Genomic DNA, 144,179 nt, shown 5'->3' on the forward strand with positions numbered 1-144,179 from the left:
AGTTTGGGAGCGTCTGTGCGAACAGAGGTTGGCGGGAAGTCGCAAGGACTGACGGGACCGGAAACGGGCTGTTGAGGACCCGGAAGTTGTGCTGACGAGAGGGGGCGAGCAGGTCAGATTTACTGGGGATTTAAATAGAAAAATAACCCCTCCCACAAATTCAGGCATTTTGCCTTCCACATATATATATATATATATATCTATACACACACACACTTTTTATTTACCAAACAAAAAACTATAAAAGCAGTATAAAATACTCAAAGGAATCCCACTTTACACGTTTCGCCTCTCCAAGGCTTCATTTTCAACGTATGTCAGCGGGTTGGAAAAGGCAGAGACGTTGTGTACACCCCCTTGCAACCCTTACCCGGCGCTCTGGGATTCACTGGGGGGCCAAGATTTTGCGAGAAAGCAGACGGACGTGCACTGACCTCAGTCTGCGTTCTCACAATCTCTGAGACATTGCGGGATCTCTTGGACGTCATGGGATTCGGGGGACTTGGTTCCTTCTCCCTGCAGAGAATCGACAGAAAAAAAGGTACAGAATAAATAGGGGCAGAATACAGACTGAGTACAGAGGTGCAGACTGGCAGAATACAGAGGGGCAGATAGGGCAACTTAGCCCTGAGGAGCAGTCCCAAATACAAGCTGTTCTGTAGCACCCTACTTGGTCTTCGCATGGTTGGCCCTCCCACTTTAGACCACCATGCACTTGAGACCACCGGTCAGCCTCCCCTCCACCAACCCGCCTATAGGGTACCCTAGGCTATCAGAGGGCATATTCGTCAAGAGCTCGAGGAGATGCGATTCTTCAGCGTTTTAGAACCTTTGTACAGCCCCTGGGCCTCTCCTGTAGTGTTTGTGCCCAAAAAGGATGGAACCACCCGGTTCTGTGTCGATTAAAGGTGGCTCAATGAGAAAACCACTACCCCATGCCCGAGTGGGTGAACTCCTTAACCGCCTATCTATCGCTGCTTGGGTCTCTACCCTCGACCTGAGCAGGGGGCACTGGCAAATTCCCCTAACTGCTGAAGCCATTCCCAAATCGGCCTTCATCACCCCGTTCGGCTTGTTCCAATTTAAGGTCATGCTGTTCGGGATGAAGAATGCCCCTGCTACCTTTCAGAGGTTTGTAGACCAACTACTCAAAGGACTGCAGGATTTTGCATGTGCCTACCTTGACGATATAGCCATCTTCAGCACAGTCCTGTGGTCCCCCGAGTGCCAGCTCGCTTTCTTCACCCTTAAAGCTGCTCTGATAAAAGCCCATGTGCTAGCCGCTCCAAACGCTTCTATGTACAGACTGAGAAATATTGAGCCAGGTGAATGAGGATGGCGAAGAGCACCTCATAGCCGAAAATTGCTAGACCGAGAAGTAGGGTATGCAGCTATTGAAAATTAATGCCTGGCTTTGGTGTGGGCTCTTAAAAGGTTCCAACCCTACTTCTACGGAAGGGAATTCACCGTCCTCACCAACCACAACTCCCTAGTTTGGTTGAATTGAGTCGCAGGGGATAACGGACGCCTACTACGCTGGAGTTTAGCCCTTCAACCTTTTAATTTTACCATTCAATACAGACAGAAACAGATGCTCAAGGTCTCAAACTACAAAAGTAAATGAGACCCTATGCATACCTGGATATATGTATAGAGTATGTGGAAGGGTACTATATATAGATACTGGAGGATCTACAAACTCAAGACACTCTCACCCCTTGGTCTCAATGAGGGCTTTTCATACACTTCATTTATCGCGGACTAACACTCTTAGCTCCCATGTCTGTAAATACATGTTAACAATGTAATTATGTAAATATTTAAGTTTCGCCTCATACACGCTTTACACTTTAGTATAGTTTTTTGTGGATTTGTTGATTATTTATTTATATCGATTTTTATCTGTTTGGATGCTGTTGTTCCCCCCTAAAATAGCCCATATCCTCACGTTACCTCTAAAACCTTAAGAGACTTTATATTATAGGGCTGAATAAATTCGACCCTTTTCTACCTTCCTACCTCTACTTAAGTCTCTGTCCCCTTTAATACAGTGGAACTACAATCACACCTAAAAGAATGCACTCTATAATCGGTCAAATTGCTTCCCAGAGAATACCGTTCCTCCAATGTATTAAACGCCTATTCGGAGGTTTATCTACTTTATGAAGTCTTTTGATTGATAGATGAGATACTCCATACCCCATAATCTTGAATTGGTTATCCAGCCAGGGCTACGGATATGTTTTTATACAATTATAGCTGATCAGGGATTATGGCACCCTGTGGTTAAAAACATTAATTACTACTGACAGAGCGTCAGAATAAGGTTTACACTCTAGACATATGAATATAACTATTTAGAGTCAGCTTAGACCCAACATACAGTGGCTGGCTGTGATTTGTAGGGGTTGGTTAAACCAGTGCACTATGGTCACATCGGACATAACATAGCAGATAGGCAGGTAGGCTATACGCTGGTCTACTGATTTTTAATTTATATATGGCATTTGGGTGGATGATTGACTGTGAGTCTTAGGAATGGTAGTCCTCTTACTATCTATCCACTAAGTGGATACGATCGTCAGACCATTCAAACACTTGGAAGGGGGTGTGGTATACTTCCACACACTATCTGCCGATCAAAGGAGTCACATGAGGCGTTGAACCAATCACAGGAGCCCCTAATTCCACCAATCCGCTCCGTGGTGTGGGAGGTCACATGGCACCCCAGCCGGCATCGAATACCGGAAATGAGCGGCTAGATTGAGGTAACGTTACAAACACCTGAGGGATATCCTCCCTGACCGGCCAATTGGCCAATATCTGGGCATATGGCATATTTAAGGGAGGTTAGTGACCACACATTTTTGGTCCCTGACGAAGGTGCATGACATAGGCACCGAAACGCGCGTTGGGCGTTTCTAGCATTTATTATTTTTTTGTGTTTCTCACATGGGCACAGATTGAACACTTTGGGTGGGGAGCATTTTTTACCATGCTCTGTATCACCGTTTTTTGATTGATTTTCTTTCATACTTTCTCTACTATGTCTATCTAGCTAGCTGAAAAGGGAGAGAGGCTTTATAACTATATTTGTCAAGTACATTTAGTACTGACCTCTTATCCTATCCTATGCTTCTTTCACTATATTGCTCTATCCCTTGCTTGCAGCATCTCTGTGATACAGTCTGATTGTTAGTGCTGCCTTGTTTAATTAACTTTTATGTTGATTATCTGTATCTACTTAGGATGACAAATTAGTTCTAAGCACTAACTTTGGAGTGGATAATAGCTATATATATGTGGCTGGGCAAGCACCAGGGGCAGGGATATGGATATGGATTATTAATTGGAATTTTTTCCTCTATCCCATAATAGTCCTCTCTCATTTGACTATATCCCAGACCCATTAGCTGCTTTGTTCAATTAACTTTTATGTTGATTAACTGTATCCACTTAGGATGACAAATTAGTTCTAAGCACTAACTTTGGAGCGGATAATAGCTATATATATGTGGCTGGGAAAGCACCAGGGGCAGGGATATGGATATTGATTATTAATTGGAATTTTTTCCTCTATCCCATAATAGTCCTCTCTCATTTGACTATATCCCAGACCCATTAGACAGTAGAGATCGTACAGTTGTATATACTTCATTTATTTTGATTTAATTTAAACTATTGTTGTTTAATCTTCATCCATTCATCTACTCATTAACTCTGTATGGCTGGGTAAGCAGCAGAGACAGGGATATGGATATATTTATTGACTACTATCATTAAAGGATTTTTTATTTTTTGTCCCTCTATCCCATAATAGTCCTCGACTTTTCCCAGATCCATTAGATAATGGAGAGTGAATTAGTTGTATATACTTCATTTATTTAATTTTTGAGTTCTTTTATGTATTTTGATTGTTCCAATTATCTATTCATTTTGTGGCACTGTCCTCCCTGGCTAGGGGGATTCAGCCTCCAGTATCTATATATAGTACCCTTCCACATACTCTATACATATATCCAGGTATGCATAGGGTCTCATTTACTTTTGTAGTTTGAGACCTTGAGCATCTGTTTCTGTCTGTTTGGCATTGATATAGTTTAGGGGTCAAGCCCCTGGAGACCCCTGGAGTCTCCCTGCGGTACAATAGGCTAAGCGGGGCCAGACTGGGACTGTCCCATTTGGTACAGTACTGGTGACTGTTCCATTTGGGTTAAGGACCTAGTCGGTTACCCACTACCTATTTTTTCGCTCTGTTTTCTTGTTACCATTCAATACAGGCTTGGCAAAGACAACCGCAATGCCAATGGATTGTCCCAGCAAGGAGATGTATAACCCCACTGCTACTGTCGTCCACGGGTTTACCCATTAGAGCAACCCCTGGCCACTCTCTCCAAAAAGGGGGGAGATATGTCACAGGAGATGTGACTCCTCGTACATTTTCCCTTATTATACTTTGTATCATGTAATGTTTCCCTGCATTTGAATGGAATTGTTCCCTTCTGTTCGGTTACGGAACAGATTCTGTGGGGTCCCCTTGTTCTCAAATCATGTTTGGGTTTGATTGGAAGATTGTGCTTGTCCCATTCTAGATATGATAAAAATGAGGCTTGAGTATTAATCTGTGGATAGGCATTAAAGCGGCACTATCATGCCGAACTTACCTTTCCCCAATCGATTCCTCTGCTCTCCCTCTCTCCGGATCTGTTCTTCATTTCTTCCTGTCTGCTCTAGTTTTCTTTAAAACTTAAGAAAAAGTAGGGACTATTTCTCTTATGGAGTTTTCCTACGCCGTGACCAGCAGAGGAGGAAAGTGTGCTTAGTTTCCGGTGGTCACAGCAATTTTCCCACAATCCTTACCTTTCCTCCCTGTTCCCGCGATGCTTCCTGTCACTTGGACAGGACGCCGGCAAAACTGCCAAATTGCATTCTAACAGTTTCTCCATTTGTGTTAGAATGCAATTCGGGACTTTGTTTGTATCAGAATTTCATTTGAATGGATGAAACTCTGATCCTATTCATTGCCGCGGCTGCACCTTGCAGCCACTTAGTAGATAACTCTTTAATTCCCACGGTATCAGGGAGTTATCTACTAAAAGGCTGAAAGTCCTAAATTGGTCTTTCAGCCACATTTACTAATACTAAGTAAAGAATACTTAGTAAATTCAGCCCCTATTCGCTATACCGCGAGTAGGGGCATGTCTAGTAAACAGTGAGCAGCCATTTTAATCTTCCTTATGCTATTATGGGGGTCATATTGACCCCATAGAGTGAGGGAGGACATGGGGGGGCTTCGGAAGCGGTGGGGAGCACTGCTCCCTGCTGCTTCTATGTTTACATATTACAAGGAAGGAGCTGTGTGCCGATAGCTCCCTCCTTGTAATAAAATGAACGAACAAACTAACACTGATTCAGTGTTTGTTTGTTCGTCTGAAAACACTATTCATTCATTCATTCGTCTTTTGGACGAATGAATGAATGGATGAAATTCCAGTTTACATGCCCAAGTGTTTCACTGGGCATGTCCGGGAATTTCAGTGTTATCTAGTGTGGGCAGATGATGTGCCCCACAGGGACTTCATCTACCCACACAAAGATGGCGGCGCCCTGAATATAGATCGGGGCAGAAAATAAAGATTAAAATAAATAATATGGGGGGCATTTAGGGGTGACTAAGGGGTCAGTTAGATGTAGTGGAGTCGGAAGGGGGGGGGGGAAGAGGGGGGATTAAAAAAAAACAAAAACGTGATTCGGCCATGACAGTGCCGCTTTAATGACTCTTTTGGATATAATATTGGAACACAAGGCTTGTTCATATCAAACGACTCCTTATCCAGGAGGGAATCACGACATATGGCAAGTAAGAGAGAGTTAGTTTGTACTAAAACCAGACTTCCAGGCCACTTACATGTGACTTCTCACACTTTACAGAGTAGCTCTGCTGGGGTCCCAGCTTCAAAGAGGAATTTAGGTTGTAAGCTCTGACCTTCCCTACAATCAAATTAACTCCTTTTGAAATTGACAATACCACCTCTACCAGGCAGCCAGTTCATATATGCACAAACATAAAACTTTCATTTTACCAAACCGATCGGAGCAATTTTTTAGATATGTTGTGCACTCAGATCAAGGCTATTCGGTGGGGTTCCGATGCAGTGGTCATGTATTTTTGTGATATGTAAAAAATGGCATGCAAGTTTTCCTATTTGAGAGATAATTTACCATAACCACTCAATATTATTTGTAACCCAGTATGCATTCACACAACTGCATACACTCACTATATTCACATTTTCAAACAATACATTACAAGTAGAAATATGTACATATATATGCATTTGTCAAATTTGCATACATGGAATTCTGTATACGGGCAACTGACAAGTAAATCCGGCTATGGCTATAATAAGTTTAATTGCATAAAGGGACCCTGCACTAGCCATATACATCAATAAAAATCACTGTTGATAAATATGCCTGATATGAAAATATGCATACATTTAGTTATGCATGTTTCATTGGGGATATAGCTAAAAACAGTATGCACAATCTGCAGTTCTCTTGTCCGCTGCCTTTGCAAACCCTCCCCCTCTACCCCCACCCAAACTTTCTGTGTCTGTTTAATCACAGACTTCCCAATGCAGCTCAATGAGAAGTCTTTGCAAAGCATATTATATATATATATATATATATATATATATATATATATATAGCAGCAGGTGAGTGCAACCATTCCCCCATGTTTCCTATATATATTTGGGAGTCTAGCCAACTCCTTGGTTTTGCACCCCTCCCTGTTACAGGTGCCTCATCTCAGGTCCCTATTTAGCCTTGTACTGCAGAGAGCCTCAGATGGAATTTTTTTCCCAAGTAAGTGGTTAATCTCATAAGAGCAGACATTAGACTGCGAGAGTAGGACCTGCCAAAGATGGGGTACATTGACGTTGTGGCAGGCTTATGCAATGTATGATCATATAATGTAACTAAATCCCCATTTTTTTTGCCTAGACTAGGTGTTTTTAAAAAAAAAAAAAAAAACTTTTACAAACTAATAAAATCTGTCAACATTGAAGTTGCTGTTTAGTGGATAGGAGAGTGCGCTGGATCTTGTGTATTGTTTATTATATATATATATATATAAATAAATAAAAAAGTGTCAATATCTTTTGAAATCTGCACTTTTTGCAACATGAAAAAGGGAAAAAAATAGGACACTCACACAAAGGATTTCAACAAGCTAAGGTGCTTTAGGAGTCTGGAATGGCTCTTTAAGTATCCTAACCATCTCATCTCTGTCACAAGCATCCACTTGTATTACTGACTATGAATGTAAGTCAACTTCCTCAGATAGATCCACCTGCCTTTGTTAATTTGTTTATACAAAGACTTTAAACATATTGAAGAGAAAAACCTAAATAGTTTACTATGTTTTGTGTTTCTTTTAGAAGCAGAACCACATTCAAAAACAGCAAACATGGTATCAAAACAGTATATGGGCTACCCACTAACATGTCTGCTTTTACTGTATGAAATATGAGCCTTCTTATAACTATTCCTTTTTAGTTTATTTTTGTGGGTCTACTGCAAACTGTATTGTCTAATTTAACTGCTCAACAAATAAAACATAAGTAAATTACATTTGTGTTTCTATTTGTATCCCCCACATCGACTACTTTAACATCTTTCTGTATCATCCACATATAAAAAAAAATTCTAAGGAACAAACATAATTTGAAATAATGTAGAGTTAAGTTTGATGCAACAAGCTTTTATTGAATTTGTGTGACAAAACATGCCCAAGTGTCAGAACCAAGTTAAAACAGATTCAAATAAATGGCTGACTGCATTTGTATGACAGAATCTTGAATTAAAATGTACTTTTAATACAGTGTTTCAGAGAAATGTAATTCGTTCTTGGCAATCTTTTTTTTTTCCTCTCTCATGGACACACAATGTTGTCGATGGGGATCTTCATTGCATCTGTCTAGTGATTGACAATATCGGCATCCCATGTGTGGCTGATCCACATGATCCCCACCAAATGAACGCTAAGGATCATGGAAAATGTAGCTTAACACAACCAGGGGTGACAAGGTTAGCCATCACTATCATGGTAGTGTTTGCTAAAATCAACAGAACCCTTCAAATCAGAAGAAAGGGATTGAATACTATATCTATTTTTAAATCCCAAAAGGTTTAGCAGAGAAAGGAATACAAATAAACAAAAAACAAACAGTCAACAGTGAACAAGTGCTTCATAAAACATATGAACTACAAGTTCTAAAGAAGAAATTCTTATTTTAACGAATAAAGGATTTAATCTTATTTCGTATGCATTTAAAGCAGTAATCCAAAAACATACCTGCAAAAGGCAGTGCAAAAAAAGAAATTTATAAAATGCCAGCTTTATATATTTTTTTATAATACTACTATAATGCAATAATCTCTATAATGCTTATGTATTTAAAATACATATTAATTATGGCAAGAAAATTGGGAGGCCACTAAAACCTTAAAACACTAGTCACCAGAACAACTACAGCTTAACATAGTTGTTCTGTTGAGAATAGTCAGTCCCTGCAGGCTCTTTGCTGTAAACTGGCAGTGTTTAGAATGCTGCCTATGGACACTTCCAGTGGTAGTCACTCAGATGGCCACTAGAGGCGCTTCCTGGGTTGTGCAGCACTTATGTTTAGTGTCTCCACGCTCTGCATGGAGACACCGATCTTTCCCCATAGATATGCATGGATTCAATGAATCACTATGAGAATATGCTAATTGGCTAGCGCAGCATGTGGCTCCGCCCTATCCACGACACGTCCTTGGCCGAAAATCATAAATTCTGATGTCAGCCAAGGAGGCAGAACAGGGGCAGAAAGTCAGCACAGCACTGGAATAAAGGCGAGTTTTTAAAATTTTTTAAAGGGGGACAAGGGGGGCTCAGGGGCCTAAACTGCATTTTTTAACACTATGGGTCAGGAATACACATTTGTATTTCTGACATTATAGTATTACTTTAAAATCCTATTGTTACTAAATTAATGGATTTATTCTTATATTATATTCATATACAGTAGTGAGACAAAAACACATCAGCAGGAGGCGCTCTATATACAAGTTAATATAAAATACAAATTTCCAGTTTTACACTTTATTTAAAACCATAATCTATAAGGGACATGCCTCACATTTTTAATGCTACTTTTGGATTCATACACAAAAGCTCTATCTAGACTGGCATTAGCTCATGCACTTAATCATTTTAAACACGTAGGTTCAAGAGACAGAGTATACAAATACCAAAGTCGGGATCTTACCACTGTGTGTATATTTGTGTGGTTTGCAAGAGTTTAATTCCCTGGGCATTACACTTGGTCGAAGCATGCTGTATTTTGACCTTTTCCATCAAATATGATTTTGTAACGATTTGAGCAAATGTATTCTCCCACTGCGCATTAACATGTTTTTGTAATATTGCTTCCAGATACTTTCTATAGGACACTGAAGATTATTGCATTAAATAAAGAAGCTTTATAAAAAGTGTAAAACTAGCATTTAATTTATTATTTTTGCCTGCAGATGTATTTTCGGTTTATTACATTGGCTCAGTAATGTGCAGATTGACTCCCCACTGCCCTTATGTTATTTTAGTATTTGCCTTATTTAGTAGTTTATACAGCAGTGAGACCCAAACTAAACAAAATAAAAATAAAAAAAATAGGGGTTGTCTGCTTTCATTATAGTTTGTCAGGATGTAGACCATACTGTTTGCTATGAGGAGAAAGAACATCTATTAGTTTGCAAAAAGGTTTACTAGCAAAAAGGCCCACTTTACTACTATTAAAAGTGAATAAAGTAGCAGTGTTATTGTTCTGCAAGTTTACAATAAGCCAATAATATGCCCAACTTTCAAACTCATAATGGAAAACAACCACCAAAAAAAAACCCTTCATGTTCAGATAAAAACCTAAACCATGCAAAGGCCTCGTTTAGTGCCAAAAGTTTAAGGATTAAGCATTCTGCCGGCAAACAATATATTTTTGGTGTAAAACAGAACATACTTTTGAAACCCAACTGTTCAGTCACACATGTGCAGTTGTGAAAGAAGTCACACTTTATTACTTTTGAACTCCATAGCTTTCAATTTAGTAGTGGTCTGCCTTACTCTGCTATGTTTCCATGTAGTATTTACTACAGTGACTGATATGGTATGCGATCAAGACATTACACAGTAATAGAATATATTTATGAAGCAGTATCAGTTGCAAACCACAATACTTAACAGGGCATGACTGCAGCTAGCAAGTCAATTTATTTTACTTGCAGACTTTTGAAATAGTTCAAGTATAGTCTGCTGCTTGTTGTGTGGCCATAGAATTTTCACTTTTTCAGGAGCCTGTTTTTCCTTAACCTTTGGGGATATCAATATTTTCCCCTGATGTTTTTTGTTTTCATCTGGGCTACTCACACCTTTTCCCTTACCAGATTTTGGCTGGGTTATAGTCTTTGGTTCAGGTTTAAGAGGTGTTGATTCCTGATATTCCTGCTTTTCATTCCTTTGCTTGGGACGTAGATGGTACTCATCAGGAGAACCTTTGTGCCTGATCACCTGTTTCATTTCCTTGTCCAGGTCCTTTTGCAACTGTAGGGCTAGCAACCTGTCCTGTTCCTCCTGCTGCCTCAAATCAAACAGCTTCTCATCTCGTTCCAGTACATGGCAACCAGTATCTGTGTAGCTCCCAATGTTGGGCATTCTCTTACGCTTGCCTTTCCCGCAGTCCTCCAAGTGTTCAGATGGATCAATAGAACATTCATCACACTTTCTTTTTTTAAGCTGCTGTTTTGGTGTGCTGGTGGTAGAGTTCCATCCAGAAAAGCTGTGTGCTATGTTGCTCTTATCAGATTTTGAAACAGAAGTTGGACAGAAATCTACAGTTTCAGAGTTGGAACTTCCTAACCTTTGTCTGATATTATCCACATTTACTCTTGCACAGGGAGTATAGCATTCATCAAGGCACAGATTTTTGATAACTTCACTAGTTTGTTGGCTTTCATTGTGACGTTCCAATATAGAGGATACCTCTAAATGAAGCACTTGCTCTTCAGTAGGAGCCCGATACAAGTGCTTCTGGGCAGACAAGGTAACTTGAGGTGAGAGTGTAGGCATTTCATTTGCATCCTCTTCAAATACAGTTATGCTCCTTTCAATGTAAGGGCTGATGATCTGTTGGGAAAAAAAAAAAAAAAAAAAAAAAGCAAAGTTACTCAAAAAAAAAAAAAGTTCTCAATATTGAAATGGTTTAAGAAACATTGATACTAAATACACTACTATTAAAGGGACACTAGTCACCAAAACAACTTTAGCTTAATGAGGCAGTTTTGGTGTATAGATGATGCCACTGCAGTCTCACAGCTCAATTTTCTGCCATTTTGAAATTAAATCACTTTGTTTATACAGCCCTGGACACACCTCCATGCATGTGACTTACACACCCTTCTTAAGCACTTACTGTAAGGAGTGCTCTAATGTTTACACTTCCTTTATTGCAAATTCTGTTTAATTGAGAATTTCTTATGGCCTGCTCTGTTAATAGTTTGCTAGACCCTGCAGGAGTCTCCTGTATGCAATTAAAATTCAATTTACAGAGCAGGAGATAAACTTTTTGTAAAGGTTACATCTGATTGAACATGAAACCATTTTGTTTTCATGCAGGCTTTGTGAGTAACAGCCAATGGAGGTGTGGTTAGAGTTGCATAAACAGAAAACGTGATTTAACTCCTAAATGGCAGTTAATTGAGCAGTGAAACTTCAGAGGGATGATATATACATCAAAACGGCTTCATTAAGCTAAAGTTGTTTTGTTGACTATAGTGTCCCTTTAATATATGTACTGTAAAAAAACAGATGATCAATTTTATATGCCTACAAGCTCCCCTGCAAATCTTCCAGCAGGCACTGTAGGAGACCTGTGTTCACAACCATTCATTTAATTTGGCTACTGTAATGGATCGACGGGCACCCCGACTGGGTACCTCCGTTGAAGGATGCTCCTAGTGCTTCCTGAGGACTCCAAGCACTGCAGCAGACACCACAACCACCAAACCGGAGAAGCATACGAATGCTGTAAACAGCTGAACAGGAAAAGCATACAATCAGCTTACACTCCTGGCAATCAGCATACCATCCAATTCCCCCAATAACGAGACGAAACTTCGTTTGAGGGTCAAGCAGAACTCTGGTTTAATGGCACACACTCTGATTTATGCAATTCTCCCATGCAAGGGAGACGCCCACATACAATTATACATTACCCAATCACACAATGGTTAGTTACATCCCACACATCTCCTCCCCTTAGCCTGAGAAGTAACCCAATTATCCGTACAGTGTAAAACATACTTTTTACCCAACTTTCATAACTCTAAAACCATACATCCAATATTAATAAAAGTTACATATTATTAATCAGCACATTCCAAATACAAACATACCCTAAAATCATTCAAATCCGTTCAGGAGATAGGTATAAGTCACTTTTGACCGACCGCAAGCACATTTTCATGCCCAAAATAGTTCCATGGATTTGGGCTGTGCGGTCGGTCTATTTTACACAGAGAAAATGACTAAGTCCCATTCGAATCTTCGAACGGGACTTAGTCTCCAGCCGCGGTGTCGAAGTAATGTAGAAGGTACGGGCCAGCGGTGTTCGTGCAATTGGGTAGCCGAAAACAGTTCCATAGATTTGGCTGCACACAACGCTGACCGCGTTCGAATAAGTTAAAATGGCCGCCGCCATGTGTTCATTTGTCGAATGGCGGCCACTTCGATGGCATCCGAAGTGCCAGTTTTAAAAAGTACAAACCCTTTATTTGTACAACACAGTTAAAGGGCCAGAAACAGTAGAATAAAAATCCATTATGCCCAAATACAGTTCTTATAGGGCAATACATCCCAGGGCCATAGTCGCAGGGCAGGAGGCTAGCAATCAGTCCTCTCCAATGCCCAATGGCAAATGGCAGTTTGTCACAGCTACATTTGAAATAAGGCAACTAATATGATTTTAAAAAGGAAATCATTTAAACCAATACATCATTAACAGTCAGCATTGATGTATTTACTGAAAATATCAATACAAACCTTGTTCCAATATGATTTATTTGTTCTACATGGCTTACATGGCTTATATTGTACCTCATTCATTTGTATTTCACTGGAAAATTCAAATAAACCAAAAAAGAATATTTCATATTACCGGAGGATCAGCACTCTTAACTTCATCTCTCATATGCTTTGGTGACAGAAACCTACAATGGGTAAAATAAATGTGATTCACTTAAAGCACTTATACTTAGGAGTAGAATAATGTAGTTTTAATTCTATAAAATTAGTTTTGCATGCGGTGTGCCAGGTTTCTAAGAGCTATTCATTGTTTTATCTGACTCTCCAACGACAGGGATCACAGACCCCTGCTCAATGTGGATATTATCCCCTCTCCCTTTTTAGTGCTGGAAGCCCACCAGAATGTTCAGCTCCGAATGTCGTGCCTCACCTCTCCTTAACTCACAAATAATGGGAGGTGAGACGTAGAGGGATAGGGTTTAATAATAAAAAAAAATTAAAAAAAAATCTTACTCATGAGTACTAAAGCAGCACTAGTAAGCATAAACTCAGAAAGGAAAGACAGAGGGTGGTATACAGATATGGATAGATATGCCTACTGCATGTGTGCCCTCTGTCATACTGACTTCTGGTTTTCCTGCAGCGGAGTTCAGTGTTTTTAGTGGCAGAGCTGCATAGGTACAGGTGCAAGGCAGGATGCATGTTACAAGAGGAGGCCTTCTTGTAGTGCAGAAAGCTACAAAATACATTTTATTTTTGAAAAAACTATCCATATTTAAGTATGCAAAAATATTTATCAAATCACATTAAATTGGTTTTAGTGTCCAGGGTGTACCTTTAAACATAGCTTAACTATAGGCAAACACCATTCTTTGCATTTTAAAGTTTCATTGACAGAAAGTATTTCAACCACCAAAACCCCCTTTCAGCAATTTTCATTCCGCATCTCAGAACAATATGGGAACTACATTGACAAGCATTAGGTAATCCTAGTGCATGAGCATTGTTTAACCCAGCCATTCAATAACCTGTTTCGCACAAGACTGTGTGCGAGTCACTAAGCATTAGAAGGCAGTCTTCAGCCAGTTCCAATGGCCTGTTAAATTTTGATCTATGCCTAAGTAAGGTTACCAGTATTTACACACCTTTCAATGTCTGCTGACTGACTCTGCTTCACTTTTGAATTTCTGCAGGATTTGGAAGGTTTTGCCTTCTTGTGAACTACAGGTGACCTCTCTAGACACACAACAGATGAGGTACTGGATGCATTCTAGAGGAGAAAAATAATGTTCTGTTCATGAGGTGCACATACAATTATATACACAGAGTATTAAAACTCCTGCAACATACATAAAAAAAAAAAAAAAGTTACAGCATCTCAGTTTATTATAACGAAAAGGAAAAGGGACTTTAAATCGTACTGCCAGCACTTCCAACCCCTCATTGCACTCTAGGGATGGATAGATTCCTATACACCAATAAAGTGGAATTTCAGCATTATGCTTGTGATTAGGGGTCAATTTAGTGCTGTCTTCAGTTACCATATGACAGCACGTTTGTTTAATTTTTTTGTTGTTGTTATTAGCCATTTGGCTTTCTAGCATGCTCTAGCCACTTAGCTTTGCAAGGTATCATGTGTAAATAGCATAGAACGTAAATGGCTCTAGGTGCCCTCAAAGGCACAGGGGGAAGAAGTTAGGAAGGCTACTTTAGTGCAAGGTATTTCGATCATAGAATTTTTCAACGTTATGGCGAAACAAGCTTATCAATGCAACTTTGTATATAGCAGATCAATAATTTAACGCTCATTCTGGTACGAAGGTATTTGACTGAGAGCCGGTACACTACCTTGCAAAGCGATTTAACATCCACAGCTCCGTTACCCTCCCTCTGCACTCAGTACTATTACAGCCATAGGTGCCCTCGAAGGCCTGTTTGACTATTATTGTCTAACTATCCTTCAACATATATCATTGGAAGGCTTACTTTATTACCACACTCATTACTATCTTCTATTTAGACATTTTTGGTTCCTCATCGTAATAGGCAGCTAGTCTCATCCTTATGCCAACGCCTCCCATTGATGGGAGTTTGGTTCTATGTCAGTATCTAGCCGTACATTACCTTATTATACACCACGCTCCAGTATCTATTTTAACTTTTTAGACACTTAACAGTTATAGGCAGGGAGCTTTACCTTCATACTTAGGTTTGCTATTGATGGGAGTTATACTTACTGTTAATATTTAGCTGGATATTACTCTGCTACATCCATTTTGTGCCGATCTTGGTACTAAGGACTATTCCCTTTCGTATCAGCCCACTGAGATATTTTTGTAAATAATCTTGGCACAGACGTGTGCATAGATTTATACCCTCTACGTTGGTGATACGCTTTACCTTGATCCCGCAATAGTTAGTACGATGGGATTTATTAATACCATATATAGCGCAATCATACTAGGTGGTGACTATTTATTTTGACCTGTCGTATGCCTATTCTTTATCTATCATTTCAATTTTTTCCCTTTTGTTTTGTTCATAGTACACAAGCACCATTGTATTTGCCTTTGGGCAATTTTAATAGTTCTTTTTTCCCCAATAATAAAGTTCTTATTTTCTATATGTGATATTTTTCCTTGTCTGGATCTATTAAGTTTTCTTCTGTATTTGATACTTATCCCAGTCCCTTCCTTGGTACACTACTTTTCCTCAACATATTTATATAGTTTCCATTTAGGGTTAGCCCCCTTTATATGTGTACCAATCCTATATCTGGCTTGCCCTATCCACTCTGTTCTCTATTTAGAAAACTGGTCAGACTAGATGGGCCAAACTGTTCTTATCTGCCGTCACATTCTATGTTTCTATTAAGTATGTTTAATTTTTTTTAACCTATTTGTCCGCTGACTACTATCCATTGAACGATAATTAATGCGTGTGCATTTTACCACATTAACTTGACCAGGTTTTTTAGAGCGGTTCTTTGTAAATATTCTGGATCTTGTACTTTGTATAAGGGTTTGCATGCAAAAAGCAGGTATTTTAAAGGGAAACCCCAGTGCCAGGAAAACAATCCTTTTTCCTGGCACTACAGGTCCCCTCTCCCTCCCACCACCCATCCCCCGGTAGCTGAAGGGGTGAAAACCCCTTCAGGTCACTTACCTGAAACCCTGCCGATGTCCCTCAGGTAAGAGCTCCCCATAGGAAAGCATTGAAAATGATTTTCAATGCTTTCCTATGAGGAATTGAGCGACGCTGGAGGTCCTCACACAGTGTGAGGACGTCCAGCGACGCTCTAGCATAGGTTTTCTGTGCTATAGAGCAGGAAGTGCCGTCTAGTAGACAGCCACTAGAGGTGGAGTTAACCCTGCAAGGTAATTATTGCAGTTTATAAAAAAACTGCAATAAATACACTTGCAGGATTATGGGTAGTGGGAGTTGGCACCCAGACCACTCCAATGGACAGAAGTGGTCTGGGTGCCTGGAGTGTCCCTTTAAACCAGAGACTGAATGCATCCAGGCGATTGGTGCAGATTCGGCCAGGCTAACCAGATTCCAACAGATATATAGAATACGAGAATTGCCTTTCCGATGGGAATTAGACTATTTTCACCAAATTTTGTGCTTCAGGACAAGATTTGGAGTTTAGTGAATAACACTTTAAATCTGAAACGTGTAACTAGATTTCTTGCTCACTGTGGTACCAGCTGCAATTCATTAGCAAGGCAAAAAAGATCATGTGGGTTTGTTGTATTAGGTATAGCAGGTCTGAATGTCATTTTGGTTCTTAACTGCCCCATTTGGTTGGAGCCCTCTGACATGCTAATGGTATAGGTTATTTCTGTAATTGCACAATTGACCATTTGTGAACTCTTAAAGGACCACTCTAGTGCCAGGAAAACACTTGTTTTCCTGGCACTAGAGTGCCCTGAGGGTGCCCCCACCCTCAGGGTCCCCCTCCCGCCCGGCTCTGGAAAGGGGAAAAGGGGTAAAACTTACCTTTTTCCAGCGCTGGGCGGGGAGCTCTCCTCCTCCTCTCCGCCCCGTCGGCTGAATGCGCATTTACAATGCTTTCCTATGGACGCTTGCGTGCTCTCACTGTGATTTTCACAGTGAGAATCACGCAAGCGCCTCTAGCGGCTGTCAATGAGACAGCCACTAGAGGATTTGGGGGAAGGCTTAACCCATTAATAAACATAGCAGTTTCTCTGAAACTGCTATGTTTATTAAAAAATGGGTTAATGGGGGGGGCGGGGCCTGACCGCCGTGCTGACCGGTCGCATGCGGGAGAGGCTCCTGCCAAATCTGGCTGTTTGGGCTGAAAACTATGGCACACATGGCTCTGATTTCAGCCTGGAAGTACTGCAAAGTGAGCAGGGAGCTGTGGGCACTACCGCAGACCCCAAGATCGGGAGTTTTGGGGACCCTGAGGGCTACACGAAACTTTGGAGCCTGCGGCCTAAACGGGAGAGAAGCAGGGTGGACGGCCGCCGCCCTGTTCGTTAATCTAGCAGCTACACAGCAACCCTGTGACACTCCTCACAGGCCCCGCTCCCCCCCCCCATGGGCCGGGGGGGTTATCCCGGCCCACAATGGAGATCTGACCCCATCTGGAACAGATCCCACTGACCTTAGCCTGCTCTCAAACACCCGCACTTTCCAGACAAAATGGCTGCCTCACGGTCTGTACTGGAAAAGCTGACTACCAGCAGACAGGAACCACAACACTGCTATGAGCTGGCTGGTGCACCCACCCCTGGACTGTCTTGCCACACCAGCAGAGGAAGTTGCAGCCCGAGCAATTGTACCAGGCGATTGGGTCCGGTCCCCTACAGCTACCTTCCTGGGCATTGAGACCTGCGAGGATGTGCCTCACACTGCAGCCCAACGCCTGGATGGATCACCCCGACCAGGATCTCCGGGCACAGGATCAGGGCTCAAACTGACGGAGCGGCACTCACTGGACTCTCCTACTTGCCGGAGCCCTGCCATCGCTTCCTGCACACAAGTCAGCGGCGGGAGTGTGCCGACGAGTGCAAACCGGAGGGGCATGTGTTCTGCTCTTGCTTGTAATGCCTATGTCGATTTTTATTTTTTATCTGTTTGTTTCTCATCACCTTTTTGCATTATTTTAGCACTGAACTAAGCCTCCCATGTCATACACCAGTATATTTGCGCTGTGTATCATATAGACAAACCGAATTCTAAAATGTCTTGAATCTTCATGCTTTACCTACTCTGTTTTTAAGCTACTCAGGCCTGTCGTTATTACATAGAATGTCCTCATGTATAGCTCAGGCAGTCAAGAGAACAGGCATACCACATAAGTCAGCTACTATTATTATGTTTAACTCCAGCCTGCATTCTGTTTAGCAGTATAACACATCAACGTCTCATCCACAGGCAGTGACAGCATCACAATGTTTTACCTACACAAAGTTATGCATGTTTCTCTTGTAATCTTTCTCATTATATTTTCTTTCTGCTAACATATCTAGTTAACTTAATCACTGGGCTCCTAAAGCCTATATGTCACAATACAGCTAAGACACACACGCATCACCTAAAGAGCAATTAGTTCTGTTATATGCATGTTTAGCCTAGCAAGTTATACTACAACCATGATGTCTAATCGTATGATATTTTCATGTAGTAAAAATAAAAAAAAAGTGCCGTCTAACCTGCCACGCTTTGTAATGCTATGGAAAGGCTTGTAAACGCTGTTGTGGCTCTACACGCTCGTTGTTAAACTATGCACAAGAAAAATAAAGAATTAAAAAAAAAAAAAAAAATGGGTTAACCCTAGCTGGACCTGGCACCCAGACCACTTCATTAAACTGGAGTGGTCTGGGTACCTAGAGTGGTCCTTTAAGTGCGTAATCACAAAGCAAGCAAGCTTATATCTAACTCCAGAAATAAACAAACAGTTTGGTTTATGTTTTGATTAACACAATTAGGGATTATACAGCAGGGTATGTGATAGAAAATGTGCTTGTAATACAAAATTTTGTATGCCTGATTCCAGAGCATGGGCGCGTGTAATGTAAAATATAGAAAAGGAATTCTAAACTTACTAGATCGTTACTAAGTGATCGAGCTAGCTCCTCATCTTGTCTTAACTGCTCCTCCATTTCCCTGCGAATTACTTCTGTTTGACGTGTCTGCTGCTCTTGTTCCTCTTCTAGCAGCTTCTGAATGTACTCTTCACTTGCTTTCTTCTCTGCCTCTTCCTTGGCCAGGCGCTCAGCTTCGATCTGATGAAGTCACATGGTTACAGATAGAATTTAAAGAAGCCAATTTAAAGTAAACCATCATCGAACAACTTCACTGCTCTATATTTTAATTTTTTTTTTTTTTTTTTAAATAAATCTAGGGTGTATTCACTTTAGTCGTGTCCTAAACTAAACCTTCACTGTGATACAGTGAGATAAATGCATTTCCCTGATGCAAAGCACATACAAAACGTACAGATGAACAATGTCAACATTCACACAATTTTGGGAAAATCATTCATCTACAGTAATTTCAAATTAGCTTTTTCTAAAAGAATGAGATATATATATATATATATATATAAATAAAAGTTTTTAAAAAGTCATGGAAGCTACTAAAAGCGGACTGAAAAACCAATACAGTGGTGCAGCAAAAGCTTGTCCTCGGGTGACACAGGGTATTCGAGAACTACCTGTAGCATTGTGCACTGCCTTTCAGCTGCATATCTTCAGGAAACATACCCCTTGTAGCAAACTACTTCTTGTGATGCCGTATATTAAAGGGGGCAGGGATATATCTTATATCATAGACCTGGACTTCCACACACAGAGACTGGGCTGTGAGGGAGATTATGCACAGTCTGCATCCTGGCTGGCCACTCGCAAATGGTACGAGGCAAGGAGGGAAAAAAAGGGGACAGAGAGAGGAGAAAGAAATGTGGATTATTATTTTTTTTTCCACAAGGTACTTGCCTCTGGTGGCCTTACTATGCCTATGAACCCATACACTCTTAAATTGGAGGCATGTTAATGCATGTTTCAAGCAAAGTAAGATCCCACCTTGCTGATCTCTGCTTCATACTCTTGCCTGATTTCCCCTGGTTTGCATAGGAGTCGAGAAGGGAAGGTCACAGACTCTAAGAAATCAAAAGTAACAAAGGATTAACTATACACAGTTCTTTCATTACATATCTTGATAAAGTGATCAGGAATATGAAAAATAAACATAGCACACCAGACAACTGTAAATCATTATGCATCAAAAAAATTAATTTAAAAAAATGGCCTACTTTAGTGAAGGAGCCAGTTATAACAGTAATGAAACAGGGGTCTAAACAAGCTTACCATCTTCCATGTCCTCAGTCTCCTGACCAGAAGCACGCCGTTTGCACTCCTCTGGATACTGACTCTGAATTCTCAACCACAGATTTTTATTGACCAATGTTCCAGAACGAGCATGGTAACGAGCCCAAGTTGAAACACGTTTTCGGCAAAAAGGGCAAGACAGGCTTGCTTTTTCCACTGTTAACTGGAAACAAGGGTTGCACAGGGTGTGATTGCATGGCAGAGTTACTGGCTCCAGGAGGATTTCCTGGCAGATTGTGCACACACATTCTGACCATGTCAAAGGAGGGTTCTCTTTTCGTGGCATCCTAACGAAGAAACTTAAACAGTTCTTCTCATCCACTGTAATCCAGAGGTGCAACAGACCAATGAAGGAGTCACATCTTCAGCTAAAAATATCATAGAAAAACAAATGTTACTGTTATTCAGTATATCTTGTATATGCCAATTAGAATTCCAATAACTGCATTTAGCATTTTACCGGTTTAACATTCAAATGTTACTTAAAGAGTCATTCCCCCTCCTCTGCAAAATGAGTTTCATAAAGATAAAACTTTTATAAAATACCCGCAGGGCCGGCCTTACGGGTGTGCGAGCTGTGCGGCCGCACAAGGTGCAATGGAGCAGGGGGCGCCATGTGCTGACACAGCTCGCACATGGCCAGCCAGAATTTAAAAATAAAAAATAAAATTTGTGGCAGGGGGCGAAGCTTCCCATGCTGCGGGGCGGAGCTGAAGGTGCCGAGTGTGACTGTCTGCGCGCGTGCGTATATCTGGCTGGCTGCGCTGCCGGCCCTGCCTGCCCCTGCCGCACCCGGCCGGGCCAGACCCGGCCGGCACCGCAAACGCCCGGCCAGCCCCGTCTGCCTGCCTGGTTGTGCTAGGGATCGACCAATATTGATTTTTTTTAGAGCCGATACAGATAATCTGTGAACTTTCAGGCCGATAGATAACTTGCCGATATTCTGTGCATTTACCATTTTGAAAAAAAAAAATTTCTAAAAGGTAAATACACAAATATACATGCCACATGCAGTGTGTTTAGACAGGGGAGGTGTGTGTATTTGTGCATATAATGAATGCAGTGACTGTTTGTGTAGTGTGCGTATAGTGAATGCAGTGTGCGTATAGTGTATATATAATGAAGTGTGTACATTATATATACACATACTACGCATTACGCTAATATATATATATATATATATATATATATATATACACACACACACACACACACCGCATTATATAAACAGAGTGTGTATATATAATGCAGAGTGTGTGTTCCTGAAGGGATGTGATTTGTGTAAAATGGGTGGGGGAGAAAGGCATTTTTTATTTTAATTTTTAATGTTTATATGTTTTTATTTTAATTTTTTGCCCCCCCTCCCTGCTTGTTACCTGGCCAGGATGGTGGTCAGGTGGCATGGATGTGCAGTGGGGGCCGGCAGCAAGCGTTTACTTACCTTTCCAGCAGCTCCTGTGTAAATCTGGCGGCATGTGTGCCGCGCGGAGCGTTGCCATGGGAACCCGTGGCAATGCTCTGACAGCTGCAGGTCTCGCGAGATTTAGACAGGGAGCTGCTGGAAAGGTAAGTAACAGCTCCTGACAGTAGAAGAGAACAGGCCAGAAAGAAGATGGCAACACCAGTGAATGACAGGTTCAGGTAAGTAATTCTCACCTTTCCAGGCAAAATTCATAATCTCAAAATATTTGCAGTGTTCAATGTCACAATTTCTTTTCATCTCCTAGCACAACATATGCCTGTTGGATCATCCAAAGATCTCACACTTGTGCAATGAGATGTCATATGCACCTACCACACATTACAATAAAAGATGCATCACAACGATAAGTAGTAGTCTTTAGTTTTTCCCATATCTTATGAGTGCAGAGGAATTTAAATTAAAAAGGGCACTAGAGGCATCGAGACCACTCCATCTCATTTAAGTGGTTTCGGTGCATTGTCCCTATCCCCCTTAGCCATGCTATGTAAAACATTGCAGTTTCAGAGAAATTGCAATGTTTTACATTGCAGTGCTAAAACTGCCACTAGTGGCTTTCTCAGAAGCCCTTCCTGCTTTTTCACGAAGTTTGACTCCATGAAATGACTCACGCTTAGCAGGAGTACGTTCAGCGTCTTTAAAATCCACATCAGATTTTTTTTTTCTTTCAATTCCAATACAGTCAGATATTTAGGAAACATTCAAAAGCAATTCAAAGGAATGCAGAATTGTTTTTAAACTATGCAATGGGCATAGATGCTTATATTTTGGATACCTCATAAATGGGGAGGAAAGAGAGGGCAAATAACATCCACAGAACTAAAAGGTGAACATTAAACAATCTGCTGAGAGCAGTTCCTTCAGGATTATCATGTAACCGCTTATGATAGATTACAGCCATCAGCCATTGTAGTGACCTTACCAGGAACATGTTCGATGTGGGGAGCCTGAGATTAAGTTACTGTGATTCCTGGTATTTAGGAGCAGTGTATAAGGCAGACCTAGGAGCTCACTGCCAGCCGGGTGTCCTCACAGGGTGTCCATAGCGTTAGCCCACATGGGAGATAAAGCAGGCTCTCTGTCTGAACATGTCCTGACAGCTGCCACACCTACCCACCCACTCACGACACGTGACTAGCTGACCGACCTAGAGGCTCGGAGCCCGCGGATGTAATCCGACTACAATGCCCAGCGCTTTCGTCCGTCAGATCCGTGGTCACCTGGAAGGCGCCAAAACTTCACCCGCGAACACTGAACACTGTCTCCACAGACAGCCAATCACAGCGCATGGCGCGTGGCGTCATCAGTAATGGCCCGCCACGGGCAGAGCGCGACCGTGTGAACGACTATCGCCAGGGCAACCAAACATCCCGCCAAGATTGCTGCACGGCCTGCCACAGCCCGACAGCCACTTAATTCCTGTGCATAGCCACGCGCTAACTGCACAGGGCTATTCACTAAAGTGTGAATTCGGTTACCAGAATGTAGGCTAAAAATAACTATAGGAACTTGTATTGGAATATGATTCAATTATGAGCTTACTGAATCAACCCCAGAAGTCACATTAAAATAGGGACAGCCATACTCTATACAGGGTTTTTACTAAACTTCAAAAATGTTAATGAATTAAATCTGAAGGGCAAACCTAGGGCAAAACAAATGGTTTGAAAAAAAAACTCACCAACTGTTATTACCACATGGCTACTGTAGCATAATGTTAGTGAATAATGGAGTTAAATGAAGAACTACATAAATTGCACTTTAAATGTCACTATTTTTGTATAGAGTTTTAAACAACTGCACATACAAAACCGGTCATACCTCATCAATGGAATAGATCTGGAGATAAAGAAATAACTTTAAAGGGACACAATAGTCACCAGAACAACTACAGCTTACTGTACTTGTTCCGGTGAGTATAACCATTACCTTCAGAATTTTTGCAGTAAACAATAGAAAATTTACTTCATACTCACTGATATTTATTTTCCTGGATGTATGCCATGACAGCACTACAGATGGGTATAGCTTAGCCCCCTTCCAAACTGGACAGGAGCACCGAATTAAAACAATAAAAGAGAGACGCCTCCTCCTACCCTTTCTAGGAACACTGCTTAGTCCGAATGGAAGAGCCTGGAATTGGTAATACTGCTGATTTACTGTAAATGAGGAATTTCTGGTGAGCAATGGTGATCGGTATATGAAAGTAGGCATCCCGAAGGTCATCCAATCCCCTGGAGAGACCACTTTGATGATGGAACGGATGGATTCCATGTTGAATGTTTTGACAAACAATTCTTCGTTGAGATCGTGAAGGTCTAAAATTGGCCTCCATTCCCCAGATGCTTTCAGGGTTAGAAAAAGCTTTGAGTAATACCCCAATCTTTTTTTTTCCTGAAGGAACTTGACAAATTACTCCATCTGCTAGGAGAGAGGTCACAAATGAATGGAGCGCTTTTGCCTTTACTGGATCTTGAGGTATTCTGGTTTGCAAGAATCGAGGTAAAGAAATGTAGGAGAATTCCAGGAAATATCCTGTACTTACAATTTTTAAGACCCATTTGTCTGGAATATTGTGAGCCCCGATGTCCCCCGGACTGGACTGGCGCCCCATCAGAATTCTTTAGACTGCCTGGTACTGTACTCTCCCACGAGTATTTTTGAAAGAGGAGAACCCACCCTTCCATGATTGGAATCTGTAAAATTCCTTCCCTGGAATACTTATCACGAAAGGAGCGTCTGTCTTGTGGAAAGGATCTTTTTTGCCTTCTATCTTGAGGAAGAAAAGCGTTCCCCCCCCCCCTTCCACTGGCCTTTTGATGTATTCATCCAAATGTTTTACAAACAGCATATCCCCTTGATAGGGAAGGGCACATAAGCTATTCTTAGAAGCGGAGTCCGCAAATCAATTTCTGAGCCACAATGTTAGTCTTGAGACTACCGACAAGACCATGCTTCTAGACAGGGATCTGACAATCAATAGAAGCATCAGAAGTAAATTCAATGACCATTCTGAAATTCTTTAAAGAATCCAAAATTCTAGATCTTTTGGCCCCATGGGAAATAGCCTCCTCAAGGTCTTCCAACCATTGCTTTAAAGCCCTAGAGACAGATATCAAGGCCACAGCAGGACGAAGCTCAGAACAAGAGGAAATATAGGCTTTACACAAGTTGGAATCCAATCTTCTATCCATTGAATCTCGAAGTGATCCTGCATCAACAATTGGTAAGGAGGTAAAGAGTCCCAAGGAGCACAATCCCTAGGCTTAAAGGGACAGAGTTTAGAAAGCCGGCCTTGCAAGGAGACTTTTTTCTCAGTCTTCCTTCTTAAATCAGATCCTTAATAAATTTTGTGAAATGGAAAAGTTGGGTTCTTTTTCCTAAAGTCTTCAAAATGTTTGCTAGAGGCCAGTTGCTTTTCTTTCTTATCCTTCAAATCAAGGGTGTTCCGAACTGCCTTAACAAGAGCTTTTGATTTTCTTACTATCCATGAAAGCTGGATCAGAAAGCATATCTTCCTCTGAAGATGAAAATGCCTGCATACCACATACTGGAGGTATTCCCTCATCTGAACTCAAATCTGGGTTCCATTCAGGACTGAAAGATCTGTGTCTTTTCCTAGTTTTTCTGTTACCCTCCGTAACAGTTTGACAGATATAGGCTAAAACATCATGATCCGATTCTTTGTGACCTGCCGCTGCTTTTAAACAGGATATGCAATAGCCTTATCATATGCTTCACATAAAGGAGTCTTGTCCTTTTTCATGTAGGAGGATCTATGAGCAGAACTGAGAATCCATATTAGGACAGGAGGAATGCGCACGCTTTTAAATATTTAACTGTATGAATATAAATAGCAAATAAAATACCAGTGACTTACTCAGAACCTAGAGAATGTGACCTTTTTGTAGATGAGTTGTCTGGGGACTCCATGAGATCAGGCAGCTAGAAAATAAATAATATTTCTAGCTAAAAAAAAAAAAAACACCTATCTAAACTTTAACAATATAAATGGATTAAAAGAGAAAGGAAAGGAAATCAACTGACCTGCAGCAGAAAGAAAATGAAGACAATACCTAACCACAACAACAGGAACAAACTCCAGAAGCTCTGTTGACAGAAGCCAAGTATTTTTGCCAGGAACTTGGGGAGACTAGGACCGCAAATAATATAGCGGAACGACGTTATCACTTCCGGCGTTATTTTCTTTCTTATCCTTCAAATAAAGGATGTTCCGAACTGCTTTAATAAGAGCTTTGATTTTCTTACTATCCATGAAAGCTGGATCAGAAAGCATACCTTCCTCTGAAGATGAAAATGCCTGCATACCACATACTGGAGGTATTCCCTCATCTGACATTCAGTGTCTCCACCCTCTGCATAGAGATACTGAACTTTTTTTCATAGGGATGAATTGATCCAATGCATCTCTATGAGGGGATGCGGATTGGCCAGGGCTGTGTTTGGCTCGTGCTGGCTTTGTACCTAATCTGCCTCCTTGACAATCTCAGCCATTCCAATGCTTTCCTATGTGAAAGCATTGTGATTGGCACAGATCAGCACTTCTGATGTCAGCCAAGCATGCAGATCAGGGGCAGAGCCGGCAGCAGCAGACTGGAATAAAAGTAAGATTGTACTATAGTTATAGTCCTAGATGGTGTTTTTATCACTATAGGATCAGGAATATATGTTTGTTTTGTGGTCACAAAGCAGTTTGGGTGTATATATCATGCCTCTGTAGTCTTCTGCCAAATTCTCTGCCATTTGTGAATTAAATAACTTGTTTATGCTGCCCTAGCCACACCTCCACTGGCTGTGATTCACACACAGGCTGCATTAAAAATTTAGTTTAGTTTTCAATCGGATATTAACTTACTTTAAAAGTTTTCATCTCCTGCTCTGTAAATTTAACTTTCATCACATCTGTAGAGTCTAGCAAACTATTAACAGAAGGAGATAATAAATTCTAAATTAAACAGATTATGCAATAAAAGAAGTTTAAACATTAGATCTTACTTTACAGGAAGTGTTTAGGAAGGCTGTGCAAGTCACATGCAGGGAGGTGTGACTAGAGCTGAATAAACAAAGTAATATAAAACTCCTAACCGGCTGAGAGATTATATATACACACCAAAACTGCTTTATTAAGCTAAAGTTGTTTTGGTGACAAGTGTCACTAGTAATAAAACAGTCAAAAAGGGAATATATCCAAGACATGGTTAACTAAATTAGATCCAATTATCAATATCCCTCTTATTACTTCCACCCAGATTCAATAAATAATAATAATGGACCAATTCTGCTCTAGGTACCCATTACTGAAGATATCTAACCAGAAAACAATTAACATACATGTTCTATGTTAAATTTTGTATATATTGTACATTAATATTGTTTTTGTATTTTATTGTACCCTATTGTATCAATGCAATGTTTTGTGGACCCAGGACATGCTTATAAATGAGAGAAATCTTAATGTATCCTTCCTGGTAAAATATTTTATAAATAAATAATAAAATGCCACGTAAACATTACAAGCCAAAAGAGGAATATAATGGACACTCAATAGACCATGACAAAACATACTTAATAACTCAGAAATATAAAGTCCTCATATGGTCATTAAGAGGTATGGTGCCTAAGATTTGTTCACTATCTGGCCCATAGGCGTGCGCAGCCAATTGCATTAGGGTGTGCACCCTAAAGCACAAACATACGCCACGTGTATATGTATTTTTTATATATACATACACACATATACATATATATATATATATATATATATACATATATACATATATACACACACACACACATATATATATATATACAAATATACATGGGGTGCAGTGTGTGATTGTGAGGGGTGCAGCGTGTAAGGGGTGCAGTGTGTGTGATTGCGAGGGATACAGTGTGTGTGAGGGGTGCAGTGTGTATGATTGTGAGGGGTGGGCTGTAGTGTCCCTCCTTGTTTCTTACCTGCATCCAGGGAGGAGCTCTGCAGCTCTGCCGGGTTAAGGCTCCCTCGCGATTCCTGGCACCACATGGAATCGAGCGTTGCCGTGTGGGGGATGAAAGTGATAGTGTATGGGGTGACCATGTGTGTGCGTGGGGATGACAGGGTGTTTGAAGAGGGGCTGTGACAGGGTGTTTGTGCGTGGGGGTGGAGTGGCTGTGACTGGTGATGCGGGGGTGGAGGGGCTTTGACCGGGGGTGTGAAGGAGCACTGACAGGGGCTAGGGGGAAAGGAGCAGTGACAGGGGTGGGGGAAAGAGCAGTGACAGGGGGTAGAGTGGGTGGAGGGGCAGGGACAGGTGGAAGAGGGGCAGTGACAGGGGGTAGATGGGCAGTGACAGGGGGAAGGGGGGTGGAGGGGCAGTGACATAGGGTAAGGGGGGTGGAGGGGCAGTGACATAGGGTAAGGGGGGTGGAGGGGCAGTGACAAGGGTAGAGGATCAATGACAGGGGTAGAGGATCAGTGACAGGGGTAGAGGAGCAGTGACAGGGGGAAGGGGGGTGGAGGGCAGTTACAGGGTTGGGGGGTGGAGGGGCAGTGACAGGGTTGGGGGTGGAGGGGCAGTGACAGGGGTGGGGGGAGGAGCAGTTACTGGGTAGAGGAGCAGCTATAGGGGGTAGAGGGGCAGTGACAGGAGTTAGGGGGTGGAGGGGCAGTGACAGGGGTTGGGGGGGTGGAGGGGCAGTGTCAGGGGGGTGGAGGGGCAGTGACAGGGGTTTGGGGGGGGTGGAGGGGCAGTGTCAGGGGGGTGGAGGGGCAGTGACAGGGGGTTAGGGGCGTGGAGGGGCAGTGTCAGGGGGTAGTGACAGGGGATATAGGGGGTAGAGGGGCAGTGACAGGGGTTAGGGGGCATGAAGGGGCAATGACAGGGGTTAGGGGGCAAGGAGAGGCAGTGACAGGGGGTAGAGGGGTAGTGACGGGGGATAGGGGGGGTAGAAGGGCTGTGACAGGGGTAAGGGGCAGTTGCGGGGGGTTAGAGGGGCAGTGAGTGACAGGGGGTAGAAAGGAGGTGGAGGGGCAGTGAGTGACAGGGGGTAGGGTGGGGTTGGAGGGGCAGTGAGTGACAGGGGGCAGAAGGGGGGTGGAGGGGCAGTGAGTGACAGGGGGCAGAAGGGGGGTGGAGGGGCAGTGAGTGACAGGGGGCAGAAGGGGGGTGGAGGGGCAGTGAGTGACAGAGGGTAGAAGGGGGTGCAGGGGCAGTGAGTGACATTGGGTAGAAGGGGGTTTATAAATACCTGCCCTGGTGGTCCAGTGGGCGCCCTCTCTCTTCAGTCTGCAGCTCTGCCGGGATTGAGCTGCAGACCACATGGTGAGTCTCATGAATTCCAGTCAGAGCGTTGCCGCGGCCACGCTCTGACAGGTTGGATATCGCGAGACACCTCAGTCTGCAGCTCACTCCCGGCGGAGCATCAGACTGAGGCTGAATCTCTGTCAGGGCAGACTGACAGGAGGGGCCTCGCACCCGGCGGCATTGTGGGCAAGCCACCGGGCTCCCTCCTGTGTTGGGTCGAGGACCCGACATGTCAGTCTGCCCAGAGGCAGTGCAGCACAGAGGTGTGATTAGGGTGTGCCCAGGCACACCCGGCACACCCAGTGCGCACGCCTATGATCTGGCCTATGACAATCCACAGAATATCTACATAGCACTGCTGGTGTTTGTAACAGAACAGGGTAAAAGATAACTTGGATCTATACTGAATCAGTATCCCTGGATGAGATCTTCATTCCAAACACACACACACACACACACGCACGCACAAAAGTGCAATGAGAGTTCAGGGTGGGAGTAAATGCAAAGAGGGAGACAGAGAGAGCATGATCAGCACCATATAATAGAGAACAATATAAAATAAATGTGGGAGAGAAAAAAAGAAATAGAGAGCATGTAAAAGGGGGTAAAGAGAAAGACAGATGGAGAGGGTGCCACATAAAGGTTAGAAAGCAATGATAATGGAGGGTAGAAAGATATGTTAGTATGTGATCGCACTTGCTGGGGTCTCTCACCTGTACTTAAATATGAAGAACTACTACTCCATTAACATGCAGGCGGTCTGTGATACTCTCTCACGATTATACTACACACGCATGGCGTACCAGGCATATAGCCTCATTACAGACTTTGAGAGTGGGATTTTTTTTTATTTTTTAAAGCGGAGGCTGTATTTTCTAGATTAAAACTCTTAACACAGATGTGTCAGAATATGCTCTATTTTGTTTTCTGTGGCAGGTGTTTCTGACTATGCCTTCCGGAGATGGCTCCTCGCACTGTGTATAATTCACAAACACCTGCCTAGCAGTAGTGAAATAGTGCTTGCTCTAGATAACACATTTCACTGAATGCACTTTGCAGATTTAAAGGACAATTATTGGGCCAAGTATATAAATAATGCACTAAAATTAACCCAAACTAAATAAATGAACAAAATTAAAAGAAAAGTTACCTTCAGTACATCACTCAAGAGCACTATCAAGTTAGTCTAGCTGCAGCCAAAAACAGACCACCCTACATCTCCAAGGGACCCTTCAGAATATAAAATTTGTTATATCCCTGAAATATGCACTCTCTACAACAATGCTTGTCTAGAAATACTCTACTATAGGGGAGTTGACGACGCTGGATGTGCTTATGTAAAACGTGAGGATGTCCAGCATTGTCTCATGGAGTCAGATTTCGTGAAAGGCCATAAAGCTCCTCTAGTGGCTCTCTGGTAGACAGAGTAGAGACAGGCTTAATCCTGCGATATACACATTGCAGTGTTAAGGCGACAGACACAGTGCACCCAGACCACGTCAATGAGATTAAGTGGTCTAGATGCCTACAGTGCAGGGCTTGACAAATTTGTTTGGACTCTAGGAGCGAGCTAAAAAAGTTAGGAGCCAGTCTTTTTTAAACTAACAAAGTTTAATTTTGAACAAGAAAAATTCAATTCTTAAAGGGATGCTATAGTCACCAGAACCACTGCAGCCTAATGTAGTTGTTCTGATGTTTGTAGCATGTCACTGCAGGCTTTTCAATGTAAACACTACCTTTCCAGAGAAGAGACAGTGTTTACATTCCTACTGTAACGGTAGTCACCATTACCTGGACCTTCAGACAGACCATTTATGTAGGTTGCTGGACTTTTCTTATGTTTTAGTCACCCTGTACCCATTATAGGTGCAGGATGCATGTAATGTATTTGTTAATATTGTGTGTGTATACTGTTAAATGTTTTGCCTGCTACCCTGTACTGTTGAGGATTGCTACCAACTCGCTTGAGTTGTCTATGTAGCCGGTGTAGTGCCCTCTGTTGGTAGCAACAGCAATATGCACTACCTGAATAGCAAGGCTGGTTAAAGGGACACTCCAGGCACCCAGACCACTCCTGCCCATTGGAGTGGTCTGGGTGCCAGCTCCCACTACCCTTAACCCTGCGAGTGTAATTAGTGCAGTTTTTCCATAAACTGCACTAATTGCCTAACAGGGTTAAGTCCTCCTCTAGTGGCTGTCTCAGAGCTTCCGGGTTCTTAAATCACTTTTAGTGTTTTAAGAGATGCTGGACGTCCTCACGCAATGCATGAGGACTTTCAGCGTTGCCGGAATCCCCATAGGAAAGCATTGAATAATGCTTTCCTATAAGGGGGTTTTAGGCGCGTGCGGGGAGGAGAGTTGGCAAAGCATTACCCAGCACCGAGGGACATCGGCGCTGGATACAGTTAAGTCACTGAAGGGGTTTTAAGCCCCTCAGCAACCTGGGATGGGAGGTGGGAGGGAGAGGGGACCTGTAGTGCCAGGAAAACGGTTTGTTTTCCTGGCACTGGAGAGTCCCTTTAAGTTGCATATTCGGGTAGATTTGCATATTGCTAATTCTGCAGGCAGGAGAGATATTTTCTATTAATTATTGTCTTCCCCACCCCTTTATAAATATGTAATTGTGTTATAATAAGTTACTGTATGTTGTCTGCTATGATTTGATTTTTGTTTGTATTTTTATTGAATTGTCCCAGCAATCTTTATGTAATAATCATATGGGCTAGTCCCGGGAAAAATAAAGTTTTGCTTGTCAGTTCCTTTTGTAACTTGTGTCCTGTGTGACTTTGTAGGGATCCTATTGACAGAGTCTTTGGACCTGTTGCAGGATCCCTCTAGCCCTAGGATAAAGCAAGAGAGCTATGCCTGAGAGCCGCAAGTGTCTTTTTAAAAGACAAGAGCTATAACAGGGGGATGTGGATATCTGCCTGGAAGAAGGACTGCAGTGGAAGTGGCAGAGGGGACAATACCTGCCTGGAAGCAGGGTTGCAGTGTATGAGGCAGAGGGGACGACACCTGCTTGGAAGGAGACCTGCAGCCTGGTCAGGTGGAAAAGCTCCAGAAGGACTGCAGTCAAGCTTCAGCGACTGAGGATAAAGCGTTCTAGGGTCCCTGCAAGCGGGTAGAAAGCGGACAGAGGTTCTTGGTCGGAGGAGATTCCTAGATGCTAAACCTAGGTTCACCGGAGGCACTGAATGTTCCCCATAAAGATGCATTGATTCAATGTAACTCAATAAGGACATGCGGATTGGCACAGCACAGCCTTCTGCTGCACATGCGCAATGTCCCCCCAAAGCTTTCCTATAGGAAAGCATTGACGTAAGAGAGGTCATAAAGATGATCTTAGCCATGGAGGAGTGATAAACCTCTGTGAAACCAGGTCGGCGTGGGAAGAAAGGGGAGTAAAAACACCTTTCCCAAGCGATCGGAAGGGGGCAGGTACCAAAACAGACACACACACACACACACATATTGATAGACACATAAATTCACAAATTAACATTTTCACTTTCATTTATGTCCACCCAGCCTGGGGCTGCTTTGATCATCTCCCTGCAATTCCTCGCTGCTCCCCTGTGTGCAATCTGCAGGGATATCGGGGTCAGTGTGAGGTCATATTCCGGTGCCAGTAGTTTTCCTTTAACATCATTTGCAAAACTAACACATACGACACAGAGTGAGTGATCAAACTCTGGAGCATGTGGTCTCTAGATGCCCACAAGGGAGAAACTTTTCCATCATGAGACATAATGTGCAGTGATCAAATCCAAATATAACAGCATTTAAATATTTGAAAAAAAAAATTCACACATAATATTATAGCAAAATCAATTCAACAGGGCAACGAAATGTAATATGAGACAGAAGGGCAAATACAACTTTCATAGCAGGGTGACATCCTAAAATAGATTTAAGTTTTCTTGACGGCTAAAACAGTGGTATCTTTCCACTATTAAAAGTTATTACCAGTATTCATATCTGGATATAACAGAATACGTGTAGAAATCATAACAATATAGGGTGATATTATATGTAAGCTTATTATTTGATTACATATTAGGCTCTTTCTATTGATGATAAATACAAATATGAAGAAATTATACAGTCATCAACAAAATTAGAAAAAAACCTTTGGCTGTAAGATCCCAACTCTTTCCCAATGTTTGCTACAAAAACAGTTTAAAGTGTGCTGTAGTGGTTATGGTACTTGGAGTGTTCCTTTAATAATTGTCATACATAATGTAATGTGCATTAGAGCAAATACTGGGAAGAGAGAAATGAGAACGCTCCCATTGTTTCCAAATGATGTTACTGTTCTCTTGGATCATCAGACAAACAAATCATGGTTTGCTTCACTGCCCAGTCTTTCTGAGGTTTGCCCAGAGTTTGCAATAAAAATCACCTGATATAGGAATGCTTAACTTCCGTAGGTATCATGGATTCAGCAAATTAAAGGCCTTCTGCCTTTAACAGACAAAAGCCTTTCAAGTACAGACTATTGGCTGCATTCATAAATGAAAGTGTGAGAGACCAATGTTATGGAAACCTGCTGGAATGCCTGAGGGCATTTATTGTGATGAGCACAAGCGTTCACTTTTCATATTTTAATTGGCAATTTCAGAGTGGAGGTGGGCTATGTTACAATAACTAAAATGAGAGTCTAGAAGTACAGCAAATAAAATTGGTATTGAAAAGACTTTTAGATTTACCACAGAGGGATTCAAAGCAGGGATTGGTACAAGAATGGGTAAAGTTAGGGAAACTTAAGAACTTGTTAATTATAGCTCAAACCAGCAGAGTTTGGGGGTTGAAAATCCACAATGACCTTCATTTGAGATTCTCTACAAAGTGTCAATTTTAGCTAATTTTTTTTAGACCATTCTATATCTGATTTATAAGATAATCCACCAAGGACATATACCAGACCTGATGGGCATTGGTCAGTAGGGATACAACAATCAACACCACTGGGAGCATTATGGTGTGAATGCATGCAATCAGGCCCGACAATATGCTAAGCGCACACCTACCAAAATTGGCATGGGGTGTGCAGGCTTCAAAGGGAGTCTGTACTGCTTATCTGGCCCTCTGCTGCAATCTTGGGTCTTCAATCATCTGTAACACCTACCACCGGTCCTCCCGCGTTTCTCCTCTGGTTTTGGCTGATGTGTCCTGCTTCAAGACGCAAGCCCCAAGCAGGACAAACCTCATCCATTAAGGCTGACACATTGGAAACATTGACAATGTCTAGACGGAGTGATGTCACATTACTCTGTTCCTATACTCCCTAGCATGCACTGTGGTTGCTATGGGTGGAGAGAAGAGGTTCCTCCTCTGGGAGGTCTCTACTGCTCTATCTGGCGCTCAGTTCCTCGGCATTGAGTATCTGCCAAGGAGCTGAGACACAGATGGGATAAAAAATATTTAAAAAAAAATTCTCCAAGTATTTGCTACCACAATGTATAGATGGATTTTTAAGCTCTTTTAAAAGAGCTAAAGTAGATTATAGGAGGACAGGTTCACTTTAATGGCTATGTCAGTGAAGCAGTTTACCTCCAAAATAGGCGATAGTACCTGGAAAGGAGATGAGACTGCCCACAGAAGCGGTATGTCAGCCTGGCATTAATGCAGGCCAGACAAACTGATAGCTTACAGGCCAACCCCACTTCAGTAGCACTCCTTGTATAGTCTCTCACCGTGAGCCTATCTAAAGATGTGCTCTGGTTGTGCTGGCTGGGGTAAATTCCCTGTTGTCCCTGCAGCCTGATCGTCCCTGGTTGACATCACTATGCTTTGCGACAGTCAGGGAGTGCAGACTAAGGGAAGGACATGAGCTGGCTGATGACGCCCAATTGATGATCAGAAGGGTTATAATCTGTGTGCAGAGCTTCAGAGTGAAATGCTACACCTAGAGAATCCAACCATCATGATAGCTTTATATCACTTAAGTGGTGATGATGCTTGGAGTGACCCATAATGCGCACATATAGAATGAAATGCCCTGTGCCCTGCCCAGGCTTTAATGACACAATTATACTTCTTCCCTTGGTAACATGTCACCAGAGAACAAACCCAGCTTCGAGAACAAGGTACAAAATCAGAATTGTCCTAAAAGGACATGTAGTGGTTAGGCAAAAGTACATTTTATTGTTTGCTGTTTCGTTCAGGTGTATTTTAGCGTAATTTTTTTTGCATTGCTTTTATGGTGCACCCTACAAATATACTAAAATCAATAAGATGAATACATTTGGAGCATCTCATCTCCAAATCAGGACACTGCCATGATGTGGGTAGCTTGGAGGCGTCTACTCACTAACACCATGGACTGCGGCAAATTGTAATCTACCTTGCAGGACAGGGGGCACTCACTGTGTGCTGGGTATTGTTAGCCCTGGAGCACGGTAAGTACTCTCACACTGAATACCTACAGTCATTACAGGGGCTGGCCAGGGGTACAATTTATTCCCAGTAACTGGCTGTATCCCAGATTACATAAAACAATGTCAGTGCCCAGTGCAGCTCACAGTGGGGAGAAAGTGAGACCATCTCTGGCTTGTTCTCTATTGTAAACTGCCAGTCCTATAATGCTGAGCCACACATCTGTGCCTTAGACATCTAATAGACAGCCACTAGAGGAGGACTTAACCCTGCAAGGTAATTATTGCAGTTTATAAAAGCTGCAATAATAACACTTGCAGAGTTAAGGGTAGTGGGAGCTGGCACCCAGGTCACTCCAATGGGCAGACGTGGTCTGGGTGCCTGGAGTGTCCCTTTAAAGTAAAAGTGTATTTTAATAATGACTGTTAATAATAAAAATACGCTATTTGCTTTAAGTAAAATTGAAAAATAATATAAGATACGCTCAAGTACACGTTTACCACTTACTGTTTAGTGAATAAACTCCTAAAAAAAATTCTTAGCTGTAAATCACAGATATCATATAGTGTATGTAGTGATGGCAGGTTCAGTACCTGTGAATGGGAGAAACCAAGGGGGTCACCGACATCACTACAAGCAGCTCTCTGACAGCTATCGTCCCCATTAACGGACTGTATTAATGTGACCACGGTCTCATCTTTCCACGTCCTGTGAGTCTGCAGTAAGCGGTGCCAGCCATTCAGATTGCCCTCAGTAAAGATGGCGGAATCCCAGCAGGCATTTAGCCTCCTACGGTGAGCAACAGCCTCAGCGAACGCAATGAGCTCCTCCCCGGCGAGCCCTTCCTCAGTAAACATGGCATTCCCCGGGCAGGCCACGCCCACTCCTGGCTCTCCGCAGTCCTGAGAATGGGCTCTGCCAGGAATGGATACCGCGAGCGGCTGGTCCTGGCGGTGGATGTGGGCAGCACTGTCCTGCGGTGCCATGTGTACAACCCGGCGGGCCAGATCGTGGGCAGCGCTGAGGATAAGGTAAAGGGGGTGACCGGAACCCTAATATTGTGTGATGGGGGGGACACATACATTATATTATCTGGGTGTACACCACTGGTAATACAGTGTGCCTGGGGGTGCTGAGACTGGCTTTCCAGGTGACACCTGCTATAGCAACATGTGATGGAAAACAGGTGGGCACAGACACTAACCTGCCCAGGTAACAGGAACTTACCTGTATGGCAGTGTGAATGCGGTATAATGATGGGATAGGGGCACAGACACTAACCTGCCCAGGTAACAGGAACTTACCTGTATGGCAGTGTGAATGCGGTATAATGATGGGATAGGGGCACAGACACTAACCTGCCCAGGTAACAGGAACTTACCTGTATGGCAGTGTGAATGCGGTATAATGATGGGATAGGGGCACAGACACTAACCTGCCCAGGTAACAGGAACTTACCTGTATGGCAGTGTGAATGCAGTATAATGATGGGATAGGAGCACAGAGACTAACCTGCCCAGGTAACAGGAACTTACCTGTATGGCAGTGTGAATGCGGTATAATGATGGGATAGGAGCACAGAGACTAACCTGCCCAGGTAACAGGAACTTACCTGTATGGCAGTGTGAATGCGGAAAGAATTGCACCTATCAGGCAAAATAGTTGAAAAATAATCTCTAACACTGCTTTACCTGCATAGTTGTTTTGACGTGCAATTCCCTTTGACAATTCTCCACAATTCTCATTTTGGTTACTAAACCCCATAAGGGCACAGTTTAATGATAGGGGAATTACAGAAAGTCACCTGCCTAAATACCTAATACAAAGTAGACAGGATGCTGAGCGTGTTAACTGGATCAGGTGACAGTATCGCTAATGGGGAAATAGAATGAACACCTTCCTGATTTTTTGCTAATATATGCATTGATGAGATATATTTGCTAATATATGCATTGATGCATTAATTTCCAATTTTAGACCAAAGTAGTCTTGTTAGAAAAATTCTCCAAGTCAGTTGTGTTTACATTTCGGTCTAAGATTTGATAGTCACATTGCATTCCAGATATATCATACTTCATAATCCTTCTTATAATGTGGAGTAAGGTGTGTCCAGGTAATAACCAGGTAACATGATATGAACAATTAATAGACCGGTGGATAAAATGACAGAGCACTGTTGGATTACAGGGACTGATTGGACAAGGTGTCTGGTGCTCGAATGGCCAGATTGTATGAATAATGTGTAATGAAAAGTAGTAGGCTAAGTGCAGATGGTGATCTGACTGGGGCAGAAGTGCAAAGAACGAACCGGACCCTCCAGTAATCCAGAGAGGCTTATTAGTGGAATGGTTTTTTTTTTTTTTATTTCCTGGTTGTAGGAGTGAACACTGATTTTAAACTCTGGACCTTGTACATTTACTAGTGACCAGACACTTGATCAAAGCCTAACTGATAGTGATTGTTACTTGCTGACATGTTGGTCCGGGAGGTAAATCCACGTCACATACACTATACAGCATTTGATTTTAACAGAACTGGTGTTACTGTATAGCAGAGCTACAAATTGACTTTCTGGGAATTCAAAGTGAATTTTACATTTTATTCCAGAATTGCCCAAATATTTTCCTGATCAGCAATATTCTCAGTTAGGTTATTTGGTCTGAAATTTGAAATCAACTTTTGACTTCTTGACAATTCACACTTTGGTAAATAACCCTTTTTGATTTATTAAATAGTCTGTAAATTGTCTGGTAATCAGTAGGTAGTTCTCCATCTGTGAGGTAATAATGGGACATAATGATCTGCAGTCGTTTGTGTCCGTGGCATGTGGAGCATTATGAAGTTATATTCCCACAACAGTCGGAAAGCTAGCTACCTACCTGATACTCTGTGATTTGTAAAAAGTACATTTTAATCAGGTACTTGACAAAATCAAGATGTGAACAAAGCCTGACACAAGCAAACTCACAATCTAAGATTTTAGGTCATTAAAGGAACACTGCATTGAAAATGTATATATTGTAATAATTTGGTAGATACCGCAAAGAAAACATACAGGTATTTTTTTTTCTGTATGTTTTTCTTTGGAGTGTGTGGTGGAGGTTATATCTAAAATAGCTTGCAAAAGCTGCAAACCTGCTGTCTGCATCATTTGCAAGCTCTCCCCTTTTTCATCAGGGAATACTCCAATCACAGACTTCTAATTGATCATTGGTTTTCTTTGCCTCTTATTGAGTTATATTACTGTACAACTCATTGAGAAGGGGGGAAGCAGGAGCCTGCTAGGTGAGGAACTGACCTAAAAGTAAGAAAACCTCTATGGCTGTCTGACGGGAGGCGTTTCTGTCCCTAGTTATAAAAGTACCGATTTCTGTTGCAATCGTCCTTTTTGCCAGCCAAAGTGCTTCATGTTTGGCACAATTAATTTGGTACAATTTCATTTCAATTCAGAAAGGTATGTTTGTTTTCTTCAATTTAAAGGATAACTATCATCTGAATTGCTTCAATGTATTTTTGCTAAATTTCGTAGATCAGGCCTTCAATAAGAAATTAACACTTTTAATTGAGTTTTTTAGATTTTTTATTTTATTTTTAATATATAGCAGGAAAATATGCTTTCTTCAGTGAGTTTAATTGCACAATTTATAGAAAATCTAAGGTTAAGTTTTCATTCTGGCAATGAGAGGAGAATCTGATCGCCTTAGCCAAGTAAGAGCGCCAAGAACAGTCCCCTCCATTGTCCCCAGCTATTATACTGGTCGCTTTTTGTGTATGATTGTTGTTTGGCATGTTCTGATGAAATCTGAGCTTCTTCCTTGCCATACAAAGCTATGTGTTCTGCCCAAAATCACATGTCACTTTGAACTTGAATGCACCCCTTTTAGAGAGGTCATTGTCATCTGACACCAAAGGGGATTTCAATTTATGTTTTTTTTTTTTGTTTTGTTTTTTTCTTACCCTAAGGCATGTTCCCGGTTGAATTTATTTTATATCTCCGAGTGCCCGTGGCATTTGGGTTGCCTTACAACAGATGTGTGCAGATCCAATGTCCAAGCTGCAGAGGCTCACACGTTGTAGTAAATCTTAATTTCAGTGCATACTGTATCTTTTCGAGAGCATGTTTTTTACGTGGTTTTTTTTTTGTGCTATGCTGAATAACCTTGATTATTTTTTTTTCTTTTCTAAAGCAGTATTTGTACACAGAGATAATGCTGCCTTGAATCTAATCACTGTTTTATAAATGGCAATTAATTTCCCTCCGCCCCTTGTCAGCTCATAGGGAGCAATATGAAGCCAGGTAGTGGTGTGAGAAATTCTGAGTAGATAATAGCACTGATAGCCCTGAGTCTAGAGAACTTTACCCCCTCTCTTCCGATGATTTGCCAGCCGTAAGAGGCCATTATGTGTGGTGAAGGTGAAGAGGCAATATTCTGTGTGTTTTTTCTAGCAGGCATTGTGGTGTGTGTGTGTATTAGAACCTCACCCACCTTGCAAAATATTCTTTGCTTGTGACTTCCAGGAATCAAGTTCCCCCTACTGCCTATAAATCGTTATGTAGCAATACTATAATGAAATGTAAAGACTGCCGTGCAAGTCAGATGATGCCCCCTTCCTATGGAGCTGTATTATCTGCGTGTTTCCAATCAACCACTTTTTTGGTTCCAATTTATTTCTGTGTAAAGTGCATTCCTTCAAAATATCCAATAAAAAGTATCTGATTCACTGAACCAATTATCTGCCAAACACACTTAAACTGCTTCAAAATACAGAGAAAAATATATTTATACACAATTCAATATATTTAAAGTGTCAGTTTCACATAAAGTCCTTAAAACTAAAGTGCCAACATAAAACACAAAATTTGTTGGAAAGGTATACGAAACGTCAACTTATAAATTAAATGTATCTAAATCAATCACTTTGATTAAAAATATAAGTAATACCATTATCAAAGATTTTAAGTAGAAATATAATTTCACTTGGACAACAAGGAGTAACAGTTTCAGCCCAGATAGAGAATACGATGGAAATAAATGTTCTTAAGCCCATTAAGATATACCAACAAGTCTTTAAAAGAATGGTGACTATTAGAATCTTCCTAGACAGGCAGGATCAATACAATAAATGCTTACATTATCCCAAAATGGTCCTACTTGTTCAGGATGTTACCATTTAGAATGCCAGAGAGTTGGTTACGAATGATACAATCTAGCTTCCAGGCATATATGTGGAATGGTAAAATCCACAGAATGTGCTCTATGGTTCTGTCGGTGAGATATAAACAAGGGGGTTTAAATTATCCAGATATAAAACTATATTATTCTGCCCACATGATTGGACATGCATATGAGTTACAAGCCAATACTTCAAAAAATGAAATGTGGTATATAATGGAATCAGAAGCAGTAGGAATAGACATACTTGAATTCTATCTATGGTTTAACAGCGGTAAAAAAGATACGGATCAAATATACAGTACAATAAATAATTAATGTTACACAAATAGATGTTGGATCAGCGCTATGTGATCAAATGGAAGCTAAAATGGATATAAAGCTGCAACCTATTGATATGAGGTTCCCTCACATACCCTCAATGAAAACGGCAAGACAAAGGATTGGAAATAGGTCGCGCTGCAGTAACAATGTATAGTGGTAATATACTCACATATATTATTATATATTGTACTCACATAAAATGTAAAAGGCAAGAAGATGAATTAAAAATAGTCCTAATACTTAGTAAACTTCTATAGGGTCCAGTTGACCTGTAGAGACTTGGATATGTAATGAGTCCAATAGGGTACTGGATCTTCAAGTACTGGAGTAGTCTTGACTCAGTTTTGGATATGTGGATATAAAAAGACAAAAAGTACTCCAATGGTGCAGACTGCGAGGTGACAGGTAAAAAAAAATATATACACAATAGGGAGGTAATCCACTCACATATTTGGGAGCATGGACTAGCTCAAGTATTTCTGGCATTCAGTGGCGTAGATCCCCCACTGGTAGGATATAGGTGTTGATGATCTGAAGAGCTCCTCAGTGTTTAGAGAGATATAAAAGCCAAATATAGTGCTCACTGGATATATTATAAAACAGGTAAATAGTGAAGAATTGGAATACTCACATTTGCATGAACAGGATATACTGCTCAATATGATAGCGTGGGTGGTACTATCCCCACCTAGGATTCTTGGGCAGATGTACGCTCCAGTATTATAAGTGACCAGGTGTAAAATCAATAAATAAAATAATAAAAAAGGTATATGGCAAATATGTGGTTTAAACAAAGCCAATATTCCTTTATTAATAATATTAATATGTAAAGTTTAAAAAACAGCCAAAATGCGTTCCGCCACACAGGGCTTTATCAACTGGCAATAAGAAAACAACCTGGTACATAGATGCTTATATAGGCTTAATAAACATATGCTAATGCAAATTTTGGCGCCAAAATGATGTAATTGGTATAATACTGTCAGGATCGGGACAGGGATCCAACACGCAGAGTACAAACAGTAGCCAGATACGTATACCGGACCTTAGAATGGCCGGACTAACGTAAGTAGTACAGTAAAGAATGGTCAAAGAAAAGCCGAGGTCGAGGGTAACAGAAGACAGGTAAGCGAGAGACAAGCCGAATCAAGGGTAACAGAGATAAGCAGAGTAAGGTAAACAAGCCGGGTCAAAACCAAAAGGGATAATAGAATACACAAGCACTGAGTGACTAGAACAAGCTAGAACCACGACAGGGCAATGAGCTAATGAAAGAAGCTCTGTTAAATACCCTGTTCAGAGCAGTAGCCACGCCTCCGAGGCTTCCTGATTGGTCCTGCAGCAATTGAGTGACCGGTCGTTCCGGAGGAGTGTCCTGATGACAACTTCCTGCCTAGATGCTGTAAAAGGCAGTCACTCCCTCGCGGCCGGCCTTGCATGACCGGATAGACCGTGGGGAAGGGAGCCATCAGGCCGTCTGGATGAAGGAACCGCTAAGTCTCTACCTCTTTCGGAGGTAGAGACCACAGGTACCCTGACAGTACCCCCCCTCTCAGATACGCCCACCGGGCGGAATACACCAGGGCGAGAAGGGCATCGAGAGGGAAACGCCCTGCGGAGACGGGGAGCATGCACCTCCTCCTGAGGTACCCAACTTCTCTCCTCAGGACCATAACCCTTCCAATCGACCAGATATTGCAGTTTCCCCCGGGAGATTCGAGAATCAACGATGGAATTGACCTCATACTCCTCCTGACCCTCCACCTGAACTGAGCGGGGAGGGGCGATCGTGGAGGAGAACCTGTTACATATTAATGGTTTTAGCAAGGAAACATGAAATGAATTCGGAATGCTTCAGGCATTAGGCAACGCTAAACGATACGCAACTGGGTTAATTTGAGACAGTACCCTGTAAGGTCCAATATATCGAGGAGCAAACTTCATGGACGGCACTTTTAACCGAATGTTTCTAGTACTTAACCATACTCTATCGCCTGGAACAAACACCGGTGCTGCCCTTCTACGTTTGTCAGCGTGTTTTTTAACCAGCGTAGAATTGTGCAGAAGGATTTGTCGAGTTTGATCCCACAACTCTCTTAAATTGGCAACATGAACATCCACCGACGGTATCCCTTGAGAAGAAGACTCCGAAGGAAGGATGGAAGGATGAAAGCCATAATTCAAGAAAAAAGGGCTAGAATGCGTAGAATCACAAATGAGATTGTTATGTGCAAACTCCGCCCAAGGAATCAAACCGACCCAATCGTCCTGGTGTTCTGAAACGAAACAACGTAAATATTGTTCAACTTTTTGGTTAGTGCGTTCAGCAGCTCCATTGGACTGAGGATGATAGGCAGAGGAGAAATTCAATTTGATGCCTAGTTGGGAGCAGAATGATCTCCAAAAACGGGAAACAAAATGGGAGCCTCTGTCAGAGACAATCTGGGAAGGTATCCCATGCAAACGGAAAATCTCCCTGGCGAATATCTCCGCTAATTCGGGCGAAGATGGGAGTTTAGGTAAGGGAATGAAGTGAGCCATTTTAGTAAATCTGTCTACCACAGTGAGGATGACAGTCTGCTTTTTAGAGATAGGCAAATCAACAATGAAGTCCATTGCCAGGCAGGACCAAGGCTTTTCAGGAACCTCTAAAGGGTGTAGAAATCCGCATGGGAGCGAATGGGGTAGCTTGGTCTTGGTACAAACTTCACATGCCCCGATGAATTCTTTAATATCCTTGCGTAAGTCAGGCCACCAAAAATCTTTAGAGACCAGCGCATAAGTCTTGCGGATGCCAGGATGCCCAGCCACCTTACTGTTATGGAGACAGCGTAGCACCTCCAGTTGGAGAGCGGCAGGAACGAAGTGTCGATCCCCAGGGGTCTGTTTAGGTGCCAAATGCTGAAACTTCATGATCTCAGAAAGCAATGGAGAGTGAATCCTGAGATTCGTGTTCGCGATGATATTCCCCTTAGGAACTATGGAGGACAGAAGTGGTTCAGTTATAGTGGATGGTTCATATTGACGAGACAATGCATCGGCTTTAGAGTTCTTAGAACCAGGTCTATACGTAAGTACATAATTAAAGTGAGTGAGGAACAAGGCCCAGCGAGCCTGCCTGGCGGACAAGCGCTTCGCCTCCCCAATATAAGACAAGTTCTTATGATCCGTTAGAATAGTAACAGGGTGTAGTGTCCCTTCCAGTAAATGTCTCCACTCCTTTAAAGCCTTAATGACCGCTAACAATTCCCTCTCCCCGATGTCATATCTGCTCTCAGGCCCAGAATTTTTTTTAGAGAAGAAACCACAAGGGTGTAACGGTTTATCCACCCCTAACCTTTGAGACAGAATAGCCCCAACTCCTGTCTCAGAAGCATCGACCTCGAGCAAGAAAGGCAGAGTCGTATCAGGATGAACTAGAATGGGAGCTGAGGCAAAAAGTTCCTTTAGAGTTTTGAAAGCACAAAGAGCTTCCTCAGACCAGAACTTAGTATCAGCCCCTTGTTTGGTCATATTGGTAATAGGCGCAATGATAGAGGAGTAACCCTTAATGAAGCGCCTATAGTAGTTGGAAAACCCAATAAACCTTTGGATAGCCTTGAGTCCTTTGGGCAAAGGCCAGTCTAAAATAGATTGGAGTTTACCAGGATCCATTTTAAAACCTTCCCCAGAAATCACGTACCCCAGGAAGTCTACCTGAGCCTGATCAAAACTGCACTTCTCCAATTTGCAGTATAGACCATGTTGCAGAAGTTTGTGTAACACCTTTCTGACCTGTCTATGGTGAGTCTCAATCTCCTTAGAGTGTATTAGTATGTCGTCCAGGTTATCAATAACACAATCATGCTGAAACTCCCTAAGTACCTCATTAATCAAATCTTGAAATACTGCAGGAGCATTGCATAGTCCAAATGGCATAACAGTGTATTCGTAATGGCCATACCGGGTATTGAATGCCGTCATCCACTCGTGACCTTGCTGGATTCTCACCAAATTGTAAGCTCCTCTGAGATCTAACTTGGTGAAGATTTTGGAGCCCTTAAGATGATCAAATAACTCGGTAATCAGTGGGATAGGATAGGCATTTCTGACAGTTATATCATTCAAGCCTCGGTAATCTATACAAGGTCTCAGCGTGCCATCCTTTTTCTTAATGAAAAAGAACCCAGCCCCGGCCGGAGAAGAAGACCTCCTAATGAATCCCTTTTCTAAATTCTCCCGAATATACTCCTCTAGAACCAAGTTTTCCTGAACAGACAAGGGATATACATGACCCCTCGGAGGCATAGTCCCGGGTAGAAGCTTAATTTTACAATCAAATGACCTGTGGGGCGGTAAAGAATCGGCATTCTTCTTGTCAAATACTGCCTTTAAGTCCAGGTAAAGGTCTGGTATCTGTCCTTCTGTGGACTGAGTAGGATTCTCCGGTATGTTAATGTTAGCTAATGGAGAAACCTTGCCTAAACACCTCTCCTGGCAGCCCTGGCCCCACGAGAGTATCTCCCCTAACTCCCAATCGATAATAGGGTTATGTTTCTTCAACCATGGGTTCCCCAGAACTATGGGAACGGAAGGGGACGAAATCAGCAAAAGAGATAAATTCTCCACGTGTAGGATACCAACATTTAAATTAATGGGTACGGTCTCACGAAAGATAACAGGGTCTAGTAGTGGTCTACCATCTATGGCCTCAACGGCCAAGGGTGTCTCCCTTAGCTGGGATGGGAAATTGTTTTTAATAGCAAAGGCTTGGTCTATAAAATTCTCAGCAGCACCGGAATCTATCAAAGCCATAGCCCTGACTACTTCCTTCTCCCAAGTTAAGGAAACTGGTAGCAGAAGCCTGTGATCTTTATAATTAGGAGTAGAGGACAAAATAGAAACACCCAAGGCCTGTCCTCTAGAGAGACTTAGGTGCGAGCGTTTCCCGGACGGTTAGAACAGTTCGAGAGTAAATGCCCTTTGGCTCCACAATACATACACAGACCCTCTCTTCTCCTGTACTGTCTTTCCTCCTCAGAGAGGCGGGTATACCCTATCTGCATAGGTTCAGGAAGCAAAGATACTGTGGAGTCAGGACTTGGAAAAGCGGGGGCTAACCTAAAAGAAGGTCTCCGATTCCTCTCTCGAGTGTTCTGTCTCTCTCTTAAACGTTCATCTATCCGAGAGATGAACGAAATTAAGTCCTCTAAATTCTCAGGGAGTTCTCTAGTAGCAACCTCATCAAGGATTACATCAGATAGGCCATTCAAAAATACATCCATATATGCCTGCTCATTCCACTTGAATTCTGACGCCAGAGACCTGAACTCTAGTGCATAATCCACAAGTGTTCGGTTCTCCTGTCTCAGGCGCAACAGTAATCTGGCTGCATTCACCTTTCTACCTGGAGGGTCAAATGTTCTTCTAAAAGCAGCTACAAATGCATTATAGTTATACACCAATGGGTTTTCGTTTTCCCATAATGGGTTGGCCCATCTCAGAGCCTTCTCAATAAGTAGGGTGATAATAAATCCTACCTTAGCCCTATCTGTAGGATAGGAGCGAGGTTGCAATTCAAAGTGGATACTAATTTGATTTTAAAAAACCACGACACTTCTCAGGAGCCCCGCCATAGCGTACTGGGCGGGTAATGCGAGAAGAAGCACCCACTGTGGCTACCTCTAGACCTGAACCGACAGGAGAAATAGGGGTATTATGTATCTCCTCTGGTGGGTTATTGGCACGAGATAAAAGTGCCTGTAGCGCAAGCGCCATCTGATCCATTCTATGATCCATGGCTTCAAACCTAGGATCATGAGAAGCAAGCTGACTGTTTGTACTTGCAGGATCCATTGGCCCTGTCGTAATGTCAGGATCGGGACAGGGATCCAACACGCAGAGTACAAACAGTAGCCAGATACGTATACCGGACCTTAGAATGGCCGGACTAACGTAAGTAGTACAGTAAAGAATGGTCAAAGACAAGCCGAGGTCGAGGGTAACAGAAGACAGGTAAACGAGAGACAAGCCGAATCAAGGGTAACAGAGATAAGCAGAGTAAGGTAAACAAGCCTTGTCAAAACCAAAAGGGATAATAGAATACACAAGCACTGAGTGACTAGAACAAGCTAGAACCACGACAGGGCAATGAGCTAATGAAAGAAGCTCTGTTAAATACCCTGTTCAGAGCAGTAGCCACGCCTCCGAGGCTTCCTGATTGGTCCTGCAGCAATTGAGTGACAGGTCGTTCCGGAGGAGTGTCCTGATGACAACTTCCTGCCTAGATGCTGTAAAAGGCAGTCACTCCCTCGCGGCCGGCCTTGCATGACCGGATAGACCATGGGGAAGGGAGCCATCAGGCCATCTGGATGAAGGAACAGCTAAGTCTATAACTCTTCCGGAGGTAGAGACCACAGGTACCCTGACAAATACATTAGAACAGTACGAAACATAAATGTAAAGGGAACAGAGTATTAAGAGGACAAAGTAAATTGTTTTACTCTATTTTATTTTTAAAAACGAGTGTTAACTTATAAAAACTTATAAAAAAGGAAAGAGAGAAACCTAATCACTTGATCGCGATCTACCGCGATCACGTGGTATGCCCCAATGGACTTTGGGAAATGTATGCTGAGCCGAGGTCGGCATGGATAGACATGCCCTCCTCTGACGTCAGTAAACAGGGCGGTGTGATAGTACGTATCTACACGGCACCCTGATTGGATTCGTTAGCGGCAAAGTGCTGAAAAACAATAAGGGAGGCTTATACTCTAAACAGCAAAGTGCTTTGGGAAGTGGAGTCCGCGGGTGGAACGCTCCCAGAAATGGATGCGTTCCACTCGATAGTCACCTCCCCCAGCATCCAGTGTAACCATAGTAAACAGTTAAAGAACAAATATACACACATGATGATTTACCTAAATCCTGAATGTGATTCTTACAAAATAGATTAATAAATACTTTAAAAGAAAACGGAAAAGACTTATAATGGACATGAGATACTTTTTCAATAAAATACTTTTTTTGAAAAATACAGGGGGATAAATAAAAATACAGAATGGGTAAAAATTGTATTTTATATAAAACAAGTGTAGAAGAAAACTTATACTTAATTTCATAATGTCACATGGAAATATTAACCCAAATGGGATACGTAGTGAGAGGAAATGTATCCTACCTTTTAGAGCCAAATGGGAAATTCACCTTGGATTATTAGACCATGTTATGCATCTTGATAAAAACAAAAGAATATGTGAGAAGATGACAGGAGACATGACAAAAAAAAAAAAATTAATTACATTTTTTTTTTTTTATTTAAAAAAAAAAATTAAAACATTTTTTAAATAAAAATATTTAAAAATTAAAAAATTAATTATTTATATATTTATAAAAAGTTAAAAAGATCAAATTCAGTCCTTGTGGAGAGAGAGTTTTAAGTTGGAAGACCCAGTACATTTCCCTTTTCCCTAGAATTTGTGTCATATCTCCGCCTCTCCACGGAACAGTAACTTGTTCTATCCCGGTAACCTTTAAAAATCTCGGATCTTTATTGTGTGCTAAAAAGTTTTTTGAAACTGAATGATTATCGTACCCTCTTCCAATATTTAGACAGTGTTCCGCCAGTCTGGTTTTTAGGCATCTTTTAGTCATGCCTATGTATTGGAGTCCACATGGGCATTCTAACAAATAAATAACATTTGAAACAAGAAACAGAAAGGTATTTTTTTTTTGTCTAGGCCAAAAGGCTTTTTTAAGTGTAACAAATGCATTGTGTGTAGAACTACAAACCCAACTACCAACTCCAAAACCACTAATTTTTCCTCCACAATGACAAAAGCTTCATACCCAATTAAAGATTTTATTGGCTGCAATACCAAAAAAGTTAAATATTTGTTAGAATGCCCATGTGGACTCCAATACATAGGCATGACTAAAAGATACCTAGAAACCAGACTGGCGGAACACTGTCGAAATATTAGAAGAGGGTACGATAATCATTCAGTTTCAAAACACTTTTTAGCACACAATAAAGACCCGAGATTTTTAAAGGTTACCGGGATAGAACAAGTTACTGTTCCGTGGAGAGGCGGAGATGTGACAAAAATTCTAGGGAAAAGGGAAATGTACTGGGTCTTCCAACTTAAAACCCTCTCTCCACAAGGACTTAATGCTGAATTTGATCTTTTTAACTTTTTATAAATATATAAATAATAATAAAAAAAGTATTTTTAATTTAATTTTTTTTTTGAATTTTTAAAAAATAAATGTTTTCATTAAAAATGTTAATTAATTTTTATTTATTTTTTTGTCATGTCTCCTGTCATCTTCTCACATATTCTTTTGTTTTTATCAAGATGCATAACATGGTATAATAATCCAAGGGGAATTTCCTATTTGGCTCTAAAAGGTAGGATACATTTCCTCTCACTACGTATCCCATTTGGGTTAATATTTCCATGTGACATTATGAAATTAAGTATACGTTTTCTTCTACACTTGTTTTATATAAAATAAAATTTTTACCCATTCTGTATTTTTATTTATCCCCCTGTATTTTTTAAAAAAAAGTATTTTATGAAAAAGTATCTCATGTCCATTATAAGTCTTTTCCGTTTTCTTTTAAAGTATTTATTAATCTATTTTGTAAGAATCATATTCAGGATTTAGGTAAATCACCATGTTTGTATATTTGTTCTTTAACTGTTTACTATGGTTACACTGGATGCTGGGGGAGGTGACTATTGAGTGGAACGCATCCATTTCTGGGAGCGTTCCACCCGCGGACTCCACTTCCCAAAGCACTTTGCTGTTTAGAGTATAAGCCTCCCTTATTGTTTTTCAGCACTTTGCCGCTAACAAATCCAATCAGGGCGCCGTGTAGATAGTACTATCACACCGCCCTGTTTACTGACGTCAGAGGAGGGCATGTCTATCCATGCCGACCTCGGCTCAGCATACATTTCCCAAAGTCCATTGGGGCATACCACGTAATCGCGGTAGATCGCGATCACGTGATTAGGTTTCTCTCTTTCCTTTTTTATAAGTTTTTATAAGTTAACACTCGTTTTTAAAAATAAAATAGAGTAAAACAATTTACTTTGTCCTCTTAATACTCTGTTCCCATTACATTTATGTTTTGTACTGTTCTAATGTATTATACCAATGACGTCATTTTGGCGCCAAAATTTGAATTAGCAAATGTTTATTAAGCCTATATAAGCATCTATGTACCAGGTTGTTTTCTTATTGCCAGTTGATAAAGCCCTGTGTGGCGGAACGCGTTTTGGCTGTTTTTTAAACTTTACATTTTAATATTATTAATAAAGGAATATTGGCTTTGTTTAAACCACATATTTGACATATACCTTTTTTATTATTTTATTTATTGATTTTACACCTGGTCACTTATAATACTGGAGCGTACATCTGCCCAAGAATCCTAGGTGGGGATAGTACCACCCACGCTATCATATTGAGCAGTATATCCTGCTCATGCAAATGTGAGTATTCCATTTCTTCACTATTTACCTGTTTTATAATATATAGTGAGCACTATATTTGGCTTTTATCTCTCTACACACTGAGGAGCTCTTCAGATCATCAACAACTATATCCTACCAGTGGGCGATCGACGCCACTGAATGCCAGAAATACTTGAGCTAGTCCATGCTCCCAAATAGGTGAGTGGATTACCTCCCTATTGTGTATATATTTTTTTACCCGTCACCTCGCAGTCTGCACCATTGGAGTACTTTTTGTCTTTTTATATCCACATATCCAAAACTGAGTCAAGACTACTCCAGTACTTGAAGATCCAGTACCCTATTGGACTCATTACATATCCAAGTCTCTACAGGTCAACTGGACCCTATAGAAGTTTACTAAGTATTGGGACTATTTTTAATTCATCTTCTTGCCTTTTACATTTTATGTGAGTACAATATATAATAATATATGTGAGTATATTACCACTATACATTGCTACTGCAGCGCGACCTATTTCCAATCTTTTGTCAAATAATTAATGTTAGCCCAGACAATTCAAGCTTGGGATGTTTTATAAAAAAAAGTTTGAAATTGACACAAAAAATCCCTAAGACTTGTCGACTAATAACTTTAGAAGATAATATGCAGACATATCTTTGAATAAATGGTTCAAAAATGAAATGCGAATAGTCAATATTATACAGGAAGATCAAATATTACCCTTTGCAGAAATTATGCCAACATTTCAACTTCCTAATAAAGAACCTTTTTACTTTTTTTTTTTTTTTTTTTTTTTAAAGAATAAAAAACTTTCTGAATAAATAAAATATTTCCCTGTTGAGGAATTCGAAAACAATTACTAATTCAATAGAAGCGATATTCTCATATAAAAAAATGAAAGCTAAAAAATTAATATTTTCCATAAATAATTATCCTCTAAAGATCTTAAATAAATGGATAAAGGAATTGGATCTAGAAATAACTGAAAAAAGGATGGTGTCGATCATTCAAAGATATACAAGAGAATGCCAGTATATGGTAATCAATAAATGGGACCTGACGCCTCATAAAAGATCTAAGATGTATCCTAATCAAATATCTAATTGTTGGAGATGTGGTCGTCTAGACGGTTCCTTTCTACATATTTGGTGGCATTGTATAATGGTTAAACCATTATGGACCTGGGCTTATTCTTTGTTTAAACATATGCATTGTTTATTAGCAACCACAATCACAATAGCTAGACATTGGAAATCAAATCTCCCTTTCCAAAAAAAACTCTTAATAGATCAATTAATATATCAGTTATGTATGGAAAGAGATCTGCGCAGTGTCCTTCTTTTCGATAGGAGCTCCACGTTGTTGGTGTTTATACTTTTCTGGTGTTCAGCAGTAATAATACTACAATAAATGGTTACGTATCGGTCTGTGTAAATACTCATTTATCTTGCTTTAAATTACATTTTGTTAGTAGTAAGTCACCGGAAATTTCACAGAACAGCCTTGCCCTTGGTCACACCCCCACTCACACCCCTAAAATTAAAGTGTCCTTCTTTATCATTTTTTAAAATGTTGGAAGATATACACTTTTTAAGAGCCCTTATAAGAGGACATATTTAAAACTAATGGGGTTATTCAGGGCTACCATCTTCCTACTCTTCCTTTAAATCTTTTTAATGCACCCACATAAAAATTAAAGGATTACAGACATAATGCTTTGTCCAGTCTAACTATAAGCTCTAAACGCATTATCTCTGTACCTCATGTTTGGGGGAAATAACTTTTTATTTAGATATTTTGTAACAAAAACAGGCTCCCAAAAACCAGGACTAAAGTTGGACACGCAGTGCCCAAAATCACAAGTAGAAACCAAGTGAGTCTCGCAGGTCTCTGGTAGATTGTATATGACAAACCTTTGGTTTACAATTGATTCACAGACAAAAATATTCTCACAGTTGGAACATAACTAAACCCAGTGTGCAAAAAAGCGGATCAGGTCAGTCATCCCCCGTCCATCCCGTGTTCAGAACTACCTTTAGTTAACTGTGTCATGGGAAGGTTTGAACAAGGGCATGTGTTTGGCCCACGGGACATGCTTCAAAGTGTCTGGTCTATGTGATAAGTGTATTTGGCATGGGTTCCCCACGAGTCACCCCCCTTCCACTGGACTGGCTGAACAATGTCTGTGCATTTATCTATGTTATTAAAGTCCAAAGTATCCAGTGTGTTCATATGGACATATAAGCATGTTGTCTCTCTTCTGGCCTAAAAATTAGGTCTTCCGTTGCTCTAAGTTCCTCCATGCATTGTATGTATAGGTGGAGAAGTGGACTGCTTCCATTATAAGGGTATGAGTCCATGGGCCACATTGAGCATGCAAATGGTCATAGATTTTCTAGCCAATAAAGGGCAGGTTAACGGCTATTCCTTTCAAATATGGAAAAAATTCCCCTCTGCACCTCCAACATTGGTCATCCTGGTTAGTCTAATACGTGCAAGAGTTGGCGGGGATTTTATACCAAAGTGAAAAATCTTTATGGGCTGATTCTTGAAATTTACTGGAAATAGTGCTGTGTGGTGTTAGGTCATAGATTGTCTTCCATTGTGGGGGTGTGAAGGGCCTCCCCCCATTTTTCAAAAAAGTTGGATACGGGGTCCCTGGCTTGGAGTTGGTTTATTGCATATAAAGAGATTAAATGGCCTATGGGATCAGGATCCATGCAAAGTTCTTTGAACGATTTTAAGCCGCAAAGCAGTAGTGGGCAATGTGGGATAGAGTTGAAAAATGTGATTAGTTGTCTGTGCCCGATAAACATGGGGTTCCGGTTCCTTTCCAGGGTGGGTAAACGGCATACCACCCCGTCCTGCACTTTATGGGTACCAGGGGTAGCATGCATCCCAGTAACTGTTAAAATGTTTGAACTTCCAGCACTCATGGAAAGTATGGCTTGCTTACCAGATGAAGCAGAGGAGAAGGGAAGGACGTGAGCTCCCATTGGAGAGCCATGCCTGACCATACACTTAGTGTGACTGAGATTCCACAGTTTATGTAACCCTTTTTTGTCCAATCCACAATTTGTAGTAGGTATGTGGTCGTATAATATTACTTGAAGTCAGGCATGGGAGGGCCAGCGTACCATAGCTAATGTGGGAGTTACTCTTCTGCCAAATTAATTTAACGATCTGTGAACGGAGAGATGTAAAGATGCCTATTAGAGAGCACTATTGGCAAGATTTGGAAGAGATGGAGTACTCTGGGTAAGAGGTTTATCTTTATGACTCCCACCCTGCCAAGCCAGGAGAGGGGAAGCATCAACCATTACCTCAGATTTGATCTGAATTGTGGTTAACCCCTTAAGGACCAAACTTTTGGAATAAAAGGGAATCATGACATGTCACACATGTCATGTGTCCTTAAGGGGTTAAAGGAACACTATAGCCATCAAAACAACTTTAGCTTAATGAAGCAGTTTTGGTGTATAGATCATGTTCCTGCAGTCTCACTGCTCACTTCTCTGCCATTTAGGAGTTAAATCACTTTGTTTATGAACCCTAGTCACACCTCCCTGCATGTGACTTGCAAAGCCTTCCTAAACACTTCCTATAAAAAGTCATCTAATGTTTATCCTTCCTTTTTATTGCAAGTTCTGTTTAATTGAGATTTTCTTATCCCCCTGCTATGTTAATAGCTTGCTAGACCATGCAAGAGCCTCCTGTATGCTATTAACGTTCAATTTGCAGAGATAGAGATCCAATTGTTTACGGTAAATTACATCTGATTGAAAGTGAAACCATTTTTTTTTTTTTTTTTTTTTCATGCAGGCTCTGTCAATCATAGCCAGGGGAGGTGTGGCTAGGGCTGCATGAACAGAAACAAAGTGATTTAGCTCCTAAATGGCAGTGAATTCAGTAGTGAAACATGAGAAGCATGATCTATACACTAAAACTGCTTCATTAAGCTAAAGTTGTTTAGGTGACTATAGTGTTCCTTTAAAGTGGTTGGAAGTTCATCTGGTATAAAAGACTAGGAATCCTTGCTAAAAAACACCTCAAGGTACTTGATGGAGTATTCCGAGCAGTGAACTGGGAAGTTCTAGCAACTCCTAAAAAGTGGCAAAATAAAGTTGCACCATATAGCTTACATACATTGATGTCAAATAAACCCTGGTACATAAGTTGGTATACACACACACACGGACACACCCTACATAACAGCCGCGCACACACTCTCACCACCACACGCGACTAATCACCCACACACACTCCAGGGGACAAACCAAACACAAGTAGGCACACAAAGGGGGGTGCTCACCTGGCCCCCCGACCCCCCCCTCCTGCCTCTCTCTCTCCCCTCTGTGCTCTTCCTCCTTTCCCTTGCTCCCGCTCTTTCTCCCCGCCGCCCTACGGCGGTTGATCCGGCAGGCCCCGGCCCCGTTCCCGCACACAAGAGGTGGAGACCCCTGGCTGGAGGTACGGATCAGACCGCATACAGCTGACCAACGAGTGGGACGCGGCAATGGCCTACTCTCCGGCACCCCTGATCATTACGACACAGAACTGCAGGGGCCTCAACACCCCTGAAAAGAGATCACACCTCTTGAGAACCCTCAAGAGACAACACGTTTCGTTTGCTCTCCTGCAGGAGACTCACCTGAGAGTGGAGGCAAACTCGTTACTCAAAAACCGACACTACCCACTAAATTTCTATAGCAATCACCCCACAATGCGAAAAACGGGGACAGCTATCCTGATCGCAGCTAACCTCCAGTTCGTGCCCACAGACCATCTGTCGGACGGCGATGGCAGATACATCTTCGTTAAAGGAATCCTGGCGGGAAGGACGTATACAGTAGCAAACATATACACCCCGAACTCGGGACAAGCCAGCTTCCTCCGCAGGACACTGAGAAAGTTAGCCAATTTCACAGAAGGAGTGCTGATAATGGGAGGCGACCTAAATGTCCCACTAGATCCTCTGGTCGATACATCCATGGGACGGAGTTGTGTCCCTGACTCAGCCCTGCAAACTATTCGACGATCCCTCAGAACACTTCGCCTGACAGACGCGTGGAGGGCGCTCCATCCTGCGGACCGGGACTACACCTATTACTCCACGCTACACCATAGATATTCCCGGATTGACTACATATGCATACAGCAGGAAGGACTCACATTCCTCCGAAAGGCAAACATCCACTCGACTCCCTGGTCGGACCACAGTGAAGTGAGGGTGGAACTAGAATCACCACTATATCGCCCGGCTAGGATGACTTGGAGACTCAATGACGCCTTACTCCAAGATGTACCGTCGAGAACATTGATTGCGGATCACATTCGTCGATACTTCGAAGAGAACTCCACAGAAGACGTTTCAGACATGACCATCTGGGAGGCGCACAAAAGTGTTCTGAGGGGCCACCTCATCAGAATGGCCACACAAAAAAAGAAGGAGGCAGGCGCACAGATTAAAGACCTCACCAAACAGATAGCGGACCTGGAACAGATACATAAAAGAACCCAACACGACCCAACTTACCGTGAGCTGACCCTGAAAAGGAAACAACTCACAGACATCCTGGAACGTAACCACATGAGACAGGTGCAACGCTCAAAGGCATTCTTTTACACACACGCTAACAAGGGGGGCAAACTTCTCGCCCAAATGCTCAGGGGCCCGCAGAAACAGGCGCAAGTACACACCCTGCGCACTAGACAGGGCAAGCTTACACAATTCCCAGATGACATCGCTAACGAATTCCGGGTGTACTACTCACAACTATACAACATCCCTGACACAGATGGTGACACCAATACCGCACAGAAGAGAATTGAAACCACCAGCTACCTACAAGGGTTCAATCCAGACGCCCTCACCCCGGAAGAAGCGGATGGACTTGAAGCGCCTATCACCGAAGGGGAACTTAAGCTGGCCCTAAAATCGGCAAAAAACGGTAAGACGCCGGGCCCGGACGGGTTCCCGGTGGAATACTACAGAAAATTTAGCGATGACCTAATACCAAGATTAGTGAAGGCCCTTAACAACCTACGTGATGGAGCTTCCTTTCACAGGGAATCCCTGGCGGCGACGATCACAGTGATACCTAAACCGGGGAAGAACACGGAACAGGTGGGTAACTACCGCCCAATCTCCCTCATCAACACCGACATAAAACTCTTCTCGAAGATACTCTCCCTCCGTCTGCAGGCCTTCATGCCTAGACTGGTCCACCCTGATCAGACAGGCTTCATCCCGGGCAGGGAAGCCAGAGATAGTACGCTCCGGCTCTTCATGCTACAACACCTGGCGAAACACTTGAAGAAAAAGCTACTTTTACTATCCACGGATGCGGAAAAAGCATTCGACAGGGTGAACTGGCACTTCATGATGGAGACACTGAGGAGGGTCGGTGTCGGAGAGGGAATGATGACCTGGATCCAGACGCTGTACCATCAACCTAATGCCAGAGTCAGGGTGAATGGAGCCCTCACAGACAGTTTCGAGATTCGAAACGGAACCAGGCAAGGGTGCCCACTCTCGCCACTTTTGTTCGCGCTCACCCTGGAACCGTTCCTTGATAAAATCCGCAACAACCCCCGGATCCTGGGCCTTACACATAAGACACAGGAACACAAAGTAGCCGCCTACGCGGATGATATGCTGTTCTTCTTAGCCGAACCCCTTGAGTCGCTCCCACTACTCATGAGCGAACACTAACACTAACATATGGAACACTATCGGGGCTTAAGCTCAACCTGCCTAAATGCGAGGTCTTGAATGTGACGGTCAGGGGAGAGGAATGCGCCACCCTGCAACACCGGTTTCCGTTCCACTGGTGCACGGAATATATGTCATATCTCGGGCTCCGGGTCACACCTGAAGCTAGGGATATATATGCGCAGAACTACACACCCCTCCTGACAGACATCCTCGACGACCTTAAGAGATGGAACTTCAACCACATCTCCTGGCAAGGTCGTATAGCAGTCATTAAAATGAACATCCTACCGAGGATATTATACAAGTTCCACACCATACCTCGCACAATCCCACCGGCATTCTTTAAAACCCTCCGCTCGGCGTTCCTCAGATATATATGGAAGGGAGAAAGAGCCAGGATCAAACATGACACACTCTGCCTTCCCAAACCGTGGGGAGGACTGGCCCTGCCTAACCTCCACAAGTACTACCAAGCCACGGTTCTACAACGCATCAGGGACTTGCACTTGGCGTCCCCTCACAAACGGTGGACCTCCTTAGGCCGGGAATTAGCGAACAACCACCTACACCTCTTCCTATGGTACAAGGAAGCTGACGCCAAGAAGGACCTCGGGGAGGACTCGCCAATCACCCAGACCCTTAAGACATGGACCCGACTGAGACAAACTTCCTTTATCTCACCTACCCCGAGCCCCCTGATCCCCATTGCTCATAACACGTACATAGGCGATGGAATACCGCCACCAGCATGGCCGCTACCAAACCAAGATGGGTTCATACCGCTACATATGGCGGTCACAGACAGGGGGATGAAGACGCTACAGGACATATCGGAAGTAGAGAGACCCACGTTGATGCACCAATTTCATTATGCCCAACTCAAACACTTCTATTACAACTTGCCGCATAGAAATAGACTGCACAGAGACTTATCGTGGTTTGAACAGTTATGCTTCCAGACACCCGAGGCGGAGGGAACAGTCTCCATAATGTACCAGCGACTGGCGACAGGCGAGAGGGAGAGGAAAGATACCTTCAAGAGGCGCTGGGAAGACGTACTGGACAAAGAATACACAGAAAGTCAATGGGAGCAAATACTATTGCTGCAACATAAGAGCTCTTCTAGCTCACAATACCAGGAGACGAACTACAAATTGCTATCCCACTGGTACCGCACCCCATCTCTGTTACACCGAATCAGCTCGGAAATACCAAACACATGCTGGAGATGCGAGACTGAGACTGGGACCCTCCAACATATCTGGTGGGAATGCGACGGTATTAAGCCATACTGGGTGAATGTTGGGGACGAAATACAAAAGATACTAGGCGAACCTCCGAACCTGACGGCAGACCTAGCCTTACTGCACCACACGGATAAATCGCTCTCAGTATATAAAAAATCGATCCTTCGACACCTCTTGAACGCGGCGAAGACACTGATACCACTGCTCTGGAAGAAGACGCACCCGCCGACGATCGAACAATGGAGACGTAAAGTGGATGATATTCAAAAAGCCGAATCCGTAATAGCAAACCTGCTGGGCAAACAAGAAAAGCACGCAGAACAATGGGGACCCTGGTTCTTCTACCGCTCGCAAAACGCAGATGATGACTGAGAGGGATGTGGGAATGCGGGACCCGGGCTTGCCTGATACAACTTCCCTACCTCCACACTGATCTGCCATATCCTCACCCAGGGGCCGGGGGACAGGTGGGCAGGGACCCCGGTGGGACCGGAGCGGAGGCCTCACCACGGTTGGGAGTGGATATTTGAGGGACGGGGACGAGGGAACGCTATCAGCGCACAGAGTAACCAGACTTGCATGCAACGCGCGTAGGGAGATAGCTATTATCTTATAACGTAGAATACATACGCACTGGTAACCGATGCTACACAAGAGAGACTGACACCACACTGAGCCGCACAGGGGAGGGCAGGCGGATGGAGGGACGAGGAGAGATGCATATAGGACACACACCACACCTACCACCACACGCACATACCAGCACCTATGACCACCTGAATAGGCACCCACACATACACCTGAAGCAAGACTGGCCCAGAGATGACTCCCCAGACACTGGGTACCTTAGCAGACAGATGGACAGCGGGAACATACTGGCTATGGACCACAGTGAATGCATGACCCGACAGCTACCACTTAGACGGCTGGAACAAATAGGGGAACAAGGGGACCACTGACGCTACCCTAGCCCCGTTCCATGCACTGGATACCCTGGTACCAGCAGAACACATGAACACACCACTGGCGCGACATATCAACTCCCAAACGCAGAGATACTTCAAGGCACCACATAATACCCACTGACGGCTAACGGGGAGGGGGGAGGGGAGGCGGATGCCTCATGCACCCCAGAGAACACATGGTAATAAGACCGTGACAGCTAACCCCTGACCCCGCCTAGTGGTAAACTGCGTCCTGTATTGCCACTCCCACCACAACTGCAACCTGAAACCTACCCACCCAAGCTCAAGTAGGGATATATAGGCCCATACCCGAAGTGCTAGACCCACTCTCCGAGCTCCGAACCACGTCTTACGCCTAACATCATTAGACCCTTGTGTATGTTATGGTTGGATAGGTCGCTAAACTGACACCTAGAGCATGTACCTCTCGACACGTCTCCTTATGAAAAGCTATGGATACTACACTCAATTGCCCCAATTGACACTTCCAATGGTTCTCCACGGGATTTGAGTGGCCGCACACGGGGGGCGGGGTCGACGGGGGAGGGGGGGTATGGGGGGGAGGAAAACAGAAAACAGAATGTTAACATGTTGGCAGTTAGAGATGAGATGCTCATGTTAAGAGGTGACCTGCGTGTCGCTTTAATTGAAATGATAACTTACAGTTTTTGCATGTTACCGTTAATGTACTGATCGCCGGGACCTGCGTGTCCCAATTGATGTTTACTCAAAGTTGACTAATTGAACGTAACACTTCAATAAACACATATTTACAAAAAAAAAAATAAACCCTGGTTACACACAAAACTCACACAGACCACATCCTTACAAGTGCACAAAAGAAGAAGATTTTTTAGAACATATAGCTTGCAGACTACATATTGCAAAAATAATTAAATTAAATAATTTAAAAAAATGTTTTGGTTATATTATTATTAGATCCTGTACATTAAGGAGGCACTCTCCTGTGTCTGAGAATATCAGAGAAAGTCCTCAATGTCTGTTGTCCAGACTCCTCGCATGGCCTTTTGTGCTGCCTTGTTTGACTTTATGTGAGGGCTACAGATCAGCCTGATTCACATGTGCCCCATATGGAAAGGTCCCCTACTTCGGGGATTTGTCTGCCAGTGAGCATCACAGGTAGCATACCCTATATCAGGGGTCAGCAACCTATGGCATGTGTGCTAAGCATGGCACTTGAGATGAGTTGCACGGCACTCAAAGCTGCCAGAGACAGAAAGGCCTTTCAGGAACTCCAGTGGGACTTCAGATATCTGCTAGTGCAACCCGAGCGGTGATTGCAGGTGATGAGGGCCAATTCTCAATTTACACGTTGCAGCACTTAGAGGAAATGATCTTGGAAAACTTCCTCCCCGCACTTGTGAATGGGAATCTGCACTGGAGTAGAGCAACCCACAGCAGCTATCGCAGCTCCTGCCCTTGACCTGTACCTGGCAAGCCCGGTCCCCACTGGAGCACAGGAAGCTACCCACACTGCTAGATATACACAGAGCTGCAAAAGAGGCCTCCCCTTATACAAATAATACAAGCAACCCACACACAATCCCCAGAGACACAACACCACTGACAATCCACCTACTTGCACACAACCCCACATGCAGCTTCTCACACACAATACAACAAGCAGCCCAACAAATGCACACATCACCAAACACACAATGTGACATTTCATCCACACACAATTCTACAAACAGCCCCCCTACACAGCCCACATTCATATGTCTCATACACAATACCACCAACTTCTCATGAACATATAAAATATAACAATCCACATATGCACAAATACTACATTACAAAGTAACTGTAGCACTCATAAATAGCACAAGCAGAATGCGTCGACATACACACCTCGTTTTAAAAAAGTAGGACCGGCAGACCAAAGGATTTCCAGATCTTGTTTTGGCACAGTACTACTAAATGGTTGCCTACCCCAGTCCTATATCATCATTATGCCATCTCTGCCCATTTCTTGTCCTAGACCTTCATGCCATGTAAGGTAGGAACGAACTTCCCTTCCCATTCCAACCAATGATGGCAGCGGCTCTATCTGTCCCTGCATGTTGGAATCCTCCCCCATGACATTAACCCCTTAACGCCGTTACGGCGTTCTATGCCGTCGCGGCTTTAAAGGGCTTTAAAGCCGTTGCGGCGGCATAGAACGCCGTAACGGCTTGCAGCCCAGGAGGTCCGGCGGTACTCACCTCCGCCGCGATCCTCTTCTGGGGGGCGGCCTCAGAGCCCAGGCAGCCCCCCCACGGCAAATCAGGCCCCCGGGGGCCATGTGATCGCTCTCAAAGAGCGATCACATGGCCCCCTATAGCTGGCTGTGGATCTGCCAGCAGGGGGGCTGTCTGAAATATCAGACAGTCCCCCTGCTGGTGGGAAGAATTAAAAAAAATAATTAGACATGTGTAAAATTAAAATAAATGCATTTTTAGATATATAATATATGTATATATATTATATATATAATATATATACATATTATATATATGTAACGTCATGCGTAATGTATTTTAATAGTAATATTAGTATATATATTAGTATTAAAATACACTTAGAGTGACGTTACATATATATAATATGTATATATATTATATATATAATAGATATATACACATATATAATATATATATACATATAATTACAATAATAAATAAATAAAATAATAAAATAAATAAATAAAATATTGAAACAAAATTTAAAATAAATTATATATTCATATGTAATTTTATTCTAACTGTATTTTGTTATTAAAAAATATATATTGGTAACAAAATACACTTAGAATGACATTCTATATATATCTATCTATATATAAAATACAAATAACCGCAAATATATATAGAGAGATAAATACATATAATTACATAATAGATTACATTAGTATACACGTAGAATCTAAATACCTATAAATGCATATATATTAAAATTCTACGTGTATATTTAAGTAATCTTTTAACATAATTATGTCATTTGATTAATTAAAATTTGATTGACATGCCTGACAACACAGGGAGAAAGTGCAGAGAATTTAATTCGCAAGCACTCTATTTGACCCTGTAACTCTCCTAGACATCATAAAACCTGTACATAGGGGGTACTGTTTTACTCAGGAGACTTCGCTGAACTCAAATATTACTGTTTAAAACTGGTAAATTATATTACAACGATGATATTTTAAGTAAAAGTGAAGTTTTTTGCATTTTTTACAAACAAACGTCACTTTTATGGACTATATTATTGTTGTAATATGTTTTACTGTTTTAAAACACTAATATTTGTGTTTAGTGAAGTCTCCCGAGAATAACAGTACCCCCCATGAACAGGTTTTATGGTGTTTTGGAAAGTTAGAGAGTCACATATAAGGCTTGCATTTAATTTTTTTCACATTGAAATTTGCCAGATTAGTTATGTTGCCTTTGAGACCGTATGGTAGCCCAGGAATAAGAATTACCCCCATGATGGCATACCATTTGCAAAAGTAGACAACCCAAGGTATTGCAAATGGGGTATGTCCAGTCATTTTTAGTAGCCACTTAGTCACAAACACTGGCCAAATATTAGTTTTTTGCTTTTTTCACACAAAAACAAATATGAACGCTAACTTTGGCCAGTGTTTGTGACTAAGTGGCTACTAACAAAGACTAAACATACCCCACGTTCAATACTTTGGGTTGTCTACTTTTTCACATTGTATGCCATTATGGGGGTAATTCTCATTCCTGGGCTACCACACCGTCTCAAAGGTAACATTACTAATCTGGCAAATTTCAATTTAAAAATGGAACGTTCTATATTTGACCCTGTAACTTTCCAAAACACCATAAAACCTGTTAATGGGGGGTACTGTTGTACTCGTGAGACATCGCTGATTACAAATATGTGCATTTTTTTGCAGTAAAACCTAACAGTATTATGACATTTACAGCTAAAATGTGAGGCGGAACTACAAATTTTAAAAAAAATTTAACATTTCTCACAGTTTTTTTAATTTTATTCATAATAAATTAGGTTTCATATATAAATATTTGATATGGAATGAAAGCCCTGTTTCTCCTGAACAAAATGATATATAATAAGTGTGGGTGCATTTAATATGAAAGATGGGAACTACGGGTGAACAGACATATAGCGCAAATACCAGTTTTTGTTTACGTTTTGTTTTGATCAGAACGTGCACTATTGACTCCGTCCTGAAGGGGTTAAAGGACCACTATAGTGCCAGGAAAACATACTCGTTTTCCTGGCACTATAGTGCCCTGAGGGTGAGGAAGGGGTTAATCCCTTACCTCTTTTCCAGCGCCGGGCTCTCTTGGCGGTGGGGACTCTCCTCCCTCTTCTGACGTCATCGGCTGAATGCGCATGCGCGGCAAGAGTCGCGCGCGCATTCAGTCAGTCCATAGGAAAGCATTCTCAATGCTTTCCTATTTATGCTGGCGTCTTCTCACTGTGAAAATCACAGTGAGAAGCGCGGAAGCGCCTCTAGCGGCTGTCAATGAGACAGCCACCAGAGGCTGGATTAACCCTATTATAAACATGTTTACAGCAAAAAGGGTAAAACCTAGATGGACCAGGCACCCAGACCACTTCATTGAGCTGAAGTGGTCTGGGTGCCTATAGTGGTCCTTTAAGGGATCTTCATGAGCAAGGGAAGAGACTGAAGACTGCGAGAAGCTTTTGTTTGAATGGAAATTGTAAAAAAAATAAAATAAAAAGGAATCCTCTCCATATCAGATTTGGCATTTGTGACTGGCACTGAATGGGTTTTGCCTGTTCATCTTACCAGATGCAGAACGCCCAACCATTTCCTTTATAAGAGACTGCAGTTGTAGATATCTACATTAAAGATCTATTTTATATTGATCCAATCTTTGTGTTTGTCTTGCTCAAAGCAGGCTACCTCAATATATTGTGCATGGTTTAAAGCATTCTCTGTGATGAATAGCTACATCAAAGAGTTTATTGAAATAAGACTATCTTTTATCGATCAACAAACCATGTGAGCACCTGCCTAGGGAAAATAAAGAACCAAAACAGAACAATGGAATAAAGCAATATAATAAACCAATGTTGTAGCAGAGTAGCATAGATTTCCTATCAGCAGCCGCTCTGATTTTCATTGTGTGGTGTACCTAGCCTTGAAGTTACAATATGAATTTTCATGCTGTATTGCCATTGTCCAGAGTACCATACTTCTGGTTGCCTAGGTAACATATGTCCTTCAATTTTAAGCACCTTTCATTGTGAATACATTTATACAAAGTGAGTTTATTTGTATGTATATAATCGTATGGGTTGTTTGTTTTTATACTCATTTGTTTGTATATGTACAAACTGCATCAGAATTAAGCAATCAAAATTGTTTTTTTAAAAAGCGATGATAGTTTTAAAAACACCAATTTAAAGTGGCTTTATCATTTTGCAGATTTTGCCATTAAACTGGCCTTGAGTGGGAACCTTCTGTGTTTCGTGACTTGACATTTGTAATTTTGCCTTCCCTGGCTCTTGAAAGGTTGTGATAGTCATTTTAGGGTAAAAGCAAGAGGGGTTCCAAAGGGAAAGTGGGCTTAGCGTTTCCTGTTTAAACATTTTTTAAACTTTTTTTTCCCCACTCTATACAGATTAATGTGCTGTATCCTCGTCATGGATGTGTGGAGTTAGACCATGAAATATTATGGCAACAATTTGTTGCTGTAGTGAGGGAATCTATCAAAGGTAATTATAGAATGCGGTCAATCATTTATGCCGAACTACAATACTGGTTCATGTGAAGTACCAGTCTGAGTCCCCGTGTGATTTACATCCAATGTTTGTTCACAGATGCTGGAATCCAGATTAACCAGGTGGCCAGTCTTGGAATTTCAACCCAGAGAGCAACATTCATCAATTGGAATAAGTAAGTTGTCAAAAATCTGTCTCTGTTATGTTTTAGTGAACAAACTCATTGCTTGTCTTGTTTTCTACTTAACTGTTCGTGTCATTTACAAATTCTGCTTTTCATACAAAGGAGAGGGCAATCCGCATGTGACTTTGTACTGCTGTTGTCGCAGTACATGAGATGTAAGTTTGGCATTACTCTTAGTAAGAAACCTGTACCCTTCTGTTTTTTACTATTGCTATGTGTTGCATTTAGGACTCTCTTATGTGAGTATACATTTAATGGCCACTTTAATAGGTGCACATGTTTATTAATGTGAATGGAGAAATCACCGGGCTAAAATAATCTAGGAGAGGGGGTAGGCAGCCTTCGGCACTCCAGATGTTGTGGACCACATCCCCCATAATGCTCTTACACCCATAATGCTGGCAAAGCATCATGGGAGGTGTAGTCCAAAACATCTGCAGTGCCAAAGGTTACCTATTTTATTTAATCTAGGTTTACAGAGAATGTTATAAACCTACCATGTGTAGCTGTTTGGGTAAAAGTGCCTTATTGATAGGAGACATTACCAGAATATGGCCAGGTTTTAAGGTGGCATGTCCTAAATGCTTAACCATTCTTTACAAGAGACAAGATGAAGGATCTTTCTCACCTTCTCTATATTAAAAACGTGTTCGAACATGGTAACAATTGAACTAGTCTGTTTCTTATTTGCTGTTATAAAGCTTTATTCAAAGTGCTGCTTGTAGCGGAGCGGCAATATTAAATCCCACGATCTCCGCTGGTATTAAGGGTAAATCCACAGTCAGCGCTTAAAAGTAAGGCAATATCCCAAATCCCCCAGTAACCGGACGAAATACAGTTCTGGGAGTCAACTGAGGCTTTATTCACAGGCTTCCAGTATTTATGCAAGTCCCCATGCAAGGGGTTTCCAGACAGACAAAGCAGGGGTAATACAGTGGGGGACTACATGGAGGACTTAACATTCTTGGCATTTCTCCCATCGTGCACTGCTGCAAGAGAGGGACACTCCCACTGGGATACACCGTTAAGTGGATTATCCCTCCGTGCAGCAGAACCGGCATTTCACATTTAAATATAAAACTTCCACATAATTCACCTTATTTGCACGAATGGACGTTCGGTAGATAGCTGGGCTCTGAGGGTACATTTCGTGTGAATACCGCTCAGATCCCAGCTAAAACAACCGAACGCTGCACGAAATACATTTTGTCATCGAGTTCGTCTTAAACTACCGAACACCGATGGGGAACCACAATGGGAAACACTCAGACCTCCCGAACGGCCTGGAAGTCCAGCGGTGTTCGTGCCGTCGAGCAGCCGTTTTCAGTTCCACGTGCTCGACGACCAAACACCGCTGGTGAAACAAAAGATCCAAGATGGCCGACCACCGCGTGGTCGGTAGTCGAACGACGGCCACCCAGGATAGCACTTAATTACCGATTGCAACAATGTTGCAATCCGGTAATTGGTGCCACATGACCCTCAGTGTGTGGGCTTGAGTTCGGTATTTGGTTCGTTTCACGAACAGCCGATAAAGTTGCTGTTCGTGAAACAACCATGTAAATGTTAGCGGCTTTCAGCTGCTAGCATACGAATGCTATAGGCATTACATGCAAACAGACATTCCAATACAGTAAGCAAAATACATTAAAACAGAATAAGGCAGCAATGTTCTGGACAACCTTTAAAGACACAGTTCTATAGTCTGAAGTGGCTAGGTTTGCCACACTGCTGAATATGTCTGTTCTATGTAAATGCCAATAATAACAATTATCTAACAGATAACCTGCTTAACCTTAAATGGACACTATAGTCTCCAGAACAACTAGTGTCTACTGCCTATCCCTGCAGGTTTTTTACTGTAAACACTGCCTTTTCATAGGCAGTGTTTACATTGCTGCCTAGTAACACCCCAGTGGCAGTCACTCAAATGCCCACTAGAGGTGCTTCCTGCGCTAAACGTTCCCCCATAAAGAGGCATTGATTCAGGTGCAGCACTGTGTTTTGTCATGCATGTGCCATAGTTTCCCAATGCTTTCCTATGGGAAGGGGGCGAGGAGACCCGCACAGCGGTGGAAAAAGGTGAGTAAAATCACGTTTAACTCTTTTCACAGGGTTGCTGGGAACCTATACTGTTATTTTAGAACTATAGTGTAGGAAATACATGTTTGTATTCCTGACGTGTTCCTTTATCTAGTGAATTGTATTTCTAATTAATCTGCAGTAATAGTGTAATGCTGATATGTCAAAATGGATCAAAACCCTTGTCAAATGTAAAAGAAAAAAAAAATGGGTAAAAACACTTAAATGACCACTAAAGGTACACAGACCACATCATCTCAATGAAGTGAAATGGGTGCAGCAGTCCTGTAGTTTAACCCTTCACTTACAGCAAAATATTGCTGTTTTATAGAAACTTTTTCAGACAGCTTCCTATGCGGCAACTCTCTGAGGATGTTGGACGTCATCAAATGCTGCTCATAGGAAGGCACTGAAATCAATGCATTCCTGTGAAAAGCATTTGATTGGATGTGCGCGCAGTGCTCGCCACGCATGCACATCACATCCCACGGATGACTTAACAGGAGGTGGAGCAGGCAGCAGCACTAAAGGAGACTCCGCTTGTGGGGGGAGGGGCGGCAGTTGATGGGACCCTCATATATTTGTTATTAGAGACTAGAACACTCATCTCCGCCAGTGACAATGAGAGATGAGATGGCACTGCCCCACAGCCAGTCATTGTCCTGTTATGGGTGGAAATTAATTAGAGGTCAGTGATTGACTTCGATAACATCATGACAGCAGCTCGTCTCACACTAATCTGTTATTGGCTGAGGCTGAGCTAAGTATATACCTTGTTTCCTGAAAATAATTTCGGGTATTATATTATTTTTCCACACAAAAAAACGCACTTGGGCTTATTTTCAGGGGATGTCTTATTTCGGGGGGAAACAGTAGCAAGCATGCGCTAGGAAGCTGGCCTACATTCGGGGGAATAGATCAGTTCAATAGTGCATGGAATCCAGCGAATCTATGTTTGGGGAAAATTCCCCTAGCATAGATTAGCAAACTAGCAATTAGGGCCTTAGCTTATTTTAGGGGGATGTCTTATTTTCATTTAGAAGGGTATTTCTAATAAGGAAATAGCTTTGTGCCAAGAGCAGATGATCTAAGGGCAAATTTACATTTTTTTTTTTTTTTTTACACAATATCAATATAGAGTCACCGTTGTGTTTGTTGTATGCATTTAATAGTTGTATGTTGGGGAGCCTGCCTAACAAACCAGTGAGTCCCTCTGCAGCCAGTGCAGCCGATCCGAGTCACGTGATCAAAAGACTTCGGATCGGCTTTATAGGCAGGATTTGTTGCAGGGGGACTGCAACGAATCCTGCCGATATATATCTAAATACACTTAGAACGAAAGTTTAGATATTTATGTATTATAAGTATATGAATATCTAGGAATCTTGGTGGGACCTGCCTGACAACCCAGGCAGAAATTTCTTAGAATTTCATTTGCATGCTGTAAATTTGACCCTGTTACTTTCCAAAACCCCATGAAATCTGTACATAGGGGTTCTGTTGTACTTGTGAGACCTCACTTAACACAGGTAAGAGTGTTTTAGAGCAGTATAACGTATGATGATGATATCGGTGAAAGTGCAGTTTTTCTGTGAAATATGCCAAAAAAAGGCTGCCATAAGGTCTCAAAGGCAACATGGGCCCAGCAAACCAATCTGGCAAAGTTCAACGTGTAAGAATTAAAAATGGAAAACTCTTTATTTGACCCTGTAACTTTGAAATCTGTACACAGAGAGGGGGCATTGTACTTGTTCAACATTACAGCATACAAATAAGTGTATTTCATTGCAGTAAAATGTTATCAGTATTCTGACTTTATAATTAAAATGCCTTGCAGAACTTGGGAAATAAAATTCCTAACCCTTTTCTAAATTTTTTTTTAGATTTAATTCATATTGAAATTAGGTTTCGTATATAAATATTTAATAATAAATGTAATCCTGAACAAAATGATATATGATAATTGAGGGTGCATCTAATATGAAAGAAGTTAGTTATGGTTGAACAGACGTATAGCTCAGATTCTAGGTTTTGTTTTGGTTCAGAACTTGGACAATTGCCTCTATCTTTAAGGAGCTAAAGGGAAATATCAACAGAAACTTGTAGCCTTATGATCAGTAAATACGATTGGCAATGGGAACCTGCCACCCTAGATTCATTGTGGATTTATCAAGATGTAGAACAAATCACATCCTCACTTGTGGCTGTTTCAAACTACTAAATACAAAGTATTGCTATTGGACTATATTTTTCATACGTTTCAACTGCTGGAGGGCTGGCGATGGGCACCTCTCACATAAAATCTTCTGTTTTTCTGTGTGCACGCTGCAGGACACTATGTTTGCATATAATATGTGGAACCTGGCAAGTGATAATAGTGAAAGCTTCAAACCATTCTATCAAACAGGTTAACAGAATATATGCAAAATCTTTTTTTTTTTTTTCTTCTAGGAAAACTGGAGAACCATTTCATAACTTCATTAGCTGGCAGGATCTGCGGGCCGCTGATCTGGTTAAGTCCTGGAACAGCTCCTTGACACTAAAGGTCTGTAATACTTTTTTTGCTTCTGTTAGCTATAAGTTTTATGTTAGTCCGTCATATGTAGATCTTTATAATTACATATTCTTGCTCTGCTGGGGATGTCTTTAAGGGGAAGCCTATATCTCCACTCCCTCTTACGTTTGAGCCCTCCCAGCCTCCCGATGGTCCTTAAAGGGACACTATTGTCACCAAAACAACTACTGCTTAATGTAGTTGTTTTGGTGTCTATTGCATGTCCATGCAGGCTTTTTAATGTAAACACCGCCTTTTCTGAGAAAATAGTGCCTGTAATGACTGTCCATCTGAAAGCCTATAAGAATTGTTTTTTTCGGCCAAATTAAAATATTGACGTTTCTCAGAGACAGCATTGTTTTACGTAGCAAAACTACTACATTGAGATGTAGAGGTTTTGGCACTTAGAGTCTCTTCATTTTTTTTTCTTTTGCACAAATTACACTAGAAATTGCTTTGTTGCTTTTATATGTTTTAATCATAACTATAAGTTGTAGGGAAACATATGGAACTTCTCATTAGAAGCAGTGTCTTTCAGTTCAGATATTAATACACCATTGCTATTTTCATCACTTTTACTGCTTTCAGTTTGTAGATTAAATCCACATTATTTGCTGTTTATTTAAAGGGGAACTATCAATTTCCAGAAATTTTTATATGATGTTTCTTAATCTCTATATTAAACAAATGTGTTTTGTAAGGTTAAAAAAAATCTGATTAAATGTTGAAATATACACTTTTTTATATTTTGCAACTGGGCGTCTCCATCTTGGCTTTCGCTCAATTATTGTCATATTCTCTGTCCCAGGCACCTGGCAGTTAGCAAAAAGAAAGCATTCAGAGAGGAGAAGAAATTAAACAATGATTCTGTGTCTCCTCCTGATTTGCAATGTTTCCCTGGTTTTTCAATCTCTGAACTAGATTGAAATGTAAATTGCTAAATCTTTAATACGTTTTCATAACATGCTTCATTTTCTTTTAAAATGTACAAGTTCTAGGTGATTATCAATGTTTTATTCAATGGTGTGAATTCTAGAGAGGTAACCGTTCCCCTTTAATTTGTTCTTTTAGGCAGTTCATGGATCCTGTAGATGCCTGCATTTCTTCACGCGTAGGAAACGATTCCTAGCTGCAAGCCTGATAAACTTTACCACTCAGCACGTATCTCTGCGCTTAGCCTGGATCTTACAGAACATGCCAGAGGTCAAAACAATAATGTACACATTTTGGCTCCACAATGCCATTTCTTAGTATTTAATAAAGATACCAATTATATGAAACAGTCAAATTGACAGTGGTGGAATTTCATTGAAATTCCAATGCAGTCAAAAGATCACATAAGACTAAATAGAGCCTTCTTTGTCTGATGGTCAACCTGAAGATGACATAACGTTACAGATGCAAAGTTTTCGTCATCATGTTTTGTCGCTAGTGACGGCTGTGGGATTCGGGCATCTTTTCTTGCATTGCAAGATTTGCTGGTTTATTTTTAGTTTATTTACTAAAATGAGAATGTGTCAGAGTCAAAGTTAAAGGAATACTATAGGGTCAGGAACACAAACATTATTAGTATTCCTGACCCTAAAATGTTAAAACCACCATCTAGCTTTCCTGGCCACCCCTTGTATTCAAGTCTGAAGCTGCTGCCTCTGCCCCTGAACTGCCTCTGTCTGCTCACATCATCAGAAGTGGTGGTCTGAGCCAATCGCAGTGCTTTCCTATAGGATTGGCTGAGACTGTCAAGGAGGCAGATCAGGGGCAGTGCCAGCACAAGTCAAACACAGCCCTGGCCAATCAGCATCTCCTCATAGAGATAATTTGAATGAATGCATCTCTGTGAGGAAAGTTTAGTGTCTGCAGTCAAAGGGTGCAGCACTGCACCAGGAAGCACCTCTAGCAGCCATCTGAGTTGTGATCAGTGGAGTTCTAACTAGGCTGTAATGTAAACACTGCATTTTCTTTAAAAAAAGAGGAATTACAGCAAAAAGCCTGAACGGAATGATTATACTCACCAGAACAAATGCAAAAAGCCGTAGTTGTTCTGGTGACTATAGTGTACCTTTAAGGCCAAAATAGCTGAAATGGAAAAATTCTCCAACTCTTCAGCAATGCTTCCAGATTCCTATATTGGTATAAAATGTGATAAAAATTTTTTGTTTCTTCTAAAAAATATATTTTTATTAGAAATGTCAGATATTGCCAAATGCACTGATCACAGATAGTGGGTAGTAATCAGTATGAAAAATTAAGCAAGATCTTGGTGTGCAATATGATACAGCAATTAACACTCCAAAAATGTTTGATATACTTAATATTAAAGGAAAAAAATGAGCCACTTCCGATCCAGCCAACTCCGTCACCCCATCCCTTTGTCCTCTCTCTCTCTTCAGGGAAGAGAAGGAATTTAATTGCGGATAGAAGAGTTTGGAGGAGCCATGAACTCTTAAGTAATAGCTGTTGCTCAGTCCTGGGGTTTGGATTGGTCGATTGGACGGAGAGGCAGGGCATTATGTAAGCCAGAACCGGTCTGGTCACGTAACAAAAGAACAAAAATAGGAAAGCTTAAAAACAGTAAAAAGTAAAGTGTGAATTGTAGAAAGTAGCTGGTCTACAGGATTCCACCCACCCAATGCCCAAAAGTATAGTGTATATACAAAATATATCCCAAGACATCCACTACTCAAACATAAAGGGTCACAACCCGCTATCACCTCCGCCGAGGGTTGTCCTGATCTTAGATTGGATGGAGTTATCCAGAGTGAGGATGCTAGTTTCTTGTGTTCATCCAATCCATTGTAAATAGAAAGTTAAGTTTGGTTAAGAATAAGTGAAACAGTGGTGTACCCAGCTGGTTCCAGACTTGAAGGATGGTTTTATGTCCTACTGCCACTATAATAGTTTTTTTTTTTTTTTTTATCGTTTATTAGGTATGGTATTACCCAGGAGGGGCCCCAGCAACAGAAATCCAGAATTAAGTAGTAGAGAGGGCGTATAATTAGGTCTTATTCAGCGTGCACTCCAACAGAAAGTGATATAAGTCCGCATTTGTGTGTGCACTTGAAACAAGTCGCTGTATCCTTTCTAACCATTAGATGGAGTCGGTGAGGGGAATAATAAGTGTAATGTGTGGTTTTTAGGAACATATCTGGATAGAAGACAATAGTTGGCTTTGAGTATAGTGTGCAACGATGAGATCCTCTAGGCTATTATCAGAAAAATTTGTCTTCCACCTCCCTAAGCCTGTCAGATGATACACATTTTAAATTCCTGGCAATTCTCATTTTAGTGAATAACCTGTTGGTCTGTGGAGGATCTTGTGGTCCATAGACCAATGTTCTGTATACTCTCACTTGCGCCGGAAAGTACAGCAGTGATGCAGGCTTCTGGCAGGTGAAGTTCCAACAGTTAAAGAAAAAAAGGAGATGATGATTTCTGCGAGCGAGAGCATCAGGTCGCATTAGATGCACCCCTAGTCGCCTCAAAGCAAGCTGGGAGGTGTCTGCAAAATATACATATATGATTAATTTTCTCTCACTAATACAATTACAAAAAGTGACTTATTCAGACATAGCAGCTCAGAATGCTTGTATATCAGCAACTCACCCAGAATGCCATGCAAAATATGCAAATACACGTCCTCTAAAAAGAGCACACTTTCACATATGTATGTAGTTGATCAAACCCTCCATGACCAGCATGTCCCGGGTGCATCCTCTGATGAGCAGTCTAAAAGTATGGGGGTTCTGTACCTGCTTGTGAGGAGCATATAGTATAATCTTGCATATAGTATAGTCTAGTTTGAAGCTCTCCATAAATTGATGGACAACAAAACAGCATATATATAGATATCTATATATGCATTCATCAGAGATAACCCTACCTAATGCTTTTTCTCACCTTGAGCCACACTGTGAAACTGCAGTTAACAATAAATAAAATAGATTGTATAGATGGGAAATTTTTTTTTTTGCTGTGTTTCTGCATATAAAAGAAAGTGTAAAAATTATTTTTTTTGTATTCGTTATTTATAGTTTTATGTGCCATCCAAAAATAGCATTTATAAAACAAAACATATAACAGTGCCATAACATTGGTATGTCTCCGATACACTGTAAGATATGCCTAAAAAGTATGAAATCTGGAAATAGTGTCAGGCGACATCTTGCCTTAGGCCCCGCGCACAAGTGGTTTGTTTTAACCCCTGCAATAACATTCCGTGTATAAGACGACCCCCAATTTTACACTGAAAAAAACTGTCTTAGACATGGAAAAATAAGGTACATATAATGTGTGATATTTATTTTAGTGTACTGCTATTTGTTTTCTAAGATAGGTGATTTTAAGCAGCCTCGTATATTGTATTCTTGCATGTGCATTGTTCCCTTAACCCCTTAAGGACACACGACGTGTGACATGTCATGATTCCCTTTTATTCCAAAAAATTGGTCCTTAAGGGGTTAAAGTGTATTTTACTTCTGAAATACAGTCCTATTTCACCTGCACATTTTATTATTCTACTATCTATGTAATATCATAAATATATCCTCTGTCTATTTTACCCCTTTCCTTTGGTTATTCATAGTCCCCACAGAGAGGTTATATTATCATCCTGCTTTGATGCTGCCATCGGGGTTATGTTTTGACTGTAAAGAGGAATGTCTGTCTGTAATTTCGTACTGCACAATAACTCTTTGATTTGCAGGTAAAGCAGGCCGCTGAAGAAGAAAACTGTTGTTTTGGTACCATCGATACCTGGCTGCTGTATAAACTCACAAATGGTGAGTGTCACAATTCACTGGGCAACCTAGAACATATCATGATGTTTGGGATAAAATCAGATATTTTTCTCCTGTTACAGGTTCTGTTCATGCAACAGACTATTCAAATGCAAGCACCACGGGAGTTTTTGATCCATATCTGGTAAGTGATATTTTAATAGCACTGCATAAGTACCCTGGGGTTTTATTCTGCTTATCTGGTTAATACTAGTTTCTAAAGATTGCTTTGAATCATGTCATGTAATACGTTTATGAGCCTGTCTATTTTTGTCAAAAAGCTCCAAACAGTTTGACGAGGAAAGAAATTGGGGAAAACACACAGGGACACTTGGCAGTATAACCCCTCTGCTAAGTTGTGAACATGTGACAAGGAGTGCCGCTATAAAGCAGACTTATAATAATGAATATATTATTGAGCAACCTGTTGTGTTTTTTGTCTTAAATATTGTGCACTTTAGGACTCCAGTATAGTGAAATTTGTCAAGAAGCTTTATAACATATCACATGTGTAGGGTTCAGAAAGTACAGAAATCAAATTTGTGAAAAACAGGCAGTGTATCTCGTTACCAAAACTAATTATCATTTAACCAAAAAAAAAAAAAAAACAACAACAACAAGTTCAAAGTAACACAGACAAGGTTAAGATATGTTGTTTAAGCTTTGGGCATAAGAGGAAATCTAGCAGACACCATAGTAACGGTGAACAACTGAAGTACACAATCTCAAATTGTATCGAATATAAATGGAATACATTTGTATCATCATAAAAACTGACGATAAGGAACTGAAAACTTAAATGAAAAGAAAATCAGTCGTAAGTCTCATGCTTCTTTGTTGCTCTCTCCATTGCACAAATGTGGTGGTATTGCCAATGTCCTAAGAATGAGTCAATGATTCTGGACACACTGCAAGTAATGAAGAAGTCCTAAAGCATGTAGCAAGGAGTCTTCTTTGCAGGAGGTCAGAATTGTTGTCCATCCGATAATGCTATTAGTGATCTTGAAGATCTTCACCTCTAAATAATATTTGGGCACCACAAAGTCTTGGTAACGGCTGACAGAGGTTGGTACCATTTTAGTGTCGACTGATACAGATCTTGAAATAATTGTAAATGGTTAGATTCAAATTGCACAGGAGACTTGCCTCAACCGATGGCCATAACAGCCATCTTGTCAGAGTGTAATGGTACCCATGTCTTCCTGACCTGTTCTGCCTACTCTGTGCCATTCCAGCATTAATTCTGATGCTGGACACTACCTTACCACACCCTTTTACGCCTGTATGTCATAATTCTGGCACACGCTCTTTGGTGTCAGTCCACCACCAGCGCATGCCTGCCTTTTGGGCTTGCAGGGATGCAAACCGATCAAGAGACGGTGCTAGCTGTATAAACTCCTCACATTCCTGAGTGCATTGTCATATTGTGGTTCATTAATATGTACAATATCATGTTCCTCTGTAGTCCTTAGGCTTGTCCTGTTTATTCTATATTCTCGCTCCCTTTGACTCAGACTGGCTTATCGATTCAGTGATTTGTGTATTCCATGACCTTGGCTTGTTTCTTCTTTCTTGTAAATTCACGTAACTTATAGTCTCAGCAATATTACGCCGATATACTGCTGAAAATAGCATTGGTATAGATTTGAGTACTGCTAAATAGTTTTTTGCAAGTGAATTGCAACGCCTTTTGCCACTTACCTGGTTTTCTGTCTCTGTCTCTGCTCCTTCCCCTCTAACGTCAGCAGGTAGGGGAAACGTAATGCGCTTGTGCAGAAATGGCCACTCTCGCCCTAGGACTTCTCCCATAGGAAAGCATTATATAATGCTTTTCCATGGGGTTTCGGGTGACACTGGATGTCCTCCTGCATAGGGTGAGAATGTCAAGCGACTAAAATTCGCCTATCCACCCGGAATTCCCTCTAGTGGCTGTCTGGTAGAGAGTCACTAGAAGTGGAATTAACTCTCAAGGGTAATTATTACAGTTTATTAAAAACAAATTACCTTTGCAGGGAAAAGGGACCTGGGATACATTATACAAAAATATAAAATCAAGAACAGATCCTTCTTCACTTTGAAGAGAATGAGACTTTAAAGCAGGACAAACATTTTATAAAGGCCTTCCCACGCTTTGAATTCTCTATAGAAAAATTAGATTCGCCTGTTGGAGTGCTCTGATTGGTTAGCTTAACCCCTTAAGGACCAAACTTCTGGAATAAAAGGGAATCATGACATGTCACACATGTCATGTGTCCTTAAGGGGTTAAAGCAGGGGTCCTCAAACTACGGCCCGCCAGGGTCCTGAACCCAGCCCAAGCACTCAGAGCCACTCGATGGGCCCTGTATCTTCAGGGGCCCGGTCAGCGCTGGGAAAGCATTGGATTGGTTAAAAATCATAATTCTGATGTCACCAAGGAGGCTAATCGAGGGTGGGGCCAGTGTCGGCAGACCCACACAGCTCTGGAAATAAGGTTACCTTTTGCCTTTTCTAAGGGGGCTAAGAGGAGCAAGACACCTAAATGCTGGATTAAACACTATAGGGTCAGGAATACGTTTGTAACACGATAGGGTCGGGAACACAAACATATTCCTGACCCTATCGTGTTCCTTTAAATTTAAAATACACTTTGAATTCACCCATTGTACTAAATAACCCTGTTTGTGTGTGCTTCATGTGTATATATACGGTAATCTATATTTAATGTGATTTGCACTCTTGTTTTTCCTGTCCTGTTTCAGATGAGTTGGAGCTCTTTCCTCTGTTCGTTGCTGTCCATCCCAATATCTATATTCCCCCCTGTTCACGATACAAGGTACTTGTCTGCATTTTGCCATTTGCAGTTAGCGTATTAATTTCATTGTTTAAAACCCGTATTACTGTGCATTACATTGTCACAAGCCTTCTGTTGTGTTTAATCGTTGTTTTCCTTTCAGTCATAGTTTTGGCCTTGTGGATCCCAGTATATTTGGGGCTCCCATACCTATCCGTGCATTGGTAAGTGTGACAATATTGTTTTGGTATTTTCTCTCCATCACCTGACTCTGTGGTTCCCAAACCAATCCTCACTGCACCCCACTACCAGTCTTTGATTTAGGGATTTCCCAGTTGTGTATTTTTTTTTCTTTTCTAAAAACACCTTACACACAATTGGGTATTTCCTAAATCCTGGCCTGGTAGGGGGCAACGAGGACTGGTTTGGGCCCCACTGATCTAAACCAATAATTGACTGACTGACTTGCAATAAATCAATTGCAGGCTCCATGGGTAAGTGCTTTTGGTGGTGAAGTTCATTTTGCAAGTGTAACTGTCTGTAAATTTATTTTTAAATCTAACTTCTTCATTCATTTCGTTCCCATGCAGGTAGCTGACCAGCAAGCTGCTATGTTTGGACAGTGCTGCTTTAATATGGGAGATGTGAAATTAACAATGGGAACTGGAACATTTATGTGCATTAATACTGGAAATACCCTGCATACGTCTATCGCAGGTAAAGGGATTCCTGAAATAATTGTATGGGTGATTTAAACGTGGAGCAGTAAAACATCCTATGAGAATAAATAAATAGCATTGGATATGAATGTCAGCGAGGCAAATATCCCTTTTGTTGAATGCAGTCTTGAAGGGTTAAATACTTGATCAGCCTTGCCCGGTCATAGAAGGATATTTCATGTATATCTTAAAATACATCCAGTTTTTTTTTTTTTTAATTGAGCAAGCCTTTCCAAGTGGCTACCTGTTTACACATTACCAGCATTTCAGATTTAAACCACCATGACAACTTGTACTTTTAGAAGTGGTGATGGTGGTAGGAATGTGTATGTGCGGCATTTTAGCTTGTAACGCAGCAGATACAGAGTAATTTGCACTTTTGTGCCGTTGGCTAGTTGCATCCAGAGTACACTTAATTTAGGCAGCCCAGTCTGCGTTTTTGAAATGGACATAATGAGCACCCCCCTTACAGGCAACGCGCTTTCAAGGTGAAACTTCAGTGTCCCCTCCCTCTGTGTGCTCCAGCCAGGGACAGTTATTCCATTTGCTAGGGAAATAAATTCCCTACCTGGCCCACACTTGCACTTTTAGCCGGTGAAACGGCTCAATTAAATAATTATGTATGCAAGTATTTGATTGGCCCACGAGAGGCACTGGTGGCATCAGACAGGGGCCTAGAATCCAGCTTCGAGTGGTGCTGGATTCCTGGTAAGTTTACAGCTTGTTCTGCAGGTTTATGAAGAATGCCCAGTTGGGCATTCTAGAGAAAAAGGGGTTTTTCAAGGGTTAGAGTAACTTTTTAATGATGGAGACAAAACGTAAGTGTATAAAACAAAAAAGGAGTTTGGAAGCATATCTAGAATGTGTATTTCTTCGGTTTATACAGAATACACCAGAAGCAATAGTGCACACAAAATGTACAATTTGAAGTTTTGTAAGGCTAGTTATGATTGTTTATCCTGAGTATATTGGGATATATGGGGATTTGATCATACCATGTGGTCATACGGTGTCAGTCCTACCACTGTGCCCAAGCACCCCATTACCAGCGCATATTTGATGCATAAAAAATACACAAGAAAATAATAAATAAAATAGTGTTTTGGCTGCAGTTGGTGATAAGTACATACTTTAGTTAGGAGAAATCTATATTTGAAGCGGTTTTGGATTTAGTATATATTAAACTTAGTCTCTGCAATGTTTCTTTGATTCTTTTGTAACCCTTTGACTGTCAAAGCTCTTTTGAACCTTTTCTTCCCTAGAAACCAAGTCCACTTTTTGGTATTTTGCACTCTTTACTTTCTGGTCATGAAATTTATTTTTTTGAGAGGACAGATAGAGCTTTCCTCTTACACTATATATCAGTGCTTCCCAAACTTTTCAGGTTCAAGGCGCCCTTAATATTTCAATATCTTTCCAAAGCAACCCAAGTCACAATTTCTAGGTTGCATATCTGTACAGCGCTGTGGCATTCACTAGCGCTATAGTGTAATGTACAGTGTTTGTAAAGGTGCTTGTATATAGTTTTAGTGTTTTAATCTAGGGGTGTGTTTGTAATGTTTACGTTTGATTGCAGGGGTGTGTAAATTTTTGTGAAGTATTTGTGTTTGAGTGAAGGGGTGTGTTTGTATATCCTTTTGGAGTTTGAATGCAGGGGTGTGCTTGAATGTAATATTTGTGTTAGATTGCAGGAGTATGTTTGTATCTTGTGCTGGTGTATGACTGCTGACACACACACACACCCTTCAAAAAGAATAAACGCAGGTAACACTCCACTCCAATGTGTGTGTGTCTAAAATAAACAAAGAACCCTGCACACTGATGTGTAAATGCTCCGTGTCAGGCGGACATCGCTGGATCCATCAGAAAAGTCTTCAAAAAGAATAAACGCAGGCAACACGCCAATATTAAGTAATCGTAAGGATGATATATTTATTAATAGGTGAACCATTGAAAAAGTGCAATGTTTCGGCTCAGCAGTGCCTTATTGCATGATTAAGGCTCTGCTGAGCCAAAACATTGCACTTTCTATTCACCTGTCAATAAATATACCGTCCTTACTATTACTTACTATTGGCGTGTTGCCTGCCTTTATTCCTTTTGAAGACTTTATTGGTGGATCTAGCGATGCCCGCCTGACACGGAGCAACCACCACTGTGGATGGCCGGAGCATTTACACAGCATCAGTGTGCAGGGTTCTTTGTTTATTTTAGACACACACACAAACATTGATACATGCACACGCATTATGATACAGATACACACATTGACATAAAAACACACACAATGACACACAGATGCACATACACAGATGCAAATCCTGACCCACAGATGTGTGCGCACAGACACACACTGACACAGAAGCACTCTGACATATATACACACACAGATAAACACCCTGACACCGCACACACAGATGCACACCCTGACACCGCACACACAGATGCACACCCTGACACACACACTCATACATACACACACATACACCCACACACACAAGTGATATTTTTAATATATCCAGCCACCCTCCTGTTAGCTTACCTTGTGTGTTCAGGAGGGAGGCTTGGAGTCCTGTATCTTGATATCGCTGTATTGTGTACCTGTATTATACATAGAGCAGTGTGTGGGTCAGCAAAGGGGGTGGGGGCAGCAGCTCTATAAACTATAGTTAGGTGGGAAATGTATTCTGTGGGCTAATCAAGTTAAATGTTGCCCTGTGCCCCAGCAAGTCTATCTACTACAGCAAAGGGCTGTGTTGATGTAACCAGAGATTGCTCTGTAGGGACAGTGGGTCCAATCAAGATAACATTTTGTTGTCTTGGTGTATTGGCACTGGGGGAGGTGGTAACTAGTGTAAATAATCACTTTGTTGCATTGTAGTTCTTTTCCTGTGATCTGTTCTGTATTGCCATTAGTGAATGTTTTGTGTAATGTTTATTTTACTGTATGCTGTGATCTTTGTAAAGTTGATCTGGATGCAATAAACCGAGTCAGAGTGAGTGTGAGTTCTAGGAGTTGCCAAGAAAGAAGCTGGTGTTGTCTCTTCCTTGAGGTCTCACAAGATATGGCTAATTATTGTCCTCTATAGAGTAATTACAAATAAGAGTATTGCCAGAAGAGTGGATGGATAGAATATCATATAGTAACCAGATATCAGTGCAGCATATCCCGCGTATGCTACCAAAGAGGAGTCCTAGCATTTAGTGGAGCAGTTTAGTGCTGCAAGTTATGTAAAAAGAATACCCACGGACAATATATTAAGGTATAATATATATAAAAACCTTTTCACAGTATTGGCTGTATTAATTGCAACATAACTAGTGTGTGTGTGTTTACCGATTTTGATAGTGTCAAATTTGTTGTGATCTCTGCCTTCCTGGAGCAACATCAATTTTACTAGGTCACAGTTGCATCTTTTTGACCTTGATCAATCTTAAAATGATGCGAGCTGCGACCTTTTCGCCTTTTAACGCATTTTATTTGGCGTCTCTTTTGACCCAGTGTACATGAGCAAAAAAGACGCAATTAGTTACGCACGGTCCAGGTCCTATTTAAACTCTTATCAATGTAGGACTAGTACCCTTTCATGGTGTCAGAACCCCTAACAACATTATTTTGATAGTTTTGCTTTTCTGATCCCAACCCAACTTGTCCTAACTCTGGTTTCTCTTGACAACGCAATGTGCCTGACCCTGAGTTTTGTCTCGTCCTTGTAGTCCCAGTTTTCCTGATCCGGTGTGTTGTTGGCATATTCTGGTCTCTGTTTATTGGTAGCTTTAGCACTGATGTTTCCTACTTCCATCTAAGCATTAAGCCTGGCCACGCTAGGGTTCAGTAATACGCCTTTCTATCATTCCTCCTGTTTGTTTGTTAGGTTGCTGACATATCTTCCTGACTAGTCTACTGGAATCCTGACATACTGCAACTAAAGACAAACCCCTCAAGTTAGATTTTTTTTATTTATTTTTCCCCAGATTTGGGGAATATTTTATGTACATATAATAATTTTACTCCTATTTTCCAGTTTCAGGTAATATAAAACAAGGAGTGCATCACTGCTCCAAAGATATATATACATATACACACAAAGCAAAAAGATTATCCGTGCACTCAGGCTAAACTCAATTGTGCAAATGCCGGGTGCCAGTCCTGGGGTTTGATTATTCAAAGCAAATGAACATATGGGCTGCACTCACGGTCTTTCATTATGAAGTTTTCTTTATTCCATAAAATAAAACAGCAGATCAACTGTTTTATTTTATGGAATAAAGGAAACTTCATAATGAAAGACCGTGAGTGCAGCCCATATGTTCATTTGCTATAAATATATATATATAATTTTTAATTTATTTTTTCTTACAAATTTGGTGTTCTCGGATTTCAAACTTTAAGGGATTTTTAGAAGTCCCAGAACGGCAAATGTCCACACAAAAAGCATACTTTTGAATGAGCATTATTTGAATAGCATTATTATTAAAGGAACACTATAGTCACCTAAATTGCTTTAGCTAAATAAAGCAGTTTTAGTGTATAGATCATTCCCCTGCAATTTCACTGCTCAATTCACTGTCATTTACGAGTTAAATCACTTTGTTTCTGTTTATGCAGCCCTAGCCACACCTCCCCTGGCTATGATTGACAGAGCCTGCATGAAACAAAAACTGATTTCACTTTCAAACAGATGTAATTTACCTTAAATAATTGTATCTCAATCTCTAAATTGAACTTTAATCACATACAGGAGGCTCTTGCAGGGTCTAGCAAGCTATTAACATAGCAGGGGATAAGAAAATCTTAATTAAACAGAACTTGCAATAAAGAAAGCCTAAATAGGGCTCTCTTTACAGGAAGTGTTTATGGAAGGCTGTGCAAGTCACATGCAGGGAGGTGTGACTAGGGTTCATAAACAAAGGGATTTAACTCCTAAATGGCAGAGGATTGAGCAGTGAGGCTGCAGGGGCATGTTCTATACACCAAAACTGCTTCTTTAAGCTAAAGTTGTTCAGGTGACTATAGTGTCCCTTTAAGTAACCACGCACATTTAGATCTTCTGGAATCCACTTATGTCAGCTTGCCATGAATTAACACTTGATGCAGGTTACATTTAATAAATCTTATCTAACAGGTTTATATCCACTGATTGGCTGGAAGATTGGCGAGGAGTTGGTGTGTTTAGCAGAAGGCAATGCCTCGGATACTGGCACAGCAATTAAATGGGCACAGGAACTAAGTAAGTGAATAGCTGGAAAAAGTTGTGCTCAGCAGAATTTAGAAAAATGTATCCTGGTTAAAAGCATGGGATCAGAGCAGCAAGCTCTGAAATGGGATGTTGCAGAAAAGGATTAGAAAAGCTTATTAATTCTACAAAATGTGAGAGAGTAAATCTGAGAGGTTTGATCTAAATACAAGCAATTCCTAAACCGAATAATTACACTGTCCCTTTTTCCAATTTCCACCTGTAAATCTATGCAAATCTTACTTGGATTATGGCAAACTGCATAATATGTTTAATATGTTTATTACATAAATGTGCCTTAACTTAGCCAATTAATATACCGATTTAGTAGGAATTTTGTTTAACACTTTAAAGGAATACCCCAAGCTTAATAACTACTAGAGCACGCTGTTGTGGTTATGATGTCAGGAGTTCCCAGATGGCTTCCATTGTAATTAATCAAACTATTTTAGAATGTTTTGACATCTTAACATTGTTCCATCCGGCACCGCTCCCTGCTTCTACTACTATTGACAGAGAGCCACAAGCTCACTATCTGAGCTAAGCCCAGTGATGCGAGTGATCAGTTGACACACTCTACCAATGAGCTGTCCTCTTTGGGCTTAGCTCAGGAAAGCCGTATTAGAACGGTTTGAAATCTTAACTGGGATCCTCTGGGCACAGCTCCTTGCCTCCATTATTACTGACAGAGATAAAGCAGCTCACTGTCTGAGCTAATCCCACTTGTGCAGGGCTTGGCAAAATGGCTGACGTTGATCAACAATGCTCTCAGCCAATGAGTTGTCGCAAGGCTTAGTTGTTGAGAGCTAAAAAAAAAAAAAAAAGCTCCTGCTTAGGTTCTCTGTCATTAATAGTAGAGACAGAAAAGTAGGACCCCAGTTAAAAAGTCAAACCATCCTAAAACAGTTTGACTAAGTGCAATGGGGAACACCTGGGCACTCTTGGCACCATAACCACTACAGTTATATATAAATAAAACTCCACATGATGAAGCAGCTGTAAGGAATTTGTAATATTATGGAAATAGAACTTAGTAGTTCTTTAAACTTGTTAAAATTATTAGGTTTTCAGCACCACATTAAAATGAGATACATACTAGTGTGTAATGCTCAGTGTTCTGATTCTGCAACAGATATAAAATCGAGTTACTGTTTCCCATATGTTTTGTACATTTTTATTCTGCTTTTTTTGTAATGTAATGTCAGCACTTGTATAATCCTAAACTGTTACCAAACACTTGAGGCCCAAGCTTGCATACTCCTGTTAGTGGGCGCACCCACACAGCAGAATTTCCTGAGTGGCCAGATTCGTGTCTCGTGGAAAAACTCTCACATCTTAAACATATTGGAAAGGGAAGCAAGTTGGGATTTTTATGGGGAGATGTATTGCCCCTTTAAATTCGCTATGAGCACAATTTCTCCTTAAAGTGGTCTTTCTGGCTTATTTGTTCTTTTTCTCTGGAATAGCAGAAACATTTTATATAAAAATGATATGTCTAATTTATAACAGATTGAAAAAGAGGCTCAATTTAATTTAATTTTAAAAAAAATGAACCTCGCTCCCACGAAAAGACATGGTGTAGGGCCTGGATCAGATTTCAAACAGGGCAGGTTCTCTTTTATGTTCATGGTAAAGGGTTAGGAAAATACTTTTAAATCATGACAGTCTCTAAGGGGTTAATTTCTGCACATTATTTAATTAATATAGACACGTCATTACCAATAATCTAGCCTGTTTCATCCTTTAAAAACAAGTATTAACATTAACCAGTCGATAATGAAATGATTGCATGGAAAAATATATTTTGGCACAACCATTTTTTTGTTATTAGGCACAATATTTAAAGGAACTCTATAGTCAGCAGAACAACTACAGCTTATTGTATTTGTTCTGGTGAGTAGAATCATCCCCTTCATGCTTTTTGCTGTAAAGACGGTCTTTTCAGAGAAAATGCAGTGTTACATTACAGCCTAGTGCTAACTCCACTGGCCACTCCTCAGATGGCTGCTAGAGGTGCTTCCTGGGGCAGTGCTGCAGAGTGAGCAACACTGCCATTCAGTGTCTCCACCCTCTCCATGCAGACACTGAACTTTCCTCATAGAGAGGCATTGATTCAATTAATCTCTATGAGGCGATGCTGATTGGCCAGGGCTGTGTTTGACTTGTGCCTTCTTGACAGTCTCAGCCAGTCCTTTGGGTAAGCATTGTGATTGGCTCGGACCACCACTTATGATGATGACCGCAGGCAGGTCAGAGGCAGACAGTATCAGAGTCAGCAGCTGCAGACTGCAGAATACAAATAAGATGTTACTATATTTAGGGAGGCCAGAGCGTCAAGATAGCAGTTTTTAACACTGTAGGGCCAGGAATACATGTTTGGGTTCCTGACCCAATAGTGTTCATTTAAATGCTATAATGTACATAAGGCCTTTAAAAGTCAAAGAAGTACATTAATAAAGTATTGCATTTTTAACATTTTCTGCAAATGTAGAGCTTCACAATAGACCAGGGAGAATGAGCACTGTACATATCCCATAAGTATTTGCTCAGCAATGGTTCTTGTTATATGTAGATAAACAGAAAAAGTAATTTATCTCTTCATTTCTAAAGACCTTTTCACAGACTTTGAAGACACAGAACAAATGGCTAAAAGCGTGCCGGACTGTGGAGGAATTTACTTTGTACCGTCTTTTACAGGCTTACAGGTAAATATATCATACAGTACGTGTATAATACATAGGGGAAATGCAATCTGCACCCATGTGGCTTAAACTGGAACCATTGTGTCACTTAGTGGGGACACAGTTTAGCTTAAAATGGCCAAGCAATGACTGTGGTTTTTTATTTTCCAGATCCGCTATTTTAGTATGACCTTTAACCTTTTCCAAGACTTCATTATACCCTGAATGGCAAATTCAGTGACTAAAATGTTGATTCATCAAATTAAATAGACACTACTACTGCTACAACCAAATGGCTAATTAACAGTTGCCTATTGATTGCGCTGGCATATTATTTTGTTGTTGTTTTTAAATCAAGGTAGATTTATTTTTATTTAAATTCATATGTCATGTGGGAGAGTGGGCAAAGAAGGTGAATTAGTTAACCCTTGCGGTGCCATACGCATGGCTCATACATGCATACAGCACTGCTGGAGAAAAGCCGTGTGCTTGTATAGAATTTCTCCGTAGATGCCCAAGTTTGCATGAGTGCACCAGAGGCATCATGGGAACTATTTGTAATCCACTTATGGAGGTCTTTTTTTTTTCAGTGTGCTTGATGTTTGTTTTTTTTTGTTTTTTGTTTTGCTTTTTTCTTTTCTTTTTGCTTCCAATGCTTTATTCACCCAAGTGAACATTTTACTGATGTGAGGGGTGAGGGAACAGAAAATTGACAATTCTCCGTAAGTGACAGTTTCATCAATGGCAGGGGAGTGAAACTAAACTAAATTTGTTCCCTGGTCCTTTATTTTCATTGTCTTGTGTCTGTTCTCTGTTATGTGTGTTTACAACATGTTGGTTTATTTAGCGGTATCATTTATGTTTGCTTATACGCTCCCTCTTTGTGACGTGTCTGTTTTCTCCCATCCCGCTGCCGGTCCATCTATGTAAGTGATTATATATTGCTCTGGTAATTATGCCATTGGCTGTGAGCATGCTCCCCGTTCTCATTCCTGATTTTTGTTTTAGGCTCCAGTGAATGATCCGTATGCATGTGCCTCATTCATGGGACTAAAGCCTTCAACCAGCAAGAGCCATCTGGTCCGAGCCATCCTGGAGTCTGTGGCATTTAGGTATGATGAAATTGGCAGTATATGGTACCCATTAGAAATGAAACTACAGCTGTGAGTGTACTGCAAACACAAGGCCATGTGAGGATATACATATATGTATATAAGTAGAGATTGTAGCCGTATTAGTCTAGTGATGTAGATGTAAAAAACTGATCACATTCGTATCTTGTAATACCTTTTTTATTGGACTAACATAATTTTATAATGACAAGCTTTCGGGAGAATCTCCCTTTCTCAGGTCTAAAGCATTTCTGAGCATGACGACACATAGAATTCAACGTTGAGTTGTGATACAGGGGTTAAAGAGACATGCTTGCAGATAAGACACAGGTTTGTTAGAAAATAGACACCATTCTTGCAGAGGGTCATAAATACCTTGTGTGAAGATCGCAGAGGAAGGGGGAAGAGAGAGAAAAAAACTAGCAAACAGTGCAGAAGATGGTGCTAGAAGGGGAGAGTAAAAAAAAATAACTTGTATTAAGAATGCATGAATTCCCATCCAAGTTACAGGATATGCTTGAAGTCCTATATCTAGCATACACAGACACACAAGCACACTTACACACATGTACATATACAGAAGTAGTGTATATGTACAAGTATACACAAGTACATACACACTATACAAAAGTTCATACAACAATATACATAATAAATACAACCAAATGCCAAATATATGTACAAGTCCCAATACATGTGCCTACACATACACATATTCACATATACATACATGTATGTATACACACACACATATATATATATCTATATATATATATATATATATATATACACACATGAACACACACATATACATACATGCACATGAACTCATATACACAAATATAAATGCACAGTCACATATATAACCATACATGCATAAGAGTATGGGAAAGCATAGGTCTACACATAGTACTAATATATTGAAAGAATAAACATATTGGAATGTGTTTCAAAGTGTTGATACATATGACAGAACAGTACGATAATGTGGGGGAGTGTTCATGTAAAGTGTTGGTAGTGGGACAGGAAACCCAAATCAATATTTAGTCCTCTATTCTTGCTGTTAAACAATTTGATCATTCTGTTTTTTTCTTTTTTTAGGGTATTTTTAAAACCCCCTTTCAGTACTTTGATTTTTAGGTTTTTTTGTTGAGTTGCCAGGCTGGGTAAAGTGGTGTCCCACAGGAGTGCAGTACGATTCTACTTTGTGGTGTTTAAAGGAGTGTCTGTGGATAGTCATTCTGCCATTTAATTGCTGGGTGGTTTCCCCAATGTAGCATCCTAGGTGGCATTTGGTGCATTGAATCATGTATACCACATTGCTGGATGTGCAGGAGTATGAACCTTTAATGCTGCAGGTTTTATTGTTGTGTGTGGCTGTGTTGTCTGTGCATATGTTTTTTTGCATTGACTGGTCCCGTTTTCTTTATTCTTCCCATCAGTGGGTAGCTTCCTGCTCATTAATTTTTGTTGGAGGTTTGGTGGTTGTCTGGAGGCCATTGCTACATGTCACAGTGGTGTCCAGAAAATTCACAGATTTAGTAGAATATTCCATTTTTAGTTTGATTGATGGATGGAATGAGTTAAAAGAGTCATGGTACTGGGGGCGGAGCCTAACTGCCAAGCAGGAAAGCCGCACAACGAAGGGGCTCCTGACTAAAAGCGACTTATCTGGGGACAAATACCCCGGCGATCGGAGCAAATACCGGCAAAACGGCACAATGCAGGCAGGAGAAACCCGGGGGTATCCAAAGACCCCAAACAAGAGACGAACATCCCTCGGGAACCTTCCGAAGCCACTGGGGCCTACTCGAGACCGCGCCGAGGTGAGGCGGCCGCTCACCCCGACAGCAACGACACACGCGGACCCCTCGACACACTTGCCTCCAACCCCCCCCCCTATGGACCGGCGGGGGATATCCCGGTCCCCCCTGGACAACAGGGGCAGCCCAGCACAGCCTCACCGCACAACCGAGCCTGTAACAAAGAGAGGCAACTCGGCACATGATGCCTCCAAGATGGCGGCGACCCGGGAGGCTTCCCACATTGCAGCGGACACGGAGCTCCGACTGGCCGCAATTTTCAACTCCTTTTGGGAGAAACTGGAGGCCTACATGCGAGCACCTCACCTGACGATCCAGACAAAGGGCAAACCACCAAGCCCAATCCAGGTGACCGCACGGCGGAAGACCAAAGCTCTCACAGGTTCCAGGCGTCCGAAAGGCCGGCGCCGCAGGAGCGCCATCTTGAAAAAGCACTCAGGGAGACCTATTACCAACAGGGGCAGCCTGACACTGACCCACAGGGCCAAGAGAGTGCCCAAGACGACACACCCAAGCCCTGAGCACCGACAAGCGGCAGCCAGCAATAGACCTGGCAGGAACACAGCGACACTCGACCGGCAAGGGAGAAGGCGAGAAATGAGACCCAAAATGGCGGCAATGTTAAGCCAGACCAACGAAAGCACCCAACCACGAAAGGGGACACCCCCCGAGCACAAGTGGCGACAGGGACACACCTGGGCATCTAACCTGGCCCGTGATATACCTCTAAAGGGTGTTGGTTAACCGGGACACTTACCGCTGCAGATGGGAAAGCCTCCCCATCCCTCATACTGTCCCTATCAGTGACTGATGTTGGCCTCTTGTCTATGAGGGCGGATCAAACCAAAACGTACCTACCACAGCATACTGGGTGAGGTGAACCGCACCTGACTACACATGAGACTTTACTTATGTTTCATATTAATACTTATGCACTGGCTTTCCTGTTGTCTCCTTAAGCACGTGTTAGGTAACATGTATAGCCTGCCAGTTAATTTTAATTTTATTTTGCCGGTCTCCTCTTAGCATGCTTTGTTAGCATCATACACCTCAACAGTTAACTTTAGTAATACCCAAACCACTTACAAAGCACAGTTACCAATCTTAACAGGTCTTGGGGACCCGCTGTTTGACAGGCTGGATGCAAGACTTTACTTAACTTACTCGTCTATTAACCCTAGCAACCCGGCCTGTCAAGTGGCGGTCTTCTCTAAACAATTAAGCGCCGAAACCGCACAGCATGAAACCAGCTGCCCCTAGCATACCCTGCAAGTGTGATCTCTCAGTAATTACTTCACGCTTTAGCCTATAATATAGAACATGTTTAATATGTTACAACTCACTATAGAGTTCTCCACTCACAGTACATAGAGACGGCATATCACATGGTGTAATCTTCAGCTTAATATGTACTATGTAAACGTTACTCTTCTATTTTACATTATAAACTGCATTGAATTGCCTCTTAATTGTCCTACATTACTTTACAGTTTAGCCTGTAGTTGTTAGTTTGACTGGCCTGTTCACTATGCGTAAAAATGAGACGGGTTATCCAATAGTATACCTATCACTATCACCTATGTGTTTAGAGTTTTGCCATACGCACTAATTCTTTTACTCTTTGACATTCGGTACCACATCGCACACTGTCTTAATGACAGGTAATCCTACAAACACAAACAAACAACGGACTATTGACCTTAGACAAGACCAAACCAATCTTATGATTGCCTAGCTTAACATGTTTAAACTAATGTTATAAAGCAGAATGTTTTTATGTGTTTTCTAAAAAAAAAAATGTGCTGTTTACTCTGCCACGCTTTAATATGTTAAAATGTTATGAAAAAGCCTGCAGCTGCTGTTGTGGCCCTGCACGCCTATTGTCACTTCATGCACAATGAAAATAAAGAATTAAAAAAAAAAGAGTCATGGTACTGTATCAGTTTTTCTTCGCATTTTGTCCAAATTATGAAGATATCCTCGATATAGCGATAATATTTGTATGGTTTGGTGTGCTGTATTTCTAGGAATCTCTGTTCAAGATCTGCCATAAACAAATTAGCATATAGGGGTGCCATCTTAGTGTCCTTAGCAGTGCCCATGATTTGTAGGTAAACCTCATTGTTAAAACTGAAATGTTCCGTGATAATTTGGGGGCTGTATTTTTGGTTGTCGGCATAAGAGAGGAAATGGAAGCAAGCATTGATACCATCTGTATGTGGAATGTTCCTCTACAGAGATTCCACATCCATGGTAACAAGGATGGTGTTGGCAGGGAGATTGGTGATTTGGCTGAGTTTGTTAAAGAAGTCAGTTGTGTCTTTTATGAAGCTGTTGGTGATTAACAAACCTGTCTTATCTGCACTCATGTCCCTCTACCCCCTGTATCACAACTCAACTTTGAATTCTATGTGTCGTCTTGCTCAGAAATGCTTTAGACCTGAGAAAGGGAGATTCTCCCGAAAGCTTGCCATTAAAAAATCTGTTAGTCCAATAAAAAAGGTATTACAAGATGCACATTTTCTGTGTTTCTTGCATCTATATGTATATATATTAGATCATACATACAAGAGGGATGCACTCGCCTGAACATGCATACATTATAAGGGTGCTGCTGGGGCCAATATTATTATTATTATTTTATTATTTATATAGCGCCAACAAATTCCGTAGCGCTGTACAATAGATACAACATACAAGATCCAACCGCACTCACTCACTGAACACCAACTTCACAAAATGTACTTGTTTTTTTTTTCTTTGTTTTGTTTTTAAACACCTCACCTAGGCAAAAAGTAATGGGGGTTTAGTTGCAGTATATCACCATACATTGCATAAGCCTGGCACTACGTCAATGTACCCAATTAATGGCTGCTTTTATGAGATGAACCCACTTATTTGGGAAATGCTTCCTCCTGTGACTCTCTGCAGTAAAAGGTTAAATAGGGCTCTTGAATGAGGCACCTGTGACTGGGAGGGCAAAGTCGGGGAGTTATCCTGAAATCCTAAATATATTTACACACAATGGGGAAGGATTTGCCAAGTAAGTTGGTTAATCCAAGGTATTAGGTTGTTGGGATAGGACCTGCAAGAAATGGGATACATTGGCATTAAGGCAGGCTTATGCAGTCTTTGATCATATACTGTAACTAAACCACCCATTATTTGTTCTATAAGGAAAAAAAAAAAATATTACATTTTGTGAGCTTTGAAGTTGGTATGTAGTAAGTGATTGTGCCGGATATTGAGAAATATATATAGATATATAGATAGAGAGAGAGAGAGAGAGAGAGAGAGGTGTAAATCATATTGCATAATGTGTCTATTATTTACTATTACTGCTTTAAGATCCTGATGGGTGTGCAGTTAAGACTGATCTGAGGACAGCTTTGGAACATGCATGCCATTTGCAGCTGCCTCTATTAATTTAGTTCCTCTCCAGTTAACAATATGTTTATTGAGTAGCTGGAGAAACACAGCTTCTCTCCTAATATATCACTAATCTGAAGGAGGCTGAATTATGGACAGCTGCTGCAAATATCTATTACATGGGAGTGTAACTCCCACCAGTCTCAGGCAGATCAGGACATGTGTGTCTCAGTGCTGCTTTAAGATTCTCCCTAGGCCAGCAGAGACTGCATTCCCCCCAGAATGTAACCACTAGTACTATCGAACTGAAGCAGGCACGATATCCTTAAATTATAGTAAAATTAAACTACATCTGGGCACACTGTCACTCAAGAAATGGCAATGTTTATTGGAACAAAGTAAACAGACAACGTTTCGACTTCGCCATAAGGTCCTTGTCAAGCTACCACACATGTTCATAAACAGTCCTTATATCGTACAACAAAGTTACACAATTGCAAACAATAATTTTCTTACAATTAGCCATAATCCTAATAAAAAAACAAAAAAACAAAACTGTAATCTAAACAATATCACTGAAACGTGTATTAGGTGAAAGTAATGCCATTTCAGGGCTTCTGGAGACATTAAAAAAGCATTTAACGTTTAGTCTTGTGATTTATTGTAATATCTCCAGAATCTCTCAGTGGTGATGCACTCTCTATATGTAATATATCATTTTTTTTTTGTGGGGTTGTGATTCCAGGAACAAGCAGTTGTACGATACAGTTTTAAGAGAGACCTCCATTCCCATCTCACATATCAGGCAAGTGTGGATTTCTGTTAATTTTGCTAATGTTCTGTACGTTTTTCCAGGACATTGTGTCCGTTAGCTGATTTCTCTGTTTTTACAGGGCAGACGGAGGGGTCAGTAATAACAGCTTTGTGATGCAGATGACAGCCGATTTATTTGGGCAAACTATCGATAAACCCAAACACACAGACATGTCTTCTCTTGGAGCTGCTTTTCTAGCTGGCTTAGCAGTGGGTATGTATCTGCACCACACTATGTAAAACTAAAGGAATAATCCATCTCTTCTGCATATAAAGCTAGTGGATTGTCAATGCATTGCTAAACATGGATCTGCACACCAGTCAAGCCATAAGACTTGCTTTTCCCACAGAGATCACACATTTGCAGTGATGTTACTACTGCAAAGGATTCTGGGTGGGGATATGCAAATTAGTTCAAGGAATCACATTTTTGCCTCATTCCATTTTAAACATGGATTCCTTTTGAGTTTGTGTTTGCTGTATACAACAGCTTTGAAACACAACTCAGGAAGACGTACAAAGCCAGTGAACCACTCACGGACAGCTGTTTCATTGTTAATGCAACGCCTCAGCATAAAACCCATATTTGGTATAGGATCCATCCCTGTGTTGACTTTTACAGCCCAGACAATATAAGGTGGACATTAAAATCTTTGAATTATTAATAGTGTGCCAGCGTTATTAGCATTATTTTTCTGTCCGCTTTTTTTGTGTTTCTATATTTTAATTCTGGAAGGAAGAGGGTTATTTTATGTATACATATGTAGAATGGCTGAAAGCTTGGGTGAGCCCGAAACATGATAAGTCCTACACTAATCAATAGCAGGGAATGTCATGACATCTATGTCCTGTCCCATCCTCTCTGCCCATGACCAGCGTTAAACCGATGCTTTCTAGATCTCAATGAAAGCACAGTGAGAAACAAGCACATGCTGCACAGCCAGGAATTCGATGTGATCCCATCACACTACTGAACTAATAGAGGGGTGTGCAGCAAAGTTCTCTTCCCTAGCACCATGCCCTAGAGTAACCTGGTGGACATCATCCCCTTCCACTTAGAAGCCTTGTAGAACACTATACTAGTGGATTATTATTAATTATATCTGGCTGATATATTCAGCAATGTTTTACAGTTACAGAATGGTGATATTCTTTTTAAATCACGCAGCTGCTTTGAATAAACTTAAAATAAAAAAATACAAAAAACAGTAATATCCTCCTGGATCCTCCACTACCTGTAGATATCCAGGGCTAGTCTCGCATCTTTGGCTTCAGACCGTAAAGTACCTCCCCCAGCAATGCCTATGGCTACAGGCCTGTAGGTGGTTTTGTGGTTATGAAAGTTGCAAGAGAGGCCACATGTTATTGGTTTACAAAGCATGATGGGAGTAGTGAGAGAGAGAGAGTATGTGTGCATATGTGATTTCACCTACACCATGCATTGCATGGGAGAGTGTAACTTAATTGTGCTAATCGACAAAATTTCCCTAGCACTAATAACAAGAGCCGTCTGCTTCTTTTGTTTTCTAGGTGTATGGTCCAACAAAGACGAATTGAAGAAACTCCGACAATCTGATGCCCTGTTTAAACCGCAGGGTAACTGGGCAGACTATGAGCCATCTATGAACAGCTGGGAGCTGGCACTGCAGAGGTGTTCAAACTGGTATAATGACATTTAGCAGAAAGTAAGCCAAATAATATAGCCTTATCATAGCTCCGAGAGACTGCGGCGTACGGAAAAGCCACTTCTGAGAATTCAGGTTACACTGATAATTGTGTGCTGTACTTAGGAATAGCCAGCTGTATCCAGTCTAGGGTTAGGTTGGAACTAGATTGCAAAAAAACATTTTTCTCATATGAAAAATGGGGAAACTCGTTTCACGAATCACACACCTTTTCATCTGTCATAGGAATGCATTTCAAATGATGCAGCCTGAAATCGTTAGTACTGTTCAGTGCTGCTAATATTTACCCATGCCTTAATACAAGCTGCTATATTGTCACTTCATCTCTTTGGGGAAAATACACTAGCCTTTTGATGAGTAAACTGTGAAACACTTGCTACATGATGTAATGTATAAGGCGGAGCAGTAATTATGACAAAAGGAGAGCGACCTTGTGATGATCAAGAGATGGTATTATGAATTCTGCCTGGGCTCAATGAACGCTGTATGTCTGTTATAACTGAGAGACTGGCTCCAATTATCTCATCTTGGACAGAGGTAATTACTGAAAGTGTAAATGCTCAATATCTCAGTTACCACATTTCCAGTGATGTCTTGACATTGTGCAAACATACTTTTTTTTTTTATAAATAATTCAGTTTTTTTATAGATTCCCACATTAATGAAATGCTACTATAGAGTTTAGCATTAACCAATATAAGCGAGTTAGTATTTTTTTTTTTTTATTGAAATACTGTTTTATATCTTGCAAAGCTAATTGCAGCATCCAAATATTTTATCACTTTTACCTTGAGACAAACATATATGTTATTGTGTAGTTTCCCTTGACCTCAGAGAAAGCTAGTGGGGATGTACTTTATATCTCTTGATCGTAAATGTATGGATCAACCTATAGCTAAATATTTTAGTTCACACTTCACTGTGATTTTATAGAGATTTTAAGCTATGTCGTGCCCTTGGATGGATCAAATGCCAATCCACAGTGCAAGTGGTACATTGTGTTCGTGCCAGCCATTCACCACCACTCAAATGTCTCTTAATTGTATAATTGTATTTATCATATCTTCAAAGCAAACCCCCCCCCCAAAAAATTATAGGGGCTAAGCATACTGCTTTTCTATAAAATAATAACCCTTTGGATTTATGACAAATAAGTTGAATCTTCGGGGGATACATGCCACAGACTAGAGTCAGGACCCTGTGAACTATTTAGCTCACAAACTAAGTGCATTGTTTCAAAACATAGCCATAAAATATTTATTATAAATAATGCCTGTACAAGTCCCAAAACATAAGATAAACAATGACAAGGAGAAAAATTGCAGTACATAAAAAAATATATATATAAAAAAACAAAAGCAAGAATAAAAAAATAAACAAAATTGCATATTAACATCAGAGATTGAACGGAAATCCTTTTTTGTTTGTTTTATTATCCATACTGTTTTATAAGACAGATTATTATGGAGAAATTAGAATGAAAGAGGAGTCCACTTAGTAAAATTAAATGTTACAAGCCAAAAATACGTAAATAAAACTTTGAGAATGTATTTGTAGAAAATTACATAGAACATTTAACTCACCCAGCCAGTGCACTTATTTTGAATTTAGATGATTTAATCCATTGGGGATTGTTTGGTGGTTATGCCTGTGTTATAGGCACAGGTGGATTGGGTTGGAGTTTACAGGGTCACGCAGGGTAGACTGATTTTGGTAGCAAAACGAACATTTTGCTTTGTGTAAGCTGCACAAAAACAGTCAAATGCCTCACTAGTCTGCAAAATAAGACAAAAGCCCAAAGTAAATTGTCTTTTTGTACTGAGATACAGGAATATTACCTCGGCTGAGTCTCCTAGGGCTACAGGCTGAATTTTTCTTATTTCATTAAAATATATCTGATCTCTGTGACTAGGAAGATCAAAACAAAATCCTACAGGACAGAATAGGACAACGTGCGCTAAGGAATTCCTGATCTAAAAAATATTTTTACTGTTGTCATATTTTTTGTGTAAGATTGTTTTAATACAAAATCAACTAATTCAATTTTTGAATTAAATATGTAGTTTACATAGCTGAATATTTTTTATCAATGTTATTAAATGTTTGTAATATGAATGTCAATGACAAATAAATATTTTTGTTATGCCTTGTGAAATTCCATCAAGAACAGTTGGTATTCTATATTTATTTATTTATTAAAGAAAAGTATGACTTGAAATGCTTAAAAGAAAATGAATGATCAATTTTCTAATTTTGTGGTTTTACTACAAGTGAGCTGCCTATCAACTATAATGCCTTCAACTCTCTACTGGCCGTTGTATTCCAGCAGATGGGCGGTTGAATTTTGAAACGTAGAATGTGACGGCAGATAAGAACCATTCGGCCCATCTAGACTGCCTAAATCAAAAAAACCTTTATATTTATTTAACATGTACAGGTCACTGTCATTTTAAAGACTTGAAATGCTTACTATATATTATTAAATCAAAAAATCTAAGTGGATTCGAAAATTTTACATTACAAGTACCAATAATAATTATGTTAGGAATATAAAAAGGGATACATACATATTTATTTATTTTTTTATATATATATGTGTTTTTTGCCTAGATTAGGTGTTTTTAAAAAAAACTTTTACAAACTAATCTGTCAACATTGAAGTTGCTGTTTAGTAGATAGGAGAGTGCGCTGGATCTTGTGTATTTATTGTATAATATGGCCCCCAGCAGCACCCCATTTAAGCATGTTTAGGTGAGTGCAACCATCCCCCCATGTTTCCTATATATATTTGGGAGTCTAGCCAACTCCTTGGTTCTGCACCCCTCCCTGTTACAGGTGCCTCATCTCAGGTCCCTATTTAGTCTTGTACTGCAGAGAGCCTCAGATGGAATTTTTTCCCAAGTAAGTGGTTAATCTCATAAGAGCAGACATTAGACTGTGAGAGTAGGACCTGCCAAAGATGGGGTACATTGACGTTGTGGCAGGCTTATGCAATGTATGATCATATAATGTAACTAAATCCCCACTTTTTTGCCTAGATTAGGTGTTTTTAAAAAAAACTTTTACAAACTAATCTGTCAACATTGAAGTTGCTGTTTAGTAGATAGGAGAGTGCGCTGGATCTTGTGTATTTATTGTATAATATGGCCCCCAGCAGCACCCCATTTAAGCATGTTTAGGTGAGTGCAACCATCCCCCCATGTTTCCTATATATATTTGGGAGTCTAGCCAACTCCTTGGTTCTGCACCCCTCCCTGTTACAGGTGCCTCATCTCAGGTCCCTATTTAGTCTTGTACTGCAGAGAGCCTCAGATGGAATTTTTTCCCAAGTAAGTGGTTAATCTCATAAGAGCAGACATTAGACTGTGAGAGTAGGACCTGCCAAAGATGGGGTACATTGACGTTGTGGCAGGCTTATGCAATGTATGATCATATAATGTAACTAAATCCCCACTTTTTTGCCTAGATTAGGTGTTTTTAAAAAAAACTTTTACAAACTAATCTGTCAACATTGAAGTTGCTGTTTAGTAGATAGGAGAGTGCGCTGGATCTTGTGTATTTATTGTATAATATGGCCCCCAGCAGCACCCCATTTAAGCATGTTTAGGTGAGTGCAACCATCCCCCCATGTTTCCTATATATATTTGGGAGTCTAGCCAACTCCTTGGTTCTGCACCCCTCCCTGTTACAGGTGCCTCATCTCAGGTCCCTATTTAGTCTTGTACTGCAGAGAGCCTCAGATGGAATTTTTTCCCAAGTAAGTGGTTAATCTCATAAGAGCAGACATTAGACTGTGAGAGTAGGACCTGCCAAAGATGGGGTACATTGACGTTGTGGCAGGCTTATGCAATGTATGATCATATAATGTAACTAAATCCCCACTTTTTTGCCTAGATTAGGTGTTTTTAAAAAAAACTTTTACAAACTAATCTGTCAACATTGAAGTTGCTGTTTAGTAGATAGGAGAGTGCGCTGGATCTTGTGTATTTATTGTATAATATGGCCCCCAGCAGCACCCCATTTAAGCATGTTTAGGTGAGTGCAACCATCCCCCCATGTTTCCTATATATATTTGGGAGTCTAGCCAACTCCTTGGTTCTGCACCCCTCCCTGTTACAGGTGCCTCATCTCAGGTCCCTATTTAGTCTTGTACTGCAGAGAGCCTCAGATGGAATTTTTTCCCAAGTAAGTGGTTAATCTCATAAGAGCAGACATTAGACTGTGAGAGTAGGACCTGCCAAAGATGGGGTACATTGACGTTGTGGCAGGCTTATGCAATGTATGATCATATAATGTAACTAAATCCCCACTTTTTTGCCTAGATTAGGTGTTTTTAAAAAAAACTTTTACAAACTAATCTGTCAACATTGAAGTTGCTGTTTAGTAGATAGGAGAGTGCGCTGGATCTTGTGTATTTATTGTATAATATGGCCCCCAGCAGCACCCCATTTAAGCATGTTTAGGTGAGTGCAACCATCCCCCCATGTTTCCTATATATATATATATATATATATATATATATATATATATATATATATATATATATAGATAGATAGATATATGCTCTAAATCTATACTCAGACCTTTGGATCCACTGTGCTTCAACTTTATCGAGCACTTTCTCAGGGTGACCTCCTCTCCAGCAAAAAAAAAGTGTCTAATAACCTTGTTTCTTGACACAATCACGTATTTGCTGCCCATGTGATTGACATTCATCATAAGACAAATGTCTTCTTTCGTTTTTGTCATTTATGGAAACTGTTCCTGTGTTACAGCATTTATATTGGCTAGAAAGATCTGCGATATGAAACCCTTATTCAATTTACCGTGTCATTATTATTTATTTAGCGCCAGCAAATTCCATAGCGCTGTACAATGGATGGACTAACGGACACGTAATTGTAACCAGACAAATGGATACAGCGGCAGTCTCTCTCGGCATGAGAATGGGCTGGCTGGTGAGGAAGATCATTGACCTACCCACCGGCCATGCTGCCCTGAGACCCCGGCCTCTGTGGCTTTCTGGGAAATCGCCGCCCTGATTAAATAGTGAGAGGAGGAGAAGCAGGGTTGAACTGGATTGTGATGAGCCACTCTGGCGAAACGCGCGTGTCAGGGCTCAGGAGGCTCACTCGCTAAACTCTTGGTGTAAACATCCACTAATAATTCCATTACAGATAGCCGATAACACAAACCTGGTGTTAAAGTCTACTACCATTCTGGAGATAGATATACGTGAGAGTAGCTTCCTTATTCTTATATGGTCGCACAGTCCTTGAATAACTTTGTAACACTTTGGTTACAGTTTAAATCCCTTGACTACAGGAGCTACAGAGGGAGGCGGTATAACAAAGTAGGATTTTTTTAAGGGGTGCCCTCGAAGGCACATTGGAATCTTTAAGGGAGATATACTTTAGGGACATTATTCCCTTTTTCTCCATAACCTACAAGCTGCTATAAAATAGAAATTAATGTACCTTGATCATCTCAGGGATCTTGATTTTAAAGGATCACAAAGCGGTTTTCCTGACACTATAGTGCGCTGAGGGTGCCCCCACCCTCAGGGTCCCCCTCCCGTGGAGCTAAAACCCCTTCAGCAGCTTACCTTAATCCTGCACTGGGCTCCCTCGGTGCTGGTGACCTCTCCTCCCCTCAGGACATCAGCTCCCCCATCCGACGTCACTAGAGCCGAATGCTTTCCTATGGACGCTCTGCACAATGGCGAAATTCGCCTCCAGCTTTGCAGATGTGCCTCTAGTGGCTGTCCGGAAGACAGCCACTAGAGGCTGGATTAACCCCAAATGTAAACATAGCAGTTTCTCTGCAACTGCTATGTTTACATGTGAAGGGTTAAAACCTGAGGAACCTGGCACCCAGACCACTTAATTGAGCTGAAGTGGTCTGGGTGACTATAGTGTCCCTTTAAATTCCTGCCATCCAATTGCCCTTAATAGAGAGGACTGTTTCTTCCATTTTGATTTTGTTTTTTAAATTTTATTTATTATCCTTTATTATTTTGGTTATTTTATCACAAAATATTTTATCACATTCTTGATATAGATTAAAAGTTAAGTTTTAATACTCTCCCAGTAAGAAATTGTTGTTAGACTTCTTTTCTGTTTTCTTTTTGTTTTTTCAAAACTTGTTGTTCACAGTTTAGGGGCTTCCCCACTTTTTTTGCTACCAGCATGTTTTTTTTTTCATATTAGAGGCTCACTTTATTTTGGTCTCCATTAACCTTAGAAGCAGGGCCGGATTGGGAATTAAAAGCAGCCCTGGAAAAAAATTATTTACCAGCCCCATAATGCGTCGCGCCAGCATAGTGTGCAGATACAGAGTTAGAAAAGATAACTTAAGATTAAAAATTATTACTCCAATGTGAAAAAAAGCACATATAGGCTTAAAAAAAACCAAGAGTGCAGATTTATTTTAAGCAGACGTGCCTTTGCATGTAATCAATGTTTCAGTCCAACTACCATGACATATTAAGAAAAGCTTGGTAATGGGACTGCAGTGGTGAATGTATGTAGGGCACAACTGTAAAAAATGACGGTATCTTGTTTATTTTGAAGTCCTGTGGGTGCACTCTTCACTTTAAATATGTTATTGTGCTGGAGTATGCACCTAGCAACAAGACTGGGCCAATATCTGCTCATTACATATGGTACATATCAATTACATTTCTCTGTGTATTACGTGTATATATATATATATATATATATATATATATATATATGTATGTACATTAATATATGTGTAAATATAATAGACATAATTATATATATATATATAACTAATACACACATTAATATACATGGTATATATATATATATATATATATATATATATATATATATATATATATATATATATACACACACCAGTGGCGGATCCAGAGCCTGATCTCGGGAGGGGCACTTATAGATTATTTAAAGAAATAATCCATGCACAATAACCACTACTGCTCTGTGTAGTGGTTATGGTGCCAGGAGTGCCGGGACCCGCTCCCAGAGTAAGTAGTCAAACCGTTTAAGAACAGTTTGACAACTTACCTGGGGTCTGCTGGGATATGGGGCTGTGGTAGGGTATAGGAGCAGTGGTGCAATGTGTGAGTGATGCAGTTTGTGTGAAAGGTTCAGTGTGTAGGGTGTGTGGGGCAATGTGTGTATGGGTGGCTGTGTGTGTATGGGGGGCAGTGTGTGTATGAGGCTAGAGGTCGCAGTGGTGAGAGTGAACTCTAGCTCGTAGCTCCAGCGCTAGAGTTCACTCTCGCGAGAGCTGGAGCGTTGCCACTGTAACCGCGGCAACGCTCTGTACTCGCAAAAGCTGCAGGCTGAGCTCCCGGGTCCTCTCTTCCTCCCTCCCCTGCCGGCTGCCTGCACGGTGCCTCCAGAACGGGGAGGGAGATCTCTGATCTCCCCTCCGGTCCGTGAAGGCACATGGTGCTTGGACAGTGCCAGCCTTGCATTGGCCAGCAGGGAAGAGCATCTGGGGGGAAAGGGTAATTGCCCGTTGCCCCCCCTGGATCCACCAGTCATATATACAGCCCCTCTGTGTGCCTTTTTGTCTCCCCCCAGTCCCTCTGTATGTTTCTTTCTCCCCCTCACTGCTCCTCTGTGTCCATGTCTCCCCTCTCCTTCCCAGTCTCTCTCTTCCCCTTCTGCCTCTTTCTCCCCCTCCCCTTGTGTATCTCTCTCTTTCCCCCTTTTCCCTTTCTCTCTCTACCATCTCTCAATTCCCCCTCTTTCGCCCCTTGTGTCTCACTCTCTCCCCTCTGTCTCTTTCTCCCTCCTTTCCCTGTGGCACTCTTCACAGCATATGCATATGCATGGTAGAGAGACATGCTCCTTCCTCCTCCTTCATGCTCCTCTGTCCTCAATATTAGAAGTGCCGCCGCACCGGCGAGGCTGCCACCCGGCCCGGCGGCACCAGCGTGAAACGCGGCCGGCCCCCTCTGAGTGTGCCACCGGACCGGCCACCCGGTGGCACATACCTGTGCAGCCCCCAGATGCCGCTTCCCACCGGGAAATTTCCCGGTACCCCGGTGGGCCAGTCCGGCCCTGCTTAGAAGAGATGGTTTCCTAACCCCTTAAGGACCAAACTTCTGGAATAAAAGGGAATCATGACATGTCACACTTGTCATGTGTCCTTAAGGGGTTAAACTAGGGATACAGTTTTTCATGTTTAGTAGAAGAGAACACATTTTTTGTTTGCCTGTTGTTGACCTGAGTTCTAGTGATGTCACAGTGCACTTTGGCGAGGGCATTGGAACATTTATTTTTAGCACACTGCTGCATCTTTTTACATTTCAGCTGGGTCATATAAAATTGTCACATTTATAAATATTGTCAAGCAACCCACATCTGGCAGTTAGTAGACTACATTCCCACCTCACAATGTTGGACATTGAAGCATTTTAGATACTCCTAATTTATTGAGAATTGACTCTGATCCATCATTAATTTGGGATACCTCCTTTTGCATGTGTGGCAATTCACTTCTACGTGATGCATACTGCTGTACCCTCTCCGTGCAATCCATTCATTCTTTATTATTTTGCTACTTCAAATCTGCTGCATTGCCAGAGACACACATTCCTTATCTGCTTAAAAAGGCAGCGATAAGTATTTCCATACATAAATGTTTAAAATACAAAATTTGAAATCTAATTTTTATCCATCTAAACTTACCACATCTTTTTCAAATTCCTTATTTATTTTCAAGTTGTGTGTTGCACCTCTTTCTTCCACTAGGGGGGATATTCTTACTTTTCATAAATCTCTAAATGGCAATGTACATAGAATGTTCTTTTAAAAATAGATGCAATATCTTGCACAGGATTTCATCCCGGACAAGAGGACGTAATTGTAAATGCTCGATTTTGTCCATTTATTAAGTAGTAACATATTAACTAATGACCTGCTGATATTTGACTACAATCCGATGAATTGTGATTTCTCTCCCCGTGACAGTGTTTGTTGGCTCCTGGGACATTTATCTGAATATTGTGATGTATTTTGGGGAAGGAAATATATATTTACAATTCTAGACTCTGCAGTATAGTTCATATATTAAGATCCTACCTTCTTTTTGCATTCTCGCAGTCTACAGGAGTTGTCATATCCCACCGTACTGGATTCTCTCTTTACACGGACATTCTAAGCTATTTGTGGTGCTTATGGTACTATGAGGCTATAGCCCATCCATGGGTTTTCTGCCAAACCATTTTGTAATATTTATGAAAAACTGAAATTTTCACCAGCACCCAGCTCCAGACTCCCATTGTAGACACGTTGATAATTTGGAAATTACAGCTCTGCATTATCAATCTTGGATGGTAATTATGGATGTTTTAACTGAAACAAGTTGTTGGTAACCTTTAGCATAATGTGAAAGAATATGGCTGTGGATACAGACATTAAATACAGATGTTTGGCTACAAAACAATCTATATATTGCAAACTTTACACCAAACTGGCCATTTTGTGTCTACAGCTATTTTAGTGTGTATTTTGCAAATGAGCTTCTATTCAATTCACTAGAAGTCTTTGTTTAGTAAGTAAACCTAAGGGTAAGAAATAGTAAAAAGACAGAGGAGTATGCAATATCGGTTATTTTTTAGAGTTTTCTAGAGATTGTCTGCTATGTATGTGAGGATGTAACGCCAATCCACTGGAGCCAGGTGGTTATGTATGTGTCCATTCTGCCTAAGGCAGTGAAAACAAATATCTCTATGGATTAAAATGCTTTCAACCTGATATGTTCAAGCATACATAGAAGGTGGAGTAGAGTTTTTGGATTAGATATACTAATTTTGTTTTCAGAGCCCCCCCTAGTGTCTTATTTGAGATATTACAAACATTGGTATTCCCACCACCACCTTACATATGAACATCACCATCAACCATGGCAGCCATATAACATTCAGTTAATAATATATTCATACAGAAAATGAATCAGTGATATATATAATATTATTATGGTAAAAAAAATATTTGTTTTTACAGTTAATGTTGTACCATGAAGAAGAGCCCTGGACTCTTTGAGAAGGAGTACATGACTGATGGTAAGGGTTCAAGCTGGGTTTACAGGAGTGGTAGCAGACATTGATTGGTTGGGCTGTAGGGCAGTATTAATATTTGCAATATTGTATAAAAGGGGACATACTCTTCCACAGCTTAAGTGTCAAGCTTCACCTTCACTTTTTTTCTTCTTTATTTGTTTGGTGTCTGTTTGTTCTTTTTGTTGTTGTTGTTATTATTATTTATGAAACAACAACAAATTCCACAGCACTGTATAATAGATGGACTAACAAACAAGTATTTGAAATACGAGTTGGACGCACAGGAGCAGAGGGTGTTGAGGGCCCTGCTCAAGCAAGCTTGCATTATAGTGAGTGGGTTAAAGGACCACTCTAGGCACCCAGACCACTTCAGCTTAATGAAGTGGTCTGGGTGCCAGGTCCAGCTAGGGTTAACCCATTTTTTTATAAACATAGCAGTTTCACAGAAACTGCTATGTTTATAAATGGGTTAATCCAGCCCTCAAAGCCTCTAGTGGCTGTCTCATTGACAGCCGCTAGAGGCGCTTGCGTGATTCTCACTGTGAAAATCACAGTGAGAGCACGCAAGCGTCCATAGGAAAGCATTGATAATGCTTTCCTATGAGACCGGCTGAATGCGCGCAGCTCTTGCCGCGCGTGCGCATTCAGCCGAATGGGAGGAGAGGAGGAGGAGGATCGGAGGAGAAGAGCTCCCCGCCCGGCGCTGGAAAGAGGTAAGTTTTAACCCCTTTCCTCTCTCCAGAGCCAGGCGGGAGGGGGACCCTGAGGGTGGGGGCACCCTCAGGGCACTATAGTGCCAGGAAAAAGAGTGTTTTCCTGGCACTATAGTGGTCCTTTAAAGTGGCACAAGCATTCAGGGTAAGACGTATGTCATTTACTGGTAGAGTAGCTTTCTAGAATAGTTTACAATAAAGGCTGTTTTTTTAGATAATTTTTGTCAAAGATTGTGGGAGTTTCTGGACAGCACTTAAAGGGGAACTGTCAGGCACTTACCTGACCCTCCACTCCCCCGCCGCGATCTCCTTACAGAAGTGGGTATTACTTACAATGCCCACCTACGGTTTGCTCACACTCCTCCCACAGTCTTCACTGGCAAGCAGGGCAAACCTCCCCCATTACGCCGACACGCCGGCTTCGTTAATAGCATGCATTCCAGCATCTGAATCCTGTTTCTATACTTCCCAGTCAGCCAGTTACCATAGCAACCACAGCACAGGTGTTGTAGGTGCTACAAAAGATTACAATGTGTCAAGTATATGGTGAAGCACTTTGTAATATATTGCATACAAATCCTTTTTAAATCTGTGTAACTATGTATTTAAAGTGCCAGTTTAATAAGGTGCAACTTATACCAAACAATAAATATACAGAGTGCGTAATACTTTCATACATTAATCCTTTTAAAATGGCAGTAAATAAAATGCATTAAAAATAAAATATATATATTTATATATACATCATTTTTATAAATTGTGTTTTTAAAATAGTAGTGCTCATTGTGAAAAATATAGAAAAATACTTTAATTCACTATCAATCATGTTTCACACTTTTATACCTACAATATTTTTCAGTCTACTTTTTAGGTGGAACAAAACTTCAAAAACACAATGCAGATAACAATAGTGCAGACAATCTTAATAAAGTAAATAAACGTGTAAAATTAGTAGGAATGCCAACTCACAAAAAAGGTTCACTTGCTTGTGAGATGGTTGTTATATATGTAATAAAACTAATTAACAAATAGTGCCATATGTATATGATAAAATTATCAAACTCACATTTGCAAGAGCCTTTTTCTATAGGCTCTAGTTGCTGCGCTGGTGTCTCTTAAAGGGTGACACTGCCCCTTGACATAATCAAAGAAATCCTTTTATGTAGCAAATGTTTACAGCTTTATTAGACAAAGTATTTTTAAAAAACTATTTGCAAATACAATACTGGTCAAATAAAAAACAAAAACAAATTTAAAACAATATGAAAATAATACTGATATTAAAGGGCTTTTCCCATTGAAATGCATTTCACCAACAGAGACTTCCTCTGTCAATAATGCTGCCCTTGTGAATCCTTCATATTTACAACTTAGTTCATCAAAGTAGAGAGTTCCATGTGTTCCTTATTCGGCGTGTGCCTCTTTTTCACCTCTATCCTGTGTTGGGGTGTGTTTCACATTTCTTTATGACCTTTTCCTCATCTTCTAAAAGGTTATTGAATTTGTGTGACCAAAGCCTCTTTTTGACATTTTCGGCTGCAGTGGCCATTTTGTGTTACAAGCCTAGTTTTGGAACAGAAGTCAGCCATATTACATCGATATTAACACAACCTGTTACTGCTTTTCACAGGGGGGAAGAAACTGTTCATTCACTCTGGAAATGATTTTAACCAACGATTAAACTATTCTTTTGCCAATTCTTTTCTTACTCTACTAGTTTGTTTAAGAAGGGTGAAAAAAAATAAAATAAATGAGAAGAGAAACAAGTGCAAGTAATGACATACAATACTATCTGTGGTTGCTACGGGTGGAGAGCAGAAGGCCTGTGGGAGGTCCTGTCTGTTTTTCTTGTCAACCAATTCTTTGGCATAGAGTAAATTATTATTATTCATAAAGTGACAAGAAAATCCATAGCGCTGTACAATAGGTGGACTAACAGACACGCAATTTCAACAAGATGAGCTGGAAGTACAGGAACAGAGGGTATTGAGGGACATGCTCAAACCAGCTTACATTCGAGAGTAAGTGCCGAAGAAATGACACGTGAGTGAAAACCTATTTTAAATAGGTCTTTCTCCAAATCTGTACATTTTCTAGTACAATGTATAGATGAAATTCCATTCTCTATAAAAAGGGCTTGATTTGGCCGACTATGCAGACAACTATTCAGAGCTGTCAGACAACTTCACGAGCGAGGCTGACCTTCACTGCCCGCCTGTGGTATCAGCTCCCACAGAAATGAGCCCGCAAGTGCACAACTCCCCAGTGACCACAGCAGTGATGAGGAAACTGCTGGCCGACCTCCAACTTGCCATACAGGCAGATATGGCAAGGATACGCAGAGATCTGCAGGGCCCGACAGGCCGCCTGACCACACTGGAGGCAGATTCCCGCCGAAACCAGCAAGACACAGCACAGCTACACAGAGCGGTACACAACCTGCAACAATTATCCCACAAAACAGACCAAAGAGGACCAGAGGAGAAGCTTGAATATCAAAATAAGGGGACTCGGAGAGGAGATCCCAGAAGCGGAGGTGCCACACTTCGTGCGGCGCCTGCTGGCGGACCTACTACCCATCAAACAGGCTAAACAGGTGACGCTGGGGGGAATGTTTTGCCTGCCACGACCACTGAAAGCCCCAGCTACAGCACCAAGAGATCTCCTAGTGCGCTTCATGAGCCACGGAGACAGAGCCGCGGTCCTCCAAGCCACTGGATCACAGACACCGTACACATTCGAAGACAGACAGCTCTCTTTCTACGCAAACCTTTTGGGGCCAACCCTAGCTTGGCGCCGCACCTTGAAACCCTTCATGGCCCTCCTCCACATTCATAAAATTACTTACCAGTGGAGATGACCCTGGGTGCTAGTGATCCACCACGGCGACACAACATATAAAATCCATGACCTACAGAGTGCCAGGGATCTCCTACCAACCTTGGGGTTGCCACAAGAAACCCTCCTCAACGCTGGACTGACCCAACCGGAGACAAGGCCAGCAAAGAGCGACCCCTCAACAGCAAAGCCGCCCAACTCCCGCAACGCAAGAACAGGCCCATCAACGACACAGATGGGCACCTGAATGATCATGGGACTTATTACTACCTATCATATGACTCTATATTGTCCCATGGCCACACCATAGCCAGTAACCGGGACTCTCCCCCTCATCGACCACGGAGCTCACTCTCAAGTTCACCTCCCCTCGTCCCCCGGGGTAAAAGGGTACACTCTTATAGCGGGAGCACGCAGCTCACAAACACGCAAAGCTCTCTAACCGACCTAACAAGACACCGAGACCAACCCGTTAAAAACAGCATCTAGCAAAGACGGTCGCACCGACTATATGACCATATCTATAGACCCCCTAGGCATCACGGCCACACCGACCCACACTACCCAAAATTAAATTCCCTCAGCTCATGGACCTGAGCCAGCAAGCCCCACGTGAATGCCACACACTGATATCTAAACCTAACAATATGTTAATGTTACATTCCTGTTACCTGTTTTATTACCTTTGTATTGCATGCCTTCAATACTACAACCATGACCTGAGTCAAAAAAAAAGAATAAAAAAAAAAAAAGCATGAGTTGTTTGGGAGTGACAGTATCCCTTTACGGCTCAGATGGATATGGCGCCTATTGGTGAGATTTGGGGAGAGATACTCTAAAAATAGGCATGATGAGGTCTTAGGGTAATGTTGTAAATGTTATTGTAAGTTGTCTATTTTTTTTCTTCACCAGGGCACTCAATAAAGCTGTGGCCATTAACCCCTTAAGGACACATGACGGATATATTCCGCCATGATTCCCTTTTATTCCAGAAGTTATGTCCTTAAGGGGTTAAGAAGATGTCAGTGTCATTGTTTTGTTAGTTGAGTATGGACCTGGGTTTATAATGATTTCTGGCTCTGGCTCGATCACTTTCCTTAAGCATGAAATATAAAAGTAAAAGTACTTTTAAATATGTTTTGTAATGAGCTGAATATTGACATGGTTATTCTTCAAAGTGTGAATTGTCAGGAATTCAAAGCTAATTTCAAATTATAGGCCACAACAGCCGCATTGACAACATTCTCCATGTCCGCTATGGCTTCCGTTTGGCTACTGCGGCCTAAAATTTGATATTCACTTTGTGTTTATTGCAAATTCTGTGCAGAATCCCAGGTTTGAATAATGTTGCAACACCGCTTGAAAAGGAAGGAGTTTTATTCCACCAAAGAGTAAGGAGGACTGTCATTTTGGTGGAATAAAGTTTTTTTTTCACACAAGTCTTCCCACAAGGGGAAAAAAGAGTGAAAGTTATAACTTTGTCCATGAAGGTATGAAGTGAGACCTCAATGATTTCAATGCTTCCCAACCATTCATGATCCAGCAGTACTGTCCCAGTTTTGGGACCCTTTCTGCTGCCGCTGGTTAGTTCTCTGTTGTTCCACTACTCTATAAAACCATGGATAATTGCTAAAAGTAACCTGCATGAAAATTAAAATCTGCTCATGTGGCTTGGCATCAACTTTTCTGGCACTCCCACCTTGGCATTGGCACTCCAGGTGGGAATGCCCCCTTTGCCAGCTGCTCTTGTTGTGTTTAAGGTAAGAGTTCTCAAACTAGGGTTGGGTTGTGTACTTGTGTAGGGGAAACTTGCCAAACCTGCATTACTGGAAAGTTACATCAAGGTCTAATGGACAGTAACACTCATGAATGAAAATTACGGCATGTTTACATAGCAGCAAACCTCTGTAGGCATTGTTTGTCTGTGTTAAAATAGGAAATTCTACCAAACGCATATAATCACATGTACCTTCATAAGATGGAGCCTAGTCCTGCATGATTGGTTGAGGTGCTGTTCTTGTCTCTGTGGCTTTTATTTCACATCAAATATTTAGGTATGAAACATAATTTAATGTGAGTAAAATATATTTTTTTTAAATGTGAGAAATTGAGATTTTTTTTCTAGTTCTGCATGGCATTTTAACTGTAAATGTTCTAATACTATTTACTTTTACTGCAACATATTTGTATTTAGCGAAGTCTTATGAGTAAAACAGTACCCCCACATATACAGGTTTTGAGGTGTTTTGGAAAGTTACAGGGTCAAATATAGCACGTTAAATTTTTCAGTTTATACACATTGAAATTTGACAGACTGGTTTTGTTGCCTTTCAGACCGTATTGTAGCCCATCAATGAGAATTACCCCCATGATGGCATACCATTTGCAAAAGTAGACAACCCAAGGTATTGCAAATGGGGTATGTCCAGTCTTTTTAGTAGCTACTTAGTCAAAAACACTGGCCAAAGTTAGCGTTCATATTTGTTTGCGTGTGAAAAATACAGAAAGTTAATTTGAACGCTAATTTTGGCCAGTGTTTGTGGCTACTAACAAAGATATAATATTAATTTTTAGCTGCTTATCTGCATACTAAAAATTTAAATAAAATAAAGGTTTCTCACCATAAAAATGATTATACTTTCCAATGTATTATTGGCTGAGGCCTGCTTAGAGGCCCGGAGACATAGATGTAACAAAAGCCAATTCATGTATTAAATTGACCCATACATACATTTGCTAAATATTCAAAATAGTTTTATGACATAGTCCATTCATAGGTGGATTCAGATAATGCAAATTAGATCTGTAACACTGAGCAGAAAAATAAAAGTCTGCTTTGTTGAGACAAAATGTATTTGTTTCTTAGTTCTGAATTTGAGATTGGAGTAAAACACTTGACGCAGGCAGCAAGAATACATTGACACTGCAGACTGACCGATATGATTATTTATAACGTTGTCAGAAATTCAATGTGATTTCAAAATGACATTAAAATTTTAAGGCATAGTGGCAAAATGGGATATTCCTTCCAAGTCAGCTGTGTGTCCAGCTTGAAAATATGTCTCAAAGTTTTCTATTATACACACTTTAATAAAAATATAACTTTCCACCTTTAAAATATTATATAGGTGGAGCACCCCAGGACACCCGAGCAGGGGGGTACATTATCTGAGCATACTGTCTGGACCCCAGCAATGTAATGTTTGTTTAAAGGAACACTATAGTCACCTAAATTACTTTAGCTAAATAAAGCAGTTTTAGTGTATAGATCATTCCCCTGCAATTTCACTGCTCAATTCACTGTCATTTAGGAGTTAAATTACGTTGTTTCTGTTTATGCTGCCCTAGCCACACCTCCCTTGGCTATGATTGACAGAGCCTGCATGAAATAAAAACTGGTTTCACTTTCAAACAGATGTAATTTACCTTAAATAATTGTATCTCAATCTCTAAATTGAACTTTAATCACATACAGGAGGCTCTTGCAGGGTCTAGCAAGCTATCAACATAGCAGGGGATAAGAAAATCTTAATTAAACAGAACTTGCCATAAAGAAAGCCTAAATAGGGCTCTCTTTACAGGAAGTGTTCATGGAAGGCTGTGCAAGTCACATGCAGGGAGGTGTGACTAGGGTTCATAAACAAAGGTATTTAACTCCTAAATGGCAGAGGATTGAGCAGTGAGGCTGCAGGGGCATGTTCCATACACCAAAACTGCTTCATTAAGCGAAAGTTGTTCAGGTGACTATAGTGTCCCTTTAATAACAGCACAATCAGCGATATATTAAATAAAAATTAATCCCAGGTGGTCAGCAGAGGAGGTGGCCACTTTACATACTCCCTGCCTGCTCACTGACTGAGGGTTAGACTGGATTCTATGGAATGCACCAGCCAGAGGTGTAGCTCATGCAGTCCACCAGCAGACCACTAGTGAGTCATTATTAACCCCTGCTGGGCCACCAGGGAAGATAGCCACACTGGACCAACAGAGATTTTATTCCCCTCCCTGTGAAAGGGGGGAATTTTTTCTTTTTTTGAATTATTTGAACTAAACACCCAATACACATTATACATAGCCAACTCACACAGTGCACACATCACACACAGCCAACACAAATTACATTATTGTGAGGTTTATTAAAGAGGAGCCCTGTGATACTGTCATACAAAATGCACTGTACTCTGTATTTTATAGTTGTGCATCTCTGCAACACCTTACTATGCACATTACTGTGAGTTTTATTGTGGAGAAGCTCTCTGATATAATAACACACTGCACATTACTGTAACTTTTATTGGTGTGGAGTTCTGGGATAAACTGATACACAAGGCACATCATTGCAAGTTTATTTTTATTTTTTTTCAATGGATGATCTAAGCACTAAAGTATTTTAGCTTAATGAAGCAGTAGATGATTTAGGGGTAGGCAACCTTTGGCACTCCAGATTTTATGGACTACATCTCCCCTGATGCTTGTGCCAGCATTATGGTTGTAAGCACACTATGGAAGATGTAGTCTACAACATCTGGAATGCCACAGCTTGCCTTCTCCTGGTATAGCTCATGCCCCTGCCATCACGCTACCTAATTCTCTGCCATTTAGAAGTTAAATCACTTTTGTTTTTATTTTTGGAGCCCTGGCCACACCTCCCCTGGCTGTGACTGTCACGGTCTGCCTGATGAAATGATTTTATTTTTAATCAGAATCTTCAGCACAGTGTGTTTCTTTGGGATGTTTTTATCTCCTGCTCTGTTAATTGAACTTCAGTCGCACACAGTAGGCTCTAGTAGGCTGTTAAATGAAATTAGATATTCTACCTAAAACAGACTGCGCAATACAGGAAGTTTAACAATTAAATCTCTCTTTACAGGAGGTGTGTAGGGAAACTGGGCAGGTCACGTGCAGGGAGGTGTGACTAGAGCTGTAAAAACAAAGTGATTTTACTCCTAAATGGCAAAGAATTGAGCAGTGAGACTTCATGGGCATGATCTATACACCAAAACTGCTTCATTACAGTCACCTCGACCACTTCATCTCAATGACTTGTTGTGGGTGGTGTAGTCCTGTCCTTTTTTTCTTTTTAGAAACGTCAATTTACATGGGTTAAGTCCACCGTTGGTGGCTGTCATACTGACTGCACCTAGAGGCGCTTCCACTGCACTGCGTAAAATTTAGTCACACAAGGTGGAAGAACCCATGGGAAAGCATTGATTCAATCTTCTCCTATAGGGGAGCTGGTGTGCACATGCGGACAGTCCCATTTTCTTCTTTGTGTGGAACATTGGTTTGATCCATCACGGAGGAAGTCATGCCCCCTTCAAGATGCGCAGGTGGCTCAGCGCTGGAAAAAGGTAAGTAAAGTAAGTATTTCTATTTATTAAAATTTATTGCAAAAGGGGGAGGTTTGACATAATTCTGTTATAAATACAGGGTTGTATTCCTATAGCTATAATGTTCCTTTAAAAGACATATTTACAAGTAAATTGTATATGTGTAACTGTCATGGGCATGTATAGTGACATTTTGTAATAATGAGAGAGCTTTTCATGGTTCCAGTCAGGGATGGAGGTAAGGTTCAAACTAATTAGAATCTTGGCCCTGCATATCAAACACGGGTAAGTTACTTTACCTTTAAGCTTTGAAATGCTTCTAAAAAGTGCCTGGGGTGTTTATTTAAAGGTCAAAAAAACATCCTCTTTACTTTTCAATCTTACTAAGAGCTTGTTTCTTTTGGTTCAGGCAAAGCACGCACATTGTGACATTGGTGACTATTCCTTTAATTACCATATGTGAGCTCTCAAGCTACACGTACTCTTCAAACTCCTACCATTTGGGAATTCTATACAAAACACATCCATATTAAAGTATTTGCATGGAAAAATAAAAAAATATATATATTTTTAAATTTAATTTTTTGTTTTGTTTTAATTGAACATGCTATCGGTAACAAGAGAGGGCACAATGCCGCAATTGCACATTCGTGCAAAGGCCTCTTCAATGCGCTCCGCAAGGAGGGCCCAGGACGTGTTGGCGGCCATCTTGGAATGGTGGCGTTGGGTGTTTTCGGACCTGCAGGAGTTTTCAGGTTATCGCCACTGTCAGGTTGGCACAACAAATTTGCCTTTCAGTTGTGTCAGGTTGGCACAACAAGTTTGAAGGACGCAAATTGTTATGGGATTCCAGTTTAGGATAGCACCAAATGTGGTATCAAACAGGTCACCAGAGTCCTCACAATGCGGAACACTTGTTTTGCTGTGAGAAGCTGCAATAAGGCAGGTATAAAACACTTATTAGGCAGGCTATTGTCAGGAGCTTACATGCAACTGCTCTGCTTGCAAGTCAGACTCCAACGAAAAATCAATTTTAATAACATATTCTTCTTTAATCAGTGCGTCTAAACCCCTTGTTCTAGACCTAAAATTGGGTACCCTTGCAATTTCAGTGAGACCCTATTGGCTGGAACAGATACATCATGCATAATACGTTGTTTTCTGTAGTGGCACTAATCTCCTCAATGAAGCAGAGATCCCTTGACAGGTGTATAGTCGCCATTTTGGGCAGTCGGAATCCAGGACAAACCAAACCCATATCCTAACCCAATAACACACAGACACTAAGGAATGTGGGGAAATTTGTCCACAGCTTTATTAACCAATAATTATAATAATAATACTACTAATAATAATAATAATAATATTAACGATAATAAATTAACAGATAAACATGGGTCATTGCCCCCCATACTCCGCCCCCTCGCATCCTGTTCCTTCGGCTACCATACAAAAGGCAATGACCCCCATATAATAACACATATACATATTTATAACATACACCAACATTATTCCAATCCACCAATTGTAAAAGTGCCAACCATCCATTAACCACGGCAGGGGTATACCCGGATACCCCTGCCCCACCAGGTTCTGAGCCACCTCCAGGACTCAAAACCTCTCAACCACCGATGACCATAACTTGTTTATTCCACCTCACGTTCATCCTGGGGAGCCTATTTCCTCTCCTTCAGCTCCCCGTCCCGCCGCTGTGAAAGAAACGGGAAATAGACACATAACAAACAAAGGGAGAGTGGGTGGGACAAACTCAACCAGGTAGAAAGTTAGAATGACTCACCTAAAATGGCTGCTCATTTAAATAGCCAATCCTACTTACCCATAATTCCAACCCTTGCTTACTTCCTCCTAAGCCCGCCTCCTAACCCCTGTCAAGGCCTTTTTCCGCTTAGCTGCGCTCTAGCTACATGGGGCTACATGACAGGTGTATAGTCGCCATTTTGGGCAGTCGGAATCCAGGACAAACCAAACCCATATCCTAACCCAATAACACACAGACACTAAGGAATATGGGGAAATTTGTCCACAGCTTTATTAACCAATAATAATAATAATATTAATAATAATAATAATAACGATAATAAATTAACAGATAAACATGGGTCATTGCCTCCCATACTCCGCCCCCTCGCATCCTGTTCCTTCGGCTACCATACAAAAGGCAATGACCCCCATATAATAACACATATACATATTTATAACATACACCAACATTATTCCAATCCACCAATTGTAAAAGTGCCAACCATCCATTAACCACGGCAGGGGTATACCCGGATACCCCTGCCCCACCAGGTTCTGAGCCACCTCCAGGACTCGAAACCTCTCAACCACCGATGACCACAACTTGTTTATTCCACCTCACGTTCATCCTGGGGAGCCTATTTCCTCTCCTTCAGCTCCCCGTCCCGCCACAAGCTCAGACCTTGACCCCTTAAGCTGTCTGAGCTCCGCCACCCCGAAGAAACAGTGCCATCCGTATACCATCCTGCCAACCCAAGTTGAGCAGGTCCAAACCCACATCCGAGAGATGAACACCATCCGAGCTGTAGTATCCTGGCAACCCTTCCTCCAGCTCAAGGTGCCTCACCACCACACCCCCCACCTTCCGGACAAAGCTTGCCATCAAGCTGTTCACTTTCTTCCTGCACCTATCCATAGCCACCGGATCCCGTGCGTGCCGCCACCGGCGCCGCGGGACAATTTCCGACCAAACCAACATGACCCCTGGAAGCAGGCCCCTCAACTTGTTAATGTCCTGCTTCATCCACTTCACCAGCCGGCGTTGCGGCGTAAGGCCCAGGTCATTACCCCCCACATGTAGGACCAGCAAGTCCGGCGCGTACCCCGCCGCTAGCATCCTAAACAGTGCACCACAAACATCCCCCCAGCAAAACCCCCGATACCCAAACCAACGAACTGCCAACTGGCCTCTCGGAAAACCCAGCTGCTGGCCTTGTGCTCGAGCTGCGGCCCTCCTCTCGGCCCAGAAGACAAACGAATGGCCCACGATCCATGCCACACGCCCTGGGGAGGAGAAAACAAATGGTGAGGGAAGTCTAACAGAGACCCCCACCCCAGCCCAAAACATCGAAGTGTTCCTTTTTAATTTATTTAGTTATCCTTTTCTTTTTTTTTTTTTTTTTTTTATATACAGTCCCCAAGTCCATCAATCCAACAAACCCAACCGGACATAGGAACGGAATCTTACCGATTCCCACCTCCCTATGCGCTTCACCACCTCGTCCCCCAATCCCAACCTTGCTGCCTCCGTGGCCGCCCCAATACGGAACGAGTGCGTTCCAAATCGTTCAGCCCGAAGCCCCAACTTACCTAGGCCCAACCGAAAAACTTTCGTGAACTGGAACCGTGAAAGGGACGATCCGTCAGCATGTACCAACAAGGAACCCCCTATCGCCGGCCTCCGCGCCAGGTACTCCGCCGTAGCAGCCAACGGGCACAAAGCGGAGCCCGGCAAGGCCCACAGTGTCACGTCCCGGCCCACGCCGCGGACGTCCATTTTGGATCTGCCAAAGTGCACTACTACCTTCCTAACCAAAACACGAACCCCTGAAAATTGCAGACCCCCTTGCACCATCTTATTAGCACTCATCAATTCCCCTATTCGGAATGCCCCAAAAAACGCCAAAATAAACGCCACCTTGAACAGAGAAGCTTCGAACCCATCGAAACAGACCTCAGGCAACAGACCCACCAAATCCCCCAATAGCTTAACCGACACCGGGCGCCTGGTATCTGGCGACCTGCGTCCCTTGCGATAACCCTTCAGGGCTTGCCTGATGACGAAGGTCTTGGTAAAGTCCTCCTTCCCATGCCACCTAAACCAAAACGCCATCGCCACCATGGACCTGTCCACCACGGCAGGGGACGGCCCTTTTGCCAGCAACTGACAGGTGTACCACAGGAAAGCATCCCGCAGGGCATCCCCGCTGTCTATGGCCAACCCGTCCAGCGACCACTCCCACGAGCCCCAAACCTTACTGTACGAGGCCCAAGTGGCCGGTGCCAGAGAAGCCTTCACAAGTCCTCCAAGCAGGATGCTCCCAGCTGCCAAATCTCGTCCGGGCAAGCCTGCCCTTCCTTCGATGCCCTCGGCGCCGCCAGCCAGAATCGGGACCACTGAAAACGAGACAGAGCATCAGCCACCTCATTCAAATAGCCTGGAACATGGCGCGCGCGAAAAACAACATTCCGAGACATACACAGCAATACAAGTCGCCTAAGCAGCTTAACCACCGGCTTTGAGGCCGCAGACTGACGATTCACCGCGTGTACCACTGCCATGTTGTCCGAGAAAAAGACCACCTTCCGATCGCGCAGCCCGTCGCCCCACAGTGCCATTGCGACGACCAACGGGAACAACTCAAGGAAAGCCAAGTTGCGCATAAGAGGGCTCGACCCCCAAGATTCCGGCCACCTCTCCGCGCACCAGCAGCCACCAAAATATGCCCCAAAGCCCACACTGCCCGATGCATCCGTGAAAAGCTCCAGCTCGGCCGACGACTGGCCCTCCTGCCGGAAAAACACCGTCCCATTAAAATCCCGCAAGAAGGCATCCCAGATGCCCAAGTCCGCTCTCATGGCCGCCGACATTCGGATGAAATGGTGCGGGGACAGAACCCCCGCGGTAGCAGCCGACAAGCTGCGACTGAAGACCCTCCCCATTGGGATGACCCGGCACGCAAAATTGAGCAGCCCAATCAAAGACTGCAGCTGCCGCAGGGTAACCTTGCGCGCCCCAGCCACAGCAGCCACCGCCCCTCTAAGCCAGTCCAGCTTATCCCGGGGCAGCCGACATTCGCCCAGCCCTGAGTCAATCTCCAGTCCCAGGAAACTCAGACACGTGGTCGGGCCTTCAGTTTTATCCGCCGCCAGCGGAACCCCGAAGTGGCCCGCCACCCACTCAACCGTCTGCAGCAGGCGCAGGCATTCCAAGGAATCAGCCGGCCCCACACACAGAAAATCATCCAAATAATGCACAATAGAACGATTCCCCGCCTCCTCCCGTACCACCCATTCGAGAAAAGTGCTAAATTTCTCAAAATAGGAGCACGAAATGGAACAACCCATGGGCAGGCACAAGTCCACGAAGTAGGCCCCTTCGAAGAAACACCCCAGTAGGTGATGACAGTCCCGGTGGACCGGCAGCAGCCGAAATGCTGCTTCAATGTCCACTTTAGTCATCAGAGCCCCATGCCCGGCCCGCCTGACCAGTTCGACCGCCCGGTCGAAAGATGCATACGACACCGAGCATAAGTCCTTACTAATACCGTCATTCACCGACTCCCCTTTCGGGTATGAGAGATGGTGAATGAGTCTAAATTTACCCGGCTCCTTCTTGGGAACCACCCCAAGTGGGGAAATCCGCAGGCCCTCCATCGGAGGCACTGCGAACTGGCCCGCCATGCGGCCCAGCCCGACTTCTTTGCCCAGCTTCTCCCTCACCACGTCCGGGAAGTCAGCAACAGACTTCAGGTTGCGCAGCCTCCCCGATCCCCCCTCCCGCTCCTGAAACGGAATAAAAAACCCCGTCGCAAAACCCGCCAGGAGCACAGCAGCATCCGCCCTGTTACCGTAGCGGCTTAGCCACGGCTCCATCGCGCTTAGCCTCACTGGGGTTAAGCCCCGGGGAAGCGGATGCACCCCCTCCCCCGGTCGCGACAGCCGCACCGGCGCCTCCGGACTTACCCTTCTTGAAGCAGTGGTTGAGCCCATGAGCGCCCCCGCAGCCGGAGCACTCGTGCTTGAAACGACAGGTGGCCCCCCATTTGCATTGGCCCTCATTATAGAGCCAGCATAAGCCCTTTTGTAAGGTGGCCGACGAGGCGGACTGCCCCCTTGCGCCGGCCGAGTTCTGAAAGGGCTGCGCCTTCTGTGGCATCATCAGCTTCATCCAGAGTGGCAGGTCCATCTGATCCCACCTCATACCTGGATTAGCCGCCAGCCGTTGCCTAAACTGCTCGTCATACCGCCACCACGCCAACCCCCCATAAGTACGGTACGCTTCCCAAATGCCATCCAGATAGCAAAACAGAGACGAGCATAACCCCGGCGATTTCTCGCCGAGTACGATAGCCAGCACGCAAAAGGCCCTCAACCAATTACCAAAGGATTTCGGAATCTTGCGATACCGCTTCCTCTTTTCCTCCTCCTCCTTTTTCTCATCCTTCTTATCCTCCTCTTTTAGGTCAATAAAGTCCTCTAATGGGAGGAGGGAGAAAATCTCACAGAACTCACCCTTCCATATCTTATCCTTTACGTCCTGTTTCAAGTGAACCCCCAGCGGACCCGCAAAAGATACATACGCGTGCTGCCTAGCCGCGTCGGGGATACCCCCAGTCAACTCAGCCCGCTCACTCCCAGCCTCCCCTACTTCCTGCGGCACCACCATGTCCCCGCCCGAACTAGGCCCTGTGGAATTCCCGACCCGAGAGCCCGTAGCCACAGCTCCTGGAGCCCACACCTGACCAATGACGCTAGTGTCACCCCCCGCCCCCAATGAGTGGAGTAGTGCCTGAAGTGTGGTAACCAAAGCGCTGGAGTGTAGTGACCCACTGGACTCACCGGCCAAGCCCCCCAACACCTGAACGGTGGGGGCTGCAGTGCTGATCGCCCGACGTCCAGGAAGAGGAACTGTCTCGCCGACCGGGGAGCCCACCCGGTGTCCTGCCTGCGAGGAGGCGGAACGGCTCCGAGATCTAGGACAAGGAGAAGAAGTCCTGGGTGGGGTGTAACGAACATCAATTCCCCTCCCGTCACGACCCCGGGAGCGCCTGCTCTGCACCGAAGCCTCCCGCTGAGCTCTACTACCCCGCGGCACCTGGGAACCCCTGGGACTACGACTCCTCCCGTCTCTACCAGTAGGCCGCCCCCGCCGACCATACCTAGGGGCTGCCTCACCATCCCCTGCCGAGCTGTCCGAGGGGTAGCAGTGCCGACCTGACCTCCCCGGAGTATCCCGGGACCCCGGAGATCTAACTGGCGAGGGGCTGCCACTACTACTCCCAGAACCCGGGCCCCCCCGTAGGCCACAGCCCCCCCCCGCCGCCCACCCACTACAGAGGATCCCAATCCCCCGCCTACCCCACTTCTCTGCCTATCTACCTCCGGAACCCCCCTCCCCGCACCAACTGCCACAGCCCCTTTACCCTTCTCCCCATGCTTACCAGACCCTGCCAGCCCAGACCTACCATCCACCCCCTTGGGGTCCCGCTCACTGACCTGGCCGCACCCCGAGAACCCCCACCGCCCTTGGAACTCACCCCTTTTAAACCACACTTTCTCTTAGGGGCCCCAGGACCCTCCCCCCTTACGACTAGGGCCCAGGCGCCTACTCCTGCCCCCCCCCCTGTGGCAGAGCTCCCCCTAGCGTCCTTCCCGCCAAGAGGGCCCCGGCCGGAGCCCTCTGCACTTGCCTGTTGCCTCCTAGGCCGGCCATGCGGTCTCCCGGATCCAGACTCATCATCATCATCATCACTCTCCGATAGGGGGGAAGCCCTCCTGGACCTCCCCTCCGTGGTTCCCGAAAGCAGCAGCGCCCCCGTCTACGATATCCTTCCGCCTCCGAGTGCTCATCCGAGGCTCCGGCCACACGCGGGGAGGCAAGGCCTCGACCACGCGGCTACCGGGCCTGCTGCCGGCCGCAACCGAAACTCCACTGCCTCCGGGGATAACTTCACCGGGCCCCGCGCCCGGGCTTAGCCTCCTCGGGGGCCTCCGGGCCCGAACCGGTCTACCGCCATCACCGTCCCGATCCGCCGCCTCCGCCAGGGCAGGGCCTAGCTGGGCCCGTAGCCAGTCCGCACCCTGATGCCGTGCTGCCGACCTGATCCCCTCCAGCAAACGCTCCACGTCGTCCATTGGCCCTGCAGAGGAGACAAAAGAAATCCGACCAAGCAAAGTTCGCGCACACCGAGGTGAACACAAACTCAACCAGGTAGAAAGTTAGAATGACTCACCTAAAATGGCTGCCCATTTAAATAGCCAATCCTACTTACCCATAACTCCAATCCTTGCTTACTTCCTCCTAAGCCCGCCTCCTAACCCCTGTCAAGGCCTTTTTCCGCTTAGCTGCGCTCTAGCTACATGGGGCTACAATACTGGTAAGAGCATAATATTTAGAAAGATAGGATATTGACATAATTTTCCAATTGAGAAATAAAAAGTGTCCAAGGGAATCAATGCCATGAACGTAATATGGGTCCTTGACAAAGGGAGGTTAAAATCTGTTTTAAATAAAATTATATATAAATAAGAGGCCTGATCCTTCTATCATACTGTGGTGGAATCTCGGTAAAAATAAATTTATTAGGCCGAGATTACCACGTGGCATGTGTACGTGCATATGCTGACGTATCGATCAGTTGGTTGCACGAGGCAAGATACGATCAGTAGTGTACGGAGCATGTGCAAGAATACAGGATGTAGTATTCCCCTCCTCCATTGTGCTGGACAGGCCATGCGGTCAAGCAGGAAGTTAATTCTTATTTGTATTGATTGGTCAAGAGAATGTGCGGGTGGAGCTTAATATGGGAGGAGTTATATGCCTATATAAGGAGCCTGCACTATTGTCCGGGGCTCAGAACTTGCTGTATTTTGGTGACATTAGTCCCTCTGAGTCCCGATCGGTGAACCGAATAAAGAATCTCTTCCTTCCTGAAGAAACATGTGTCCATCTCTCTGTGCTTGGCTTCCGTCAGTTTCTCCGGTATCATTTGGTGCATTGGCCGGGAAGCTCATCGTTCAACGGTAGCTGAGAGACAGAGGCGTGAGACGGTCTATCTTTGCCCACGTTCTCTACGGCTGCACCCCTGAACTTCTGCGTGGACCTCCCTTCGTCTCGGCGCCACTGGTCTGTTGTCCAGGAGATCATCGGCCTCTACGTAAGAAGTGCTGGGGTGTCCCCTCGATGAGTGTGAACTCAGGTTCAGGAACGAGGAGGTAAGACAACTGCTGTTTTAGACGGCAGACCCACTAGGGGTATACCGATTGTGCGGTAGGCCCATAAGGGGTTTGAATTGTGTATGGAATCTGCCCCCTCTGTCGGAGGGAAGGAGCGAAGGCGCACCGCTCAATCGAACGCTCTTTAGTAAGACCGTTTGATTTGGTTAGTCAGGCGGGGTTCTGGTGTAAATAGCCCTAGCCGGACACCGGTGTCTTGTCTAGACTAGCGTTCTAGGGTGTATATTTTGTTCGCTAGGTCGGAGGGACCGGGAGACTAAGCGGCGTCTGTGTAAATTCGGTTCGCTAGCTCTCAACCTATCTTGGCTAAGTGGGAAGGCGTGTAAATTTGGAACCCACTAGATTTTTGATAGTAATCGACTAAGAGGCGTCTGTGTAAATTCGGTCCTCTAGCTCGCTATATGTGGTGCTTGGGCAGTGTGGCTAACCAAAACGGATGTAGATAGTTTTAGGTAGTCCATTCAAGGTACTGGCCAATAGTTTAGTTGGGAATTGTAAATGTGTTAAAGATTGTTAGTAAAGTGTATATCTTGTTAGATAGCGCGAGCTCAGCCGTCTAGCGAGAGTGTTAATAGTGTGTTGCTGTATCATAGTGCACGGTACCATAACCCTGTATATTTACTGACACTGTATATAAGTACTAATCACTGTCGTCCATTGCATGTTTAACACCATAACCACTAATAATTGTATTGTGACCTTAAATTGTGCTTTGACCTATGCTAACCGTACTGTAACCGCTATTTGTAAAAGACGATGTTACTGGGGTGTGTTATAGATGGGTAATTCATATATAGAGAATTATAGCGTGGGTGACTGTATAGTTTCGCCAAAGGGCATAATATTGATTATCTAGTGACTGGTGTAACAGCTGTGTGTGTACGGGAATTCCCTGAGTGTTTATTGTGTTATTGTGTACGTTTCACTTGGTAACCGTACCACGTGGTGCTGTTGCCAGAGGAAAAGGGTGTGACTGTTGAATAGTACGCGTGCATAGTATTCGTTGTCAACGACGTTCCATTGATAAGTATGGGCGCGTCGGAGTCAACGATTCCGGATCCCTTAGGTTGTATGGTAAAGAATTTTAAAAAGGGATTCAAAACATGTGATTCTGGGGTTAAAATGTCTCCTGTACGTTTGGTTACTTTGTGCACTAGGGAGTGGCCTACTTTGGTTGCGGCATGGCCGCCACGTGGTAGTTTGGATCCAACCCTGATACAGCGTGTACACGTGGCTGTGTCAGGTAGGCCTGAACTTTACGGACAGTTTCCATATTGATTGTTGGAGACAGGCCGTAAACGACTCGCCAAAATGGATTCAGATATGCCACGAGGAGCAATGTCGCCTCATGGTGGCCAGGACTTGTTTGTCCACTAGGACTGTGGTTAGGCCCATTTTGGACACGCCCCCTGAGTCTGAGATCCCTTTGCCACCCCCTTACTTCCCTACAGGAAGAGGTAACGCGAATGCAGGAAGTTCTATACCCCTCCCCTCATTGCCCTCATCCACTTCCGCTTCCTCCTCTAGTACAGAATCCACCCCCCCTCGTATTAAACCTCCCCTTCCGGAACCAGAACCAACCCCCGTTAGATCTAAATATCCTGATTTGGCGCCACTTCAAACTTCCGGTCAAGCTTCTTCTAGCTCGGCTGGGAGTATTCTATTTACTAACTTTTCCCAAAATCAAGCTCCCACATCCTTATGCCCTATTTCCCCCCCGACTGGAACCTCTAACTGACGCCCCTCCACGTAGCCCCATACTAACCAGACATCTGACCGGTACCCAACAACTTAAGCATTATCAGATGCCTCTTCGTCTGAATCCCGGGTCAGCCTATATCGATGCCGCAGGTCAAATGGCACATGCTGACCCAGTCTTCGTATATGTCCCGTTCACGACTACCGATCTCTTGAATTGGAAGACCCACAATTCCTCGTACACTGAGAAACCACAAGCTATGACCGATCTGTTCACCTCGATAGTTCAGACACATAACCCGACATGGGCTGATTGCCAGCAGTTATTAATGACATTGTTCAATAATGAGGAAAGGACAAGGATTAATCAAGCGGCCATTAAAGCGCTAGAGGATAGAGCCCGTGCTTTGAATCAAGCCAATCCAGCAGCATGGGCCGCAACACATTACCCTAATACCGATCCCGATTGGAATGTAAATGACGCAGATATGGTTCAACTCAGAGCCTATAGAGACGCTATAATTGCTGGCATGAAAGCCGGAGGGAAGAAAGCTATTAACATGTCGAAGACAGTTGAGGTGATTCAGAAAAGTGATGAAGCGCCCAGTGTCTTTTATGACCGATTATTGGAGGCATACCGCTTGTATACCCCCTTTAATCCGGAAGACGCAGATAATTCCCGAATGGTAGAACTCCGCCTTTGTCAGCCAAGCTTACGGAGATATTAAGCGCAAGCTACAAAAGTTAGAAGGGTTTGCAGGTATGTCTATTACCCAACTAATGGAGGTAGCGAATAAAGTATACATGAATAGAGAAACAGAGACAAAGAAAGAGGAAGAGCGCAAGATGCGTAGAAAGGCAGATATGCTAGCGGTAGCGATCGCAGGCGTAGATAGACGGGGCCCAGATAGAGGCGATAGTAAGTGGAATGAGGAACCTCTGAGTAGAAATCAGTGCGCATACTGTAGGGAAGAAGGGCATTGGAGAAATGAGTGTCCGCGAAGAGAACAGTATGAGAGAGAGAGACCTAGGACAGGTTATGGAAACTTTAGGGGCAGAGCGAGAGGTAGAGGAGGCCCCGGAGGGAGCAATGGTAATAGAGGGAGTAATGGGAACAGAGGAAGTGTAAGGGAAGATAGGTACTATCCAGCAGCGCAAAGGTCCCGCGATAGAGAAGGTAGGGACTTTGTAGGATTGGCTGACACGGTCATGGAGGACTATTGACACTGGTGCTGAACATTCGGTGGTGACTGACCTAGTTGCTCCTCCATCTGGAAGAACTATTACTGTAATAGGAGCAACTGGAAGAAGTGCTGCAAAACCGGTTCTTAAAAGTCGACTCTGTACATTGGGAGGCCACGTAGTAAAACATCAATTCCTTTATATGCCTGAATGTCCAGTCCAATTGCTGGGGCGTGATATGCTATCTAAGTAACAAGCGCAGATTACGTTCCTACCAAATGGAACAACATCCTTAAAGTTTAATGGACCTTCAGGTATTATGACATTATCCATACCAAAGGAAGAAGAGTGGCGACTTTATACAGCGTTGACTAGCCAAAACCCTAGGAGTGATGAATCCTTATTCAACATACCAGGAGTTTGGGCAGAGAACAACCCACCAGGACTGGCCCGCAATATTCCACCTATTAAAATCCAACTAAAACTTGGGGTTTATCCAGTGAGCCTAAGACAATATCACATCCCGCAGAAGGCTAAGAAGAACATCCAATCTTATCTGGATAAGTTCATACGGTATGGTATCCTAAAATTCTGTACTTCCCCCTGGAACACCCCATTGCTGCCTGTTCAAAAGCCCGGTACAGATGAGTATCGACCTGTGCAGGACTTGAGAGCAGTCAATGATGCGGTTGTTAGTATACATCCAGTTGTGCCCAATCCATATAACCTGCTTGCTTTAATTCCGGGCGGGGCTACTTATTTTACAGTCTTAGACCTCAAAGATGCCTTCTTTTGCCTCCGAATTGCCGCAGAAAGTCAATGTATCTTCGCTTTCCAATGGGAAAACGCTGTAACGGGCTCAAAACGCCAAATGACCTGGACAAGACTACCCCAAGGGTTTAAAAATTCACCTACCCTATTTGGTTCAGCTCTAAGTCAAGATCTACTGGATTTCGAGTCCATCCCAGGAGAGTGTGTATTGTTACAATATGTAGATGACTTGTTGATAGCAGCAGTTACAAAGGAAATATGTCAGCAAGCAACGCACGATCTACTACACATTCTCTGGAAGGCAGGATACAAGGTGTCTAGAAAGAAGGCTCAGTTGTGTTTGCCAACTGTCAAATATCTGGGATTCCATATCTCTGAAGGTCAAAGAATTATGGGCCAGAGAGAAAAGAAGCTGTGTGCCAAATACCGATACCCAAGAATAGAAGACAAGTGCGAGAATTCTTGGGGGCAGCAGGCTTCTGTAGGATATGGATTGCCAGCTACGCGATACTGGCAAAACCTCTGTATGCAGCTATCAAAGGTACAGAGCACGACCCCTTCTTATGGACTCAAGAACAGCAAACGGCATTTGAAGATGTGAAGAAGGCTTTGATGAGTGCCCCAGCATTAGGTCTACCTGATCACACACGACCATTCTACCTGTATGTACATGAGCAAAGAAGAATGGCTGTAGGAGTATTGACACAGTACTTGGGATCATGACAAAGACCTGTTGCCTACATGTCTAAGCAATTGGATGCAGTGGCCAGCGGACTTCCACCTTGTCTAAGAGCCGTTGCTGCAGCCGCCCTGCTAGTAGCTAAAGCCGATAATCTCACCCTGGGTCAAGAACTTTATGTACGAGTCCCACATGCAGTACAGACGTTGTTGGATTACAAAGGAAATCCTTGGTTTAGTAACAGCCGTATGACCAAGTATCAAGCAATGTTGTGTGAAAACCCAAGAGTGCATTTAGAGACTGTAAACACCTTAAATCCAGCTACCCTTTTGCCACAACCTACTGAAAGTCAACATGATTGTTTGGAAGTAATGGATGAAGTATTTTCAAGTAGACCAGATCTTCGTGATTTTCCCATCCAGAACCCCGATGTTCAATATTACACCGACGGCAGTAGTTATGTGAAAGAAGGGATCCGCTATGCAGGATATGCAGTAACAGCAATAGATAAGGTGATAGAAGCTCGGCCACTGGCAAAAGGAACATCAGCACAAAAGGCAGAATTGATAGCACTGACACGAGTGTTACAATTGGCTGAAGGTTTAAGAGTGAACATCTACACGGACTCCAAGTATGCGTTTTTAACCACTCATGCCCACGGAGCTTTGTATAAAGAAAGAGGACTATTGAATTCAGAAGGCAAAGAAATCAAGTATGCAGCTGAAATCCTACAACTATTGGAAGCAGTGTGGGAGCCGAGAGAAGTCGGTATTATACATTGTCGAGCGCATCTGAGAGGAGATGGTGATGTAACCAAAGGAGATTGGATGGCAGACAGTACAGCTAAGCGTGCCGCTGAATCGGGAAGACAGGAGTATGTGGGGCATATAGCTGCTCTTATACCAACTCCACTGTCTCAATGGACTCCAGTTTATACAGCTCAAGAAGAGGAGTGGTTAAAGACTGAACCTGGAAAGTATTTGGAGAACAAATGGTATCAGCTAGAAGATGGAAGAATAGTCATTCCAGCATCACTAGCGGTAGAAATTGTCCAAAACTATCACAACGGGACACATTCTGGGAGAGACAGCACAGAAGAATCTCTCAGAAAACATTTCTACATACCAAGATTGTCCAACTTGACTCAGGCCATTGTACGAAGATGTGTAACATGTGCTAAAAATAATGCAAGGCAAGGACCAGTAAAGCCACCAGGAGTCCAGTTTATGGGGGGACTCCCCATGTCCGATTTACAAATTGACTATACAGTGATGCCTAAATCGGGTGGACATCGCTACCTGCTGGTAATTGTGTGCACCTATTCAGGCTGGGTAGAAGCATGTCCTACTCGTACAGAGAAAGCAGGAGAAGTTGTGAGATTCCTGCTACGAGAAATAATACCCCGATATGGACTACCCTACTCTATAGGATCGGACAATGGTCCAGCTTTTGTTCATCAGTGCCTACAACAACTGACTCATATGCTTGGTATAAAGTGGAGGCTTCATACGGCATATAGACCCCAGAGTTCTGGTAAGGTAGAGAGAATGAATAGAACTATTAAGAATCAGTTGGCTAAAATGTGTCAGGAAACCCAACTTAAGTGGAACGTTCTCGTGCCCATAGCTCTATTGCGAATCCGCAGTACACCTACCAGAAGGATGGGCCTCTCTCCTTTTGAAATCATGTATGGGCGACCACCTCCCGTACTTGGTAACTTAAGGGGGGATTTGAGTCAGTTGGGAGAAGGAATTACCTGGCAGCAGGTTGTAGAGTTGGGTAAGACTATGGAGGAGGTACAGAAATGGGTACAAGATAGATTACCTGTGAATATTTATCCCCCAGTTCATAGTTACCACCCAGGAGACCAAGTGTGGATTAAAGAGTGGAATAATGTACCGTTAGGGCCCAAGTGGAGAGGTCCTTATGTTGTTCTTTTGTCTACCCCTACAGCGATAAAAGTAGCCGAAGTGACTCTGTGGATACATCACTCCAGGGTTAAACCAGCAGCAGTCGATTCTTGGCAAGTTACAGCAGATCCAGAGAATCCCTGCAAGATCCGGTTAAAACGCACGACTCAGTCGGAGTGACGAGGAACCTTGTGGATTACAAATTTTATTGTTTCAGAGATTTGGTAAGTGAGTGAGAAGGCCATAATAAAGCCTGTCCGCTCACCGACGTATAGTATATAAGCCAGGAAAAGTCTCGAAGGGACCCCTGTGAAGACGAGCAGAACTCCATTCCCTGCAGCCCTTACATCCTGGAAGCTGAGGTGCCTTCGCACGGACGAAGACTGAGGATGACGACGAAAGATGTATTCTTAATAATGTTTTTATATGTGTATTTTTATATTCAGGAAGGTAGAGGTACCGACACTCCTAGCTGTGAGGTATGCATTAAGACTACAAGAACAGGTAACCATATTTCCCAAACCCTAATTTGGCATTCGCAATACGAGTGTAAAGGAGATGTATCAAGATGTAGATACTTAAATATAGAATATAGTGTGTGCCATTTAGGAGTAGGAGAACCTAAGTGCTTCAGTCCAGAGTATCAACCTCGTACAATTTGGTTGACTCTCAGGAATGGAGATCCTCAGGGGACCCTAAGTAATAAGACGGTATTAGAATCCGTACATTCTTCGGGTGTTCTGCTATTTGATGCGTGTAAGGCGATATCAAGTGGTAGAAAGCCGTGGAATGTATGTGGGGATCTTAGATGGGAGAGGACGTATGGGTCTAACGATAAATATATTTGTCCCAGTAGTAAAAATAAGTATGTGAGTCCTAGATGCCCAAATAGAGATTATAACTTTTGCCCATATTGGTCTTGTGTGGGGTGGGCAACTTGGGGACAGACAGTAGACAAGGACATGATTGTGACTAAGTTGCCTACCAGCCCATATTGTAAGTCTATGGAATGCAACCCAGTCCATATACTTATAAATAACCCCGACAAGTTCTTAGATAAATATGGTAATTTATTTGGGTTTCAAATATATGGGACGGGTTTAGACCCTGGGACAGTATTGTTTATAGGGATAGAGACTGATACGGTATCCTCCCAGACTCATCAAGTATACCATTCCTTTTATGACGAGATGAGCATAGATAATAAGATCCCCCATAATGCTAAAAACCTGTTTATTGATTTAGCCGAGAGTATTGCCGGTAGTCTTAATGTTACCAACTGCTATGTGTGTGGAGGTACTAACATGGGAGACCAATGGCCTTGGGAAGCAAAGGAGGTAATGTCCGGTTCTGAGGCAGTTGACCAATTAATATCTACACAAGCCGATTATCATATGAGTGTTAGAGGTAAATCTGAGTGGAGATTAAAGACCTCCATCATAGGTTATGTTTGCATAGCAAGGAAAGGAATGATGTATAATACTTCTGTAGGATAATTAACTTGTCTAGGGCAAAAAGCTTATGATGATGATACGAAGAATACAACTTGGTGGTCGGCTTCAAATGTCTCAGAACCATCTAACCCGTTTGCTAGATACGCCAATTTAAAGGATGTGTGGTTTGATCTATCCATCACATCTACCTGGAGAGCCCCAGCAAATTTGTACTGGATCTGTGGTAAGAAAACCTATTCGGAGTTGCCACAGGACTGGGAAGGGGCATGTGTGTTGGGTATGCTCAAACCATCCTTCTTCTTGTTACCTATTGAAACAGGTGAGACTTTAGGTGTTAAAGTGTATGATGTGAATCATAGGAAGAAAAGGGGACCCATAGAGATAGGCGCCTGGGAAGATAATGAATGGCCTCCCCAGCGTATTATAGATTATTATGGGCCAGCCACGTGGGCAGAGGATGGCACCTTTGGTTATAGAACCCCTATTTATATGCTCAACCGTATTATAAGATTACAGGCGGTGGTTGAGATCATTACTAACGAGACATCACAAGCGCTCAATCTTCTAGCGAAGCATAATACCAGGATGAGGACAGCAGTATACCAAAATAGATTAGCCTTGGATTACCTATTGGCAGTAGAGGGAGGTGTATGTGGGAAGTTTAACCTGAGCAATTGCTGTCTTCAAATAGATGACGAAGGGCAAGCAATAGCTGAGCTTACTAGCCATATGGTTAAACTAGCGCATGTGCCTACTCAGGTATGGAAAGGGTATAATCCAAGCAGTTGGTTTGGTAGCTGGTATGAGTGGTTTGGAGGGCTTAAGGCAGTGGTAGGTGGAGTCCTACTGATTTTAATGTTGTGTATACTCCTGCCGTGTCTTATACCCTTAGTAGTTAGGTCTGTGCAAAGCCTGATAGAAAATATAGCAGAGAGGAAGGCTGCTGCACAGATAATGGCAATTTATACATATAAGGCTCTAGATCAGGGAGAACCAATGCAGGAAGATGAGTGTTGAAGATTCACATCATAAGATAAGTCTGGTCTGGTTCAAGGTAACTTGCGGTGTATGCAAACTAAGGTTAAGTGGTGCCTCAAGTAATTGTGAAATATCAAGAGGCATCAAAGGGGGGAATGTGGTGGAATCTCGGTAAAAATAAATTTAGTAGGCCGAGATTACCACGTGGCATGTGTACGTGCATATGCTGACGTATCGATCAGTTGGTTGCACGAGGCAAGATACGATCAGTAGTGTACGGAGCATGTGCAAGAATACAGGATGTAGTATTCCCCTCCTCCATTGTGCTGGACAGGCCATGCGGTCAAGCAGGAAGTTAATTCTTATTTGTATTGATTGGTCAAGAGAATGTGCGGGTGGAGCTTAATATGGGAGGAGTTATATGCCTATATAAGGAGCCTGCACTATTGTCCGGGGCTCAGAACTTGCTGTATTTTGGTGACATTAGTCCCTCTGAGTCCCGATCGGTGATCCAATAAAGAATCTCTTCCTTCCTGAAGAAACCTGTGTCCATCTCTCTGTGCTTGGCTTCCGTCAGTTTCTCCGGTATCAATACAACTGTTTAATCAATGGGGAGACACTAGAGTAATGTTTTCCAACTGTTTTGCATACCACATGGCTCTCCTAGCTTTCAAATTGTGTGAAGGTGAGAATTTACTAATAGGTGTGAGACTTGGGTTTGTTTACCTATGCATGAGTGTTGAAATCTAGTCCAGGGATAGCTCAAGAACAGATGGGCCCTGGGGTCCAATAGTGATAAAGGCTCGCTGCACTGATTTAAGATAGGAAGAGAATTAAAGAATTGTTATCCATATCATTTTCCCTTACTATTTTCTTCTACACCCTCCATATCTGGGTCATCTCACACTATTCATCTATTAGCACTTCCTGCAGCACGTACACATTTGTATGCACATATACCAATGCATATATATTGTATACCAGCATTTTTATTTCAACTCTCCAGTAATGCATTCATGACCTTTTAATCTTATTTTTTTATTTATTTTACAGGCGAGAAAATGTTTGAATGCTGTACATCACAAATAACTCACACAGATTAAGCATTTTCCAGCATATTTGCATTGTAAAAGGCAGTAGTACAAAGGGTCTGTCTGGTCAGAATATCTGTTAGTTGAGAGTTGTGTAGCTCAATTACTTATCCTTAATCCTCTAGACAATGTTTTTTTACCAGAAAAATCCTGGCTCCTTACCTTGCACACCTTCCCAAAACCCCTCACCCCAAGCCTGCCAACATTTAAAGAAACATAGAAACATAGAATGTGACGGCAGATAAGAACCATTCGGCCCATCTAGTCTGCCCAGTTTTCTAAATATTTTCATTAGTCCCTGGCCTTATCTTATAGTTAGGATAGCCTTATGCCTATCCCACGCATGCTTAAACTCCTTTACTGTGTTAACCTCTACCACTTCAGATGGAAGGCTATTCCATGCATCCACTACCCTCTCAGTAAAGTAATACTTCCTGGTATTATTTTTAAACCTTTGCCCCTCTAATTTAAGACTATGTCCTCTTGTTGTGGTAGTTTTTCTTCTTTTAAATACAGTCTCCTCCTTTACTGTGTTGATTCCCTTTATGTATTTAAAGGGACACTATAAGCATCAAAACAAATTTAGCTTAATGAAGTAGGCCTGGTATACAGATCATGCGCCTACAGTCTCATTGCTCAATTCTCTTCCATTTAGGAGTAAAATCACTTTTCTTTCTGTCCATGCAGCCCTAGCCAAACCTCCCCTGTCTGTGACTGACACAGCCTGCAGGAAATGAATGGTTTCAGATCTTATTTATTTGAGAGGTTTTTATCTCCTGCTCTGTAAATTGAACTTTAATCACACATGTGTTCTTTATGCAAGGTCAAGAATGGTATTGACAGAACAGAAGAGGGGTGTAACGGCACCCCGGGCATAAAGGGGGTTAAACCGCCGTTTAGTCGATCTTCCCCTTCCAGAGATACAGGCACAGCTACTGCAGAACACCAAACTCCCGAACTGCATACAAAATTGCACTCCAAACTCCCGAACCAGAACCTCACGAATAGCTGCTTGCAGACGAATAGGAAAAGCATCCAAGCGGCTTACACTCCTAGCAATCAGTCTCTATCAGCATACAGTAAATCCCCCCCAAAGACGAGACAGAGCTCCATGTTCTAGGTCAAGCAGTGATCTGGTTTAATGTGGGCTACCTGCCCGGTATAATTGGGAGGTAATCCAATTATCTCCAAGGACAGATGCAAAACTCCATTAACCACATGGTTCCAGTAAAACACTAAAATACAATAAAATACATAATGTATTACATTTGTCACATAAAATATATACATGTAACCCATCCCCAGATAGCTGGGATCTGAGCGCACCAAAGTACTGAATAGCGCTCAGATCCTATGCACACAGTCCAATCGCAGTGGAGTTAAAGTGTTCACCAAGTCTGTTCTCCATACTAATAGATTCCACGGGATGGCTATCTGGGGAAATGCTGTTCATACGGTTTAAACTACTACCGAATGAACAGGCATCCGGTTAAATGACCGACTGTAGAAGCAAAGAGGCTGGCGGCTCAGCGGTGTTCGCGCAAATAAGTGTCCGTTTCCAGTTCCATAGTTTGGGCGCTGAACACCGCTGGCCGTTCGGGACTTAAAAATGGCCGGCGCTACGTGTTCGGCAAACGAACAAAGGCCACCCAATATTCGTCAATTAAGCTGCGGTTAACCGCAGCTTCTGGGAGGTCAATTGATGGCACACTCCAGCTCCCAGGTGGTCCAGTCATTCGTTTATTTGTTCGGTAGATTAAATCTACCGACCGCCGGGCAGAAAGGCACGAACAAGTCTTTTCTGCAGGGGAAAAGAAGGCTTTTTAACATGGGGCCATAGTCCAGAGGCAACAGGCGGGCAACCAGGGTTCTCCAATGCAATGTGGCGAGATTGGTCTCGTCACAATAAGAAATTCTAATTTAAACAAACTGTGCAATAAAGTTAAGAGAAACTGTAGATTTCTCTTTACAGGAAGTGTTTAGGAAGACTGTGTAAGTCACATGCAGGTAGGTGGGACTAGGGCTGCATAAACAAAGCAATTTAACTCCTAAATGGCAGAGAATTGAGCAGTAAGACTGCAGGGGATGATCTATACACCAACACTGCTTCATTAAGCTTTAGTTGTTTTGGTGCCTCCAGTGGCCCTTTAAATAGCTTCCCCGGTATAGATTATATAGAGTACCTTAGTCTATTAACTATGACGACTTTTACAATGTACTGATATAGACTGTGTCTGCCACAGGGATCAATCCCAATACTTTTTTTAGTCATTTGCTCTATTCTTATTTTCATACACTATTTAAGTATAAGGTAACTGACAGAACTATTCACTAAATACTGGATTTTGAAAATCCGGTGAAAATGGCCAAATTCTGTCCGGAATGGCAATTCTCATATTTACAAAAGCCAAATCCGGTCAGAACTTGGTCAACCAGAACTCTATAGAGTAGACAAGCCCATCAAGCATGTTTCTGTAGGTATATACCTACTCTGTCTAATGGGAAAACCAGGACTGGCCATAGAAGCTAGGGGCCCGGCTCCTGTGTCAATGGGTATAGGCTCTAAACACTTGGGCATAATACGGTTTTGCTGCCTACCTTAAAGGCACGGATGCCTAAGTGTTTAGAGCCTATACCCATATAAAAGGCTCTAACAAATGTGAGTTTATCTGTACACAACTAAATACCACCTAACATAGGTTTTACAATATCACCCTATGTATGTTTTTTGTGTTTTTTTCTTCTATATATGTATTTTGGTATCACCCTGAGTGGTAAGTGTATATTTGTACTTTTGAGCACTCTGTAAATACACCTACAAGCGCTACACTCTTACCAATGGTGGGAAAGTGTTCACACTGATCCATCTAAGGTTTATTGTTTGTTTTTTGAGTGGTAGGGTTACGCCCGCTTCACAGTGACAGACCAAACTCCCCGTTTAACGCACCGCAAACAACCGCAAACAGTCCATTTGCACAACCGCAAACTCCCCATTTGCACAAGGTTGGATACCAAGCTAGCCATTTCCCGTTCCTTGTCCTCACTGATGTCATTGAAGGTCTCTTCCTCCACCCAGCCACGTACAACACCAAGTGTCCCCGAAAGGTGACAACAAGCCCCCTGAAATTTTTTTTTTTAAATGTACACTACTGTTACACCAGATATGAGTTGCACTGGTGTGACACTGTGCCCTGGCAGGCCCTGAAACGCACACGTGTGAAGGAAACTGACTGCTATTATATTACAGTCAAAAAATTTTTTGGTTTTTTTTAAATGCAAGCTATTGTGCCCCCAAAACGTTTGTGTGTGGGGGTGCTTGAATGACGTGGACCAATGGGAGCCTGAATCCACTTTTGGCTCCCACTGCCCCTTTAAGAGCGAGCTCGTGACTCAAACTGTGCTCCTAGTGCCAGGCGGGCCACGTGACCATAGCCAGGTTACTGGCTATGGGGGAGATACTGTATAATAAGCACAGGTTACTGGCTATGGGGGGGATAATGTATAATAAACACAGGTTACTGGCTATGGGAGGATAATGTATAATGAACACAGGTTACTGGCTATGGGAGGGATAATGTATAATAAACACAGGTTACTGGCTATGGGAGGATAATGTATAATACACACAGGTTACTGGCTATGGAGGGATAATGTATAATAAATACAGGTTACTGGCTATGGGAGGGATAATGTATAATAAACACAGGTTACTGGCTATGGGGGGATAATGTATAATAAACACAGGTTACTAGCTATGGGGAGGATAATGTATAATAAACACAGGTTACTGGCTATGGGGGGATAATGTATAATAAACACAGGTTACTGGCTATGGGGGGATAATGTATAATAAACACAGGTTACTGATTGTGGGGGGATAATGTACAATAAACACAGGTTACTGGCTATGGGGGGATAATGTATAATAAGCACAGGTTACTGGCTATGGGGGGGGATAATGTATAATAAACACAGGTTACTGGCTATGGGAGGATAATCTATAATAAACACAGGTTACTGGCTATGGGAGGATAATGTATAATAAACACAGGTTACTGGCTATGGGAGGATAATGTATAATAAACACAGGTTAATGGCTATGGGAGGATACTGTATAATAAACACAGGTTACTGGCTATGGGGGATAATGTATAATAAACATAGGTTACTGGCTATGGGGGGATAATGTATAATAAGCACAGGTTACTGGCTATGGGGGGGGTAATGTATAATAAACACAGGTTACTGGCTATGGGAGGATAATCTATAATAAACACAGGTTACTGGCTATGGGAGGATAATGTATAATAAACACAGGTTACTGGCTATGGGAGGATAATGTATAATAAACACAGGTTACTGGCTATGGGGAGGATAATGTATAATAAACACAGGTTACTGGCTATGGGAGGATAATGTATAATAAACACAGGTTACTGGCTATGGGGGATAATGTATAATAAACATAGGTTACTGGCTATGGGGGGATAATGTATAATAAACACAGGTTACTGGCTATGGGGGGATAATGTATAATAAACACAGGCTACTGGCTATGGAGGATAATGTATAATAAACACAAACACAAAATAATAATAATACAAAAAAAAAAGAATGCAGCTTCAGAATTAATCTTGTATGCTGTCTAGGAGGTGGGAGGGTCTGGGAGGGAGGGAGGGTCTGCTGCTGATTGGCTGGAATGTGTCTGCTGACTGTGAGGTACAGGGTCAAAGTTTACTCAATGATGACGAATAGGGGCGGACCGAACATCGCATATGTTCGTCATCCGTGGCGACCGCGAACACGCTATGTTCGCCAGGAACTATTCGCCAGTGAACCGTTCGGGACATCACTAATCAGAAGTCTGTTTTGATGAGCAGTGATAATTTCACTACAGATGCTTCATTTCAACAACCTTTTATATAGAGAATGCCTGGGATTTGATGTTGACTGTTAGATCCTTTGAAAAATTCTCTAGAGTCCTGGCTAGCAAATATGGCATCATAAATTAGTATACTGGTATTTCTATTGTGTGTTACATGTTAGGTTGTTTTTTTTTTTAGAAATGTTGTAAATACTTTGTCATGTAATATCTGCTACCTGTTATTTCTTGTTGTTAAATAGATTATGTGGTATACTCTGCTTCCCCCTAGGCCAATCAGCCTGTATTCCAGACTCACCAATACCAAGCCAATTGGAGACACTTCATCCAGGTGTACATTGCCTCACAAACAAGTATACTGATTTGTAAAAGTGATGACAGGGTGTAATGTCATCCCTTTAGATGTGACTTATCTAAGTCACTTACACAATTTGACCCTCTGTCTGTCAGTGTTTGATTGTACTCTCCATGAACTGTTAGTCATCTCTACTGATTCCCCCCCCCCCCCCCCTCCCCGCCAAGCTTTGTTTTATTAAAGTAACACTATAGGGTCAGGAACACAAACATGTATTCATGATCCTACACTGTTTAACTCACCTTTTTAGGTCTGCCCCGATCTGCCTCCTTGGTGACATCATCAGAATTTCCAATTTTTAGCCTATCCAATGCTTTCCCATAGGGTCTCATATATGGACTTGTTCACCCTGCTGCCTGCACTGATCCTTGGATTGGCTAACAAGTTCTTTGCCAGTTTTTCGGATTTGACACTTGAACTCCTTTTACCCTATTAAAGGCCCCATGACCTTTTAGTGGTCATGCTTTTATTAAAGGCCTCCGTGCCCTTTTAATGATTGTGCTTGTATTAAAGACCCCCGTGCTTTTTCTAGTGGTCATGCTTGTAATGGTGTTAATTGTAATTGTATGTTGTTCTATTACAAAAAATAATTTTAATTCAAGAGATGCCCTCCCAGGAGATACTATTATTAAATGAGTAAAGTTGATCACATCAACCAGACAGTTTCCTGTATACTGGCTGCTCTGGTCCGGCATGTTGCTGACAGAGTGGAGGGATTATTGGGATGGGCTGCCAATGACTCAGCTGTCATTGTCCATATTAATACCAATGACAAGTTAGAGGAAGATGGAGGACCTTTAATAATCAGTTCACGGAATTAGGTAGCAAACTTAAGAAGAGGACCTCCAAGGTTGTATTTTCTGAGGCATTGCCTGTGCCATTCGCTACAGTGGTAAGGTAGTGGGAGATTAGAAGAGTCAACGCGTGGATGAAGTCTTGATGTAGGAAGGAGGGGTTTGGATTTTTAGAGAAGTGGACCAATTTTGTGCTTGGGTACAATCTTTGTAGCCGTGATTGAGAGTCTTTTGTGCTGGGGAAGCGTATGGCTAGAAGGTTGGAGGAGGTTTTAAACTAGGAGTAGGCAGAGAGATAAAGGCGAGAAAATATGGTAGATATTGATTTGAAGCTTAGTTTTAAAGAAATTGTACGTGATGATACAGGTGAGGATGTGTAAACCTTATGGATAGGAGAAACAGGAGATATCCATTAATAGTAGGAATATGTTACAAACCACAAAACATTGCATGAACACTATAGGCACCATAACAACTTCATCTAAATGAAGTTGTTGTGCTTCCAGGAGGCCCCCAGGTGCTCTCTTACCTCAATCAGTTAAGCTGTTCTCGAATGGTTTAACCACAAAGTTTCCTCCAGTGCTGATCTTAACTCCCACCATCCAGCGGTCAGATGACGTTCTCAGCCAATTAGTGACTCTCGATTTATAAAACTGGTTTGGAAAAGGTACAAATCTTTACAAATCAATAGTAAGACCCCACATTGAATATGCGGTGCAATTTTGCTCACCATTTTTAAAGAAGGATATTTCAGAACTAGAAAGAGTGCAGTAGCGAGCTACAAAACTAATAAAGGGGATGAAAAGTTCTGTTATGAGGAAAGGCTAGAAAAAACGGTATTGTTTTCTTTAGAAAAAAGGCGTCTCAGACAGGATATGATAGCACTATACAAATATATATAAAGGGTCAGTACAAGCCACTATATGCTAACCTATTCATTAGCACGAATATACAGCAGACAAGAGGTTACCCGTTGAGACTGGAAGAAAGGCATTTTCCCTTACAGCAGAGGTAAGGGCTCTTTACAGCAAGAATAATTTAAATGTGGAATTTTCTGCCAAAGGGGTTGTGTTATCACATTCTAAAGATGCATTTTAAAAAATATGTGGACAGAGATTTGCAAAATGTTGAATTATCCAAGTAAATTTGGGACTGTTGGCTTCTATGAGGACCTGGAGTGTAACTCCCACTAATACTGGGCAACGTCCCAGCACAACTCTAAATTTAAAGGTTCTCACGTGGCACAGTATCAGTCAAATTACGCATTTGATTTCCAAGTTATACTTATGATCTATACATGCATGGATATTCGCTAAACAGGGAATTGTTGGGAATTCTCCAGAGAACTGCAAATTTAAGGACAACATAGGAAAATTCTTCAAGATTACTAAGTTTCCAGCTCCTCTATTTTGTCCTTATATTTGCAATTCCCTGGTGGATTCTGGACAATTCAGTATTGTGTGTAACCCTGTTATTATTGCATTCCTTTACTGAGTTACATTTTACTACTTCCACTGGAATTCTATTCCTATTAATTAATATTAGGTTGTTGTTTTTTTTTATGTAGACTCAAATTTCTGTACTCTATTTTAAAATCCTGCCCCCTTTTTCTTTCACTTCCATTTTTTATTTTTTTTTGCTTGTTTAGCTATATTTAATTTATTTATCGATGAATCTTGGAACCCTACATCTGAGGCAATTAAAACGGTGGAAAGTAGGTAGGATGCATCTTTCCTCTAACAATCACAAATTGCTTACGGAATCACGCAAGTGGCTGAGCAGCTATGATTTGGCACCTAGTGGGTTACTCCTGGCCTACTAAGTTTGTGCAAGGACATGGGGGATAATCTCTTTTTTTGTGAGGGGTCTCTTGGGAAGAGAGGGAGGAGGACCGTGTATTCAGAGCCACTGTAAAGACGAGCTTGAGGAACAGACATAGGCCGATTATCCTCTCAGTTGCTGGCTCCTGAAAGTTGAGATGTTTAGACGGCATATGGGTGACAGGTGGCCTAATCTAGTTAGTCAGCGCGCCTGAATTGGGGCAGGCGTTTAAAATGCAGGCTGTTCTCTCTCATACTATTTTTCACAAACCCCTGCAGGAGTTCTGTGTTTTAAGCTTTATCCCACGCACGTCTCTCGTTGGTTTATTTCACGTCATGTAATTGGCTCGAAGATTCAATACCACCCCAAAGCAAATGTTGTTGGAGAGCTTTACATACTTTTCCATTTCAAGTCACTGTAGCAAAATGAGCAATTAAAGGAACAGTCTAAACACCCAAATTAAGTCGTCTTAATCAAGTAATATTGCAGCATAGATGCTGCCTCTGTAGTCTTACTATTGACAATTTTGTCATTTCTGATTTCTGAATGCATTTCTATATGTATGTGTCTCATAGAGAAGCTCTGGACTGGTGGATCAGCACTAGAACATGCATGCGCAGTGTGCCCACAATTCTTTTCTAGAGATTACAATCCCACCATTTAAATACTTTCTGAAACTCACCATTTAAATACTTTCTGAAACCCACCATTTAAATACTTTCTGAAATTGTAACAAGGATTGACTCAGAAAAATTGGGCCATATACCTTATGTGATTTGGCAATCACAAACTTGATGGAAAGGAGTTAGCGTCACTTTAGTTTAATAGGACCATAAAAAGCTTGGCAAAATAGTCAACTAAAAAGTGTTATCGCATGATAAGAACACAACCAAACATCCTCCCGGGCTTGATAATGTGCACAATTCATAAAAAAAAAGTACATTTAGAGGTACCTTAAATAAATACACGCACATTGCACTATCCATATGGAACATAATAGGTTAATGACACACTTGTGATCAATTAACATCTTTAACGCACTTGGCTTTCTGTAGCCACCAATGTGTGAAGTAATTAAACAGCCTGCAAATGCACCAGTTTTCTTTGTTTGTTATTTTGTTATTAATGGGACACTTAGCACCAGAACCATGACAGCTTAACAAGCCTGTTCCTGTAGTCTGACAAATGTAAACACGGCCTCTTCTGTGAAAAGGCAGTGTTTACATTTGTCCTTAAGGACACTTCCAGTGGCTGTCACTCAGCACTACAGGTGATTTCTATTACAGTCCAGTAATATTTGCAGGTCCGATGCTTGGTCTGCATAAAGATGCCATACTCTCTCTTTAGAGATGCAAACTACAAGGTAAACGAAGTTCAAGGTCAGGAACGTAGCTGGGTCGGGTACAAAGGAGAACAGGATTAAATAAACTCAATGCCAGGACAGGCCAGGTCTGTAGACAGGTAACACAGGGCAGGGCAAACTTAAACTCAAGAACAAAACCAGGTCTGGTTCACTGGAAAATAAGGAACAGCAGTAACGATGCAAAAGGGCACTGGTCCGAAGAAGACATGGGTTTATATAAGGCCATTCCTTTCCATCACATTTGTCATTTTGTGTTAGCTTGGAGCTACCATGACGCAACCGTGATTTATTGATAATGACGCTGGATCGATGTTACTGTAATCATGGCTGAACTGACGCAGCTGCGTAAATATTGGATAGAGATCTTGTAAGCTTGACCTTGGCTGAATTCACGCTGAGGCCTCAACATTGCTAAGAACCCTTACAATGCCATCCATTGGTATTCATGATAAAACCGCACATATATTAATTGATGAACGTTTAAAAGATTTTCAGCAGCTCTGATGGAGACAAATGCTGCAAAATTACTCATATAACAAAAACTTATATTCATCGGCGATTTAATCTTACAAGTGTCATACAGGCAAAGAATCGTTGTAACAGACACAGGGCAGCCATACTACAGTGAAAAGCATCTATACGTAGTAATCAGGGTGTTTTATTATTGCCCTGTGACACAAGGAAAAGGGGACTTGGAGATTTGCTAAGAATACAATAAACTTCACTTCCTTTGTCTGTTTGTCACAAAGATCTGGCTTGGAATCTGCTTTCTTTAATGATGTGCAGCACTAACATCCTTTGAAGTGATTAGGAATTGAGAGCATTGGGGAGGGGGTGCATTGTTCCTTCCTGGCATTTGAACTCCTAGGATCTCATTCACTAATAAGGAAGCAGGAATCCCTATTGCATATTTCTTAAACCGAAACTTAGGATGTAATGGATTTTGATTCATTCAGGTGGAGGCTGAAACAAACTCTGCCTGATTTCACATTCACTTAACGTAGACTACATTTTTATCAGAAAATATTTCCGGTTTAGGGGGGTACGTGTCCCATTTCTAGACTTGGAGATTCCTTTCGTCATGAACTGCAATTCGTCCAAATTTGGGCCGATTGGGTGATTGAATGAATTCACGATTGCCGAACTGCCATATAGACTAATCACAAAACAATTGACTTGCACACAGTGGACGAGCATGTTCATTTAAATCGTGATTCGGAATTTTACCAGGAGTGCCATAAAAATAGACGATTGTTGGGAAAAAGAAGATGCTTGATAAGTAGGGTACAGCCACTAAATATTGATTTTATTCACAGAGCAAATGAGAGTGAGAAAAGGAGGAGCAGTAAAAATAAATCTATATGTATTTATATATTTTATATTTAATATAGATTTATTTTTTCTTTATTTATTTACTGCTACTATTTTTTCCCTCTATTGGTTATTTTTTTTAAAAATATTTATATGTTATATTAATATTAATCAGATAACTAGAAAAAAAAACTGTCCTAGGGCTATGAGGACAGGACAAAGACTGAGGAGTGGAAGCTACTGGGGTTCCTATTATACCAGGGGAAGGTGTGCTTAATTGTTTAATTGTATGTGTTTCCTGTCCTGAGGGTTAGGAGGAGGAGCTAAACCCATATGTTAAAGGACCACTATAGTGTCAGGAAAACAAACTTGTTTGCCTGGCACTATATAATCCTTAGGTTCCCCCCACCCTCAGGGGGTTAAAACCCCTTCAGCCACTTACCTTTATCCAGTGCCGGGCTCCCTCTGCGCTGGTGACCTCTCCTCCCCCGCCGACATCGACTCCCGAGTGGAGCCTAATGCGCATGCGCGGCCAGAACCGCGCACGCATTAAAAACGCCCATAGGAAAGCATTTTTCAATGCTTTCCTATGGTCATTCTGCGTACTCAATGCGATTTTCGCATTGAGGGTCATGGAAGCGCCTCCAGCGGCTGTCAGGAAGACAGCCACTAGAGACTGGATTAACCCTGGATTAACCCTGAAACTGCTATGTTTACATCTGAAGGGTTAAAACTAGGGGGTCCTGGCACCCAGACCACTTTATTGAGCTGAAGTGGTCTGGGACTCTGGGTGACTATAGTGGTCCTTCAAATGCTGCCACTGATTGACCCATTTTCGCAGCCTTTTGGTC

At 42.1% G+C, this 144,179-nt stretch overlaps 2 protein-coding genes across 2 annotated transcripts; one reads left to right on the forward strand and one right to left on the reverse strand.

Moving 5' to 3' along the window:
* Positions 1–9,662: 9,662 nt before the first annotated feature.
* RNF168 (ring finger protein 168) lies at positions 9,663–20,843 on the reverse strand. The gene is made up of 6 exons (XM_063442274.1): positions 20,461–20,843; positions 20,176–20,252; positions 19,198–19,377; positions 14,266–14,390; positions 13,254–13,305; positions 9,663–11,224 (listed from the first exon to the last, which is right to left on the reverse strand). The coding sequence occupies exons 1-6, from the start codon at positions 20,765–20,767 to the stop codon at positions 10,307–10,309; spliced, it is 1,659 nt and encodes a 552-aa protein (XP_063298344.1). The 5' UTR covers positions 20,768–20,843; the 3' UTR covers positions 9,663–10,306.
* Positions 20,844–36,443: 15,600 nt separating this feature from the next.
* Positions 36,444–96,155, forward strand: GK5 (glycerol kinase 5). Its single transcript, XM_063442275.1, has 16 exons — positions 36,444–36,677; positions 65,191–65,284; positions 65,390–65,465; positions 70,008–70,101; positions 71,182–71,313; positions 74,813–74,888; positions 74,969–75,030; positions 77,625–77,698; positions 77,820–77,880; positions 78,247–78,373; positions 83,502–83,606; positions 86,223–86,317; positions 87,302–87,405; positions 93,343–93,402; positions 93,491–93,624; positions 94,941–96,155. Exons 1-16 carry the CDS (start codon positions 36,555–36,557, stop codon positions 95,087–95,089), a joined length of 1,566 nt encoding a protein of 521 aa, XP_063298345.1. The 5' UTR covers positions 36,444–36,554; the 3' UTR covers positions 95,090–96,155.
* The last annotated feature ends 48,024 nt before the right edge of the window (positions 96,156–144,179 follow it).

Source organism: Pelobates fuscus, chromosome 2, assembly GCF_036172605.1.
Source record: "Pelobates fuscus isolate aPelFus1 chromosome 2, aPelFus1.pri, whole genome shotgun sequence".
Taxonomy (NCBI): Eukaryota; Metazoa; Chordata; class Amphibia; order Anura; family Pelobatidae; genus Pelobates; species Pelobates fuscus.

Excerpts from the sequence above, each read along its gene's own strand:
- GK5 (XM_063442275.1), top strand. The coding sequence starts at position 36,555 with ATGGGCTCTGCCAGGAATGGATACCGCGAGCGGCTGGTCCTGGCGGTG. Across the intron at positions 78,374-83,501 it reads CCTGCATACGTCTATCGCAG|GTTTATATCCACTGATTGGC; the intron begins GTAAAGGGATTC and ends CTTATCTAACAG. Across the intron at positions 83,607-86,222 it reads TAAATGGGCACAGGAACTAA|ACCTTTTCACAGACTTTGAA; the intron begins GTAAGTGAATAG and ends TCATTTCTAAAG.
- RNF168 (XM_063442274.1), bottom strand. The coding sequence starts at position 20,767 with ATGCCACGAAAAGAGAACCCTCCTTTGACATGGTCAGAATGTGTGTGC. Across the intron at positions 20,253-20,460 it reads GACTGAGGACATGGAAGATG|AGTCTGTGACCTTCCCTTCT; the intron begins GTAAGCTTGTTT and ends TTGATTTCTTAG. Across the intron at positions 11,225-13,253 it reads TTAAGAGTGCTGATCCTCCG|ATCATCAGCCCTTACATTGA; the intron begins GTAATATGAAAT and ends TTTTCCCAACAG.